This window comes from Crotalus tigris, unplaced genomic scaffold (assembly GCF_016545835.1).
Source record: "Crotalus tigris isolate CLP2741 ecotype Arizona unplaced genomic scaffold, ASM1654583v1 scf7180000024339.11422700, whole genome shotgun sequence".
Taxonomy (NCBI): domain Eukaryota; kingdom Metazoa; phylum Chordata; class Lepidosauria; order Squamata; family Viperidae; genus Crotalus; species Crotalus tigris.
The window spans coordinates 7,803,711-7,947,889 of record NW_024100509.1 but is presented as its reverse complement, the minus strand read 5'-3'; the positions used below and the strand labels follow the sequence as shown (position 1 = coordinate 7,947,889).

Below are 144,179 nucleotides of genomic sequence, written 5' to 3'. Positions count from 1 at the left end.
AGCATTTGTTTGCTTATGAATGGAGCCATTTGGGGAGGCTACTTACTACATTTGATTTTTTTTCCTTAAGTGCCGGCTGCCAGCTCCTTAACTTTCCTTTCTAGCCAGTAGCTAATTCTTAAAGGGGAATGCGCCTTTTTAAGCTAGTTCCCTCAGCAACTTGTCTTTTCTTTTTGTTTGATAAATATATGGAAGAGGAAAATATGGGGGGGGTGTCAAATTCTTCCTTCAGAAGGAAAGAGATGGGAATGAAAAAGAGGGAGGGAAGAAAACAGGAAGGAAGAGAGGAGGCAAGGAGATTGGAATGAAAGGGAGGGAGGGTCTGAAGGAAGTCCTGCCTTAGGATTTGGCCACCAGCAGCCCTGCCATTGACTTTGCTTATCAAAAGTTTGCAAAAGGGGATCACATGACCCTGGGACATTGTGACCATCATAAATATGAATCAGTTGCCAAGCATCCAAATATAAATCACATGATCCTGGGGAAGCTACAATGGTCATACGTGTGAAAAATGGTCATAAGTCACTTTAATGCCATTGTAACTTTGAAAAGTCACTAAGCGAATTGTTGTAAGTCGATGATTACCTGTACTTTATCACTTTTTTCCTTTTTTTTTTTTTGGTCACCAAGTTTTTGACACCTTGCTGGGTGGTACTCGAATACTGCCATATTCTAAAAGTGATACAATCAGTGAAAAGCTGAAAAACCCTGTCTTAGACCTCTCTCGCAGTTACTGCTGTTGAGCCAGATACCACCTATTCTGTACCTATGCATTGGCTTTAAAATCGTATTCTTTTTGCCACTGAATTTCATTTTGTTAAATAGGGCCCAGTCTGACAAGATCTTTCTGGATCTTCACCGTCTTCTGGGATGTTGGCTATTCCCGCCAGTTTGTTCTTGTCTGCAAACAATCCAAGCATCTAAATTATTTGGATCAGCGTGATACACTGGATATAAAAGACCAGCAAGCAAACAAGGTCAACAAGTAATCGATTGGAGCTGTAATTAGGAGAAAAATACTACTGAACTCATTGAGCTTGTCTAACCATATATGCCTTTGATTCAGCAGCAGCATGTCTCCCACTTCACAACTATTAAAACCACAAAATTTGGTTTTCAAGGGAAACTACTGTAAATTTTAGCCTAGGGACTTGCTTAGAAACTAAATTAGTACTTGAACCAGATATCTCATTACCTTTAACTTTGTTCTTTATTTTAACTTATTTATTTTAAATACGTATGCCCTGGCGTCAACCTCGACTTTTCTCACTATTGGGTGCAACCACACGGTGCTTTATCAAAGTAAAGAAGTATTTTTTGACTTCCCAGGAAAATCAACTACAAACTGCAAAAGAATTTCAAGGGTTTCATTAAGAGGCTAAGTGCACGAAGCTTTTCAGTCCCAGTGGTAGGTGGAGAGGATGCAAAATGAGAGGAGAGGGCATGATCCGAAAATGGAGCACTTTATTTTTTTCATTTGCTACCATCGATCATGTTCTGCTAATGAATGAAAAGCAGACGCCGAAGGAGAAAAGTCCAACTTCAGAGTACCGAATGAGAAATCTACAGTTTAGATTTACCGGCTTTCCGAGAAACCACGAGTCCCTCAGTTCCTCATTAAATAAAAGCCATCCCGAGATGCTTTGCCCGCGGAAGTGAACGTGAGGCCGGAGGGCGCCTCTGGGATATCGGGTCGGTGATGGACACGGTAGGATTACCGAAGGGGGGCACAGCTGTTGGATCGCGAGCTCGGCGGAAGCTTCTTACAGGGGAAGAAGAGGAACTATTTGAACTTTCGCAGGCTGCGGGGAGCGGCATTGACCCGGAAGTGTTTAGGTGAGTGATCGGACGTCGAGGTCTTGCAAGCTTGTGGCCATTGCTTTATTAGAAACTGTAAAGATGTTACGGTATTTCACCCGCTTTTCTTCCCCTCCGCAAAGAAATAGATGGAAGATAGTAACGGGACACTTTTTCGCCCAATTAGATTATAGTTGCTAAAGCATTTAATTTGTTTTCTTCTTTGTAGATAATAACACTCAACCCTCTTGAAGAGGTGAGTCAGCCATTCATTCTGTTTAAGTTTTGCCTGCAATTATAATCCTAGCCTGTATAATAAAATGGATTGAAGTTCCTCTTTCTTAGACCATAATTTAATATATAGTCTGGGGGTAATAAAAACTAATAAGAGTTGTACAGGGCCCAGGTAGTAATATGATGGTGTTATTAGTGAACTGAAGGTGAGGGTCAGTTAGATTAATAGAATAACAGTTGGAAGGGACCTTGGAGGTCTTCTAGTCCTTTGGTGGCAAACCTATGACACGGGTGCCAGAGGTGGCACTCAGAACCCTCTCTGTGGGCATGCGTACCGTTGCCCCAGTCCTAGGCCTTTAGCTGGGTTTTATAAAATCTTACACTTAAGGCCTCCACTGCTGTGTGCAAAAAAAAAAAAAAAGGTTCTATCAATCAGTCAATTTCAACTTCTCGTGGGAAAAAAAAGATCTTGCAAAGTTGGAATTGATTGATTGAACTTTTTAGTCCCACCCAGTCTGCCGTTACCACCACAGCCACGCCCAGCCAATGGGCCACACCCAGCGAATGGGCCACATCCACCCGGCACCTGATGATGCATAAGTGGGTTTTGGTTGCAGTTTGGGCACTCGGTCTCTAAAAGGTTCACCGTCACTGTTCTAGTCCAACCTGCTCAAGCAGGAGACCTTATGGATGTCCAGTCTCTTTTTAAAAAGCTCCAGTGATGGAGCATCCACAACTTCTAAGGCAAACCATTCCACCGGTTAGGAATTTTCTCCTTAGCTCTAGGGTGACTCTTTCCTTGATTAGTTTCTATCCATTTCTTCTTCTCATGCCTTCAGGTGCTTTGGAAAATAGGTTGATCCCCTCTTCTTTGTTGCAGCCCCTCAAATATTGGAACACTGATATCATGTCACCCCCTAGTCCTTTTCACTGGACTAGACATACCAAATTCCTGCAACTATTCTTCATATGTTTTAGCCTCCAGCTCCCTGATCATCTTAGTTGCTCTTTTATGCATTCTTTCCAGACTCTGAACATCTTTTTTTATATTGTGGCATTTGTTTTCTCTTGCCTAAGTGTAAAATCTTATTTTTTTTCATTACTGAATTTCATTTTGTTAGATAAGGGCCAGTGTTCTAGTCTGTCAAGATCCTTCTGAATCTTCATCCTATCTTCTGAGGTGTGGGCTATTCCCACCAGCTTGTCTTGTCTGCAAATTTGATGAGTTCCCCTTCTAAATTGTTTATGAAGATACTTTGCAGAGTACTGAGCCTAAGACAGGTATTTTTAAGGTACCCCACTGCATAATTCCCTCTATGTAGATGTAATTCCATTGAGGACTACATGTTGAGTGCAGTCAACTAATTGCAAATCTATCTGCTGGTGATGCTGTTTAACCCACATTTTTCTATCTTACCGAGTAGTAGGTTGTGGTCTACCTTATCAAATGCCTTACTGAAATGCAAGTAAATTATGTCCATAGCATTTCATTAACCCATAGCATTTCACTGTCAAAGAATGTAGTAAGATTTGTCTGGCATGACCTATTTCCAACAAACCCATGTTGGTTCTGGTTGTAACTTTATTTGCCTCTACTATAGGTGTTTGTTGTTTAACAGTCTTTTCCAGGATCTTCCCATCTATTGGTGTCAGGCTGACTGGCTTATATATTGGCTCTTTCCCAGTTCTCTGGTAGTTCCCCAGTTCTCCAGGATCTTTGAAAGATATGATTCAGTGATTCCAAAATCACATGCCAGTTTCTTTAGAACTCTGGGCTGTAATCCATCTGGTCCTGGTGATTTGATCTATGGTGCACAGGTGTTCTATTACTATTTTCTTGCCTATTTTAATTTGTATTCCTAGTCTTTTACAGTTCTGCTTTTGGTAGGTTGGACTATTTTTCCCTTTTGTGTGAAGACAGATGCAAAGAATGAATTAAGCAGCTTTGCATTCTCCTTGCCACTTTTCATTTCCTTGCCATTGTTAGACACAAAAATAGTCACAAATTGAAATCCACTCTGAGTTACAAATAGAAAAGAAGTTTATTAGACTTCACATCCAAGTCTAAAAAAATAACGGTTTGCAAAGCGTGGTGGATTCAGGAAGGCAATGCAATGTAGCCAAGCACTGAACCACACCCCAAATTCCAAAATCATATATTATTATACATCCTATCACAATGCTCCATTCCCTTCCCCATGGCCTCATTGGCTTAGGCTTTGGAGGTTACAATCTATCAGAAGCGCCTAAACAGAATACATTATACTAATAAGATCCCTCCCCTACTATCCTATATCAATTCTAGAGGAGAGATGTCTCCCATCTTCTACACCTGTTAGATCCAATAGGGGTACCAGGCACCAAAAGGTACTTAAAAACAATTCCTAGATGGTGACTCACACTGGGCCCCATGGTAACTCCTGTTCTCCCCCCTTCCTCCACCTGAGGCTTGTATGTTCCCTATATACTCAAAGCATCTACTCAGGCAATTGATTATACAATGATAATTATAAAATATAAAATATGATTACATGATAATACTAAAACCATATATATATTTATTTTTAAATATTCTCCCACACCATCTTCTCCCATTAGTGGCCCAATTGTTTCCTTGCCTTTTTAAAATATATTTTGAAGGATTTTTTTCATCAGTTTTGACATTTATTGCAAGTCTTACTTCATTCTGAGCCTTAGCTTTCCTGACTTCATCTTCGCAGATTTAGGCTATCTGTTGGTATTCTGCCTTAGTTACGTATCCCTCTTTCCATTTTTTTGTACTTATCCTTTTTGTCTGTCAGTTTATCAGAGAATTCTTTATGCAACCATGCTGATTTCTTCTTGAATTTCTTATTTTTCTTTTTCATAGTACTGTAATGGACTGGGCTTTATAATCACAATTTTTAGAGTTTCCCAGGCTTCTTGTTTTCCCCTTTAAGATTTTCATCCGTGGAATCCTTTCCAAACTCTCTCTAAATTTGTTGAAATCAGCTCTTTTAAAGTCTACTCTAAGACATTAGTTTGATTTTATTATATTGCTTGTGTCTGCATTATATTGAATTCCAATATGACATGGTCCCTCTCACCCAAAGTTCCTGCAACTTTAACTCCCTCTATCATTTCACCTCTGTTAATAAGAATTAAGTCCAGTATAATTGACTTTCTAGTTCCCTCCTCTATGTTTTGGATGACAAAGTTATCAACTAGGCTCATAAGGAACCTGTTCAATCTCCCACCTGCTTCAGAGTTTGTCTCCCAGTTGATGTCAGGATAGTTAAAGTCCCCCATTACTATTGTGTGTTTCCTACATTAGTTAATTGATTAGCAGAAGCTTCATCTATTTCTTCTGCTTGGTTGGATGGCCTGTATTAGACACCTATGGCAATGTCATTCTTTTTTCCTTTTATCGGATTCTCGGTGAATATTTTGACTTTTATTTTGAATTTATATATTGCACAAATCACACCTCAGCTTTGGTAACAGATCGTGCTTGTCTTCATTATTGATGCGGTTATGACATACAGAGAGATCAATTTGATTCCACATATTTTAATGCAAATGATATCATGTTGAAATAACATCTTTTTCTAATGATTTAAGTCATAACAACCATGTATACATTTTCAGACAGAACCAATGAGCTTATGCAATTACCAAGTTTAAAAATTTCTCTGAAAGAGTAATTCTCTTGATTTTTCATCCTTTTTACATACAATCTGTATGAAAATGTATACATAAATTATAGAATGAAAAAGATGGATACAGTATATCTTGACACAAACATTAGTGTTGCATTTCAGCTTCAAAAGAAAAAAGGCAGTTTGAGGCACACAAGTGGCGTCTGTTGTAACTCAAATCAAACTTTGTTTTTCCTGAGGTCAGTTGGTACTATGGAAACAAAGGATCAGAGTTTTGACGAAAGAGGTAATTTAAAGAGTTGTTGAGTACTACCTGAATGCTGCAATGTGTTCTGAAGCACCTTTGACCTTTAGTATCCAAAACAGTGTTAGAGAATTTTAATTTTTCTCTTGATGAAAAAATAAATCAGAAGCTCTCACAGTTGACTGCATTTAGCTGATTCAAAATAACTTCTTTATATTCATATAAAAATATTTACAATGCCATACATTCTTCTTTACAGCAACATAGCACAAATGAAGAGATACAGAGACAAACCCAAGGCTGAAAATTCAGCTCCTAACTCAATACCTTTTGCACAGACTCAGTAGCACTTTCTTCACATTGGCTGACTAAGTTACCACATGACTCTTCCTGCTCATGAATATTCCAACACTCCTCCCTTCATGACAGGAAGAGACATCAGACCTATTGACTTAATACATTCTCCATAGTGAACACTACCCAATGGTTTAGTCATCATGTCTGCCAAATTATCCTCAGAAGAACAATGATGTAAACTAATCAATTTTCCTTTTACAGGTTCCCTGACATTACAATACTTAATGTCTACATGTTTACTTCTGTTCTTTACCCTGTCACCAGTTGCCGTTTTTATATAGGCAGCATTGTCTTCAAATACCTTTACAGATTCTTTTACATTAATATTTAAATCTTGCAACAACTGTACATCATTATTTGGCAATACCTTTTTCTTATATACCCACTTACAACCCACAGCTTTGGTTCCCTGTGGCAAAGTCACTGATTTAAATACTTCATGGTCTCCCATGGATTTCATCTCTTTATCCATGGTCTCCTTCCATCTTTCTTGTTCAGCTTTTGGTAATGCCAACACTTCTTTATAACTTCTTGGCTCATACCACACATTGCAAACTTTTACCTTGCTGGCAGAATACCTGTCAGGCGGAATTCCTTTGTTACATTGCTCTGACCTACGTGGTATTAACTCCTCCTGTGTCTCAAGTCTTTCTGGCTTCGTGGCTTGTTCAGCCTCTCCTTCCTGAACATTGACATCTTCAATAATCATTTTTCCATCATTAGATGAGTTACTGTCGTTAAATAGATCACCATCATTAAGTGAGACATACCCAGAATTTGCATTAATTCTGTCCCAATTTTGTTCTGCAAAATTAGCAGACCTTGAAATTACAATTCTTTTACTTCCATCGCTAAAGCGATATCCTTTTGACCCTGGCTCATAGCCCACAAACCTGAGCTTTCTTGCCTTTTGCTGTCCTTTTCTTCTGATTGCTTTCAGAATATGTACCCATGCAGTACTTCCAAAAATTTTCAAATGTGCCAGTGATGGCTTTCTCCCATATAGAATGGCATATGGAGTATTATTAATGGAGGAGCTCCACAGCCTGTTAACTATATAATTGGCCGTCAATATGGCTTCTCCCAATATGACCTGCTCATACCAGAATCCTCTAATAATGAATCTTTCATTGTTTGCAAAACACCATTCCTTCTTTCAGCTACACCGTTCTCTGCTGCTGTGTAAGGATTTATACGTCTGTGTCTTATCCCCAACTGCCCCAACCATTGTTGGAATTTAGTTGACATAAATTCAGTACTTCTGTCAGTTTGCAACTGACACACTTGTTGTCTGTACCTTATCTCTACAAAACTAACCCACTGTTTGAATTGTTGTAGCACCTCTGTCTTTGCTCTAAGCAAGTAGCAAAACGAATACCTGCTATAATCATCAATAATTACCAGTGCATATTTTGCTCCTCCCAAACTGGCTTGCATAGGTCCCACCAGATCTGCATGGACCAGCTCTAGAGCTCTTTTTGTTTGTCTTGTGCTATATTTATTAACTGGGAATGCCTTTGACTTTGATGCTTTGTATACTGCACAGTCCAAATATGTTTTGCATCCCTTCAAATTTAGCCCTTCTGCAAACTCTTGCATTTGCTGCAAAACTTTAAAGCTTGCATGTCCAAGTCTTCTATGTAGAAGGTGAACACACGAATCATGCTCTGCAACATTCTTAAATATATGGGAACATTGAACCTTTTGTCCCTGCAATACATATAGATTATCTTCCTTTATGCCTTCTGCACAAATATTCCCATTCCTTTTGATGAGATACTTCCCATTTACAAAAATGACTTCAAAACCTTGTTTGTCTAAATTAGACACACTTAACAAATTATGTTCCATCTCAGGTACACAAAGCACATTGGTAAACTTTGATTCCAAATATGGAATTTTTACATCGCCTCTTCCGATGACTTTTGCTTTCTGGCCATTTGCCAAAGCCACAGCTTCTTGTGCTACTGGAACAAACCTGCAAAATAATTCAAAGTCATTAACAATTGTTTGACTTGCCCCACTATCTATTAGCCACTTGTCTCTATTGTTGCTATAGCAAACTTTTGCAACACCAAAATGTTCCTTTTGCAAATCAGTCTTTTTTGCTTGCACAAATGTCCTTCGCTGCAAATTGTTCCTCTGCAAATAGTTTCTTTTCAGATGTTTGTTTGCTCTACAAATGTAGCAATTCTTTTCTTGTTGAGCCCTCTGCTTGCAAAATGTTTCTTCTCCGGAGACTTGCAGTCTGGACCCCCTCTTCAGGAATTTCACCTTGTGGCTGCTTCTAAATGGCGCTTTTCTTCTTCATTAAGCAAACATGCCTTTAAAGCCTCAAAATTTAAGTCTTGCTCTTCTTTACACTCAAATATCGCAGAAACTGGGTCCCAGATTTTATCTAAACTGTTGAACACCAATAAAACCTCCTGGGACTCAGGGAATTTAATCCCACGTTGTTCTAAGTCCAAAAATAAACTTTGCATTTTATTTAAATGCTGTTCCACAGATTCACCTGGTTGCAAACAGGCCCTGTAAAGTTTTCTTGATAATTGCATTATATTGCATGCAGAAACATTCAGGTGCACAGCTCTCAATTTCAACCAAATCTCCTTTGCAGTCTTTAAATTTGCAATAGTTAGAAATTGTTCATCATCTAAATTCAAGATGAGATAAGCCATTGCTTGATCATGACTTTTCTGATCAGCAGCTGCAAATACTTGTGGTAGATTTTCTATGATATACCACAGCTCTTTAGCCTTGAGCAAACATTCCATTTTAGCAGCCCATATAATGTAATTCTTCTGGCCTAAACCAGGCACAGAGCTTTCCTTAAATTCCACTGCAGCCATTCTGCTAATTCTGTCTTGTTCTTATACTTTCTAAATACAGGCAATTTCTTCCAGCTTTAAATTACAGTGCAGTCCTTAGTAAGCTCTAGGCCCATAACCTGTTAGAGAATTTTAATTTCTCTATTGGTGAAAAAATAAATCAGAAGCTTCACAGTTGACTGCATTTAGCTGATTCAAAATAACTTCTTTATATTTATATCAAAATATTTACAATACCATACATTCTTCTTTACAGAACATAGCACAAATGAAGACTTCTTACAGAGAGATACAGAGACAAACCCAAGACTGAAAATTCAGCTTCTAACTCAATACCTTTTGCACAGACTCAGTAGCACTTTCTTCACATTGGCTGACTGAGTTACCACATGACTCTTCCTGCTCATGAATACTCCAACAAACAGTACACAATAAATCTGCAAATTGCAGATTTAAACATCAGTTTAAGGATGTATACATGTGAGTTTGCATTACTGCCAATGCATTGTTCAGCCAAGGCATAGTCACTGCTTACATAAACTTACTACAGTCAATATATAAAAAAACAATGGCAACAATTTGTCTTAATCATCGTAAAGTGGGAATCAACATGGAACGAGGTGTCCGACAAGGCAATACAAATATCACCTATCTTTTTCTCAGCCTGCCTTGAAGAAGTATTTCGTAAACTAGACTGGGCAAAAGAATCACTTAATATTTGCAGATGATATTGTTCTCTTCTCACAAGACCTAGAAATGCTATAAAGACACATATAAGAGCAGCACAAAGCAGGAGACACATTTGGCTTAAAAATAAACCTGAAAAAAGCCAGGTTTTGTTTAATAAATTCACTAAGGAAAGAAAATTATATCTGGAGAAGAACTAGATGTAGTACACCATTACATATACCTTGGCCAATAGATCTCAATGGAAGGTGATACAATAAAGAAAATTGAACGACCTGTTAAATGTGGTTGGCAGGCATTCGGCAAGCTAAGCATAATTTTCAAGAACAAGCTCCCCCTGAAGAGAAAAGTTTTTGATCAGTGTGCGCAACCTGCTCTAACATATGCCAGTGAAACATGGACACTAACCTCACAATCGATACAAAAGCTAGGAGTGGCATAAAAAGCCATGGAAAGATACATGCTTGGCATTACAAGACAAGACAGAAAGACCTGCACTTGGATTAGAGAATAAATGAAACTGTACAATATCATTAAGGGAGTAAAAGAATTCAAATGGAAATGAGCTGGTCACATAGCAAGAAGAACTAATGGCAGGTGGATCGATGCGTCATAGAAAGGATCTCATTTGATAAAAAGCGTCCATGAAAGAGACCTAAAACAAGACGGATCAACAGCATCAGCAAGTATTGTGGCCCAATTGGCAAAAGAAATCTCAGGATCGATTGGTTGGAAATATGCAGAAGAGACCTTCATCCTGCAATGACTAGACAATGGCTAAAATATTGGTGATGATGATGACATGCAGGTTTATGCAGCAGCTCCAAATAGGAACTTCCATCTTTATCTTCTCATTCACCCGGATACAATGGCTTGCAATATTAAAGATGCAGTGTTATTGTAAGGACCAACCCCACTTTGCATCTTAAGAAGACAGAACTCTTGGAATAGTTCTTCCAACAGGCATTCTTTATTAAGAGAAAATGGTTGCAGGCGTTCTAGACAGAACTTGGGGTCCAAGCTCTCCCATTCAAGGTTTTAAGGGGTTCCTCAGTAGCCCCACCCAATCACCCCCTTCTTCCAGCGACAGTCTCAGGCATTACACTCCCACCCCCTTTTCCTTACTGCCGGCTGGATGGAGAGAGAACTACATGAAGGTAATAGCCCCATTGTTATGGTTAGTCCTTTTGGTGATATCCATATCCAGTTCCTTTGATGTGTACCGAAGGAAGTGAGGGCCATAAAGCCCTTTTGTTCACCCCCTTCCCTTCATTGTATGACAGAATCCAGAGAAGGCAGAAATGGTGTTTTCTATAGTTGATAACTAGAGATGAAATATAATTGGATTCTGACAGTTATGTTGTAATGAAACAAAACAGTGATTTGGATACAGATTCTCATGTGATCTCTGAATATTTAGAATATGACTCTTATAAAGTCCCCACATCCTTAGGCTCAACCATGAAAATAAATTTGAAACATAAAGCATTAGTACTGTGTTTCTTCTCCATTCCCACATCTCCAGAATTTGCAGCTACTATGAGACAAAACGCAGACCTTAGGGTTATTTTTAAAATATATATCACCAAATCATATAGTAAAAATTATGGATCTCTTTCTTCATGGTTCCAAATTTTATATACCTTTATCTTGAATTTCTACATTTACAACTGAATGGAAAAGTATTTTTGTTGCTCAGGTACTTCTGAATAAATGGAATGAAAGTGGCAATCTTGACTGAGCAGAATTAATATCTGTTTCAATTTGACCTTGGGTCAGAGATTTAAAACAAACATTTAACTACTTGTCTATGTATGGATTATGGAAAACTAATTTCACAACATTTTAAAAATTTGGGTGGACAAAGATAATGATTAGGGAATTGTAAGATATTTTTCATTAATATTATTCTCTTCCAAATCTTATCCTTCAAATAGGCTTGAAACCTTTGTCACATTATACTCACATCTCAAGCTAGGGAGATTCTCTGAAAGAATATAGCAGTTAAGGAGGAAGATCTAAGAAAAGATCCACACAGCTGCCTTTCTGTGCAACTTCTCATCTCAGAGTCAGCAAGAAATAATATTGCCGTAAATCTTTCTGCCACTCCTGGGCATCATTATTGCATACTCTGAGTGCTTGCTGTACTGCACTCCTTTACAGCTTTAACATACAATATACAATATTTTAAGGGCTCCTCATATGAAATACCAATCTTGCCCAGCACCATGCCTTGTATGAAAAACTTCCTCCAATTGGTGTCCACAGTGATCTTGTTACTTTATGTATTCGCTTTTTCTTTTTTCATTCATTTTCTTTTTTCATATTAAATTAAAGGTTTCTTTAATTCTTATTTAGTGGGTTAGTTGTTCAATCTATCAATATCTAGGTGGCAGCAAAAAGTTAGTGTTTTGTACATATGTATTGTGGTCCATTGGCTGCCAGCGGAGATGAGGAGGGGAAGGGAGAGCCTGGGTTAACATCGGAGCCTTTGGAAGGCAGAGAGGCAGCTGTTTTCGGGGCCTGCGCTGAGTGAGGAGGAGGAGGAACAGATGGGGCCCATCCCAGATGCGCATATGCGTAGAGAGGAGAGGAGAACAACAGAAGGCTATGGGCTGGCTCTCAGGGAAAAGGAGACGTTAGCCAGCCCCTCCCTTGCTGGAACATAAATAGGAGGGGTGTAGGAGTGGCCTGTTGTTGCAGACAATCATTCATGTTACGTGATAGTTCAGTCAGTTGGATTTCTTTGACAAGATTTCTTTGCCAAGACCCAGGTTGGTCAGGACTACTTGTTTTGTGTTTGAAGTGCTAATTGAGTCTCCCTGCTGGGAACTAATAGACATTGAAGTTGTCTAGGTGTGAGCAGGGATTGCTACTGCTTGGTCAAGCATTTAACAACTGGTTATCTGGCATTCTCAGTGAACAAAGTTTGTTCCTGCCTTGATTAATAAAAGGGGTTTTTACTCACAAGTAAGCAGTTGATTATTACTCATGAAGGCTGTGTCAGAACAATATGCAGAACAAGCACTAAGCCCATGGACTGCATTGAAGGGAGCAGGCCCACAACAAATAGCCAAAACAATTGAGGCTGAACTTTATTATTTTCATTACTATTAAAAATGTGTATTTATTTTTATATAGTTGCCCACCAAATTATTACTTTATCCTGCCCTGTATATATTTTGGTCAACTAAAGCAGCGAACATACATAATACTCCTGCTTTCTATTTTTCCTATAACAGCAACCCTGTAAGAAAGATTTTAGAATGAAAACAATAACTGGCCCAAAATCATCCAGCTGGCTTTCAGGTCTAAGAGAGGGCTAGAACTCCCAGTTGCCTGGTTTCTTGGCCAGCATCTTAATAAGGACACAAAAGTGGCATCAAACATATCTATGCCTGTCATCAAAGTTCCGGCTAATGATCCCAACAAAGCAAGCACACCAGAGACATTGTGATCTCTAATGCCAGATTTATTTGAGAATAGCATACCAGCACTTAATGAATGTGATGTCAGCTCTGATTAAATTGTTCTGAAAGCAGAATATTAAAAGTAGAGCAACTCCCGTCCCCCCCCCCCAGTGCAGGTCACATTGCCCAATTAAGCTCCAGACAATTATTATGAGAAAGAATCTTCAGTTTCCAAAACAAACTGGTAGATGACCTTGCCACTTCACAGCTGCAACACATATTCCATTCTCCCCACTCTCCCCCCCTTCTATAGATAAGCCAAGGGAAAAAAATATACAAAACATCATGAAGTTTCCAGGCTTGACAGGCTGACCCTCCTGGAAGTTGGAAGGAACCTGGAAAACAATAAGTACACTACTTTATATCATTTTTTTCTCTTGCAAGGGTCCCGGCTTCTGGGGATACTTCATATGGAATCGCTCTACCAAGCAATCCACTCTCACATTATGCGCTTTTACTCATCTAGCCTCTGACATCAGATAGCCCACAGGTTGGCAACCTGCGGCTCCGGAGCTGCATGCGGCTCTTTGAGCCTTTCCCTGTGGCTCCCAGCCTCCTCTGCCATCTGCAGAGAGACAGAGACAGAGAGAGGCAATTGTGCTTCCCTGCTTCTCTCTCTGTCTCTCTCTCTCTATGTGTGTGTGTTTGTGCGTGCGTGTGTGTGTGTGTGTGTGTGTGTAAAAGAGAGTACACTCACAGTGTTCTCCAAGGAGCTGAAAAGCTTATTGGGCAGAGCTCCTCCCTTTGCTGCGTCTCTGCAGGAAGCAGGAAGGGCAGGAGAGAGCTAGCTAGCCCAGCTATGCTGACTCAGGAATTCTGGGAGTTGAAGTCCATGAGTCATAAAAGAGCCAAGGTTGCCTACTCCTGAGCTTGTTGGAGAATAGCTTGAAGCCAGTTTGCCAGGTGAGCAGCAGATAGGAGAGAGGGAGAGAGGGGGGGAGAGAAAGAGAGAGAGAGAGAGAGAGAGAGAGAGAGGAAAGAGAGAGAGAAAAAGAAAGAGTGAGGAAAGAGGACTGGCAGACCAAGGGCAGATAGAGAGGGAGGGAAGAGAGAGAGACAGAGAGAAAGAGACCCTTTTGACATCTAAAATGAAGATAACACTGCATATATCCTTTTTTACGTATGTGTGTTTGTGTGTGTGTGTGTTCTGAGGTTTTCGCAAGTGTTTGTATGTAGGTCTTTGGTTATTCGGGTTTTCTCCTGCGTAAAATTGGAAGTGTCTTGGCAACGTTTCGACGAAGTCCCATTCGTCATCTTCAGGCTGGTGTTTTCAGCTTCATGCTTCGAGGAGCAATGTGTGGTCTTAGCTGTTTCACAGCCAACCCCCCATCCAATCAGAGCACAGCCAAGCCCCTAACCAATCAGAACACACCTCCACCGAATCAGAACACAGCTAAGCTCCCACCCAATCAGTTCATACCCCCACTGGCAGTTAAAAGGAAGAAACAGCTAAGACCATACATTGCTCCTTGAAGCATGAAGCTGAAAACACTAGCCTGAAGATGATGAATGGGACTTCATCGAAACGTCGCCAAGACACTTCCAATTTTATGCAGGAGAAAACCCGAATAACCAAAGACCTACATACATACATACACACATACATGCATACATACATATATACATACACACACACACACACACACACACACACACACAATAAAGGTAAAAAAGAATATATGCAATGTTATCTTCATTTTAGATGTCAAAAGGGTTTTGCGGCTCCCGGTGTTTTGTTTTCAGTGGGAAACGGGTCCAAGTGGCTCTTTGAGTGTTTTGGGTTTCCTACCTCTGGGATAGCCTTTCCATTGGATTAGGTACTGTAACTTCTCTTTGTGAATTCTGGAGTCTAAAATTCATTTGACTTTGTAGTGTGTCCTACCCCCACCCCCCTATTACCGGATCAGGGGCTGTTCTCAAGCATGATGAGTGTAGAATCCACCGGATGGGTTATTTCAGCCTTCCTGCTCAGATAGACTAGGTCAGAACTTTGGCCACGCCTCCCTCAGGGAGTGTCTTCCCAGTTTTGACTTAGTCTCGTGCTTAGCAAGGCTCAGAAAATTTGGCTCCTTAACTAGGCTAAGTTAATTTCTTTTTTTCAAACTATTTAGATCTAATTTAGCTTATAATTCTTTCAGTTAATCAAAGTATAGGTTTTCCTTTGTTTTTTTGACTGCATTGGAACAAATTGGCAAAGATTTAAATTCCAAAATTAAAACGAGCCTTCCGACTTAGAGCCTTCCAGGCTCCTGTGAGGAAGGCAGCAGGCCTTTTTTCTTCGAGCGGGGGTTTTCCACCGCTGATCAGACGGGACAGCAGAGCGCGGACCAGACTACCGGCTGGCCCTTGGAGATCAGAGTTGATCAGGACTCAGGCCATTCGGAGGTTTCCCTCCTGGCGTCGTCGCAACGAGGCTCTTCTTGCTGCAGGACTCGGATTGCAGCGGAGGCTGCGCAACTAACAGCAAGTTCCTTCTGCGTCTGGGGGAGAGTGCTTATTTAAATTGCTGTTTCTAAAGCCGATTGCCCTAACAGGGAGGTTGATTCCCTCCGTTCCCTCCTTCGGCGGTTTTTAGCCTTCTCGGAGGCTTGGAACAGGCGCGGCCGCCATTTTGACCGCGTGCACAGGACACAATCGCCATTTTGAGAGGGTCATCATGGGTGGCTGCCATCTTGGGTGTTACTTTAGACGCGGCAGCCATTTTGAGTGTGTCTATAGCCTCGGAAGCACAATCTGTGGGGACCTCGCATTCCTCTTAAGGAAATTGAGGCCTGCCTTATTGCCTACTGGTCTGTGTTTACAGGCCTCTGACCGGGGGGAAGTTTCACAGCTTGCTGTCATACGAATCTCAAATTGATTCTGCCCTATATTTAAATTATTGCTCAAATTAATTATTGGTGGTTCTACCACTTATCCTTTTCTGGTGTGAGTGAGCGAAAGGGTACTGTTTAACCACCTGTTCCACATAGAGATTTGTCACTGGCCCAGACAGGCAGTTCTAGGGAGCTGTCTGGCTGTCCCTGCCATTGCTGTTATGCAGATCGAGGATTGGTTTTCCATCTCTGTCAACCAGGTCTGCGTGTTGGGTTCCCCCCACTTCTGGATATCTCCTACCTGGATTATCTAGACTGCAATGGCAGACAGTCCATTGCCTCAGGCACCACAGGGCTCTGGCATTCCCCCCGCACAAACAAAGCGCAGATCTACTGATTTGGACACGGGGGGGAAATAAAAAGGCCAAAACAAAACACCTCTCTACCAAAGAGCCCTCAAAAACAGCCAAGCGAGAGGCTTTGAGGAGACATTTGGCACTGGAAAGGGAATTCTCCAAAGCCCAAAGGCTCAGGTCCAGTGAAACTGAAGTGGTTTCCCCCGCTCCATTGGATACTCCTATATCTGAGCTTCCATTTGCAACTTCTCATGATGTTCCAAGGGCTTGGTCTCCTCAAGGGGAAACTGCAGGCTGATCCCCCTCGCTCCTCTTCATCATCTTCCCATCATGGCCCTGAGGCCATGTTTATTCCAGCTGAGGCTGGTGCCAGTTATGTGGAACAAGGGGATAGATGGTCAGCTGAATTTCAGTCCTTCATGCACAATGCATTCATGCTATTCATGTCTTCTAGGGGACAGTGGCCCTTTCAATCACCACCACCTCCTTCCATACCTCCTTCTCAGGTGGCATGTACCATTGTCCCCAGTTCAGGGGTTTCTGAGACTTCTTCCCAGCTAGGGGATGAGGGGTCTGTGGACCTGGAGATAGCTGACACGCCCATGTCAGAAGATGAGGAGACTGCGCCTGAACAGACGTCAACTTCGGGGCTCTTTGACCCCTCTCTTTTCAGGTCTCTACTGTTAAAGGCCATTACCACTGTTAACCTCACTTCGGTACAGGAGGAGAAACCTTCTACCTCCACTAGTCAGGAATCTAATCCTTTGTTTGCGGAACAGGTGGTGGAGGACAAGCAGATTCCCTGTCCACAGGTTTTCCGCACTACGGTGGAGAAGCAGTGATCATCCTTGGCCACTCTGCCTTCCCCTAGTAGTACAGAAAAGAAACTATTTAATGTGTCTTCTTCGTTCGCCTCCCTCTTGGAGGTACCTTCAGTTGATACTCCTCTGACTTCTTTGTTTTCCACATCTGCTATTCCAGGGGATATGGTTGAGGCCTTGAAGGTGGAGGAAAAGAAGTTTGAACTCTCTCTTCGTAGAGCACACGAGGCTTCGGCATGGGCAATAAAGGCCGCGACTTCATCCTCTTTCTTCGTCAGGGCATCGATCATGTGGCTTCGTGAGCTTCAGTCACTTGTTCCACCTGATCAGGTCCGTGCACATCATACACTAGGGAAGCTGGTGGCCGCTTCAGAGTACGTGGCAGATGCTTCTCTTCATTCGACCAGGTATTCTGCCAGATCCATTGCAGCTACTGTAGCCTCTCGTAGGCTATTATGGCTGAGACAGTGGAGATCGGATTTGAAATCAAAGTGGCGCTTATCCACGTCCAAATATAGCGGTTCTCAGTTGTTCGGGCCAATCCTTGAACCGCACATTATTGAGGGCAAGGATAAACGTAAGATTCTAGCACACCCCTCCAAACGGTCTGATAGAAGGCCCCAACAGGAGTTCCGTAGGCAGGCCTTCCGTCCCAGTGGTTCATGGGAATGGAGGCAGCCCTTTCGGGCAGGGCAGTTCTGGGATTGGTCAAGAGGCTCACGATCCTTTCCTCACAGACAGGATCGTCCGCAGGACCACCAAAACACAGGAGCCAAGGGCCAATTCCAATCTAAACGCCCCTTCCAGGGATCGGGAGGTCGCCCATATAGGCGGTCCAAGTGACGCCAAGGAGGACTCTCCCATCGGGGGTCATCTGGCACTGTTCAGCGACATTTGGGAGACAACCATCACAGCCTCCTGGGTAAGGGAAACCGTCAAGTACGGTCTCACCCTGGAGTTCTACTCTCCTCCCCCAGACCGCTTCATTCAGTGTCCGGTGTCAAGAAACACAAGCAAAGCACAATTGGTAGCCACGGTCATTTCTCATCTGTTGGACATCAAGGCAATAGAACCAGTACCTCGGGATCAGGAAGGAAAGGGATTTTACTCCATCCTGTTTGTGCTCCCAAAAGCCTCAGGAGGATGGAGGGCGATACTGGACCTCAAGGGTCTAAATTACTTCTTAACCTACAGGAGGTTCAAGATGCAAACCCTAAGGTCCATTCTCACCAGAATCACGAAAGGGGATTTCCTCTCATTCATAGATCTAACAGAGGCGTACCTTCACATCCCCAGACTCCCAGAACACCGCAGGTTCCTCTAGTTTTACTACGCACACAGGCACTACCAATACAGAGCTCTTTCCTTCGGTCTGTCCTCAGCACCAAGGGTTTTCACAAAAATTCTGGCAGTCTTTGCGGCCCACCTCAGGCTGAGGCCAGTGCGGGTGCAATGTTATCTAGACGACATCCTAGTTCAGTCCAGCTCCTTCCAGTCAGCCCAGTCAGATCTAGAGGTCACGATACATACACTTCAGGCTCATGGGTTCTCCGTGAACTTCAAGAAGAGTTACACGATCCCCACAAAGCGCCTCCTTCATCTGGGGGCAATCATAGATTTGGACTCTGCAAGGTCTATCTTTCACAAGAACGTTGGGTCAGCATACGGAAACTGGTACATCAGGTCGCAGGGACAAAGTAGTGCCCCTGGTACAGCTGTCTCAACTTCTGGGAAAGATGGTCTCTTGCATGGGGATCGTTCCATGGTCCAGACTTCACTCAAGACGCTTCAATGGTTCCTCCTTTCCTTTCAGAAACAGAACCTCAATTCCTCCAACAAAAGGGTCAGTGTTCCCCATCACATCTTGTTATCCCTCCTATGGTGGGCTTCATCTGCAATGAACAAGGGGACCACCTTCAAGGAGCCCCTCAGGCTCACACTGACCACAGATGCCAATCTGTTTGGTTGGGGCGCCTATATTCAAACTCACCTGGCCCAGGGACAGTGGTCCCGGTCGGACCTAGTTCACAATATAAATTGGCTCGAGCTCAGGGCCATACACTTAGCTCTCCAACAGTTTTCCTCCTAGTGAAGGGACAGCACATCCTGGTCCTGACAGACAACGTGGCAGCCAAAGCCCACGTCAACAAGCAAGGAGGGATGCGGTCCTGGTCGCTCATGCAGGAGGCCCTGGACCTAGGTCTGTGGGCAGAGTCCAATCTGGGGTCCATCAGGGCAGAACACATCTTGGGGGAGGTGAATCGACAAGCAGATTCCCTGAGCAGGGTCACAGTGGACCACTCAGAGTGGCAACTGGACCCGGCACTGTTCAGAGAAATCTCAATAAGGTTCAGTCATCCGCATCTGGATCTCTTTGCCTCTCCGTCAAACACTCAATTTCCCAGGTTCTTCTCCAGGTTCCCGACACGGGGAGCGGAGGGAACAGACGCCCTCCGGTGCCAGTGGCCGGGGAACCTGCTGTATGCCTTCCCCCCCCTTCCGTTGTTATAGGCAACCATCCGCAAACTGATTCAGGAAAGGGCAGAGGTAATCTTGATTGCTCCACATTGGCCAAGGCACCCGTGGTTTGCCGACCTTGTGGATCTTTCTCTCGTCACTGTAGAGGATTTCCCCGGATCAGGTGGCTCTCAGGCAAGGGAACCTTCAACATCCAGACCCACAGTGGCTCCAGTTAGCCGCCTGGCACTTGAGCGGGAAAGTTTAACCAGGCAATCATATTCATCCGGGGTGATCTCGATGATTCAAGCCTCTAGGCGCCCCTCGACCAATAGGATTTATGACGCCACGTGGAGGAACTTCTGCACGTGGTGCAATAAACAAAATCTCAGCCCACTCATGGTCACAATCCCCAATATTTTGGATTATCTGCTGGAAGGTATGAACAAGGATTTATTACCCAGTACCATCCGCAGACAGGTAGCGGCCTGTCAATGGTCCTTACCTGTGACAACTTGGTTCCTTTGTCTCAACATTTAGCAGTTAGTGCCTTTCTCAAAGGGGCGGTTAACACTAGACCGACTGCCTGCGGTCCATCGCTACCCGTCGTGGGACCTACCTAAGGTATTGCAGGCTCTGATCTCTCCTCCGTTTGAACCTCTAGGTTCTTGTTCTCTTCATTTCCTGTCTTTGAAGGTGGCATTCCTCGTAGCCATAACATCGGCTAGAAGAATATCGGAATTAGCCGCACTTTCAGTTAGAAGTGATTTGTATACCTTCTTTGAGGACAGAGTGGTCCTCAGATTGGATCCTTCCTTCATTCCAAAGGTCAATACCTTGTTTCACAGGTCCCAAGATCTAGTTCTTCCTGATTTTTGTCCAAATCCTTCTCATAGTCGGGAACGACAGTGGCATAAATTGGATGTACGCAGGGCTCTGCGTCACTATATCAAGCAGACCTCGGCTTTCCGAAAGTCGGAGGCATTGTTCGTGTCCTTTCAACCCTCCACCATGGGTCAGAAGGTTTCTTCTTCAACTATGGTTCCTAAGACCATCGGAAATATGTGTTTTCCGATGGTCTTAGGCGACCCCTGTGAAACGGTCATTCGACCCCAAAAGGGGTCGCGACCCACAGGTTGAGAACCGCTGCCCTATATGGACTGTCCCTTGGGGAGCTCGCTTTTTGTCTACCTGCTTCTGCCTCTCTATTGCTTTAGCTAAAGCTTTCTTTGCGTTGCTCCAACATGCTGGAACAAATCTACCCTCTCAATTAAGGTAACTGATGAGGGAAGCTCCTGAGGGCATTCTGGCATGGGCATGAACTCCACTCTCATGGCCAGTTTAAAGGGGGTGAAACCGTCGCTGCTGTGTACAGCATTGTTATACGCCACCTCTGCAAATGGCAAAAGTACTGCCCAGTTGGTTTGTTGGTAGTTGACATAGCAATGTAGCACTGTTCCATCATTGCGTTAGCTCCTTTGGCCCCACTCAGATAAAAAGCTGAACTAAGCCCCTGGGAGGATCCAATCATCCGCACAAACTCTTTCCAGAATTTAGCAGTCTGAGATGATGCATTTAGGCACTCTGTGAATATGGTAGATATGCTGCAGGAACAATTTTGCTAGCTTCTGGGCTGAGGGGAGCCCAACACATGCGATAAAATGAGCTTGTTTGGAGAACAGTTCTACTAGAGTCGAAATCATGGTGTTCTTCCCATTCTCAAGTAGTTCCACATAAAGTCCATGGCTATTTCCTCCCAGGGTCTGGCCGGTTCAGCGACCTGCTGCAATAGCCCTGGGCTCTTTCCCAGCAGTCTCTTGCTGGCTGCACAAACTGTGCAGCTTTTCACATAACTGTCAATGTATCATCTTTGGCCACCAGAACTGATGATTTGCAAGGTGCAGAGTTTTTAAGAACCCAAAGTGGCCAGCCTGCTTAGCATCATGGCTGCGCTGCAGGACTTGCATTCATAGATTGTCGGGGACATACAGTTTGCCTCCCTTCCATGTCAACCCATCCCTCACGGTCAGTTCTCTTTGATGAATCACAAACCACACATCAGTCGGTAGCTCCTGCTTCAGTTGTTGGGCAAATGCATCCGTGGGGGGTGAGTTCCTCCTCTTCTTCTGCCACCTGTTCGTAACCTGTGCTGCTATTGTTTGATGGGGATGATGGAACTCACCACCTCCTCCCGGGTGCTCTTGTACTGAGGCATCCAGGATAAGGCATTGGCAAGAAAATTCTCCTCCCCTGGAATGTATTTTAACTCAAAATCAAATCATTTGAAGTATTGCGACTAGTTTGGGCGAGAGCTTACAGGGAGTCTTCAGGGCTTCTAAATTTTTATGGTCTGTTCTTACCTCAAATGAGGTTCTACTCCCCCCTAAGAATTGCCTCCATGTTAATAACAGCTACCTTACCGCAAAAGCCTCTTTCTCCCACACAGCCCACTGTCATTCTGTCTCATTCAGTTGTGAGATGTGTACACACACGGTTGCAAGTTTCCCTCCTTATATGCTGAAGGAAGAATGCCCCCATGGCTATGTTGCTAGTATCTGCCTGAATCACAAAGGATTCCTCTGGATCTGGGTGTTTTAGAACTGGTTCAGCTGCAAATAACCCTTTCAGCTTTTCAAATACTGCTTGGCATTCCATCATCCAATTCAAGGGTTGACTCGGTCAGGGCTTCTCTCCCCCTCTCCCCATTTTCAATGGTTCAGTGATTGGCAAGGCAATTTCAGCAAAGGAGGGAATGAATTGCCTGTAGAAGTTTGCAAACCCCAAGAAGCTCTGTAGCTGCTTGTGGGTGTGAGGGCTTGCTACTCCAAGATAGACTTCATTTTCCCTGGGTCCATCTCCACCCCTTCGCACAACACTTGGTAACCCAGGTAGTCTAGGCTTGTGTTGTGAAACTCGCATTTAGACAGCTCAGCATATAGTTTAGTGTCCAACAGTTTTTTTCAGCATCTCTTGCACAAGTTTCATGTGTTCTTCCATAGTCTCAGTGTAAATGAGGATGTCGTCCAGGTACACCAAAACCCCTTTGTATACATGCTCATGTAGCACCTCATTTATCAGCTGCATAAATACGGCAGTGGCCCCCTATAGTCCAAAAGGCATCACTTTAAATTGGTAGCTCCCAAGGGGACAGTTGAATGCAGTTTTTCATTCATCACCTTCCTTGATTCTCACTCAATAGTATGCCTTTCTCAGGTCTAACTTAGTGAATATCTTCACCTTGGCTAAATGTCCCAACATATTCATGAGGGGGAAGGGATACATGTTTTCCACGCACACTCCATTAATCTCACGGAAATCAATGCACAATCTCAGCGATCCATCTTTCTTTTCCTTAAATAGTACTGGTGCTGCCACTTGAGATATCGCAGCTCAGATAAACCTCCTCGCTAAATTCTTATTGATGTAATCCCTTTGCATCTCCTTTGGAATCATGGAGTACATTTTTGGCTTGGGGAGCTTCACTTTGGGTAGAATCTCAATAGCACAGTCTGTGGGGTTGTGAGGGGGCAGGATGTCACACTCTTTCTCGCTAAATCCTCCATGAAGCTTCGGTACTCTCTTGGGATGGCCTGTTGCTGCTACCCCTTCTCTGATGCTGCTTTGCTGTGCTCAAGGGATTTCTTCGGTTCTCCCCCCCACCCCAGCTCAGGCTTCTCCTTTTCAGGGAGATTGGGACTTCGCCTCTTCATAATCACTCACTTTGAGGTTCTCACCCAATAAATCTGGGCCACCCATTTTGCTAGCCAAGTTAGCCCTAAGATGAGCTCTTCAGCCATTTTTGGGGTGACCAGGAATTGAATAGTCTCTTGGTGGTCCCCAAAACTCAGTTGCACCGGCTTCGTTAAATAGGAGGCGGCCTTTCCTCCCACAAAGGTGTAATCAACGTGTTCAAATTTCACAGACTTCCTAAGCTTTCTCACATGTAGTCCTAACCTTTGTACTGTGGGCTGGCTAATCAAACATTGGGTGCTGCCCGTGTCTATAAGTGCTTTCACCACCCCCTTTGCCCCTGAGTGGGGTGCTACAATGTTTAGCTGTGAGATGGTTGACTGGTCCATTCACCATTAGGTCTTTTCCCTCACTGTCACTGTCATAGAGGGTCATCTGCAGCTCCTTTCAGTCAAAGTTCCCTCCCCTTTGCTCTCGGGGGGAGACCTCAACAACCTGGGCTGCCCCTCATGACATCTCTTTTCCCCTCTTTGGTGGCCTCTTAGGCTTCAGAAAGGGAGGAGCAGTGGGGCCCACTCTAGGTGCTGATGATGGGCACACTGCTGCCAGATGCCGCCCCTGGCTGCAGCAAAAGCACAGAATGGGGGCATTACTCAAAGCTTCAGCAGAGGCAGGAGACACCATCACCAGCTTCTTTCTCCCTCATGCACGCTTCTCTTGGCTTTTCTTCGGGCGTGGTTCGAATCTCCCATGGCTCTTTTACTCCATCAGGTCTAGCTTTACAGTGGTCACCAGTTGGTACCAGTCATTGAGCCAGTCTGGGATCCCTCGGGCTAAGCACAAGTGGAACAGGTCATGACTCAACTCCTCTAGGATGTACTGAGTCAGGAGTCGCTCTGGCCATACCTCAGCCTTCCTACGGTCTTCCTGAATTCTCTGATGTATTCTGCTATGGGTCTGTTCCTCTGTCTGGTGGTTCAGACCTCAGCTTCTACTGATTAGGTTTGGGTGGGGTCGCTGAACTGGGCTCTGAGCTCTCCCAGAAACATATCCAGATCACCTAACTCGGGAGCTTCCTCATTCTTCTGCTTCTCCCTCGAGGTTTGCCACAATAACATCAATACAGGCCTTGTCATCAGGATACATCTGGCCAAACCGGTCCAGGTGTGACCATACCTGATTCAGGAAGAAGGCCAGCTTCTCTGGGGTTCCATCAAAGGTTGCTTTTAGCAATGGGGGTTGCTGGGCTCCAGGTGCAGGCCAAGGCCCTGGAGCCCAACCCCCCACATAGGGGAAAGGCCCAGTCTGGGCAGTTGGCATTGGCGGTTACAGCAACGGCCGGCTGGGCAGTTGTTGGCTGAGGACCAGCAGCCCCGAACCCTAGGCTCGCACCAGACTGAGGAGGGGTAACCCTCTGGGGGCTGGCCAGCCCCCCCCCCCAGTTGCAGTAATCACTGCAGTCAGATTGGATGAAGGTGACAGGCTCAGCATGGCTGCCACAAGTTGGCTGGACCTCGTTCAGGGAATCTGCTCCCGGCTCCCAGCCGGCTTCCATCCCCTCACCTCCAGGTCGCACAATCTCTTCCATGGCTGCTTGACTGACTGCTGCCTCCTGTCAAATGCCTCCAGCCCACCGGCCCTTTCCATTAAGAAGTCTTCCTCTTCCTCTTTTCAGATATCTTCCCCTGAGTCTTCACAGCCCTTCCGGAGGTGGCCAGATAGAATGTAGGCGGTTCAGGATCCCTTAATTGATTTTCATTTTAAATGAGAGCTGACTTAGTGTGAAAGTTCCAGCTGGTGATCCTAACAAAACAAGCAAACCTGAGACATTGCAATCTCTAATGCCAGATTTATTTGAGAATAACATACCAGCACTTTATTTATTTATTTAGAAAATTTGTATCACTGTCTACTCACATGTAGCGGCTTCCATCAATAAAAAATCCTATAAAAATAAAATAACAAGAGGAAAAATAAAATAATAGCCACCCACCCACCCCCACCCTAGTGACACCACACATTAAACTAGCCATTTGCTGGGCTCTATCCCATTCTGGGTTCTCCCCAGGCCTGCTGGCAGAACCAGGTCTTCAGCGCCTTTGGGAAGAGGGGTAAAGTGGGGGCCAGTCTAATCTCTAAGGGAATGATGTTCTACCTGAAAAAATTAATAAAGACTCATAAATGTTCCTCTCCACGGAAATCTTTAGTAAAAAGTTAAAAGATTTATATGATCTGAAGAGAGACTAGACTATCATTCACTTAAGTCAGTGGTTTTCAACTTGTGGGTCGGGACCCCATTTGGGGTCGAACGACCATTTCATGGGGTCGCCAAACAACGCAGTCCGCCATTTTTTCCCCCTTTTCCTTAGCTGTGCTCCTCCCTTTTATTCTATTGGCTTTTGAAAGCCAATAGAATAGACTCTCTTGAATAGAGTCTAATTCTATTGGCTTTCAAAAGCCAATAGGAATTGTCCAGGCTGTCTCTGCCCTGCTGAGCCTGCCAAGCCTGCCAAAAGTCCCATTCTGCAAACGGTGCTGCACCAGTTGAGTAGTCCTCAACTTATGACCGGTTGAGTAGTCCTCGACTTATGACTGGTTGTGGGTGGCGGCATTAAAAAGGTTGAGAACCACTGACTTAAGTCATTCGCTTAAGTGAAGTCAGCTCTGATTAAATTGGCGTGAAAGCAGTATATTAAAAGTATAGCAACTCCAATTAATCTTAAACAAACATATTAATAAAATTTTGGGTATCCCTTCTACAACACACATAACATTCCAAGAATAACATTCTAATATTTTCACATATATTCCATCTCTTAATTTAATACATCATTAATTAATACCCTTTCTTCTCTTATCATAGATCTCTCTAATTCTTCTGCTATTACAAAATAGTTTTCTATATAAACAGAGTAAAAAAACAAAAAAAGAATCATTTTAACCTGTTAAGTAAAATTTAACTCTCAACCAAATTAACTATCGTATCTAACACAAACATATTATTACACCAATTATTATCTTACTGCTTTCATTTACTCAATTAGATTGTCAAATCAGTCCAAATCTCTAAAGCCTTTTTGACCCAATAATTAAGATTTTAAGTCACATTTTTAAATCTAACTCTGGCTTTTTTTCTATACCAAGCTGGCTTCCGTAATATCGCTTCTATGTCATCAAATCTCAGTATTTGAGTACTAATGTTTATCAACAAATCGATCTGATTAAAATTCTCTTCCCCTTCTTCCAGTATCATGTAAGCAATATAGTCCATTTTATTCCATATTATAATTTCAGCTTGATTATCCAGGTTGTCATAACTTTCAATCAATCGTGTCTGACTGTCAATTCCTGTTAATTTTAGCAATGGGAGTACTTCACTTATAGTCATTTTTTGATCTTCAAAGTTCTCCTTTTGTACATAGACTTGTGAAATATCCTCCTCTGTAGTAGTTAATTGATTTATAGAGTAGTCATTTAAGGTCTCAATCTGGGATTTGGGGTCCAGAATTTTTCTAAAGTTCAACTGATCAGTGAGTTCTTCCATCTCAAATTGTGTACACTGTTGCATATAAGCTTCTTCTTGGCCTGTAGATTGGTCTTTTAAAGTTCAGGGCTCAGCTTGTGATTCTAGAAGATGGTCTTTAGTTTTTCTCCATGACTTCATCTCCTCTGTCATTTCCAATATTTTTTCCAATATCGGCTCATAATCCAGTCCAGAATTCAATTGATCAGTAAATTCTTCTTCCATCTCGGATTGTGCATATTGTTGCATATAGGCTTCTTCTTGGCCTATAAGTTGATCTTTTAAAGTTTGAGGCTCAGCTTGTGGTTCTGCAAAATAATCTTTAGTTTTTCTCTATAACTTTATCTCCTCTGTCATTTCCAATATTTTTTCCAGTATCAACTCATAGTCAAGCTGTGGGTAAGTCTTCTATTTCCATAGTAAAATAGTCTTTTAATCTTTTTGTGGAAATTATATTTATTATGAGTCAATATACTTCCGCCTCCACAATTTTTAAATCACAAACACAAGCCACAGCTGTTTCCAAGCCTTTATCTTTTCCTCTTGTTAATTCCTGAAGGTCAAAAACATCTGCAAACACCAAAGTAAAGACATTAGAATTGCAGTAAATATTTTCGTCACAAGATGTCCTCAGTAAGCTATAGAAAGTTTTTTCTTTGCACGTTAAAAGCCTTTATCTCGTTAAGAATGACAAAGAGACAGAAAAAAAGCAAATATCTTCAGTATAGTAAGTAAAACAATGCTCTAAATTACAAATCTTTCCAGGGATGCCCAATATCCAAAAAGTTCAAAATATAATAAGTGCTATTCTGTAGTTTTGTTTAAAATATTTTTTCCCCAAACAGACAGACGCCGCTTTCTTAGAACAGGGAAGTCATCCAAAAAGTATGCTCTTTGCAGGAAAAATAGTTCAAGGAAATAGTCAGGACGGAGAGAGGGAGGAAAGATCTCATCCGGATTCACCATGGTGGTTCTTTATGCTTAGATGATTTTCTGACTTCAGCTGGCACAGCGAAGTGATCGGCCATTTTACTGACCAATCTTCTCCATCGGCCCTACGGAGTTATCTCGGACTGTAGGGGGAGCCGCCGCTCCAACGCAGCCGAGCAAAAGCCTCCTCGATGGTGGTTGCCCCTCCAGGGCGATTTAAGTCCCGCATAAGGGTCTACCGGTAGAGAGAAAACAGCCAACAAAGAGCGACAGCTCTTCGTATGGCTGAGCCTGCCGTGATCCAGAAGCGGAATATTTTAATTGAAATTAGTGGAGCTTAAAAGCTGGAGTGATTTATGTGGATGTAATAGTAGGGATGATTCTGTGGATTGATTGAATTTTAAGAAGAAATAGATTAAACTAAATTTGTTATATCATGTGAGGAAATAGAGAGGGGAATTTTTAAGGTATTAATTTTAGTTTAATATATATATATGACTTGTTTTGCTATGATTGATTACCCTTTCACCACGGTGTTTTCCTGAGCACTTTGATGTTAAAATTAAAAAAAAAACAATAAAATGTGTATTAAAAAAAAAGTATAGCAACTCCCATTCCTCCTTGACAATGCAGGTCACACTTCCCAATTAAGGTCCAGATAATTATTATGAGAAAGAATTTTCAGTTTCCAAAACAAACTTGTAGGTGGTCTTGCCATTCCACAGCTGCAACACACATTCCATTCTCCCCACTGTTCCCCCCATCATTGTGTAGACAAACCAAGGGGAAAAAAAATACGAAACAGCATGAAGTTTTCCGAGCTTGACACCTGCAACATATCTCAACTCCTGATCCTATCACTTCAAGCTTCCTCCTCCATGTGTTATGTCTGCAGGGAAGTTCTAGAGAGTTCCACTTCTGAAAAAAAGCATCTAAAACCATATTTGGATAACATATAACAAATACTGGCAAGATGACATATACTCTGAAAATGGTTAGTGGGGTTAAGGAAGCTGTGTGGATGGGGTCTAAGGCAGGTAGCATGCAAAGCCATGCCCCCCCCCAGCTTACAGAAAAATGTCTCCTCATGGAACCTGTCCCTGGTGCCCAAAAGGTTGGGGGCCACTGATCTAAGAGATCCAAACCTTCATATTCTCTCCATCTGTTCCTTGGCAAATACTATTGAGCAAGTGTTACAACAGTAGCAAAAATAATCAGTTTTGTGGTTGTTAGGTTTTGTCAGGGCAGATATGATTTATGTTTTAAAAACTGTTTCAGAATGAACTCAGGTATGCCTAAGTCTACATTTTTAAGCCATAGAACCAACAGGAATAATCAGATTTGTTTGTCATGGCTCATTCCAATCAGATAAAAGGTGTGGTTTTATAGTGTTTCAGATAAGTCACCTCTAAACATTGAAATGATTTTGAAGATCTTTGTCTCAGTTCCATTTTTGCACCATAACAGTGTCATGGTTCCAATAGATGAGACCAATTAAAGCTGAACTCGAAGGTTGAGTTTTCCTCTAAGAGCATGTTTATTGCTTACAAAGCATCGGCACGGTCAAAAGTGAAACCAAGACTAAAAGTTCTCTCCAAAATATTACAGTATTACAAAGTTAAACTTCCCACCACAGAAACTATGCAATCAACTATGTTTCTCAATAGAATGGTTTGGCGGGCTTTCTAACATTAGGCTCAATCCCCAGTCCAAGCAACAGAAATGACCTTGGTTCCCACGGGATAGAGAAATGTTTAGACTAGCATAAAACTCCCTTTTCCTCCCCTCATTCCTGTGGCAACCAAAAACGAGCAAGATGGCTTCAGCCAGGTTCGTTGTAGAGTTGATAAACAGCACCAATGTTTTCTCAATTTGTGATTGTTATAGCTCATTCTGTGCAGAGGAGTGTGATTTAATGGTAATTTCAGTTGGATTTTTATTAAAAATGTGAAATCATAGATCTGTCTTTTACTTTTCATCACAAACTTGTAAATGCAACACATGTTTTCAAATAATTTTAAAAATCAAGATCTATAGTCCCAGTGGGGGGCAAAATGAGCTCCCATTGATTTTATATTGTAATCATGGGTTTATAGCTGTGAAAGAATTCAATATACATATCCCTACTTCATGATGTTATATCAAAGATAAAGAAAAGCTATTTTAAAGGAGTGAATGATATTTCACAAGGACATTGTGATTGAACGAATAGCTTATGCTTTCATTGGAGATAATTTTAATCATAAATTACATAAAGGAACCCAAATTTTATACTTGTCAGCACACATGTATTACATATGAAAGGTAATGGAGATTTGCTACTATGTTGAACATAGAAACCATTGAGCTATTTGATTTCTGCAGGGTACAGTATATGTCAAATAAATAAAATGGGAGTGGTGGAAGCTTGTTCTCTTCTATTTTTGTGAAAAGGGGTTAAAGCATGTGTGTTCAGCAGCCCTGAGTAGAGGACAAAGCCTTCAGTTCCTGGCAAGCAAACACAGTCAGTCTAGAACAGGGGTCGGCAACCTTAAACACTCAAAGAGCCACTTGGACCCATTTCTCAGAGAAAAGAAAACACTGGGAGCCGCAAAACTTGTGTGCACGTGCACGAGTGGGGGGAGCTTGATTAAAGAGTTTAATTAAAAAGAAATAGAGGCTGCTGTGCATGAGTTCTCTCTCTCTCTGTCTCCTTCCCTCTCTCCCCCCCCCTCTCCCTCTCCGATCTTCTGCTCACCTGGCAAGCTGGCTTCACGACAAGCTGACACACATTCTTATTGGGCTGGCTCTCTCCTGCCCTTGGTCTGTCAGTCCTTTCCCCCACTCTTTGTTGTGTGTGTGTGTGTGTGTGTGTGTGTGTGTGAGAGAGAGAGAGAGAGAGAGAGAGACAGACAGACAGAGAGATAGACAGACAGAAAGAGACAGAGAGAGAGAGAGACAGAGAGAGGGAGAAGGGAAGCACAAGTGCCTCTCTCTGTTTCTCTCTCTCTGAAAATGGCGGAGAAGGCTGGGAGCCGCAGGAGAAGGCTCAAAGAGCCACATGCAGCTCTGGAGCCACGGGTTGCCGACCCGTGGTCTAGAAAGAGTAATTGCTGCATAATCAATGTTCCTTTGGAAGAACAAGAATCCAAGACTATAAACTTATAGTATTCTGATGTAGCAGCAGGATGGAAATAATCAAAACAGCATAAGTCAATCTCAGATATAGTTTAAACTAGATTCAGAAAGATTGGTAGTAGAAAGGTTGGTTACCTCTAAAAATCCTCAAATACATTATTGCATGAAATAAAACTTGAACTGGAAAGGATTCTCTTGTTTCTATATTTTTGGGGTGGAGTTCCGAAACATGTATGTATTTGAGTCATGGAGTACTGTAGTCCATCAGTTCTTTTAAACACTTGTTAATTTTATTTAACAACCCAGAAACAATGGATTTCAGGTAATGTAATCAAGAAATCCTGTTTGCAAATAATAAATGAAAATATTACATTCTTAGCATTTATTTTCTCTCCTTAGGATTCTGCTGGATCTTCTACGCATGAATGTGGCACCTTTGGCTGTCTTCCAGATGTTGCGTTCAATGTGTGCTGGGCAGAGATTAGTTAGTACTGAGGCTCCTCCTGATACAATACGAGGTCAGTGGTGCTCCTGTTTGTTGAGAAGCATGTATTAGGATACTTCAGAGTCATGGTTTGGTCTAAGGCAGGAAACGAGCAGCAGTGACATGATTACTTGGATCTTTGGAAGATTACCTATATAATAGTTTGATAATTTTCTATTTGACAAACATTCTGCAGACACAATAGAGTTATGCTAATTTTTTAAATGTCCTGATATTCTTGATCTGAGACAATATTCTAACATTACTAAGTGTTGGGCTTTTAATGTCTGTATTTTTCGAACAGTTCACTTTGTATGTTTGGAATTAAAATTTACAAAATATTGTTGTTGCTTTTGTTTTATTTGATTCTTCAGTCTCTTCTGGTATCTACCAACAATATAAGTTGCATTCATTTCTTGAAAAATAATGCATCAAAATTTATGCTTTTTTAAAAAAGTTAAATGCCAGTCTCAGTTTACTGCATTTATAACAGTGGTTTTCAACCTTTTAATGCTGCGACTCCAACCGGTCGTAAGTCGAGGACTACTCAACCGGTCGTAAGTCGAGGACTACTCAACTGGTGCAGCACCGTTTGCAGAATGGGACTTTTGGCGGGCTCAGCAGGGCAGAGACAGCCTGGACAATTCCTATTGGCTTTTGAAAGCCAATAGAATTAGACTCTATTCAAGAGAGTCTATTCTATTGGCTTTCAAAAGCCAATAGAATAAAAGGGAGTAGCACAGCTAAGGAAAAGGGGAAAAAATGGCGGACTGCATTGTTTGGCGACCCCCGTGAAATGGTCGTTCGACCCCAAATGGGGTCCCGACCCACAGGTTGAGAACCACTGATTTATAAGCTCCACATAGTGTTATTTTTCCAAGTAATTTATCATTAGAAGCATATAGCACAGCCATATGTTGTATCAGATCATTGAACTATCCATCTAAGTATTATCTTTGTGATTGCTTCAACTGTGCCAGAGTTTAGACCTAATATTTTCTGAGCCAAATCTGGGGTTGTTCCTTCTACAGTATGTACAAAGTATATATTACTATATTTTGTATATATTGACCTGGCATGTTTTCAATTAAATATAACAACAGAAATATTGCAATGTTATAGTTTATGTTGCTTTCACTCTAAAAATTGATCAGGCTTTCTGGAATAAGCTTTTCTAATTTAAATAATAGCTATTTCATTAATATGCAGCCATAGACTTCTATTGCATTATAGATGGTTCTTTGTGAGTATGACTTAGGACAACATAATCTTGCTACTCTTTCTCTGCAGTTCACTCTTTGTTCTGTTTAGCAATGAAAAATATTGCCTGTTTCATTTTAGAATGGTAGCTGCTAACTATCATGTATGTTAGTAGAAAACATTTGAATAGTTAATTAATATCAAGGTTACCTTGGTTGTTAACCTAAGCTTCTTCAGAGCATTTGTAACAATAATTGTCCTTGGCACTGTATATATCATCCAATACTTCTATAGTTTCTAGCTTAGTGTCAATCACTAGAAGAGCAGCAAGGCAACTTGATCAAATGAAAGTAGGGTGTTGATGTGAGGTTTTAAACAGCAAAAACCTAACAATGGTAGAAAGTGTACGGTTCTAGGGTGAATTTTTCAAGCTTTAAAACTAAACAGGAGAAAGTATGAAGAACAGTAGAAAACCAATTTATCAACGGGGAATTAGCTTGCAAGAATGGAAGTTGATGAAAAAACAGGCTATACTGTGTGTTGTGTTCTCTTTCATGGCTCTTCTCAGTTACATTATGAGCATTTGTGTTAGCCCTTGTGTAGAATTCTCGGTACTCTAGGAGCTTGGTTGTTTGCTTGCAATTGTTGCATTATCCAACTTATCAGTACAAGCACTAGTTGAGTAATGAAATGTTTGCAAGCAAACAACCAAACTCAGAGAGCACTGAGAATTCCACAGTTCATCCCTGATATTCTCTTCTATTACTCTTTGTGTCTTGATTTTTCTGGCATTTATTGCTATAAACTGCAACATGAGATTATCTCCCTGAATGTCATCATTCCTAGTAAGATCTTACATAACACTGTTGAATTTATTCTGAGAGGATTTTTCCCCTAATACTGTGAAATCTCTGATGTCATATCTACAAGATTAACTATATAATATTAAAATTGAATTTTGACCATATAATAATAATAAGAAGAAGAAGGAGGAGGAGGAGGAGGAAAGGACCTTGGAGGTCATCTAGTCTAACCCACTGCTCAGGCAGGAAACCCTATACCATTTCAGACAAATGGCTGTCCAGTCTCTTCTTAAAAACTTCCAGTGTTGGAGCATTCACCACTTCTGAAGGCAGGTTGTTCCACTGGTTAATTGTTCTAACTGTCAGGAAGTTTCTCCTTAGTTCTAGGTTGCTTCTCTCCTTAATTAGTTTCCATCCGTTGCTTCTTGTCCTGCCTTCAGGCACCTTGGAAAATAGCTTGACTCCCTCTTCTTTGTGGCAGCCCCTGAGATATTGGAACACTGCTATCATGTCCCCCCTCGTCCTTCTCTTCATTAAACTAGACATACACAATTCCAGCAGCCTTTCCTTATATGCTTTAGCCTCCAGTCCCCTAATAATCTTCTACTATTCATCTACTCCCCATTCCTATATAACCCTCCTCACTCCCCACTCCAGTCCTATTTTTTTCCAAGTTGTAAAAGCACAATAGGGCTAAAAAGATGGACTGAGTTGTAATAAAACCTCATGTTGAATTCATACATCAAAAATGACTGTCTTTCAAAAAACCTTGGTTAAGCAAACTGGCTTAGGATAATATACAAAATCAGTATCCTTTCTGATAATGGAGTATACTGCTGCTGCTCTTACTAGGTTGTTCCTTGGTATAAGAAACCTCTGAATTAAATTAAAGGCACATCAGTCCATCTAAGAACGCAAACATTTTTATTCATGAAAAATCTTTTGAGGGAGGGAAGAGTTTGAAAAACAAGTGTAAGAGAAGTCTTAACCCTTTTCTTGCTATTTCTCCATTCTACCACTCACCCCGGACCACCCTATCACATAAGATAAAAAGAAAATCACCTTCCAATTTAGTTTTTATTGGTGACTTGCAGAAATACGCACATTCAGTTTTCTAGGTATGATAGAAAGAGACTTGGCACTACATTTTTAAAAAAATCCCAGTCAAGATACTTCAAAAGTGTGCCTGGAGAGTTGAGTTGAAAATAGTTAAGTGTCTCCTTAACTGTCCCAAAAGTGCTTTTTTCAAGAGGCAACTGGATTTTCCTTCTTATCCTTAACTCATTCTTCTACCTCCTTAACTGATTATCCACTCTAAACTGTGGCCCCATACTTACAGTAATATTTAGTATTCAGTTACATTCTTTTTTAAAATAAATGTTTTATTAATTTTCTATTTTCACAAACAAGTGCTCAATAGACAACGTGATGACTGAGTCCATTAGTGATTATGTGGTACATATAAGTTTCTTCCAACTAAGTCCAATATTACACCCGCCTGTATATCCTCTTCTTCTGGTAATAACGATTTTTCCGCACTAAGCAAATACAATTCTTATTATTGTTAGTAAACATACAATTGCATATCAACATTTGATACATTGTTCTAATAGTGTTAATAATATCAGTTTAGAATATCTTTACTAACCAAAGCATATCTTAATTGCATTTGCACTCAATTTCCACTTATTTAATCCATATCCTATTTTCGCTTTTTTTAATTTTAATTTCCCATCCATGTTCAAAATATTCCAATCATTTATAATTTCAAAACAAATTATATTTGGGCAACCAAAAGCATCCCTTATTCAAAGTTCTTAACATATTCTTATTTCTCTTTCATACCAAGATATAATATTCTGATTACAAATCCTAACTATCTAGTTATAATAATACTTCTATTTCTAACAATCTATTCTTAACCATATTCAAACCTCTAATTAATAATATAGCATTCCCTCTAATAGGTCAAAGCTTCTGTTTCCTTCAATCTTGCTCTAGCTTTCTTTCTTTGCCAACTAACTTTCCAAGTCAGTGCATTTGGATCATCAAATAATTCTTCCTCTATTTTTGTATATATTATTTGAAACAATTTGGTTAAAGTGTTTTTGGAAGAGCTGGCCTGTTGATATTCATTAAACCGCCTCCCTCCTTCTCCCGTTCCCCACAGTTTTGTTAACAACTTTACCTTCCATTCTATCAGCTTTCCTTCCTTTTCATCCAGTATGTTCTGAAACCTTGGTTTATAAAATGTCTTTTCCATTTCCAATATCATCATTGTGTCTTCTTTCATTTATCTGAGTCTGGTCATTAGTTTCTTCCTTTAGATCGTCAATGTTTGTGTCAGCATTCTCTGGTTTTCCTTCTATTTTCTGGGTTGCTGGTTCCTTCTCTGTAGTTGTTTTCTTTTTTTTTGTAATATTTTATTGATTTTCTAATTTTACATTTAAGTATTTAAAAAGCAACATGGCGGCTGGGTTAATCAATAATTCAATAACATATAAAAATCTTTAGTACAAATCTCAAACTACCACATCAAATATTTCCTCTCATTTTCCCTTAATATCTGCTGTCTCATATTTAAACTAATACAATTCTTATTATATCAATTAAGTAAAGATAGCATTGTTACATTTATCAATACATTTTTAGCTTATACATATCCTAGTTATGTTAACATTCAATCTTTATAAACAATCAATGTCCTCTAGTTAGTTTTTTCCCAATTTTTAGTTTCCCATCAATATTTAAATTTAACATTTGATATTTATAATTTCCAAATTTTGGGTAACCAAAGTTTCCTTTGTCACAGTTCATAACAAAGTCTAATATTTAAGATGCACATCTTATCTATTTAAGTATATTCTATTTCCCACCATCTTACATCATCTAATTAATAATACAGTATAACATTTCTTATTTTCAATTAGTTTCCAAATGTCTTAAATTTAATGATCAAACTTTCCCCTATTTCAACATCAAATATTTTCTCTTTTTTTTCTCTTGGTATCTACTATCTCATATTTAAGCTAATACAGTTCTTATTATCTCAAATAAATACATATTAATTACATTTATCAATAATTTTTAGCTTATTATATATCTTAATTACTTTTATGTTCAATCTTTATAAACAATCAATATCCTATTTATTTGTTTTTCCCAATGTTTAATTTCCTATCAATATTCAAATTTAACTTTTAGTATTTATACTTCCAAGTTTTAAATGACCAAAGTTTTCTTTATCTCAGTTCATAACAAAATCTGGTATTTAAAGTACGCATCTCATCTATTTAAGTATATTCTATTTTAATTGGTAATATAAAATCCTCGCTAATAAACCAAAACACCAATTTTCTTCAGCCTTATTCTAGTTTTCTTCCTTTGCCAGCTCACCCTCCATGTCAGTGCTTTTAAGTCATCAAATAGATCTCCCTTTGTTATTATATATATCATTTGAAATAAAAGAGACCATCCAGTCACCATTTTTTTGGAATGGCTAGCAAATCGTCTCTCTATTATTCCAAATCCCCATAGTTGTCCTGATAAGTTTGTCTTCCCTTTGGTCTGTTCTTCTTCTTGCTCCTCAAGTTGCTTCTGGTTCATATTTCATTTTCAGTGTTGTCAATCCCTTTTCTGGATTTTTCATTAACTGTATTTGTTGGTCAGTTAAATCCTCTGTCATAGTATCTAATTGTTCCACTTCTTCTGTTATGTTCTGTGTAGTTGATTCTTTAGTTGTAGTCAAAATTTCAGTTCGTATATCTAGACTGACATCTTGTTCTTTTCTATAGCATCTTATTTCATCACAAGCTGAAAGAATAGTTTCATGTATTGCTTTTAACATAAGAAGAATCTGTTCCTGGTCTTCATCCATATTCTCTTAGTGGTGTGTAAAATTAAGAGCTTTAAAGTCAGAGAATGGAAATAATTTTATAGCTGGGTATAGTACACAGCTGAGCTTCTCACAGCTGATAATTGTCAAGGTTGAAAAAGTCTTATCTGTAGTCTGGGCTTCCAGCCAAGTGTCCTTTAGGCAATAACAAGTTGTAATATCAAATGTGGCCACAAAATGTCACTGATGCCATTTAAGGTTTTTTAAGTCCAAAATTTTTATAATGCTTTTTCCAATTTTATTTCTTTTTTGTAAATAAAAACCAAGGTCTTCAGTAAAGCTAAGGAATCTTTTGGTCCCCAAATTTTAGAAGCATATAAATCCAGTTAGATTAAGGTTATTCTTTCAGTGTTTTAACTCTCCTGGATAGTTAGTGGCCGTTGTTCTTAGAGGGTGGGATAGAAGTTCCCTTCCCTCTCTCCTCACAGGGGAAAAATATTTTGGGCAGCTTTTGCAGGAGAAAAAAAATACTTGGGATTAAAGAGAGGTTCAGATCTCACCCAGTCTCATCCGCGCTGCTTTGGAGTGCCTGGTGATAAGTTTGACTTTGGCTGTCTGCAGCCTAGTGATAAACCATATTTCTATGGCCGGTCTTTCATCTGCCAGTTTGGAGGGCTGCCCTGGATCGAGCAGAAGGGCTACCACCCTCCCATGATCCCCTCCTTGCTGGTCGCCCCTACAGAGTGACATTCAACCCTTTCCAGGGTCAGTGCAAAACCAAACGCGGAAGACAGAGCTAGTCTTCCAGCATCCGCGGTGGCCACGATGGCAAACCGGAAGTCTCTCTGTATTTGTTTTCTAAGTTTGTAGATTTAAATTAGAAAATTGTTCTTTTATCTCCTTTGTGTTATTTTTAACCTGCTCACAAGCTAAAGTAATTGTTTTTTGTATTAATTTCAACATGGAGATAATTTCTTTCTGTGTTTCATCAGTATTTTCTTGGTGATATGGCAAGTTAAGGCTACTGGGAACAGATGTTAAAGATGGTGTTTTACTATTTAAAGCTGAGTATGAAACATCCATTTTATTTTTTTTTTGTAAGTAGCCTTTATAAATTTATCCAACCAACTGTCCGTTCCTGAATCTCCCTTAAGCAGATATAAGTAAAATTCAATTTTTCTGTCCCGTAAGAAATATATCCTTTCTTTCTTTTTTATAACAAATTTATTGTTTTTTTTAACTTTTACAACAGAATTCTCAAGACACACCGTGGTGGTTAGGTAATCAATCATCCAGAAACAAAATCATATAATACCTCGAGCAAATAGATTAAATGTTCCCTCTCTATTTCCCTCAAATAATATAACTTATTTAACATAATCCATTTCTACATTACATATCTATAAATCCTAATCCTGTTTTTGAACTTTATTAATTTACAGTTACCATAGTCCAATTTGATCTTAGATAAGCGTATTATCACTTTGGGTGTCCCTTCTAAAATACTAATCCAGATATATTCTAATTCTTAATCTCATAAATCATTAATTTTATCAGAAATCTCTCTTATTTCTTCAGATAACATTTAAATCTCATTCAAATAGTCATCATGTCAAAAAAAGAACACACCTATTATTACACAAAGCATTGTCTTATTAGCTTAACACACTCAATTAGTTGTTAAATCAGTCTGAATCTCTAAAAACCTCTTTCATATTCTTATTCTCATTCCATTACAAAAAAAATTCATCCAAATAAACATATTATTCAAAAAAATACATTCTTACTCTGTTTAACATATATATATTCTAATAAACAAAAATTTTCAACTCTAAATCTTAGTCCTTAAATCAATCCATATTTCTCAAAACTTTTTTAAACCATTACATATAATTTTAAATTTCTCTTTTTAGTCTTATTCTGGCTTTCTTTTTATGCCAAGCAGGTTTTCATAACAAGGCCTCTGTTTCAGCAAATAGATCTCCCATTATTGCTTGTAATATCATTTGGGTCAGTAATAGACCTCCCATCCTCTGTTTTTGATGCCTGGCTCCTGTCTGCTGCATAAAACAATCATGTCCAATTTTATAATTAGTAGTTGATTATCAAAGTTGTCATAATTCTCCAACGGTTGTAATTTCAAGTCCATTTCTGTTAATTTTGCAATTGTAGATAGTTTAGTTACAATCATTTTTTGGTCATCCAAAGTCTCCATAGGTTGTATGTAAATTAATTCCTCTTCTATTGTTTTTTGATCTGAAGAATGATCAAATAGAGTCTGAAGATCAGTTTGTAAGTTCACAGTAGAATCTCTGTTTATTATTTCTGTAGTACTCTTTCTTATTTGGGAACATATTTCCTCAGTAGCTTCATAAATTTTATCCAGTATGAGTTTACAATTGAGTTGTAAATAAGAGTTCTCCATTTCAGTAGTAACTAAATCCAATCCTGTTATCTTTTAGTGGGGGCTGTATTCCAAAACATTTAGTCAGTATCCACCCCCACCAATAACAGCTGTTGGAGCAAGGGAAGAAGAAGAGACAATTGCAGTTTTAAATTTCTCCACAAAGTGTCCTCAGTGAACTATGAAAATCTCTTCCAGACACCAAAAATGATGCTAGCAAAGTCAATGAGCTGTGAACTCTCTTTTCCGGCTTCTCATAAAGTTTTCCCCCCCCCCAAACAATAAAGATTTATCCCTTTAAAAAAATAAGTTCAGGACATAGAAAAACAATATTCTCCAGCTTAGAAGATATAATAATAAAGTTTTATAATAAGGATTTTTCCAGGGCCCCCAAGTAACCAAAAATAAAAATAGTCAATAAGAAGTTTTTTTCCTTTGTTATGGAAAGCTCTTTTCCCCAAATAAACAGAGGCAGCTCTTTCAAAGCAGGGAAGTAATTCCAAAAGGCTTTTAACAGGAGAGTAGTTAGGCAAAGAGAGGGAAAAGTCTCACCGCGATCATCCACGATGGTTTCTTAATGCTTAGATATTCTTTTGACTTTCGGCTGGAGCAGCTAAATGACTGGCCATGTTACTGGCCAATCTTTTCTCCGTTGGCCCTGAGGAGCTGCCTTGGACTGCGGAAGGAGCTGCCTCTTCCCCCCACGATTGACGAGAGTCCTCCTCATCGGTAGTCACCCTCGAGGATGACTTTTCAACCTGATTAAGGGTCTACCAGCAGAGGAAAAGCAGATAACGAAGAAAGAAGTGTCTTCGTGTATCTGCACCCACTGCAACCCAAAAGTGGAAGTCCAGAATTATATTCTTTCTGTCTAGGGAGAAAAAAAGAACTATTGAAGGTTGTTTAACAATCAAGATTTATCATCCAAAGTGTTCTATATGTTTCTTCTACAAGAAAATAAATCCACAATACAGTTCTGAAAGTCAGTATTTATGTTCAAAATTCAGACAGGCCAAATTAAGCAGCCCCCAAGCCTGTTCCTTTTTTCTCAGCTGCATTTCTCAATAGTAAAAGCTTCCCAAGGCTTTTACTTTCTAGTTCTGGGCTTCGAGCCAGGTTTCTTGTAGGCATAAATAAGTTGTAGTGCCGTAATTCACCACTAGATGTCATCAATGCTGCTTTACAGTTTTTAGATCCAAAACTTACATTGTAAACTTTTCAAGTCATTTTTTTTTAAAAAAGGTCTTAAAAACACTTTTAGTCCCCAAATTTTCAAGTTGTATGTATATATTAATTCCAAATAAGTCTTATAGGTTTTGCCATTTTCTGCAATTAATTAATTCGCCACTTTTCTTTTCTGAGGGAATGGGGCAGAAATTCCCTTTCCCTCTTTCATCGGGGGGAATGCTTTGGGCAGATTTTCAGGAAGAGGTCTTAAAATCATAAAGAAAGGATCAGGTCTCACTCAGTTTCATCTACGTTGCTGTAAAGTTGCTTGGTAGTGCTTGTTGACTTCCGTTGTCAGCAACTTCGGACTGGCTACATGAATGCAGCCAGTCTTTCCCTCGCCAGTTTGGAGGGCTTCCTTGGATCAAACAAGAGGGCTGCCGTGCCCCCCCCCCATGATCAACGAGAGTCCCCTCCTTGCTTGCCACCTCTATGGGATGACTTTCAGCCCTTTCCAGAATCCCCCAGTAGGGCAAAACCAAACGCGAAAGATGGAGCCCTATCTTCTGTGTCTGCATTGCCGCGAAATCAAAACCGGAAGTCAGTATTCAGTTACATTCTTGTAAATCATTCTTTGCAATTCACTACCTACATAGGCTGCTCTACTCTGTTGGGAAATTTCTGTTTAGGTCTGAATTGGATCTCACTTTAGTGATCTTCCACCCATTATTTCTTGTCCTGCCCTTAGGTTCTTTGGAGAATAGGTTGAGCTTCTCCTTCTCCAGCATGATGGATGAAGAATCCACCAATGGGTTATTTCAGTCCTCCTGCCCAATCAGACTAAGTTGTCAAAGTTGTCATGCCCGTCCTGGCCTGGTACCTCCCAGTTTCAACTTAGTCTGTACGCCCAGAAGGACGTGACAATTTTGACTCCCAAATTCTTCCCTCAGGCAGGTTTGACTTAAATGAAAATTTTTATTTCTTAGCCCATTAGTGGATTCTCCTCAGTAGGGATATCAGAGGCTACACAGCCGCTGTTTCATTTCTGCTGATTAGAGGCTTCAAGTTTCTGTCATCTGGAGCCTCTCTCTCTCTCTTTCTCCACCATTATCAGCCCCTTTAGTTTGAATTGCGGCCGCTATTGGGGCCGCCTACCTTTCAAGCTTATCAGAAGGTCCTTCCTCACTGGAACCCAGCTATAGTTGGGAGGATTAGAATCAATGAGAATTTTTCGCTCTCGCTGCTACCTTCTCTGCGCCTAAGCCATACTCACCAGAAAGATCCTTTCTTTCCTTGGCTGCCTTTTGGCTTCTGAATCCCCGCTATTGTCAGGAGGTGCCGCGTCTATCACGCCTCTCAGCTGTTTGGTGCGGAGAATGAAGATCCTTCTGAGGCTTGCATTTCCCTGTTAGTGAGAGGCAGAGAGAGGGGACTAGAGAGAGATTGCCCCTGGCGCGTCTCTCTGTGCTTTAGGGCTGGCGATTTGATCGCTCAGCCTCGTAATAGCTACAACCAGTATTTGGCTTCTTTCTCGTTTCAGCTGCACAGCCGTCATTTTGGACCACTGTGACACAGCCGTTAGTAACAGGAACAGAGAGAGAGAGCGAAAGAGAGACTGCTCTGGGCGCATCTCTCTGCATTTTAGGGCTGATGATTTCATCATTCAGCTTCGTGATAGCTACAGCCTGCTTTCTGATTATTGCTTGTTTAGGCCGCGCGGCTGCCATTTTGGACCGCCGTTACACGGCCGTCACTCGTAGGGCAGGAAGGGCTCTACTCCTTTGAATCTTTATCAGATTGACAGGGACTGAGGCAGGGAGAACTAGTGCCGGTTAGAACGGCCATTTGACAATATCAGTTGCCCAATGCTCCTAGCCTCCTCACCTTATCAGTCACGGGCGCCATTTTGGATCGTCTCACAGACAGCTCAAATTTTTCCCGCTTCGTGGGTGCCATTTTGTCTACCCCACAATATCTAAAAGGCCCCATTGACCAACCAGGCATCCAAGTTTGCCCTAGCAGGCACCCAAATTTTAGAGGGGTTATATCTTTGGTGTCCATAGATATAGGACTATCTCTCATAAAATTCTTGATAGTTGTTTTTTGCCATTTTCAACTCCTTCACCTTAGCTGATCTGCCTGTCTGCATCTAGTGGTTGCTCATTAGGCCCTGACCATTACCACTATGTGAGGCACATGAAATTTCGTCACTGCGCCTTAATTTAGACAACACATAGCTCTGTGCCTTATGGACAATACTAACTTTGTCTCTTTAGCCAGTGGCGCGTGCCCTATGCGCTTACCGTGAATCCAGTTTTGTTAGTGGGCCGGACCACACTAATCCATGTGCACATCAGTCCCATCGCAGTGGGCAACTGACAGTCTCTTGCAGACCGAGACTGTTTTCAGTAGTCAACTGGAACTTCCTCATTTCATCATGGCAGAAAACACTGAGCCACAGACTTCTGTTTCAATCAGGCAAGCCAAATCCCCTTGTCAGGAAGCTGCGGCTAAGGTAAAGGCCAAATCCAGGTCTAAATCTGGTAAACGGCCAAGTAAGTCAGCTGACAAGCAGGCCAGTCGCTCGCATCGGGCCTTGGAGAAGCAATTCTCCCGGGCACAATGACTGGCAGCAGGGGAACTGACCAAATGACTACTCCCCCCACTTACAGCTCCCGTCATTGACTCACAGTTGCTTGCCTCAACACGGGCATGGTCCCCAAAGTTGGAGCCTGAGCAGATCTCTGTACAGACCTTTGGTCAGGAAGGCCCACCCCTCTTTGGGGAGGAACTTGTGCCACAGGGCCCCTCCACAGTGCCTACAGCAACATTTACCCCAACAGCAGCCGGGCTTCGTCCTTCGTAGGACCCTTCATTTGCTGATCAGCTGCAGGCCATGATATCGCAGGCAGTCCTTTAAGCGATGGCTTCCTCTGGACATCAACAATCTTCATCCCTACTGCAATCTTCATCAGTTCCAACTGTCTCAACACGACCTACAGTGCTCAATCATCCAAATTCGACCTCGCCCCCTCATTCCCCAGGATCCAACTCTCCCAGCTCCTCTGATTATGACTGCACTGCAGATCAGTGGTCGGATTGTGAGGATCCTCCGCAAGATCCTCATCCCATGGCAGAGTTCTTTAACACTTCACTTTTTCCATCTTTACTCTGGAGGGCATGTGCAGCAGGTAAGATCACCTCTGACCCTATTCCCACCCTTGAAACATCCTCTACCCAGGACACGGACCTGCTATTCTTGGAACTGGTAGTCCAGCATCAGCAAATCCCCTGCCCCCCTTATTCCTTAAAAAATATTCAGGGACAATGGGAATCCCCGGCTGCACAACCTTCACAGGGGGAAGCTGAACACAAAGTAGTAGACATGGCCCCAAATTTAACTGATCTGTTGGAGGTGCCTAAGGTGGATGAATCCCTAGCCCCACTATTCTCAGCCTCCAGGTTACTGGCAGATGTCTCTGATGCCCTTAGGGCGGAGGATAAGAAATCCGAGCTAGCATTTCGCAAAGCACACCAAGCATCTGTGTGGGCAGCAAAGGCAGCAACTTCCACTTCCGTTTTCGCTAGAATTTCCCTCATCTGGCTTAGACAGCTTCAGGGGAGGATTCCCCTAGAAGAGGTGAGAGTCCACCAAGACCTGACCAAACTGGTAGCGACCTCTGAGTACATGGCAGATGTGTCCTTATACGCCACCAGGCACTCGGCCTGAGCAATGGCCTCCAGCATCGTCACACGGCGGCTGCTTTGGCTTAAGAACTGGAGGGCTGAGAGTAAACACAAATGGTGTGTGGCCACGGCTCCATTTAAGGGAGGTCGGCTATTTGGGGAGGCTTTAACACTCTACCTGGTGGAGAACAAACAAAAACAGAAGGTGATCTCAGCTACTGGGAAATTAATATCTTGCATAGCGATAGTGCCTTGGGCCAGATTACACTCTCGGACCCTCCAATGGTTCCTGCTCCCGTTCCAGAGACTACGCACCAGTTCAACCAACTGGTAAGGGTTCCCCGTCAGATCCTCCACTCCCTCGACTGGTGGACATCCTCAGCTATGCACAAGGGGACTCTCTTCAAAGAGCCTCACTGAATCCTTCTGACCACAGATCTCTTCGGTTGGGGTGCGCACCTCCAATCTCAGATGGCTCAGGGTCAATGGTCGCGGTTGGACCTGAAGCACAACATCAATGGTTAGAGCTCAGGACGATCCATCTGGCTCTCCACCACTTCCACATTGAGATTGGGGGGCTGGTCCTCATGGACAATGTAGCTGCAAAGGCTAGGGGGCACTTGTTCCAGGTCCCTCATGACAGAGGCTCGGTTGTTGGGTTCCTGGGCAGAGACCAACCTGCTTTCCATCGGGGCCGAGCACATTTCGGGAGAGACGAACTGGCAGGTGGACTTCCTCAGCAGGTCAATAGTGGACCATTCAGAGTGGCGGTTGCACTCAGATCTCTTCACAGAAATCACAGACAGTTTTGGCCATCCGATCGTAGACCTGTTTGCCTCGCCAGAGAACACCCAACTTCCCAGGTCCTCTCGGGGGGCGGAGGGGACGGACTTGCTATGGAGCCCATGGCCAGAGGGTCTATTGTACACCTTTCCTCCTCTTCTTCTGATTCCAGCAGTCATCAGGAAGATCCTAGAGGAACAGGCAGAGTTAATATTCATTGCACCTCACTGGCCGAGATGACAGTGGTTCGCAGACCTAATGAGCTTTTCCACAACTTCTCCATGGCGGATTCCTGACAGTCGCATACGTTTAGCACAAGGGGCTCTACAACATCCAGACCCCCAATGGCTCCAGTTGGCCGCCTGGCGCTTGAACACCACACCCTTACTCAAGAGTCATACTCATCAGGAGTGATTGACATGATTCAGGCTGCCAGGAGACCAGCGACTAACTGCATTTACGATCACACTTGGTGGAATTTCTGCCACTGGTGTGACAAGAACCACTTGAGTCTCTCCGAAGTGACTATTCCAAAGACTACTTGTTGGAGGGCATCAATAAGGGGTTGTCACCCAACACCATTCGCAGGCAGGTAGCGGCTCTCTCTATGGTGCTCTCCTGGGACAGATCAGAATCCTTGTCTCAGCATCGCATGGTCCGTTCCTTTCTCAAAGGAGTTATGAATAGCAGACCGCCCGTGGTTCACAGGTATCCCTCCTGGGAGCTAACCCGTGTTCTGCAGGCCCTAACTGCGTCATCCTTTGAACCAATCAGAACCTGTTCTTTGTGATCCTTGTCACTCAAGATTGCCTTCCTGATTGCCATTACCTCCGCCAGACGCATCTCGGAGCTGGCAGCTTTATCAGTCAGGAAGGATCTCTGCACGTTTCACGAGGACAGGGTGGTTCTCAGATTGGATCCTTCCTTTATTCGTAAGATAAACACAGTGTTTCATAGGACACAGGAGGCTATTCTCCCAAACTTTTGCCCCGTCCGTCACATGATCTAGAACGGCAATGGCACACATTGGACGTACGCAGGGCCTTGCGCTGTTACATCAAGCGCACAATGGCCTTTCGTAAATCAAAAGCCCTATTTGTCTCATTTCAACCTTCTTCCATGGGCAGAAGGTATCCGCCTCTACCAAAGGCAGGTGAATCAGAGCGTGCATAGCAGGGGCATATGTGTCACTTTTCTTGACAGTTCCAAATCATGTGAAGGCACATTCCACTCGCAGTGCTGCCACACCTACGGCGTGGGCAACACAGGCATCTGTAGAGGATATTTATAGGGCGGCGACATGGTCTTCGCCTTCCCCTTTTATTAGGCATTACCGACTGGACAAGTTTGCTTCTGCAGAGGCTTCCTTTGGTCGACAGGTAGTGACAGGACCAGGTAGTGACAGGACCAGGGACACAGGTCCCAACTGACTCCCTCCCATAGGGACAGTGGGGCTTTGGTATGTCCCATTGGTGGATTCTTCATCCATCATGCTGGAGAAGGAGTGTTGGCTTATCTGAACACCTCTTCTCAGCATGATGATGAAGAATCCACGCCCATCCCTTTAGAGGTCAGTTAGGCCCGGGTCAGGGGGTTACTCCTTTTTTCCTTCTCTTGGGAGTCATCACTTCGGACTATCGTCATTGGCTCCGCCATCATTGAAACTGGGAGGTACCAGGCCAGGACAGGCGTGACAACTTTGACAACTTAGTCTGATTGGGCAGGAGGACTGAAATAACCCATTGGTGGATTCTTCATCATCATGTTGAGAAAAGATGTTCAGGTAAGCCAATGCTCCTTCTCTGTGGCAGCCCCTCAAGTACTGGAAGACTGCTATCATATAATCCCTAATCCTCTTCATTAGACATATCTAGTTTCCTCATTTCAACCATTCATTATATGATTCATCCTCCAGACCCCTTATCATCTTTGTTGCTCTTCTCTGTACTCTTTCTAGAGTCTCAACATCTTTTTTGTATTGTGCTGACCAGAAGTGGATGTAGCATTTCAAGTATGGTCTCACCAATGCAATATAAAGCATTCCTACACTTCACATCATCTTAATTCTGTCCCTCTGTTGATGCAACTAGGACTGCATTAGTTTTTTTTGGCAGCTGCAGCAAACTGCTGTCTCAGTGTGGTCTACTAGGACACCTAGATCTCTCTTACAATTGCTACTGTTGAGCCAGATACCACCTATTCTATATCTGTGCATTTGGTTTTCCTTACCTATGTGTAGGACCTTACTTTTTTCACCAATGAATTGCATTTTGTTGGATAGGGCCCAATGTTCAAGATCCTGCCAAGATCCTTCTAAATCTTGAGTCCATCATCTAAAATATTAGTTATTCCCCCCAGTTTGGTGTTGTCTGAAAATTTGATGAGTTCCCCTTCTATCTTCTTATCTCGATCATTTATGAAATTGTTGAAAAGTACAGCCCTAAGACAGAACCTTATGATACCCTTCATGTAGGTGTAATTCCATTGAGGACTACTCGCTGATTGCTACTTGGAGGTATCGTAATTCAAAGAGGGCAATGTATTAGATTTCATTCAGTCTTGAAAAATTATGAAAAAACTGTAATGCTATCAGAAATTGGAAACAACTGCTAATGAATCAATGGATTTTTGAAATTAACTTAACTTGAAAGATAGTTAAGATAGTGGACATTGTCACATCTTACAGTAACAAATTTCATAAATCAGTTATGTGTGTTAGAATATAGTATAACAGGGTTGGCTGGGACCTTGGAGGTCTTCTAGTCCAACCCTCTCCTTGAGCAGGAGAGCTTATACCATTCTGGACAAATGATTGTCCAACCTCTTTTGAAACCTCCAGTGATGGAGTACCCACAACTTTTGGAAGCAAGCCATTTCACTAATTGATTTATCTCACTGTCAGGAAATTTCTCTTTACAAAAAAATATTTTGAAAAAAATCAAATATCCAAAGTTTTCTCCAGCAAAATGACTATGATACTGTTGTGGTAATGAAATAGAATATATTTAAATTTCCCATATTTGCTGATAAGATCTGAATTGCAATTGCTATTGTTGCTCATAAATTTAGCTTAAAGAGGTGTTCTGATGCTCCTTGGATTTCATCTGCTATTTAATAATAATTAATTAAATATATTTATATTGATTGATGATATATTTATATCTTGCTTTTCTGGTGTATGCACATCATTCAGAATATTGTCATTTGAAAATTTATCCATCTCTTCATCCCTGACCATAGATAATTTATGATACAATCAAATGTGTTCCATTCAAAATTTTATATTAGATATTTCATGAACCCAAAGTCTATATAAGTACACTAGAAACCAACCACCATGAGGAATCTTTAAACATGCTAGGGTTACCTGCCATTGACTTTAAGCTGGTTGCATTTGAATAAAACATTTCTAAGAGAATTTATTGTATTACAGATGGAAATTTAGTTCTGCCACCTATAACTTCAACTGAAGTTTTAATCATGTAGTATATCAACTAAACACAGTTTGGTCTAATGGTTCAGGCATCAGGCTGTAAACCAGGGAACATGGAGTTTTAATCCCACCTTAGACATAAAGCCAGCTGGGTGACCTTGGGCCACACTGAACAAGTGCAATACCTGTTTGTTTGCTTATTAGAGGTAGATAGGTATTTCAGAAGAACAGAATCAAGAAGAAAAGTATAAAAGATAAATAAGAGGAAAAAATTAAAAGCAATGTAAAAAAATGAAGAACATTTATTTAGTGCTGCAGACTTCAGAAAAATATTGAAATGCTTCATAAAAACCACCAAGAGTTTTTGGATTGTGGCAGGATTGAAATACAGTAAATAAATTCAAGCAAATATTCAATAATTAAAAGCAATAGGCAGTATAATATGAATCATGTCAGAATAAAAAAGTAACAAATGTTTCTTTGTATTCTAAATTCTATCCTTATTTAACAAATCAAACAAATGCTATTATTGTAAAGCTTCCTGCTAAGAGAAACCTCACATATGCATGTAGAACTGTAATCTATGAATGATTTCTAAGCTGAATTAAATTCTGTATCAGACTTGATTCTCAAATGTAAGATTATTTCTGACATTGAAATATACTTCCATATTTTAGGTTGCCATTCTTCATAGAGACACTTATTTGCAAGGACACTTTCTGTTGCTTTCTTTTATTCAACTAGTTATATCAAAATATATAAGAGAGCAGTTTTCAAGTTATGCATGCAAGAGTTAGTATAAGAATTTTTCCCACTAATCAGAACCAGTAAAATAAAATAATTGGCTGCAACTATTGTTGCTACAAAAAACTAACACTTCTGTTCAGGCATTATGTGCTTCAAAGCTTTTTGGAATTTCATTTATTCATTTATATTTCTTTTACTATACAACATTTACTGTGAGTTTATCTATGAAGAGAAAGAGCTTTAAGTAAGCTGTCCTTACCTTCATGTTATAATTATAAAAAAAAATTGCAGGGGGATATTATTTTACACTACTACATTTAATCAAAATAAAGCAGTATGATTAGTTTATGAAGTATAGAGACATTTAAACTGCTGTACTACTTAGGGTTCAGTGTACTTGTAATGTGCACTAAGTGTTCTGAGGCTCTGTTAGATTTGGAATAGATTGACTGTGCTAAGATTGTAGCAAGAGTCAGGGCATTTCCTTTCCCTGAGCTGTAGGCTAAATTCTAGCCTCATTGCATATACTGTAGAATAGAACTTTACTGATAATGCTCTTATTGTATAATATACAATTAAGGATGACTTTGAAATACATACATTGCAGATGTTTTACAAAAATTAATATTATACAGTGTTTTATTTGTGGCATTCCAAAATTATTTCAAAAATGAAACAAATAAACCTAATAGAGCACCTAGCTCCCATTTTCTCCTAAATACTTCAAGTTGTTTAGAACAATTTTAAGTTGTTTAGAATTTTATATGGATCTACAGTTTTTCACTCTAGGAGCTGCATGTATGTAAAACAACAAACCCCAAAAAGCAATAGTACTACTTGGTGTAATAGCATTTAAAATATGTAAATATAGATTCATTTGTTTGTTTTTATGTCTGTAGCTTTGTGGTGTTTCTAATTTGTTTCTGTGTCTCTCTTTGAATTAGAGCCCCCAATTGTGTCTGCCAAGGCCAGTAAAATCCCTGCACCACTCTTACTTTCCTCTGTCCTTCGACCTCCACGAATAAGAGTCCCTAAGGCTGTGGTCTACAGTCCTGCTGCAGCTTACTCGCCTCTCTCTCAAGGTCCCCCTGGCTCTTTCCAGTTTTCTTGCTGCCTGTTCTCTCCTTTTGCAGGTTGTTATCTACTGGGTTTTAGGGCAGTCTTGAGAAAGGAAAGTGATTCTCTTGCCTTCAGATTTGAAAAGTTCTTACTTGGACTAAGAACTCTTGATTTCAGCAGAATTTGCTTCCAAGTAAATGTACTCATTATTTTAAGTTACACATTCTGAACACTATGCAAATAATATTCATTTCATTCTAGTGATTTTTCAATATTATTATGGTTGGGGAACCCATTATATTTTTATCAAGTATGCAGTATATTATTAATATGCAGACTGTTTCAAATTTGAAACAACTTTTTAGAGTTTAAAGCAGATTATTTAGAATAGTACCAAACTTCTGGTAAGGTTGGAACCGCCTTGGAATGCTTTTGGTAAGGTGGGAACAGGTGTTGAGAATTTCAGCTCCAAAATGGGGTTCTTTTAGCTCAAAACATTTTAAATTTTAAACGTTTGTACATCACTAGTACATGCCTCCAAATATATAATCTTTGCAGCACTGCAACCTTGTGAATTATGACTGAAAGGTCCTTGTGTTTTCTGAAAGGAGTTTTACAACCACCCATATCTGTAGCACCAAGTAGGAAATGGCATGCAGATTGAGCATTGCTCATTTGAATCACACTGTTGCTATTGCATCGTTTAGGTTAAGTACAGAATATTTTTATCTATCTGGCACTGTAAATCCCTCCAGTCATTTGAAAATGTTTAAATACATACTACATTAAACTTTTGGTTGAAGAATCTATTACACCTAGTACATTAGGTTGCAAGATATTATATTTTTGTGGCAGAGTTATTTTTCTGAGATATTTGTTCTATGTCTCTTCTTCCATCAACATGTTGAACCTTCATAAAAATTTTTGAATTAAGATATTATGTTTATCCTTGGCATTCAGAATTGTGACTTGTATGCTTTGTGACACCTGAATGGGATGTTCTTAATCAATTGGGGCACATTTTACAACACACATTTAGTGAATACCCTATTTTAAATATAAATATGTGGCGTTCACTTTTTATTTCCAAAATATTAGCTTATACTTTTCCAAGAAACATTCTCTACCCTATCTTATTCTGTCATTGTTCCACCAACTACTACAGTTAGCAAATTGCTGGAGCTTCTAAGTTTCTTCTGCAAGCAGAAGACAATGCAGCAACTTCTACAGATGACAAATATCTGGGACAGAAAATGTTTTTTTGAGGAATCACACCAGTGTGAACTATCCTTTCCAAAACTCCATGGAGAATACTGATTTAAATACTTGTCCTAAGATCACTGTATCTGAGGAAAGTTTTGTTTGCATCTGAAGATAATGAAAGGTTTCCTTCAGCTTTTACTTCATTCATTTTTGGTAAGCTAACTGGCAGTTTTGTATCTGTACAGAGGAGAATGGTGGTAAGACACCTGGATCCAGTAAATGATTAATGTAATTTCTCTGACTTAATGGATCATATAATAAGTGTGAGATATCTGGAAGAAGTCTGAAAAGAAACATTTCTTCAAAATGTTGATTCTTGCTTGGAAAGGATCAGTCGTTGCTGGGAAATATAGATTTGTGGGACTGGATTTTAAAAAAATTAACGAAAAAGTTCAAAGAGCATGTCCAAGATTATTAAAATTCTTGGTGAAATTAAACATTTTCCTGTCATACATGACAGAAGTGACCCCAAAAGCTCTAACTTCCATTAGAGAGAATGTGTAAAAAATGTATTATTTCTGTCCGTATCCTTCCTTTCAAAGCCGGAAGCCAGAATTGGCTTGTAAAACTCTGCTATTTTCTGCTACATTCTTCCATTTCCTAGTGTTAGTGCTGGTAACCATTTATGGTGGCCAGTGGTGACATGATTTTAGTTACATAAGGCATACATCAAGGACAGATACTTTCAAAGATGCATTGAACAATATTAATGTGGCTTAACATTAATGGAATAATTCAAATATATTTGGATGCCAACAAGCTCTGTGATACTATTTAAGAATATCATTTTTGTTAGAGTGCTTTGAGTACAGATTCATAAATATTATAAAAGCCTACAGTTTTGTACATCATTGACAGAAAGAACACCATCTTTTTTCTTTTACTGTTAATTCTTAAATTAGAAATCAGGAATCTAAACCATGAACTATTGCAACATTGTGAAGAATCCAAACCATTACTAGAATAACAATTGAGCTTAACAAAATATTAGTCTTGTGACTTTTATGGAAAAAACATTTATTGAAGTTGGACCCACAGGGGAAAATTGGCACATTTATCAAAAGGGAACCAAAATTTGTACCCATTAATAATTAAAATGTACCTTTTAGTCTTTGACTAAAGATGTTCTGATTATAAACTTATTTAAATGGATTAAAGTTAGAGTCTTCTTTACATCAACTAGAGGATTTTGGAATTTGGGTAGTAGTATTATTTTACAAAGTAATTTTCCCTATATAAAAAAACAACCTCTAGTACTACATGCTGCTCTTAGCAAAATAGTTTGGTTGTGGATCAGTCGTGTTATGTTACACTGCTAAAATACACAATTCATTTTTATTTCAAGAATGAAAAGCAAATTTTGTGAGTGGGGAGAAATTCATTAGAAGTCTTCAAAGAAAGTGGATCATCATCTGTCAGTGATGCTTTAGTGGAACCTGCACTGAGCAGGTGATTGGACTACAGTAATGATTTCTGTGGTCTCTTCCTATTCTGTGATTCTGCAGATTTATAAGAGAAGGATAGAATTTGGAAAAGGCTGAAAAAGGTTGTGTTCATTTTCATGTTGCTCAACAGTTGCAGGGATTATTAATGTGAGGGTACAGAACAAGAAGTTTGATTATGTTATTAGCTAATTCTTGTTTTTAGCAGTGAGTCTCAGAAAACAGATCTGATAAGCAGTGATTTGGATAATTTAGCTACTGTTAAGAGTTTGGTTTAGTATATTTTTAGTCTTTTATATTGTGATCTTATAGCTTGTTAGATTTATATCCCTAGATACATTTCAAAATTGTTTAAAATATTCCAGCAATCCTAATTATTGATAGGTTGGTCATAATAAATATCTAAAGTTAGCCTTTCTTTTCCTCCAGGGAGAGCCAGAACCATTTCTATAACAGCTGGGAACCAACCTGTGTCAGATCATAGCAACCGGGAAGGATCTGGTCAACGAGTACCACGGCAGCCAAGTGCCAGCAAGCTGCAGAAGACTGGGTGTCCTGTGAAAAATACATAGATACTTAGAAAATGGCTAAAAAGTTATTCTGATGTTACAAAATGTCTAACACTGCTCATTCCAGGAAAGCCAATGACTAGAATGCTATGTAAAGTTCTAACTATTAAAGAATATAATGAACCTGTCCAAATTAATTTATTGTTCAGTTTAAACATCAGGCAGAACATAATATACTGTTTCTGTATTTCTCATATTACTATTTATGATTACATGTAGCTTTGTTACTTGTTTTCTGTTTGGGGGGAATTTCCTTTTTTGAAATTAAGATTAAAAAAATCACTTAACTTGTCTCCTAGGGTATTCTGATCCTGAGTTAAAACACTTAAGAAATCAGATCAGATAGATAAACTCAATAGGGATAATTTCATAACAAAAGCATATTTAATCAGAAAGATTATTTGCATTCATGATGGTTGCTTCTGATAATACATCTCTGTTCATTCCTATAGGTGAAAAAATGATGCTCTCTCCATACCATCTTTATAGCGGAACAGGGTCATTGGGTGACATCTGATGGCCCATGCTCCTCTTTAGACAAATACATTCCAAACTGGCTTGTGTCCAGGAAATCTCCCAATGCCCTTTAGAAACTCCTCCCACTGACCCATTAACGTGGTATGACTGACTAGCTAAACTACATTTCCCATAAGCCATCTCTTAAGGAGACAGCACTTAACCCAATAAATGCCAGATATTCTAACATACAGATACATGCTCTCTAGTTAGAATTACATAGAGTTATACGAACCAGAATACTCCCCGCTTGGAAATTTACATTTCCACTACTAACTAACTGAAATAGTGAAAAACCTAGCATTAAGGCATACAATACTCATTGTTAACTGACTTGTGACTAAATAGGTAAAAATATGGTATAAACATGCATAACTATAAAGTAAAAATAAAAACATGCACAATTATAACATGAATAAGCAAGTGTTACATCAAACAATGCACAAACACTATACATAGTTTGAGGTTTGATCTCCTGGTTCAGTCTTTGTCAGCAACGGGACCAAATCGGTGATCAGCCTGGTACAAGTGTCTTTGAGTCATGACCTGACTCAGGTGGCTTCACGATCTGGACCTTAGCTTGGCAAACTAGTTCATCAACTGGGTGGGCCCGGTGCATAAGTTCCATGGGCCAATAGTTCTGCTATGCATTTTTGTCTCTCAGTGAGACAAGGTCTTCTTCCTGTAAAAGAAACTGGAACCAAATCTGGAACAGAAAAAAATGGAACCCAAAATTTCTCAGGAACAAAGGGAACTGGATTCACAGGATACGCAGGAACCGAAGAACCTGGAAAAACAGGAATAGCTGAAGCTGGAAACTCAGGAATAGCTGGAACTGAAGAATCAGGATCAGGAAGGAAATTCAGGAACAGCAAGAATTGAAGAATCAGGAACATAAGCTGGAACTGAAGAATCAGGAACAACAGCTGGAACTGAAGAATCAGGAACAACAGCAGCCGCAGGATACTCAAGACTCAGGATACTCAAGAACCGAAGGGACTGGAACCACCAATGGAGTATTGAAGATGGCTGTTACTGTTGTCATCAGGGTAGTGAGGACTTCATGTGTGGGTGTGGGTGTCTTTAACGACATAGAATCCACCAATCATGTGCTCCCACGCTTCGCCTATGTACACTTCGCCCATGTGAGATGCATGGGGAAGGCAATTTTTGGCCTTCAGACATTTGTCAATCACTGGATCATGACAAATACCTTCAATAGTCAGTAAATCCTTGCAGGGTCCTACAAGGCTAATTCTTGGGATACTAAGACAAGTGATCAAGACGATCAAAAGTATGCCTAATCTCAGGTGCTTCCGCTTAGACGGGTTTGAAGCAGATTGGTTGACGTTTACTGGGTGCCTGAGGTTGAAGGTTGGCACATTGATCTGAAGCTGGAAGTACATAGCATTTTGGTCTCTATGGCATCTGTCTGTTTGGGCAGGCCAAGAACTCAGGACTTTCTAGCCAGATCAATTCTGTTAACTGTGTGGCAAGGTTGGGCCACTTCACTTGGTTCACAAAGTTCTTATCTGTTGGCACATGTTGCCATTGTTCAGAGCTTAAAGATGTTTCAAACCTTTTCACTCTGTTGCCTACATAGACGTAGAAATGTCTGCTTTGCTTGGAGATATAGCTTGACATCGCCTTGCTATCTGCGTAGAAGGTGGTAGACTGTAGTTCAAGGTACAATGTCTTTGTTGTGAAATTGGTGAGCTTTACAGCCAAAATGGTACCACATAGCTCTAACCTTGGTACGGTGTGGCCTTCTTGTATTGTTAGTCTCACTTTTCCAAAGAAGATACCAAGACTGCAGCTCTCCCCACTGTAGACTCTGATGTATCTTATGGTTGCAATCAAAATGATGTAAGTGTGGCTCTCCCCGTTGTAGAGTGAGTCATATCTTAAGGCTGCATCTACCTTCATAGACACATCTGAGGAAGCGTACAATTCTTCCCTTTGTTACGATGATGGGTGAGCTGGAGACATACGTGCGCTGCACTTGCATACTCTGGAGACATCTTGGGAGTACACTCCATGACTCCCAGTCTTGTTTCTGTTCTGGCAGACGCGGGATTGTTTGTCTTCTATGGACAAGGCTAAGTTGTTGTAATTCTTACTAGTCTGGAACACTGTTGCTTCCAAAACAGGTTTAGTTGTCACAAGCGTGCAGTGTTCTAGGTGTGGCTTTAGGTGAGGTGCTGTTCCATTACTGAGAATGAAGGTTTTAGAGATGCTCACCTGGGTTGGGGTTTGCGGTTGATCAACATAAACCGTTCCTGGGATGACCCATTTAGGTTCCATCTTAAAGTTAGTTGAGGAGCTCGTTGGGCCTCTGACCATTCCATGGTAGGCAAAAGTGTCAGGGGCGTCTACTCTCCACGGAGCTAAGACTTCTGCTTCAGAAGTTAGGAACCATAAGGCCATTGGGGGGAGCTGGTTGACACAGAACGTGGCTTTCCTCCCCGCTTTCCTCCCCACACATTTCTTTGCTTGGGGCTTCGTTGGGGAATGGTGGGTTGTTACATACTAAAGTGCAGTTGACCTTGACAGGCACCTCCGGGCGCTCTTCGGAGCCATGCCAGGGCTCCTTGGTTGAAAGAGGAGTAGAAGCTGCTCATTGTAGCTGTCCAGGGTCTGGATGCAGGGCTTCTGAGTGCTTGTCACTCTTGCTTGGTTGATACTTCCCCTCAGCTTCATCAGCTTTGGCCGTGTCTTCCGGAAACTCACAGCATTTGAAATCAGCCTTGTACTCTTCTACGTCCAACTTTCTTCCCCAGGGTGTTGGAGGATCCAATGGTGCTGTGCAGGGTTTGCTTGCAGGCTGGGTTGGTATGGTCTTGAGGCCATCTGGAGCACAATAGGAATAATTTCATAACAAAAACATATTTAATCAGAAAGATTACTTGCATTCATGACGATTGCTTCTGATAATACATCTCTGTCCATTCCTGTAGGTGAAAAAATGATGCTCTCTCCATACCATCTTTATAGCGGGTCATTGGGTGACATCTGATGGCCCATGCTCCTCTTTAGACAAAGACATTCCAAACTGGCTTGTGTCCAGGAAACTCCTCCCACTGACTCATTAACATGGTATGACTGACTAGCTAAACTACATTTCCCATAAGCCATCTCTTAAGGAGACAGCACTTAACCCAATAAATGCCAGATATTCTAACATACAGATACATACATAGAGTTATACAATCCAGAACATAGGGAATCCATGAGCTTATTCACAGAGCATTTTTGGCAGTACAGGTTTATGTGAGTTATGACCACAATTAAGCCCAAAATTTCTGTTGCTAAGTGAGAACAATTGTTATGTGAATTTTGCCCCATTTTATGATCTTTCTTGCCATAGTTGTTAAGTGAATCACTGCAGTTGTGATGTTAGCAACATGGTTGGTAAATGAATCTGGCTTCCCCATTGACTTGTTCATCAGAAGGTCGCAAACAGTGATCACATAACTCCAGAAAACTGCAACCGTCATAAACATGAACCAGTTGCCAAGCATCCGAATTTTGATCATGTGACCATGGGGATGCTGCAAGAGTCATAAGTATGAAAAACGATCATGTCCCTTTTTCCATCACTGTTCTGACTTTGAATGGTCACTAAATGAACTGTTGTAAGTCAAGGACTATCTGTAGTATAGAAGTGGTTTGCATTGCCTTCTTCCATAAATGAATGAATGAATGAATGAAAATCTCTCTCTTTCTCTCCAGTCAAGCCTATGCCTCTGGGATTTTCTGATGGTTTTTCATGCAAATACTAATCAGATCTGACCCTGTATAGTTTTTCCAAGATCAGCCAAAGCTGGGTGGATACTGCTATTCAGCTTGGCTTTAAAACACACATGCCATCTTTCACTCAATAAGCAGCCAACCCTAAACCCTGAAATTCTATACAAATGTTTTTGGGAATAAATTCAGTAAGAATTGGATTATTTCGGTTTGCTACTATATTCCTGGAACAAATTCATTAACAAATACAGAGCAAAAATGCAAATGCAATTCTAAGCACACTTAGCCTCTTAAACATGCTAAAGGACCATGTTAGAAGCACTAATTAGAGAGAAAATAATTTTGTAGTTAAAATATTCTTCAAGAAATATAGTGACTGCAGGTTTAGAACAAAATAAGACTGGCAATGACTTTACTCTATCCTTAATATACAGCTTCATGAATTTGAACGGCATTTGTTGAGGAACAACAGCAGGAGAGTCCTGTACATGCTTATTATAGTTGTATAACTGGTGTAATTTCTCTAGTATTATATCTGTCCCTCACATAGCTCACTGTTTTCCATTTTTGATCTAAGTGTGCAATTCTTAAATAATTTTTATATTCCATATGAAAACTTTCCTTCAGAACTTCCCTCTGATGTTTGATGTGACTGGGGAAGGTTTAAGTCTGGCTACAGTACAATAGGCATTTGGAGAACTAAGATGATTATGAGGGTTAGATAGAACAGAGCAAGGAGTTTAAAAAAAACAGGGTTGCAGAAAAAAATGTCTGTAAGAGATAGTGTAAAGAAACTAATCGGTTTATGGCATATTTTGAACTATTGCCTACATTCCTCACCATCATCTGTAGAAAGAACTGCTTCCCCTTATTTTTCAGTAATGTGCAGCCCTATTTCTAATATCTTGAGCCATCTTGTTTCCCCAGAAGCTTCAGCAATATTTTATCTGCTGCCCTGACCTCTCCCCTAAATTTCCTCTGCAGCCTTTCACCTGAATTTAAAGTAGTATCCATTGGCACATTACATTCTGGGAGGCAGTTCCTCATCGCAATTATCCCCTCTTGCACTGCTATTTTGTAAGTGTATATTATACACTTAAACAAAGTAATAAAATGAACTATTTTTTGACCTTGGATGCCTCTCTACACTAGCTGACAGCTGTACTAAATCAGTGTTTTCTTTGCCTGGAGGTACAAGATATTTAAATGACAATGATTGCTTGCTCATAGAAATAATATAAATAATTTGATATTAGATATTTGTATGCATACAGGGCAAAATTTCACTTCACTTTAAATATTATTTTGGTGCCCAGAATTTTGTTTGTCATTTGATCAACATAAATGATTATTAACAAAAGTGGAAGGCAAGGAATTGAGAAATGTGCAACTTGCTTATTTAATTATGACAGTATAGATAGTCCTCAATTTACAACCATTTATTTAGTGACCTCTCAAAGTTACAATGGCATTGAAAAAGATGACTTATGACCAGTTTTCAGAGTTATGTCCATTGGAATATCCCCAAGGTCACATGATCAAAATTCAGGCACTTGGCAACTGGCGTATATTTATGACAGTTGCAGTGTTCCGAGGTCATGTGATCACCATTTATAATCTTCACAACCGGCTTCCAGCAAACAAAGTCAATGTGGGAAGCCAAATTCCCTTAACAGCATATGATTCATTTAACAACTGCAGTGATTTGCTTAATAACTGTGGCAAAAAGGTCATAAAATGAGGCACAACTCACTTAACAACTGTCTTGCTTAGCAATATAAATTTTGGGCTCAATTGTAGTCATAAGTTGAGGATTACATGTATTTGCTAAATACATAGTAAGCTGATGGCAGTATTATTGTTATGGCTATTTTTGCCTCCTTCGAGGTAGGCATAAATAATAATTTATTATTACTGCAGTACAGTAGGTGGTTATCCACAAATCTCCTTCTAGTAGAACATACAGAAAATACAATATTAAGATTATTAGCATTGGAAGAGGAAATGCTAGGGTTTAATTTAATTTGCATGTATTATAACTGTTTTAGGAAGATTTGACTTTAAAGGATGGCATGTTCTTTCAAAAATAAAATACTAAGCTCATTAAATAAAAAGAGTATTATAATTTGTATACGTATGCATATATGAAAGCAAAATGTAAGGACCCACCCCACTTTACATCTTAAGAAGACAGAACTCTTGGAATATTTCTTCCAACAGGCATCCTTTATTAAGAGAAAATGGTTGCAGACGTTCTAGACAGGACTTGGAAGCCAAGCCCTATGATTCAAGGTTTTAAGGAGTTCCCAGCAACCCCACCGCACCCCACCATCCTTCCAGTGACAATCCCAGGCTTTACATTTCCACCCCCTTTTCCTCACTGCTGGCGGAAGGGAGACTTCAGAGGGGAGTAGATGAAAGCTGATGGCCCCATTGTTATGTGTAGTCCTTTTGGTGGTATCCAGATTCAGTCCCTTTTGAAGTTGTACCGAAGGAAGTGAGGGCCATAAAACCCCTTTGTTCACCCCCCTTCCCCTTCATCGTATGATAGAATCCAGAGAGGGCAGAAATGGGGTTTTCCATAGTCGATAACTAGAGATGAAATATAATTGGATTCTGACATCCTGCCTCCTTAAAAATAAGGTAGATCCACCTGAAGGAAAAACAAAACAGGTATAAAATTTAGTTGGGCTTTTTAGGACACTCTGTGTGAAACTTCTTTAATAGCTTCGGGGCTCTGACATGACGTTTATGGACCCACTCATTTTGTGAGGCAGGGAGGTGTTTCCATGCAACTAGGTACTGAGTCACTCCATGATATCTCCTGGAGTCTAGGATTTCCTTTATTTTGAAGTGTTGTTCGCCCTCCACCATGATTGGAGGTGGTGGTGGGGGGATTTTTGGCCATAACGATGACTGATGCTCTCTGTTCAGCAAGCTGCAATGAAAAATTGGGTGTATTTGCCTGAGATTTTTGGGCAATTCTAATTCTACTGTTACTGGGTTTATGATTCTTTTAATTGGAAAAGGCCCTATATATTTTGGTCCAAGTTTTTTACAGGGTTGTAGGGACTTTAGGTATTTTGTAGATAAGTACACCATTTCTCCTATAATGAATGGTGTAGGCTTAACCCATTTTTTATCAGCTTGTGCTTTGTATGCCTGTCTAGCTTCATCTAGTGCTTTTCTAACTATTGGCCAGGTGTTTTGTAATTGTTCCATCCATTCTTTCAGTGATGGGATCGCTGGTTCGTTTGGAGTTAATTCTGGCATGGGGTTGAAACTTTGACCGGTGGCTATTTGAAAAGGAGTGTAACCTGTGCTGGAGTGGACTGCATTATTGTAAGCAACTTCTGCGAAAGGGAGTAGGTCCGTCTCATTTGTTTGCTGAAAATTAATAAAACATCTTAAATATTGCTCAAGTACTGAGTGAAAACGTTCTGTTTGTTCATCCCCTTGTGGATGATGGCTAGATGTCAGTCCCTGAGTGGTCCCTAAGAGGGATAAAAATTCCTTCTAAAATGCAGACGTAAATTTCACTCCCCTATCAGATATGTTGCATTGGGGTGCCCCATGCAATCTGTAAATGTGCTGGATGAAAAGTTTCTCTAAGGCTTTTTCGGTGGGAATCTTTTGAAAAGGGATAAAGTGCACCTGTTTGGAAAACAAGTCCGTGACCGTCCAGACAACAGTATTCCCATTGCTTTCTGATAATTCCACTATAAAATCCATGGCTATTTCCCTCCAGGGGGCTGAGGGATTTGCCACTGTTGTAACAGTCCGAGCAATTTCCCTTGCAACCTCTTTGCAGTTGCACACTTTGGGCAGCTGGCTACGTAACTTTCTATGTCCTTTTTTATGGATGGCCACCAAAATTGCCATTTAATTAAGTGTAATGTTTTTACAAATCCAAAATGCTCTGATGATTTTGTGTCGTGGCAAAGCTGCATGAATGTGACTCTTTGGGTTGTTGGTATATATAACTTTCCCCCCACCCAAGGCAACCCGTCTCTCATTGTGCACACATTTTTGTTTTTCTGGAACCATTCATCTGTTTCCAAACTTTTCCGGAATTCAATTCCAGTTTGGCTGCCCAGCTGTGGTTTTAATTTAGCTTGGCCTCTGGTAGTTACTGGCTCTACCAGTTGTGATTCTATCATCATCGGTTTAGAGTCGATGGCTCGCGTGCTGTTATATTGAGGCAGGAAGTTCTTTCCCCCCAGCAAATGCTTGAGCGTAAATTGGAACTGGTGAAAATGCTGGGACCAGCGGGCTTGCTTGGGGTTGAACTTCCTGGGTGTTTTCAGGGCTTCTAAATTTTTGTGGTCAGTCCACACCTGGAAGGGGATTTTGTTGCCTTCAAGGAAGTGGCGCCACGTGAGTAATGCCCAATGTATCCCATATGCCTCTTTCTCCCATACGGGCTAGTGCTGTTCTGTTTCCGTGAATTTCTTGGATGTATATGCACAGGGTTGCAATACCTCTTCATTGTTTTCTTGTAATAGTACAGCCCCCACTGCCACATCACTTGCATCCGCCTGTATTACAAAGGTTTATCCATGTCTGGGTGCCTCAGTACTGGTTCGGTAGAGAAAAGTCTCTTTAATCTATCAAATGCTGCTTGGCATTCCATGTTAGTGGCTGGCTAGGTTTTACTGAGGATGTTCCCTTCGTTTTTAGTAAGTTTGTGAGGGGCAGGGCTATCTGGGCAAATGAGGGGATGAATTGGCGGTAAAAGTTTGCGAAGCCCAGGAAACTTTGCAGTTGCTTTCTTGTGGGAGGTGGTGCCCATTCTAATACTGTTCTGACCTTCTCTGGGTCCATTTCAATGCCCTGGGGGGGATATGCGATAACCTAGGTAGTCTATCCTTTCCTGGTGGAATTCGCATTTCGAGAGTTTGGCATATAGGTGGGTGGCTCGCAGTTTCTTTAAAACCGCTCTGACTAGGTTGACATGTTCCTCTTTTGATTCGGTGAAGATAAGAATGTCGTCTAAGTAAACCAGGATCCCCTTAAATAGGTGCTCCCTTAGAACGTCATTGATTAATTGCATAAATACTGCGGGGCCCCCTTGTAATCCAAATAGCAAGACTTTGAATTGTTAGCACCCTATGGGGCAGTTAAATGCGGTCTTCCATTCATCCCCTTCCTTAATTCTCAGGTGATAGATCTAGTTTAGAAAAAAAATTCCCTTTCGAGAGGTGTGACAACATGTCCTTCATGAGGGGCAGAGGGTATAGGTTGCTTTCACTGATTGTATTCAGGGCCCTATAATCCATGCATAAGCATAAAGAGCCGTCCTTCTTCTCTCTAAAGAGGATCAGGGCAGCCACTTTAGGCTTGGCTGGCTCAATGAACCCTCTTTCTAGGTTTTTCTTTATGAATCTTTCCATTTCCTCCTTCTCCTTTGGGCTCATGGAGTATAATCTGGGCTTCAGGAGTTTTCCCCCAGCCTTGAATTCAATGGCACAGTCTGTGGGTCGGGGGGTGGTGGAGCTCATCTGCCCTCTCCTCACTGAAAACCTCAGCAAGGTCTCTGTATTCCTCTGGTATTTCTGGTAGTCCCTTTCCTCTCCCATGGATGCTTTTTCTGTTCTTGATTCTGGTAGCCCCCCCCTTGGGATTTTAAGTCCATAGTGTCCCCCTTTGGGAATTTAATTTCTGCTGTCCTCCAATTCACCCAGGGCAGGGGTAGGCAACCCAAAACACTCAAAGAGCCACTTGGACCCGTTTCCCACCAAAAACAAAATACTGGGAGCCGCAAAACCCTTTTGATATCTAAAATGAAGATAACACTGCATATATCCTTTTTTACCTTTATTATAGTGTGTGTGTGTGTGTGTGTGTGTGTGTGTGTGTGTGTATGTTTTCTGAGGTTTTCGCGGGTATTTGTATATAGGTCTTTGGTTGTTCGGGTTTTCTCCCGCGTAAAATTGGAAGTGTCTTGGCAACGTTTCGACGAAGTCACATTCGTCATCTTCAGGCTGGTGTTTTTAGCTTCTTGCTTTGAGCAGCAATGTGTGGTTTTAGCTGTTTCTTCCTTTTAACTGCCAGTGAGGGTATGAACTGATTGGATGGGAGCTTGGCTGTGTTCTGATTGGGTGGAGGTGTGTTCTGAATGGTTAGGGGCTTGGCTGTGCTCTGATTGGCTGGGGGAGTGTTCTGTTTGGTTGTGCTCAGGTTAGTCTGAGTTGCAGAGGGGTTTAAGATTTTGGGGTTAGGGAGTCGTTTGTCAATAAGGGCAGGTTTCCAAATGGCTGGTAGGCGGGAGGTATCATCTCGCTTGTTCATGCTGTGTGGGCGTTTTTCTATCTCGATGGCTTCTCTGATTATTCTGTTATTAAAATGTTCACTTTTGGCAATGGTTCTGGTATTTTTAAAGTCAATTTCGTGTCCTGTGGCTTTAAGGTGTTGGACCAGGGAAGATGTTGGTTCCTCTTTTTTGACTGAGTTCTTATGTTCTTCAATGCGTGCACTTATTCTTCTGTTGGTTTGTCCGATGTATGTGGTGGGACAAGTGGTGCATGGGATTTCGTATACTCCTTGATTTTCTAATTCAATTTTATCTTTGGGGTTTCTAAGGATGGTGGATATTTTTCTGTTTGTGCAGAATGCTGTTTTGATGTTGTGTTTATGGAGGATCTTACTGATTCTGTCTGTGGTGCCTTTTATGTATGGGAGGAGGGCTTTGCCGTTTTCTTGTTCTTTGTCTTGGATTTTGGTGGGGGTTTCTTTTTGGATTAGGTTTGTAATCTTATTTCTATGGAATCCATTGGATGTTAGTACATTGGTGAGAGTGTGTAGTTCGGGTTTTAGGTGTTGTTCGTCAGCTAAGCGTTTTGTTCTGGAGATGAGTGTCTTGGCTACAGAGTTGATCTGTGCTGGGTGGTGGTGTGAGAGAGCGTGCAGATAGCGGTTTGTGTGTGTTTTCTTCTGGTAGATGGTGTGTCCTAGGGAGCCATTGGATTTCTTGTAGACTAAGACATCCAGGAAGGGAAGTTGGTTGTTAGCTTCTGTTTCCATGGTGAACTGTATTTTGGGGTGTAGGCTGTTGAGGTGTGTGAGGAAGTTGTCCAGTTTTTCTTTCCCATGTGGCCAGATTATGAAGGTGTCGTCTACGTATCTGAGCCAGAGTTTGGGTTTGTGATCCGATTTTTCTAGAGCTTGGGTTTCAAAGTGTTCCATGTAGAGGTTGGCAATGACAGGTGAGAGGGGTGATCCCATGGGTGCTCCTTCTGTTTGTTTGTATTTTTGTCCATTATAGATGAAGTATGTGTTGGATAGGCAGTGGTTGGTCAGATCTAAGATGTGTTTGGGGGGGTTATATTTGTTTTGAATAGCTGTCAAGGCTTCTTTGATAGGCACTTGGGTGAAGAGGGATATGACATCGAAGCTCACTAGTAGGTCGCTGGGCTGTAAGCTTTGTTTCTTTATGATCTCTATAAACTGGAATGAGTTTTTTACGTGTGAGGTGATGGATTCTGCATAGGGCTGTAGTTGTTTGGCGAGAAATTTGGCTAGGTTTTGTAGAGGTGAGCCTATGGAGCTGACTATAGGTATATATATATACAGACACACACACACACACACACACACACATATACACATTAAAAATAAAAGTAAAAATATGACTCTTGGGAATATCCATACTATTAAAACAATGATCACCAAGAGAATGCTTTAAGAGAATAAAATTACATACACACACAGGTAAAAAAAGGATATATGCAGTGTTATCTTCATTTTTGATGTCAAAAGGGTCTCTCTCTCCCTCCCTCTCTATCTGCCCTTGGTCTGCCACTCCTCTTCCCCCACTCTCTCTCTCTCTCTCTTTCTCTCTCTCTCTTTCTCCCCCCCCCTCCTATCTGCTGCTCACCTGGCAAGCTTCAAGCTGTTGTCCAACAATCTCCGGGGTAGGCAACCTCGTCTCTTTTATGCCTCATGGACTTCAACTCCCAGAATTCCTGAGTCAGCCTAGCTGGGCTAGCTAGCTCTCTCCTGCCCTTCCTGCTTCCTGCTTCCTGCAGAGACGCAGCAAAGGGAGGAGCTCCGCCCAGAAAGCTTTTTAGCTCCTCGGAGAACACTGTGAGTGCACTCTCTTTTACACATACACACACACACACACACACAAAACACACACACACACACACCCAGACACACAGAGAGAGAGAGAGAGAGAGAGAGAGAGAAGCAGGGAAGTGCAATTGCCTCTCTCTGTCTCTGTCTCTCTCTGCAAAGGCAGAGGAGGCTGGGAGCCACAGGGGAAGGCTCAAAGAGCCGCATGCGGCTCCGGAGCCGCAGGTTGCCGACCTGTGACCCAGGGTTTCCATATTTTTTTTAACCATTCCATCCCTAGGATCATTGGGCATTCCATGCCTGGGTCACCACAAACGTTATGTCTTCCTCATGTTTGCCCAGGGAGAGGTGTATTGGTAAAGTGGCTAGAGTAGCTGGCACCTCCCCTGCTATGGACCCATCTAACTGGCCAAATGAGATTGGTTGTTCCAGTCTCCTCGATGGAATGCCCAGATTCCCCACTCGCGTCGGGCTAATGAGGCACCAGTTGCAGCCACTCTATTAAGGCTTTCACCTTCACGGCTTCGAGCATGGAGGGAATTAATATAGTCACTGTCTTGAGGATGGGTGTGATGCGTCCACTTACCAGGGGTTTGCCCTCTAAGCTGTCGTCTGAGGCGTCCACTGGCCCTGCGGTGTAGGCTGGAGTTCTTTCCCCCTGATGAGCTGAGGTGGGGGATTCCACAGCCTCCATCATTCTCATGGCAGGTTCTTTTGGCTTAGCTGGAGACTTTCTGGATTTGCTGGCCGATGATCTGTCTGGGTTCTGCTGGGGGGCTTTTGAGCAGCATTCTACAGCCCAATACCCTTCTTTCCCGCACTTGAAACACCCCATTTGCTTCTTGGCCGTAGCCAATGGTTTCACAGGTTCACATGTCAACTCAGGCAGTTAGCAGCTCCATTGTTTTCCTCGGCGGTGCCTCTTCAATATGTCGATCTCTGCTTCCTCTCCCAAGACATATCATTCCTCAAGTTGGTGTGGGTCCCCTTGGGGCAGGCAAGTGTCATATAGGTCATAATTTAGTCCGTCTTTAAATGACTAAGGAGGATGTCTGCCGGCCAGATCAGTTTGCTGGCAGTGGCCTGCGTATATTCGGCTACTGGGCGTTTGCCTTGCCTCATCGTTTTTATCCTTTTGCGGGCTTTGTGATCAGCCAGGGGGTCCTCAAATCGCCTTCTCAGAGAGGACATGAAACGGTTGAAGTCGTTAAGCTCTGGGGCATTGGATCGTGCAAGTTCACCATCCAATCTGCGGCCGGCCCGTCCAGGGCAGATTGCATGATCCGGATGCGGGCTTTGTCGCTGGGGATGTCCCGGCTGTATTCCTCCATGTAGCTGAGGACTTGGGTTAGGAAAAAACCAAGCGTGTTGGCTCCCCCTTGAATTTCACGTCCAGTGATGGGGGTCTTTGAATGGACCGGTGCCTTCATTGTAGGTAGTAGTGTCTTCCATCCAGATCGCCATCTGTGGGTTGACGGTGAGTGGGGACTTCTGGATCAGCAGATGTCCCCAGGGCTGCAGGTTCCACTTCCCCCTCGGTGTCTCCCTTTGCGGCTCCAGGAGCTGGGGCGGCCGTAGGGCTCAGAATTCTCCTCTCTTAGAAAGCTGGGAGTTCTCTTCATCAGGTCGATAGCTTTCTCTAGGATTCAGCCCAAGTACGGTGCCCAGCTCCCTCTTCACTTGTGTGCAGGGATTTCTCCATCTCCTGCTTCCATTCTGGTTGGTTTGGCCCCCCGTCTCAGGGTCACCTTTCTTGATTTCTTTTCCCACTCGCCTTTCTTTCCAACGCCCATTGACCACCGAGGTTTGTGGTCCCGTGTCTCCACCACCTCTTCTCCTGAGGAATCTGATCTCTCAGATCCCGACATCTGGCAAGGTTTCAGTTGGGCAGAGGCTCCCTTTCCGGGGAGTTTTCTCTCTTCCTTGCTCTGCCATCTGACATGGTAATTTTTGCAAAGTCCCCCGGCAAGGTTCTCCCTTCCAGATGGACTAATTCTGCAAGTCCTGTCTAATGTAAGGACCCACCCCACTTTGCATCTTAAGAAGACAGAACTCTTGGAATATTTCTTCCAACAGGCATCCTTTATTAAGAGAAAATGGTTGCAGGCATTCTAGACAGGACTTGGGGGCCAAACCCTATGGTTCAAGGTTTTAAGGGGGTTCCCAGCAACCCCACCGCACCCCACCATCCTTCCAGTGACAATCCCAGGCTTTACATTTCCACCCTCTTTTCCTCACTTCCGGCGGAAGGGAGACTTCAGAGGGGAGTAGATGAAAGCTGATGGCCCCATTGTTATGTGTAGTCCTTTTGGTGGTATCCAGATTCAATCCCTTTTGAAGTTGTACCGAAGGAAGTGAGGGCCATAAAACCCCTTTGTTCACCCCCCTTCCCCTTCATCGTATGACAGAATCGAGAGAGGGCAGAAATGGGGTTTTCCATAGTCGATAACTAGAGATGAAATATAATTGGATTCTGACACAAAAGCTATATTAACTCCTAAATAGTAAATGTGGAATATTCTTTGTTTGTTTATCAGTTCAAGCCACTTTTGGCAATGAGGAAGTAACCATTTTCCAGACTAAATCCTACCTCTGGGTCCTGTTTGCTTTACAGGGCAGCAGGAAAATACAGACGTAACACATTACAACTAGTTAGAACTAATATGGAAGAGGAAGGGGTCCAAAACATGGATGGAAATTTTTAGAGTGATTCTAGTCAGGACAAAATGGGAAAGCACCTTGATTAAAGGTGGCCAGCTCTTTAGGAACCCTCGGGACTGAAAGTTGATACTACAAAAAATTGCAAAAGCCTAATTAGATCAACTTATGTACTGTTACTTGTACTGAGTATACTATTGGCTGTCATGATAAGAGCAGGGAGGGGCTTACCGGAACTCTGTAGTACCTTTGGGGTGCCTTTAAAAAGCTGGGGTGGCAGTTAGTTCAAAGCTTAGTTGGACTGTTTAACCAAACTGGGAAATGTTCCGACTTTTCAGACATACTAAGCAGCTATGCTGCTTTCAGATGAAACGAACATTGCAAAAACCACTTTGGCCTCTCACTTTTTCAGCAGTAGTGAAGCAGAACAGGTAAGTGAAGAAAAAATAGCACTAAAAATGTTGACATCTTCAGGCTCTGTAATTAGGGTTTTACTTTTACACAAACTTTTCCAATGGTGATCTACCTAGAAAATTTGATAAGAAAATTCTGCCTTAATCATAATGAGTATTAGAATAATAGATTAATAAAAGTCAGGGTGTTTTAAAATATTAGGATCACCAGCTACAAATCTGTAAAATGCCTCTTAAAACTCTTTTCTCTATGAAAAGCACACACAAGCATTTTCAACTTTCATCTTCTATCTTGCCTTTAATCTCAATATAACTTTGGTTATGTCTTAGAATTTCTTCTATTTGTGAAAGATCATTTGTGAATGTTTATATATGAACCCTATAAGAACAGTGGGTTATATCATTTAAAGGAACCCAGAGATTCTGATCCATGAGAATGCATATGTGAGAAAAACTTTTTTCCAAATTATGTAGACTTTGAATAGCAAGCCCTTGAATTAACTGGTATAGCAGAAGCAGTTTGTTCCAAAGTCTACATTGATCACATAAAGGGCCGCAGTTAGCTCAGGGGTCTGTAGTTATCTATTTACCAGTTTTCACAGCAAGGATAGTATCTATTCCAGTTCATTAAATGTATGCTTTTACTTTTTTTTCCCTACTTAACATAAATATTTTCATTGCATTGCATTTTCCATTTTTCAGATCTCAATGTTGTATCTTCTTTTTTATTTTCTTTGAAGAAAAACTCCTTTTCTTTTTTTGCTAGTTCTGTAAATTCTTTTATTATAGATTGGTTCAAAGTCCATCTTGATTTTTTGGGTATTCCTCTCATGTCACTTTTAATGGGTTGTGATCTGCCCATGTACCTGGTTCTATCTCAATTTTCTGCATACTTGTCCTCAGTTCAAATGTCATCCAAATCATGTCAATTCTGGACCAGGATTTATGACTGTTTGAATAAAATGTGTATTATAATTTTCCTAGATTGATTTCCCTCCAAACATCTTGTACTCCAATTTCTTCTATCATGTTAAGAAAAGCCTTAGGTAATCTTTTTCTTCCACTTTTTCCTGTTTTGCTACCTTTATAGTCTAATGCCCCATCCACTATTGCACTGAAGTCTCCTACTAAGCAAACATTTTAATACTCCATTTTTCAGATCTCAAGAAGACAGTTCCAATGATCTCACATAATATTTTTCATCAATGAAATAGTAAACCCAAAAGACAAATGTCAATGCAAAATCCAAAACTGGGATTCAAAATTCTGCCTACACTTAATAGTATACTGATGCAGACTTTATTCCTTTAAATAGGAAAACACTATTATTTACTTTGTTGTCCACTTTTTTTTAAAAAAAGCTAATTTTATATTTATAATAAAGTAATCCAAATTAAAATTAGCATTACAGGTAGTCTTTGACTTACAATAGTTCATTTAGTGACCATTCAAAGTTACAACAGCACTGAAAAAGTGACTTATGACTATTTTTCACAGTTACGACCTTTGAAGCATTCCCATGATCCTGTGATCAAAATTCAGGTGCTTGGCAACTGGTTCATACTTGTTGAAACCTTCTGACAAGCAAAGTCAATGGGAAAGCCAGATTCTTTTAACAACCAGATTACTAACTTATCAATGGCAGTGATTCATTTAACAACTGTGGCAAGAAAGGTGGTAAAATGGGGCAAATCTCACTTAATAACTGCCTTCCTTAACAATAGAAATTTTAGGCTCAGTTGTGGTTGTAAGTTGACTAGCTGTATCTCTATGACAATAGGAAGAAAAAATCAGAATAAAAGGAAGGAGACTGGATTTTTAGAATACTCTTTTTGTATTCTAAGGGGCAATAACTTAAGTAATACATGCACATACTTACCCTTTGGACCTGACCCCTAGTGCTGTCCAGCAATGTTGATCTTGTGTAAATGTAATCAAAGGTCTTTGTATTAAACATTAACCTCTTGATAACAATATGTTAGGATTAGGATGAGTAAGTATTCTGTTGGCTATTGGAATGCATCTATTTTTAAGATGCTGTAGATCTACACACAGTAAAAGTCTTAATTCCACAGTTCACCTAAATGTTAAAGGGCAAAGAAAAACTTAGATACTATTCAAATATCTCATTTGTTCATCCGTATTTAAAATAAATGTTTCTATTTTTCTCTTAATACAAGTTTGTAAAAAACTAAAATCTATAAAGTCAAATCTGTAAAGTATTGCTACAACAATATGATCAGTGACAATATAACAAAACAGAAATTATAGAACTAGTTCTCACCAGTTCTCAAAGACTTTTTTAAGAGAAAGAAAATATAACTGTAGAAAATAAAAGGAGGCTATTTCAAGAGCCTGTCTCAAAAGGCAGTACCTGGATATCAGGGTGAATATCAAAATGTTTTTTGGTAGAGACGTATCTAATTTCCTTCAGTGGCAGAAAAATTGGAACAAAATTCGTTGGAACTTAAGTATAGAAGCAAATCATCACTACCATAAATAGGACCTTCTTTTATTTGTTTATACAAATCAGATTTGTTTATATACATCTCACAGAATTGGGGATGCCTGCAATATATCTATCATTGAATGAGCCCTCTCTAGCACTAGGAATTTCCACATTTATTTATTTGAATGCAGCAATAGTCTTATCTGAAGGCTGCCACTACAGCTCCAAGCACCTTTGTGTCATTGTTGATTGAAAGGTACTTCACTTTTCCAAAGCTTCACAGGGACATTGGAGATGGAATGAGAAAATAAGCACTTCAGTAAGTTGCTTCTTAGATTGTACAGTAATGCCTAAATGTGGAGCAACAGCTATTTACACAGTGGGGTTTAATTATAGAAAATTTACCTAGCAAACAAGAGATTGTGAATATTCCTTTTCCCTGAGTATAAATATACCTGTTCTTATTATTTACTTGTGGGATATTCATAAGGCAAGCAAGGTCCTTAACTACATCAGTCTGAAACATGTTTGTTTTGTAAGGTATCCTTCCTAATAATGTAGAAGCCAGAATTATATCTAAATGTGTACTGTGAAAAACCTTTCCTCTCTACTTGTCTTGCAGTTTCTCCACAGATTCTATACAACCACTCCAGACAATCTCTCCATGGCCTAAGGATGTGGGTATCCTTGCTCTGGAGGTATATTTCCCATTCCAATATGTAGAACAAAGTGAGTTAGAGAAATATGATGGGGTAGAATCAGGGAAATATACCATAGGCCTAGGCCAGAAGCAGATGGGTTTCTGTGCTACACACGAAGACATCAATTCCTTGTGCCTGACTGTGGTACAAAATCTGGTAGAAAGAAACAAACTTTCCTGGGATTCTATTGGCCGCCTGGAAGTTGGAACAGAAACTATTATCGACAAATCCAAAGCTGTTAAAACTGTTCTGATGCAGCTCTTTCAGGATTCAGGGAACACAGACATTGAGGGCATTGACACAACCAATGCCTGCTATGGAGGTACAGCTTCTCTATTCAACTCTGCTGATTGGGTGGAATCCAGCTCCTGGGATGGTAAGTGTTGGCAGACTGAGTTCAGTTCTTTTAGTTGGAGGGTCTAAAGTTTCTTAACTTCAGCAACTTTAAAATGGGTGGACTCCCAACTCCTACAAATCTGGGAATTGGAGTCCACCCACCTTAAAGCTACTGAGGTTAAAAACAATGGTATAGCCAATGTGCCTTAAGTGCACATTCTGAAAAAAGAGTAACTATTCAAATTGGTTAATTGGTTAAATTTCAAAGGTAAGGAAGCTGATCCTTTGATTCTACTAAGCTGTTGGCTACTAACACTATAAATTCAGCATAATGTAGTCACAACCTATACTTTTTTAGCAGCAGATAGAAAGTGGAATACTTTCAGAATTTTCTCAACATATAAGTCATTACTGCATAGCAATAACAAAATAATACTGGAGACAAAATGTCTCTTGCTACAGAAGCAACTTTGCTTTAATGTTTCTAATCTCCAGTTTTCTGATTTTCCTTTTCCTTTTCCATTTAATCTATTATCAACTCTTAATCTACCAAGCTTCAAAATCCAGTTTTCTTTTTTTAGTGTTTTTCTTACTCTCAATTCTCTCCTTTTCCCATTCAGCCTAGTTTGCTGAACTTTTCAGTTCTTCCTTACATTGCATTAATGATTTAATTTTACCCAGACACAATGCTATTTTTTTTGTCCAGTTTGTTAATGTCTGTGGATATATGTCTGGTACTGACAGAGACAGAAAATGATCCTGGGGTTGCGAAGAATTAGCTGTAGTACTTTCATTGTAGAGAAAGAAGAGGAAGAGGTAGGGGAGTCATCAGATACACCTTCCATTATTCCCCGCTCCCCTTGAGCTTATGAAAAATAATCAATTCAAAGTCCATGCACAAATTCTAGGATAGCAAAGAAAAAAATTGCAAAGAAGAGGCAAAAGAGCATGATGACAGGCCATTTGTAATTATTAACTGTTTCCCAAGAGCAAGAATGATGTAAAAAAGCAGAAATTACATGAAGATCCCCTCTCAGCTACTTCTGCAAAGAAGCAGAGCTCACTCTGGAGGAAATGAAATAGAACAAATAAGAGATTACAGTATGAGATGCATTCCTTGTGTCACTGTCCTTTGCTATTATGTCAGTAAACAAGGAAGCAGTCCTAATGCTGTCCACTAACTAATGAACTAATGCTGCCCATTAATTGAACCACCAATGTGGGATGACCCCAATGCTATTTGCCACATGGGAGAAAATATAGAGGCTTCAATATATCCTGAGTTTCCTATACTTTAGCTGTTACTCTACAGCCCCCAAAAGGAAATCCCATAAAGTTTGCTGACCTTTGAATAAACATATTATGGATTACATTTTGAGATAGTTGACCACCCCCTTAAAAAAAGGAAATGTGTAGGTAATTAAATCCTGCTTTTCTCAGTTGCAGTACAATTATTTTTGCCGAGAAGGTTCTGCATAGAAGCTCCTTTCTTATTTCAAAACCCATACTGATTGCAATGCAGATTTCCAGATTTCAAAAGTGCACATTAGTAGTTTCCCATTAATCTTTTAATCATGATATAATAAGTTCTGCCCTTTGGTTCTAGAGCTTTGCTTGCTTAGAATCTGCTTGACTGCTTACCAAAAGAGGTGTAGAACATTAAATAAAAGCCTGGACTTTAGTCTCTCTGAAAATTCTTGGAAAATTCAACTCCATTTCAACCAACTTGGGAAGAATAGTTCTACCACTGCTATGATAAAGTTCAGAGAGTAGGCTGGGGAGGTTTGGGAGTCCCCAGTGACTTTAAAATAGTCATTTTGTCCTTGCTTAGACACTTGGCCTCTACCCAGAATTCATTGAGGGGACTATTGGACAGCAGCTAGAGAAAGGGCAGTAAAGGCTGTGGCTGCCTCCTTCCACGAGGCTGTCAGGAATATTACTACCGGTAGGAAATGGCTAGTGTTTGTTAAAGGAGCCACAATTTCAGAAGATGTCATTGTGTGCAACCATAATATTGAGTTGGGGGATGCTCCTTGAGGTCTTTTTTTAAAGCACAAAATTTAGCTATGCAAGCTATATCTAACCCTGTTACAAGTTTTATGACTAATAGTGTTGTTATGATTTTCCCCCATAGCTGTTTTTACCAACAGGGAATGGTTGAAAAGTATTCCTTCCCCACTCAGGTTTCCCAAATCAGGCTGCAACTTCCACTGCCACATCTTTCAGCTGAAAGGACAATTTTTAGGGGAGGGGGAAACCCTAACATATTATAACACCTATTTTTGATCTAGGCCCTTCCTTTCAAACCTCTCTACTGTGTATTCCATTCATTAAATCTTAATTCTCACCATATGTAAACTGAATTCAACCACCGGTTTCATCTGTCTTGTAAATTTTTGCTTACCTTTTCTGTACTTCTATTGGCTCTTTGATGTCAAAACAGAGATCCTTGGTGTAAGGCATGGGTGTCAAACTTGATCGCATCATGTGATATATCATGACTATCATAACATTTTTTGCCTTTGTAGAGATGGGGCGGATGTGGCCTGCATGTGATGCATCTGGCCCACAGGCCTCTAGTTGACACCCCTGGTAGGGGCCTCTCTTTTTTAGCTTAGGCCAGTGTTTCAGCAAATTTAAGATGTATGGACTTCAATTCCAAGAATCCCAGAGCTGAACACATCTTAAAGTCAGTACTATTCAAAAGCATTGGCTTAGGTAAATATGTTCTTGAATAGATAACAGCTACTGGAACAGGAATCGAAGCTACAAAAGAACTTCAGCCCATTTTATGAAGAAAATTAGGTAGACTTTATCTATTTTTCTTTTCATCAGTGTTGACACTTTGGTGATGCTCTTGTCATGCCAGGACGCTACGCCTTGGTGGTTTGTGGTGATATTGCTGTGTATGCAACTGGAAACGCAAGACCAACAGGTGGAGCTGGAGCTGTAGCTATGCTGGTTGGACCAAATGCTCCTCTGACTTTAGAGAGAGGTCAGTAAAAACATTTACAGTTATTTAGATTATGGATTTCAGCTAAAGGCAGTTTGGTGGGAGGGAGGAGCGTTCATTGCAGAAGAACAATATGGGTGGATGGATGAAAATAATTCCTTTAAAGGGGAGGTGATAATGAAGATGATCCTCCAACAACATGAGTCTTGTTGCAACCATGTTAGCATTACAGCAGCCACATTCACAGTTTCACTGCTCTGACAGGCGCACTGCAGGGCAGACACTTGTAGGGTAGAACAAGTCTAGAGCTATGAATTTTTTCCGCTGCAAGTGAAAAAGATGAACAGGACAAAGATGGATTTCTACCAGACTCCATGGTGCTTGCTAATGGTGCTATGGTGCAGCAGTCAAATATCTGATGTATGCTGAACCAGAAATTCAAAAGAACTTGCTGGTGAAAAAGCAGATTGGTGATGGTAAAAATGTGTCTATTTCAGGGACATAGAAGGCTGCAGAGAGGAAGCTGCTCTTCTCTTTATAATAAGCTTTTCATCTGCAAGACAGAGTCCTTTGTGTCTGAACCATTAGTATGCTTCATAAAATGCTGCTTGTATTTTATGACCAAACCACACTTACCTTACCTCTCCCTCACCCCTCCACCTCTACCCCAACAGTGAGGAATTGTGTTTGCATTATCTGGAAAATGAGCAACTTCTGAACAAAGCTAGTCAGAGCTTATATAGGGAAGATTTGGGGAACAGTCTACTTTTACCACATGTCATATCAAGAGTCCTTTTTTGGTATTTTCCCACTATATGATTACCTTCTGTGGGGATAGTTTGGGAGGTAAATTTAGGAAATACAGAATCTTTTCTACTTAAGGAGCTTCCAGTGCATTTCAAAATTTTGGTAGTCTAGGGTGTTTTAAAATGATATATGAAAGACCATATTCATAGTCAGCAAGCAGACTGTTTATCACATTCTTTTTTCTTGATCATTTTTGGGTAGTCATTCTGATTGTAATGTGTTTTCTTGTTCGTACTGTCCTACTCTAATAAAATGCAAAAGTGTTTTGTGTATTCAAGCTGCAGATTTGTAATGACCTTCAAATCTTCACCAATGTTCAATTTATATTTTTCATACTGGATCTTTCCCAAAAGTAGGTTCATGTTCTGATACAATTCTTCCACCCTAGCAGCATTAGCACTGCCTTTACCTATCATTTACCTGTCATACAACATTATCTGTCAGTAATTTATTTCCATTATTCCAGTCGCTCTGCGGGTGAGATGGGCAACCTCTAAATTTGATATTAAAATAAATAAAATTATGAAGAATGTCTTTTTTCATGAACTAGCTTTTGTGGAGTTACTGAACAAGTGCCACTTATTTACACTGTGTTCATGACCAAGAACACATAACTGAACAAACTTCTTTACAAAACACTAGTCCATGTTCTTGTTAAATTCATCATGGCAACTGCAGAAACAACAACAAAAACCCTTTCATATCATAACCGAGAAGATTATATTCCTTTACTCTTGAATCTACCCTGCTTCTCTGACAAGTTCAAATCACACAAGATCATTAAAATCCCCTTAGGTCAACAAATGCAGCTGACTTGAAATGTTGAATTTTTGAATTAATATTTTCTCTTATATGCCCTGTGAATGCATTATCATTATCAGTAGATTAATTGCACTAAACATCTGGAGGATGTAGTACAGGCAACTGCTTACTGTGTAGGATTGATCTCATTGCACATGGTAAATCAGAGTATTTCACAATGTGTTTACTTTTAGAGTGATTCCCGTTGTACTTGTTAGGCAGAAATTACAATGTAATGAATAATCTTTTGGCTGTCTCCAAAACCTAAGAAAGGCAAATGGCTTATATCATGTACCATTTAACTATCTTGTTAGAAATCTAACATGTCACACAGTAATTGTGTGGGCCCAATTCTTATCTTAATCAATCACTTTACAACCAAAATAAAGTTCATAGCATTTTTGACAGGTGGGATGTAGTTTCGCTTCTGAGTTTTAACTGTTAGCTCACCACATGCATAGCTGAAAGTATCAGGATGATTTGAACAGTTTTATGGCAGGATAGCATTATGTAGATAATCTATGTAAACGTAACACTACAGTATAAAAATTAAACTAATATTTAACGGAATACAGGAAATAGAGGCTTAAACTTCATACTCTGATCTAAAACAGGAACTGCTTTTCAAGCAGAGATTGGATTCATGTACAAACATGATTCAACCTGCACAATGAGCTAGCTATCATGTCTACTTCTTTTGTCTTGAGGTTATTTACATTAAGGAACAATGATAACTAGATTTTGCTCAATGTTTGTTACAAGTATGTTGCTATAGTTAAAATATAGTATTATAATAGACCTAGTTAAACTGAGTAAAATGAGAGTTTTGGTTTTGCATTGTAGCAATACAGCTGAGGGATTGCGGGGCTCCGGACCCCACAGCTGGTTTCGTCCTGCCAGGGGACCCTAAATGGGTTTAAAATTGCCCCGGAGAGGCAATGAAGGAGAGCCCCCCCATCAATCATGGAAAGATGGCAGTTGATCTGTTTGATCTGGGGAAAGCCCTCCAAACCGACAGAAGAAAGGCACTCCAATGACTAGCCATATAACCCTATCCTTCCCTAGATGGAAGCAGCGATTTAATTTTTATGGGGGACAGAAATACATTGAAACAGATTAATATAAATCTACAATCTGGATAAACTGAAAATTATGGAAATTGTTAAGATTTTCCATTTGAGACTTCGGCTGTAACATCATCGTGGAGCGGGTGAAGGAACAGACCTCTGTTCCTAAATCCCGAAAAATCTTCGCTAAGAGCCCAGCAAGGGCTTTGCCGATCCCGGAGAGATTGGTAAACTAAAGAGGAAGCTTCAGAGAAGCTGGGTGGAAAGCAAACACCCGAGTAGACAGGAGCAGTACTTTTAAAATTGGCGGAGAAGAAGCCGGTCTTGCTGCCTGGAGTGATGGCAGCAGTCTCAGAGGGAAGTGAAAAGTAGAACTGACAGCTTCGTACAGGAGACGAGGAAAACCCCTGAAGGAGGTGAGGAATGTTTGGCTGAGAGAAGGCGCAGAAAAAGTAAAGCAATAAGGAGAGAGACACAGCAGCAACTGAATTGGAATAGAGTGGAGAAGGGAGCGATAGAGCAGAATGAGAGCAGCATGAAGAAGCAGAGAGCCCATAGTAAAGTTTATAAAGCATGAAAGACTGGAATTTAAGAGCTGCAAGAAATAGAGATTGAAACTAGAGAAAGGACTGGAGAAAGGATGGCCGGAGGCAACAAAGGGTGATTAAGAAGGACTTTGAAAAATTAACATAAGAATTAAAAGGTGAAGTGAGACAACAGAGAAATTTAATACTACTTAGTGGAACTTATTTTTAAAGAACAAATAGCATTGAAATTTGGACTTTAACTGACATATATCTGGGTAAAGTGACGAGTGGACGTTTTGGAAATATTGGATATATAGAAGAAGAAATGAGAGGTGACATTTGGTGGATCAGTGGATACATTAAATTGAGACAGAGAGAAAAAAGGCTGATGCAATATTGTAGCACTCATATACAGGCAGTGACTAAGCTACAAGTAGAAAAGGGGCGTCAGGCAATGTATTAAAAAAATGAAGTAAATGAATTGTATTAACGAATAGAAATAAGCATAATTGAGTAATTGAATTAAATAGAAGTGAGAAAGTAATTATAGTATAGTAAAGAAACATTAGACAGGTGATTATTCAAATAAGAGTTTTAGTGAATGAAATTAAGAGTGGTGATAATACTTAGAGAATAGTATATGTATATGTATTGTGTGTAGTGTTATAGAAATATATATAAGAGGTGTTAAGAGTATTATAAATTATACCAGATAATAGTGGGATAAGGAAAGGTATAACTTTATTTGTAATTTTATTTTTTAATGTTAACCCTAAGAATAACGTTCTATAAAAGTATTATAGTCATATATATTGATACATAATTAGAAATTATATATATATATATATATATATATATATATATATATATATATATATATGTAGGTCTTTGGTTGTTCAGGTTTTCTCCCGCGTAAAATTGGAAGTGTCTTGGCGACGTTTCGACGAAGTCCCATTCGTCATCTTCAGGCTGGTGTTTTCAGCTTCGTGCTTCGAGGAGCAATGTGTGGTCTTAGCTGTTTCTTCCTTTTAACTGCCAGTGGGGGTATGAACTGATTGGGTGGGAGCTTGGCTGTGTTCTGATTGGGTGGAGGTGTGTTCTGATTGGTTAGGGGCTTGGCTGTGCTCTGATTGGCTGGGGGTTGGCTGTGCTCTGATTGGCTGGGGGGTTGACTGTGCTCTGATTGGCTGGGGGAGTGTTCTGTTTGGGTGGGTGCTTTGTTGTGCTCAGGTTAGTCTGAGTTGCAGGGGGGTTTAAGATGGTGGGCTGCCTTGCTATTTTTTGGCTTCATGTTCGTGGTTGTGCCTCATCTTCATGGAGGGTGTCAGTTTGCTTCATGTATGGATTGGAGGGGTTTAAAGTGGCTAATGATGCAGCTGTGGTCTAGCTTCTGGTTTGTGGTCATGCCTCATCATCGGTGTGGCTTTGGGTTTGCTTTTTGTGTGGATGTGTGGTGGTGACATCCTCTGTGGTTTTTGTGAGTGTGTTAGGGAGTTGTTTGTCAATAAGGGCGGGTTTCCAAATGGTTGATAGGCGGGACATATCATCTCATTTGTTCATGCTGTGTGGGCATTTTTCTATCTTGATGGCTTCTCTGATTATTCTGTTATTAAAATGTTCAGTTTTGGCGATAGTTCTGGTATTTTTAAAATCAATTTCATGTCCTGTGGCTTTAAGGTGTTGGACCAGGGAAGATGTTGGTTCCTCTTTTTTGACTGAGTTCTTATGTTTTTCAATGCATTCACTTATTCTTCTGTTGGTTTGTCCGATATATGTGTTGGGACAAGCAGTGCATGGGATTTCATATACTCCTTAATTTTCTAACTCAATTTTATCTTTGGGGTTTCTTAGGATGGTGGATATTTTTCTGTTTGTGCAGAATGCTGTTTTGATGTTGTGTTTATGGAGGATCTTACTGATTCTGTCTGTGGTGCCTTTTATGTATGGGAGGAGGGCTTTGCCGTTTTCTTGTTCTCTGTCTTGGATTTTAGTGGGGGTTTCTTTTTGGATTAGGTTTGTAATCTTATTTCTTTGGAATCCATTGGATATTAGTACATTGGTGAGGGTGTGTAGTTTGGTTTTTAGGTGTTGTTCGTCAGCTAAGCATTTTGTTCTAGAGATGAATGTCTTGGCTACGGAGTTGATCTGTGCTGGGTGGTGGTGTGAGAGAGTGTGCAGATAGCGGTTTGTGTGTGTTTTCTTCTGGTAGATGGTGTGTCCTAGGGAGCCATTGGATTTCTTGTAGACTAAGACATCCAGGAAGGGAAGTTGGTTATTAGCTTCTGTTTCCATGGTGAACTGTATTTTGGGGTGTAGGCTGTTGAGGTGTTTGAGGAAGTTGTCCAGTTTTTCTTTCCCATGTGGCCAGATTATGAAGGTGTCGTTTACGTATCTGAGCCAGAGTTTGGGTTTGTGATCTGATTTTTCTAGAGCTTGGGTTTCAAAGTGTTCCATGTAGAGGTTAACAATGACAGGTGAGAGGGGTGAGAGGGTTGATCTCATGGGTGCTCCCACCCAATCAGTTCATACCCCCACTGGCAGTTAAAAGGAAGAAACAGCTAAGACCACACATTGCTCCTCGAAGCACGAAACTGAAAACACCAGCCTGAAGATGACGAATGGGACTTCGTCGAAACGTCACCAAGACACTTCCAATTTTACGTGGGAGAAAACCCGAACAACCAAAGACCTACATACAAACACCCGCGAAAACCTCAGAATACACACACACAAACACACATATGTATATATATATATTCTTTACTATCTATATTATATATATACTTACATATTTAAGCTTAGACTATATAGATAGAAAACCAACTTGATCAACAAAAACAACTTGCCATAAATTGGTATATGCAAAAGTGGAGAAATATTATTCAAGTAATAAAAATGACAAGTACTGCAACAACAACTAAAGTAGGCAAAAAAACAGTTACAAGTCCCACACCTATAATGGCCTCTCCTACAGGTCAAAGAATGATAGTGACCATGTTGGGGAAAGAAAAAGAAAAAGCAGAATTGGCAATGAACCCACAGAGCATGCAGATAACACTACAAACAATTCAAGAAACAATGGTGATGACCCAAGAGGCAATAGCAAACAATCATGAAGAAACGAAAATACATCACAAAGAAATCAAGAATGATATTGGAGAAATGAGAGATGAAATTAAAAACATGAATGACAAGATAGGCAATATACAACAAACAATGATGGAAAATGAACAAAGAGTTCAAAAAGTCGAAACAAAAATGGAGCAAGTTGATAGCAAAATAGAAAGGATGGTACAGAAATCCAAGCAGGTAAATAGGGAGTTGACTGAATCTATTGCCTTTTTGGAAATGGATAAAGCTTCATTCTTTCTAAGATTCCAAAATATTGTAGAGGAAAAGGAAGAAGATTTGGGAGAGAAGATGGCGGAGATGTTGGCGGAGATGTTAGGAAAGGACAAACAGGAAACAAGAAGAGACATAGACGAAATATATAGAGTATATACAAATTATGCACAAAGGCATAGATTGGCGAGAGAGGTCCATGTAAGGTTTACTAGAAGATCAATAAGGGATGAAATATATAAAAAAACTAGAGATGAACCAATAATATATAAGGGTAAAGAAATAATTGTATTAAAACAAATACCACGTAGAATATGAAATCAGAGGCGAGAATACCAATTTCTAACAACTCAATTAATTAAATATAAAGTTATGTTTTGATGGTTAATACCTGAAGGCATATTTCTAACTTGGCAGAAAAAAAAATATAAGATAGATACACTTGAGAAAGCGCAGGACTTTTATGAATGTTACTTTATGCAGGGAAAAGAACAAGAAAGTAGGGAAGAACCGGAGAGTAAAAGTCAGGATGAAGATTTATTAGAGGAAGTCGAACAAGAAAGAGAAATACGAAAGATACAAGAAAGAGAAAGGTTAGAAAGAGAAGGAGCAAAAGGAAAGGTAATAGAGATAAGAAGAATAAAAAAATAGATCAAGTAAAAAATGGGAGATGCAATTAAGCTCTTCTCTGTAAACATTAATGGTTTAAATATACCAAGAAAAAGAGCACAAACGTTTAACAAATTAAGGAAATTGGATGCAGGTGTGATATGTCTTCAGGAAGTTCATATAAAAAAGGATTATAGAAAACTACTAGAGAATGTAAAATTAGGAACACTATACACAACATTAGTACAAAACAAGAAAGGAGGAATTGCTATATATGTTAAAGAAAAAATAAAATCAAAATTAATATATTCGGATGAAGAGGGGAGAATTTTAATGTTGGAAATAGAATTAGAGCAAAAACAAATATTATTAACCTCAGTATATGCACCAAATAATAATCAACATGAATTTTTTTAAAAGGTACATAAGAAACTAGTGGATCTGGATCACGAAAATATTTGTATGATTGGGGATTTAAATGCAATAGTTGACGTTAAAAAAGATTATAAGAGTAGTAAAAAGAACAAAAAGAAGAAAAATATACTACCAAAATCGTTCTTTGACATGGTAACAGAACTCAACCTTCAGGATATATGGAGAGAGACACACTGGTCAGACAAACAATATACATTCTATTCGTATCCGCATCAATCTTGGTCTAGGATCGATATGGCCTGGACAACAACAGAAGTACAAAATGGGATAGAGGAAATTGAAATAGGGCTTAATGATTGGGCAGATCACAACCCAATAATAATAAAATAGAAAGGCCAGAAACAGAGAAAAAGATGGTCAATGAATCAAAAGCTGTATAAAGATAAACAATATATACAGATGCTAGAAAAGGAGTTGACATTATTTTTTTCAGGTAAATAAAAAGGAAGAGACATCAACACAAAATTTGTGGGATACTACAAAAGCTTACATTCGGGGATTGACAATTGCATACAACTCTAAGAAAAACAAAGCTAGGAGACTTCAACAAGGAAAATTACAAGAAGAATTTAAAAAAATAGAAGGTGATCTACAGAAGGACCCACAAAATAAAAAGATAAAAGAAAAATGGAATATTATAAAACACAAGATTAATCTGACAACACAAAAAGAAATGGCACAGAAAATTAGGATGGCGAAACAAAATTACTTTGAAAATGTGAATAAAACTGGTTGATGGTTGGCCTATAAATTAAAAAAAAGAAAAAGGCAAAAGAACAATACATCAACTACAAGATGAAAGTGGAACAGTACAATATAGATGGGAAGAAAAAAAGAAAATAATACAAAATTTCTTTTTAAAGCTATACCATCAGGAAGATAAAGCAGATGATAAAGTCAAACAATATATAGAGGCAGCAAAAATGAGCAAAATCACCAAAGAACAAAAGGAAATGTTGAATAGACCAATAACCGCAATAGAATTAGAAACAGCATTGAAAAAAAAACAATAAATCACCAGGCCCAGATGGAATTCTGGTTAAGTTTTATAAAAATATACAAGAGTCACTACAATGGATAATGTTGGAGATTTACAATGAGGTGCTGGAGGAGGCGAAGATACCGACAACTTGGATGGAAGCAATCATCACCCTCATTCCTAAGGAAGACTCAAACCTACAACAAATTCAAAATTATAGACTGATTTCTTTACTGAATACAGATTATAAGACATTTACAACAATAATAGCAGAAAGGATAAAATTTTTTTTGAATAACTACATCCACCCTGATCAAAATGGATTTCTACCAGGATGACAAATAAAAAAGAATATGAGGATAATAATGAACACTTTAGAATTTTATGAAGTCCATCCTGAAAGACAAGCTACACTGGTTTTTCTTGATGCCCAGAAGGCATTTGACAATCTGAATTGGAAATTTATTATAACACAATTGTACTATATGGATTTGGGACAAAATTTGGAAATATGGTTGAGAAAATATATACTAAACAAACAGCTAGGGTAATTATAAATGATGAAATGACAGAAAAAAGTGATATAACCAAAGGAGTAAGACAAGGATGTCCACTTTCCCCTCTTCTGTTTATTTTATCATTAGAAATACTCCTGACAAAAATCAGAGAGGACCAAGAAATAAAGAGTTTAAAAATTAAGAAGGAAGAATATAAGGTCCAGGCCTTCGCTGATGATTTGGTATTCATTTTGGAAGATCCATTAGAAACCGGCTTTAAATTGATTCAAAAAAATAGAAGAATTTGGTGAGGTAGCCGAACTTAAGATTAATAAGAATAAATCTAAATTAATAACCAAAAATCTTACAAAGGCAAAGGAAAGTGAACTGGAAGATAAAACAAAGATAAGTATAACCAAGAAAATAAAATATTTAGGGATCTGGCTTATAGCAAAATGTTCCTCGATTAAGGAGGAGAATTATGATAAAATATTACACCAGATAAAAAAAAGATGTAGAAAATTGGGAAAATCTGCAAATTTCATTTTTAGGGAGGACCGCTACGGTCAAAATGAATATGTTGCCAAAAATATTATTTCTGTTCCAAGTTATTCCAATAAAATTAGGGAAAACATTCTTTCAAGAATTAAATAAATTGGTCACTAAATTTATATGGCAAAGGAAAAAACCCAGGATTAAATTAAAACTCTTGCAAGATATGAAAGATAAAGGGGGATTGGTGTTACCAGAGTGGGAAATATACTACCAAGCATCGAGCTTAACTTGGCTAAAGGATTGGATGGATTTGAAAAATACTAGAGTTTTAACAATAGAAGGGCATAACTTGCAAGCAGGATGGCATGCATTCCTATGGGACGAAAAATATAAAATACACAGATACTTTCTAAGACACGTAGTTAGGAATGCATTGCTACAGACTTGGGAAAAAATAAAACAAAAACATTATGTAAGAATTCCAATGTGGTTATCCCCAACAGAAGCTCTGAAACACCCAAATCTACTGGATATAAATAAGATAATTAGATACAAGGAATTAGTAAATGAACAGGGAAATCTGAAAACAAAACAAGAATTGGAACAAGATATAGGCAGAGAGATTGACTGGTGGACATTTACAAAAATTAAATCTAAATATATAGAGGACAAAAAATTATATGAAATACAAAAAGAGCCACAAGAATTGGATAAAATTATACATGGAATAGAAATAAAATTAATTAGCTATTTATACAAATATCTATTGAGATACAAAATGGAAGACGAGGTTGTCAAAGACACAATGATTAGATGGGCAAATTTTTTGGGATATAATATAGAATTGGAGAAATGGGGGAAATATGGGAAATAAACATAAAATTGACTATGTCAGCGGCATTCAAGGAAAACCAGTTGAAGATGTTTTACAGATGGCATCTTCCACCAGCAAAGCTTGCCAAGATGTTCCAGAACAATTCGCCAACATGTTGGAAATGTAAAAAAAGTACATGGAACATATTATCATTTATGGTGGACATGTCCAGATGCGAAAAAATACTGGACTAAAATAAGAAGATGGATCGAAGAAATAATAGACCAACCTGTAGACTGGAAACCAGAGATCTTTTTGCAGGGTATTTTAAACAGAAAATATAGTAAAGAAATACGGTACTTAATTCTACATATAACAACGGCAGCAAGAATAGCATACGCACAGTTCTGGAAAAATGAGAATATACCATCAGAGGAAAAAGTGATAAGAAAAATCCTGGACTGTGCTGAGATGGACAAATTAACAAAAGAGATAAAAGAAAAGGAAGACACAGAGTATTATCTAATATGGAACAAGTGGTATGACTGGTTGGAGACTAGAAATAATAGAGGATAAATGTGGAAAGGTCAAAAGTGGAAAATGTATGTATAATAATGTATAGTAATAATAATATGTATTATTCTTAGTATGAAGTATATTATGAAGGAAGAAAAATGCAAATAAGAAACAACGGGGCAACAAAGACAAATATTCTAAAGAAGAATAAGGGGGGAAATGCAAATAATAGAAGATTACTGTTACCAAATCGCTGCTAAAAAAAGGGAGGAATATACACTGTGTGTGTATGTGTGTTATGTTTCGTTTTGTTTTGTTGGTTTAAAAAATAAAAAAAAATAATAAAAAAAGATTTTCCATTTGAAAGAATATTGATAAAATTACAAGAAAATAATTTTCCATTTTAAAAGTTGGAAAATAAATAGTTTCAGGCATCTGAAATTAAGTACCGTATTTCTTTACTATATTTTCTGTTTAAAATACCCAGCAAAAAGATCCCTGGTTTCCAGTCTACAGGTTGGTCTATTATTTCTTCGATCCATCTTCTTATTTTAGTCCAGTATTGAAACTCTCAATGTGGGCTATTTATTGCATTAATTGTTATAAATATCATTCACATTGAATACATCATTCACACTTGAGGGGCTCTCCAATTTTATAAGTAGGAGAAATCAGAATCTTCTTGGAAGAATCATATGCTTAGTGGAAATTGCTTGGTGAGATGACCAGCCATATAAATCACTCAGTCAATTACTGAATGTCTGTCACAACTTCAATTGTCATAGCATAAAGAAGATCATGTTTCTATGACAGATTATCAAGTCTATGGTATCATCTTCCTATTCAGGTGTCCGAGGAACCCACATGGAGCATGTCTATGACTTCTATAAACCAGACCTGGCTTCAGAGTATCCTATGGTAGATGGACCACTTTCCATTCAGTGCTATTTCCAGGCTCTTGATCAGTGCTATGCCACATATCGAAAGAAAATTGAAAGCCAGTGGCAGAAAGGTCTGTATGTCTGGAAAGTTAAAGTTAAGCTTTCCCCTATTTTTCCTCAGTCTCTTATATGCTGATCTCTTTATAGAAGTATGGATTGCATGGAAGTTATACTTAAGATGTGAAAAGGAAATATGCTTTCCAGCTCCAGCACTCCATCTGCCGCTTTGGTGGCTGTGTGGGCAAGAGCTTTGAAGAGGGCTCGGAAGGGGAGTAAAAGGGAAGAGGGTGGGTGGGCAAGTGAGGGGGGATCTGCTGAAGCCATCCAGAGGAGAAAACAAAAAGCAAGCCCCGCCTCGTCCACTGCCAGCAGTTTGGAGAAGCCGCCTCTGAGCTGGACAGCCAGCTGACAGCTGAGGAGGTGCTGCAGTGGGTACATGCCCTGGAAAAGGACAGTATGCGAGGCCAGGAGGGCTGGGACTGGGGGAGGGGAGGGAAACCAGCCGTGCTGAGATGCATCTGACCACATGGGGCCTCAGTGAGTTAGCGGGCGACTGGTTGAAGAGAGGGACAGTTGCAGTTCTGCCTGCTTTATTATGCAGCAGTCTATTAACAGGCAGCCCACTCCATTTAATTAAAAATAAAAAAAGTTTTTTTTAAATGAAATGGAGCAGGCTGCCTGTTAATAGCCTGCCCCGTAATAAAGCAGACAGAACTTGGACTATCCCTCTCTTCAGCCACCCGCCCGCTAACTTTGGTTCCATAGGAAGAAGGTAGGTATCAAATGGTGACCTATAATTTTTTCTCCAACCACCTGTTTCCGGTGTTAGAACTGATAGCTTTCAGGGAGACCGTGTGGTCGAGGACGGTACTACCTGTAAACAAAAACAAGAGGCACTGTCCTGCATCATGGCGAACCAGCCATGGAGCCCCATTAGTGCGGGTGGAGACAGCCTGGGGACATCCAGAAGGGGGCCCTTGCCAGGCCTGGGCTACGTCCACTCAGTAGCTGTGACGGGGGCAGCTGCTGCTGCTGATCCTGCTGCTCCAAGCCCTTCAATTGGCCGGCCATGCAGGGAAGCAGGAGGGGTGGCCGGGGGTCTCGAGCCACCTCAGCTGCCCACTGTCCACAGCCAGCCCCACCTTAGCAGCCAGGTGAGGCAGCGGATCCCACGCACTGGCTGCCCAGCCTCATGGAGCAGCAGTGCCTGGGCAATGCATGGGGCTGGGCAGGAGGTTGCAGCCGCAATCCCTACATCGCCAGGTCAAGTCAGCAACAGCTGTGTCACCCATCCTTGTGCTGCTGGGGGAGGCAGTGAGGGAAGGTGGGCTCTGGTCTGTGCCCACCCTTTGTTGTTACCACTCTGCATCATCCTCTGTGCACCCCTGGCCCACCGCTGCCCCAGCAGATGCTGTGCTGTGGAAGGAAGATGGTGAGTGGCCGGGGGGGGGGCATGCAGGATGATGCGGAGTGGCAGCAGTGAGGGGTGGGCACGTGCCAGAGCCCGCCTTCCCCCTACCACCTCTCCTCAGTTAGTGGCTCAAGAGGAAGGGCAAAAGGTTTATTTATAGTAAATAATTCAATTTTTTAATATTATGCATAATTGCAGGAAATGTTAATGGATATGCAGCAGGTGATAGGTTGCAGAGGTAAGGGCTTCTTACAGAGAGGAGCATGGTCTACAGAAGAAGTTTGAAGGGCTGATGTGGAGGAGATTTTCTGTATCTGTTTTATAAAACACCCTTCTCTTTGGGTGTATTTGCCAAGTTATTTCTATTTCTTATTCTTTAAATTATTTTACTTGAGCAGCTGGGATAAGCAAGCTCTGTACTCTGGAAGATTTCCAGTTCATGATCTTCCACACGCCATTCTGTAAGCTGGTGCAGAAGTCTTTTGCACGGATCTTTTTGAATGACTTCCTTGCATCTCCCAAATCAGACACAGACAGTGGAATCTACAAAGGGCTCAAGGATTTCAGGTCAGTGAAGGCTATAAGAATTCCTTCTCCAATTCTATATACTGTATATATAAAAGGAAATTCACAAACCTTTTTGTTGAGTCCGTGGCGGGAAAACAGACACGAGAAGCAGCTGGAGTTCTCAGTTTCATTTATTCAGCGTTCAGCTTACAGGAAGATGGCTTCAGCCTCGCCCAAACGCCTCGCAGCCTCTTATATAGGCAACTCCCGGGTAAATGGGTTACTTTTCCCGCGCCAGCACCCGCGCATGCGCACGGCGCTGGCGACAGCCTGTCTGGTCCCGGGCAGCTTTGCACCTGCCCGGGACTGCCTGCAAACGCCCGAGCCGTTTGCAAAGGCTCGGGACATAACACCCCTTTCCCCCGGGCTAAAACTACTACCAACATACAACATTTATTTTATATGACATTTTGCTCCCCAGTGCTCCCACTGATTACTGGCTTTTGCCTTGCCAGCAATGTTATGTAATCTTCTAGATACTTAGGAGATTTCTTTGCTCTCTGTGACCTTCTTAGCTCTGGGTTACTGGCATAAGTCCCCTGACTGGAGGGAGGCGTGAGCCTGTTCTCTCTATTGTGCCCTGGTGTCTTCCAAGGACTGTGCCCCGATGCCTGGCCTGCTTGCTTGCCCACCGGGCTCGTCAGGCCAGGGCTTCTGTTACTTTGTGACCTGGTTGACCTACCTAGCTGTAGACCCTCAGGCCCCTTGAAGTGATAGCCGCTGCTGGGCGTCTCTGTAGAACCTCCTAGGTCAGTCCAAGACCTGTCAGGAGGCTGTCCATTCCCTGAACCCCATTCTGTGCTCGGGCTCGTGTGGGTTTCTGTACTTTCCCAAAACTCAGGTGTTCCCTGATTTGTGCTAGGGTTGTTGTAGTCGGGACTTGGTTCCTCGACTAGCTCTGTGTATGTTTGACCCCCTGTAGGATTTGGGGTAAGGTCAGGCCAACCTTGGGAATTGTGTGCCAGTTCTCTTGCGGGGAATGATTTGTTGGGATGCCCCCGGGTATCCTCCATTGCTGGAGTGCTGTGTGATGTGTGTGGAAAGTGAGTATGCCCCCGGGGTGACTCCCTGGCTGGAGTAGGCGTGAGTGCCTGTTGTGTGGGTAAGCTCCATGACTTTCTTTTCGGAGCAATTGCAGAACCTTGGGACGAGCCGTTTGTGGCTCCCTCAGTGGAGATGGGCAGTAGCTCTTGCCCTTCCCTTTGCTCCAAAGGGTCCCCCTCCCCCCCTGGAAAAGACCCAGGAGTCTCAGCAGAAAAGTCTCGCCTAGAGCGAAGTTGGTCGATGTGCCGACGCAGGACACGACCGTTGTCCAGGGCAACCTCGTAGGAGAGAGGACCTGTGATCCTGGACACAGAAGCGGGGACCCATGTATGACCAGGCCCGTAATTGCGAGCCCAAACCGGGGCACCCACAAGTAGTTGTCTAGGTGCCCTAGGATGTGAGGTAGATGAAGGCAGTCTGTCCGGATGCAACCGGTCAAGTCTAGTAGTAAGTTGGCGCCCCCAACGAAGTTCAGCTGGACTTCTCCCTGTAGAAGTGGACGGTGTGGTGCGATAAGAAAGGAGAAAGTCAGCCAACCTGTGATGCCAGTCCCCGTAGGTGAGTCTCTTCAAGGCGTCCTTTGCGATGCGCACCATGCGTTCAGCCATACCGTTGGTGGACGGGTGAAAAGGCGCAGACGTGGCATGACGAATCAGGTTTGCCTGTAAGAAAGCTTGGAATTCGGAGGAGGTGAATTGAGGGCCGTTGTCGGACACAATGACATCTGGCAGCCCGTGTGCAGCAAAAATCCCCCTCAGTACCTGAATAGTCTTTGCAGTGGTGGTGGATGAGACAGGCACAACCTCAAGCCATTTTGAATGGCTGTCAACAAGGACCAAGAAGAACTGGCCCTGAAAGGGCCCAGCGTAGTCAATGTGCACCCTAGACCATGGGGACTGTGTTTCCTCCCATCTATGCACAGGAGCTTGGGGCATCTCTGGGCGAGATCGTTGGCACAGGTGGCATGCGTGTACCTTAGCCTCAATATCTTTATCTAAAGCAGGCCACCACAAGTGGCTGCGTGCAAGAGCCTTCATACGAACAATGCCAGGATGACCCTCGTGGAGGGATTCTAAGACCCTAGTCCTCATTGAGGTGGGAATGACAACTCTGTTTCCCCAAAGCAGACAACCCTGAGAAAGGGACAGTTCGTTTCTTTTGGACCAGAAACTCTGAAACTCAGGACTAGGGCAGTGCTCAGGCCACCCGGACAGGACCCAGGAGCGGACACGTGAAAGTGTGTGATCTGTACCTGTTTCAGCGGTAACATCCCTGGCACTAAGAGGGAGCTTGGGCAAGGCTTGGATTGATAGAATGTTGACAGCTGGCGCGGGGTCAGCTTCTACTACTGGCAGAGGCAACCTACTGAGGCCATCAGCATGCCCATTTCTTTCCCAGGCTTGTGGGTAATGAAAAATCATATGCAGACAAGAAAATAGACCACCTAAGCATTCTAGGGGAAATGATTTGGGGAGTCTGCTTACGTGTGGTAAACAGTCCCAGCAGAGGCTTATGGTCAGTGAAGACCGTGAAATGCCTGCCATATAGAAAATCGTGGAATTTTTTAATTCCAGCAACAACAGCCAGAGCCTCCCTGTCTATCTGAGCGTAGTTGCGCTCGGCAGAAGACAGTGTTCTGGAGTAGTATGCAATAGGAACCTGAGTTCCATCAGACCTGAGGTGACTCAGGACAGCTCCAACCCCGTAGGGGGACGCATCACAAGCGATGCACACAGGGAGAGACTCGTTGAAATGTGCAAGAACACTGTTAGAAGTGAGCAAGGCCTTGACTTCTTTAAAGCAAGCCTCATGCGCTTGTGACCACAGCCACACAGCCTGTTTGTCTAGTAGCCTGTGAAGAGGCTCAGCTACACTAGCTTTATGTGGAAGAAAAGAATTGTAGAAATTCAGGAGGCCTAGGAAGGCCTGAAGTTCGGCCTTAGACTTTGGCCTGGGTGCTTCTAAAATAGCAGTTAGTTTGGATTCAGCAGGATGAATCCCAGCAGCATCAATTTTGAATCCCAGAAATTCAGTAGAAGGCACCCCAATCTGGCATTTGTCTTTTCTGAGCTTGAGGCCTGATTTCCTGAATCTTAACAGGACAGCCCTAAGCCTTTCAGCTAGAATGTGTTTGGAGTCTCCTGCAATCAAGACATCGTCAAAGTAGGGGCAGACCCCTGGTATACCTCGTAGTGTGTTTTCCATTACGCTTTGGAAAATCCCAGGAGCGACATTCACTCCAAACTGTAGCCTTTTTACCTTAAAGGCTCCCCTGTGGGTCACAATAGTCTGAGCTATGGCAGCATCATCATCAACAGGCAGCTGTTGATATGCTTGAGCTAGGTCAAGCTTTGCAAAAACACGCCCCCCCTTGAGAGAGGCCAGGATGTGACTGACCACAGGAACAGGATAGGCATGTTGCTGCAATGCCTTATTGAGTGTGCATTTGTAATCAGCACAAATGCGAATGTCCCCATTTGCCTTTAGAGGCGTGACAATGGGGGTCTCCCACGGGCTGGAATCAACAGGTTCTAGGATTCCCTGTTGGATTAGTTTGTCTAACTCAGTGTCAATCTTACTTTTTAAAGCAAAAGGGACCCTTCTTGCTTTAATCCTAATGGGAGTGACAGTGGGGTCTAGCTTTAAGGACACAGGTGGTCCTTTGAATGTGCCCAGCTGGGGGCTGAAAACATCTGCCAATTCTGTGCAGACTTCCTGTAGGTCGAGTGTTTGTAAGCTATTGAGTCCTGTGACGTGTATCCCCATGGCCTCAAACCAATCGAGTCCTATGAGACTCGTTCGTTCACCCCCTACTACTAATAAGTCTAGTGGACCTTCAAAACTCTTGTATTGCACGTTAAGGGTGGCCTCCCCCTTAACACACACTCTTGAGTTCTGGAAATCTGTTAATACAATATCAGAAGGCCTTAACTTGGCCTTAGACCCACTTCTGGAACAAATCTTCCTAAATGTATGCAATGAAATGATGGACAGGGCAGACCCTGTGTCTAGTTCCATAGATAAGGGAACCCCTTGTAGCTTCACGTTGAGTGACAGCTTTTTCTTCATGGGCTTGTGTGTGCCTGTTCTACAGATGCTTCTTCGCGAAGCGCAAAACCCTACCCTATTCTGGCTGGGGAATCTGGTACCCTTCAGGCGTTCTTCTTGGGGTTGTGCCTTTCGTCGGCCCAGGCACACAGCTGCACTGTGCCCTTGTTTACCGCATGCCCGGCAGGTAGCGGAGCGGAACTTGCAGTCGGTTCTCCTGTGGCGACCTCCACAGCCGATGCACTTGAGCAGAGCCGAAGAGCGTCCCTTCTGGTTCTCGTCCTTCGCGGGGTGTAGACGGTCGACTTCCTCGTCCGGATCCTCCTCGGAGTTTCGTCGGACGTCTTCCTGGTGCACGGACGCACCCTCTGCACTGTTTCTGATCGGCCGCATGTTTTTGACGGCGCCGCCTTCTGCTTCTTCTGCGGTGACTTCCCTTAAGGCGTCTTGGAAGGATAATTCTTCCTTTGCGAAAAGTCTCTTTTGTAGCTCTCGATGCCTTAACCCGCACATGAATCGGTCCCTCAGTCGTTCCTCGAGGTCCTTGAACTCGCAGGGCTTGGCGGCCTTCCGTAACGCGGCGATGTATTCCTTGGCTGACTCACCGGACCATTGATCCCTCTGTTCGAAGATGTGGCGCCATGAGATAACGGACACCTTGGGGTTGAAGTGCTCCTTCAGCAGCTTCTTCAGGTCTGCGTAGCTTACAGACTCTACTGGGACAGGTGCTGCAAGATTTTCTGCGATTTCGAAGGTGTCTTGGCCGCAAACGCAAAGCAGGGTGGCCGCCTTCAAGCTATCTTCCCTCACTTGGTTTGCCTTGAAGTAGTTCTCCATTCTGGATACGTAGGACTCCCACCGCTCTGGATGTGAGACGTCGAATTTCGAAAGCCTTCCGATTTTCGCCATCTTCGGATCTTCAGGAGACGGGTCTATCAGCCAGCCTACCCCCGAATGCGCACCGGATTGGCGGGCAGCTGCCGAGTCGACGCCATTCCTCTTTCGCCGCTCAGGACTCCTTGGGTAAGCTTACACTTCTTCCTTTCCAGGTAGTGCAAGGCATCCCACCTTCGTCGCCAGTGTTGAGTCCGTAGCGGGACAACAGACACGAGAAGCAGCTGGAGTTCTCAGTTTCATTTATATTCAGCGTTCAGCTTACAGGAAGATGGCTTCACCTCGCCCAAACGCCTCGCATAGCCAATCTTATATATAGGCAAACTAACTCCTCCGGGTAAATGGGTTACTTTTCCCACGCGCCAGCACACCCGCGCATGCGCACAAAGGCCGCTGGCGACAGCCTGTCTGGTCCCAGGCAGCTTTGCACCTGCCCGGGACTGCCTGCAAACGCCCGAGCCGTTTGCAAAGGCTCGGGACATAACACTTTTAATGAGAGGTGCCCTTTAATGGGATGTCTTTTTGTGTGCGTGGGGGGGCCGAACAGTGAACTACAACTAAATTTAATAGCTACTTTAGGATTTAGACAGCAAATTTTAGGAAATGATCACTACCTGGGTGATTTCCTACAGAGAAATAAGCGATGAGCGTAAATTTATGGAATCTTAAAATAATCAACTGCATTTATTCCTTTGTAATTCCCCATTAATTCATAGAATTAGTTCCCCATTTAAGTCTCCTGTAGCAGAGCCATTTAGTATGAACAAATCTTAGAATTAGAACAGCCAGAGCAAATCTGAAAAGTGCCATAAAAGGTGCAAAGCAAGCCTATTGCCAAAAAATTCAAAACTTTTTTCAGGACCCAATAAACACCAGGTGAATGTGGCAAGGGATCCAGGCCATTACAGATTGCAAGGTGGTTCCATCGAGATGCAAGGATGACACAGACTTCCTAAACCAGGGATAGGCAACCCAAAAGAGCCACTTGGACCCATTTCCCACTGAAAACAAAACACTGGGAGTCGCAAAACCCTTTTGATATCTAAAATGAAGATAACACTGCATATATCCTTTTTTACCTTTGTGTGTGTGGCTGTGCTGGAGTTATTGTTTGCGGACTAATGGGCACACAGCCAGCACCTCAGCTACTCAGGATGTTACGAAACAGCTGAACAATCTGCAAACAATAACTCCAACACAGCCAACCAACCCACCTACAACAACTAAGCCAGCACTCCACACACACACACACCAATATTTATAGAGAGACGGCATCTCCGATCACACTTTGCTCGCACAAGCATGAAGCGAACTACTAAAAACAAAACTGTTTAATATAAAAGGTGAGCCTTTTGTCAGTCAACACTATGGACATCATCAGAGCATGATGCAAGATTGCTGGGAGTCCTTCTTATGCTGCCGGGCAGCTTTGCGCTCAGCTCCTTGACCTAGTTACCAGTCCGTCCGTTCCCTCCATCTGGTATTGTATTAGTGCCCTCCGAGGTTGCTGTTTCCTTCCTCTTGGATCCAACCACTCTCCATTTCTGCTCGCCCACTCCCACGTCCGTCATCCTCTCTAGCCCCATTCCATAGTCTGTCTGACCCTCCCTGGACTGACTGTGCTTGTGTACGTTCGAGGGAGAGGGTGTATCAAGCAAATCTGGACATCTATTGGTGCGATCTCTGGCGGCTGCATTCCTGCATGTGTTCTTCCAACCAGCGATGCTGCCTTCCTTCTCGGGTGCCCGTGAGTATGCTGTGCTGCTTCTAGTTGTGCCCCTCCTCTTGAGGTTCCTCATTATTTGATCACACGTTGGGCTTTTCAATCCTCCTTCACTGTTCATTAGTTCTTTTGCCCTTTTTGCGGGCAAAAGAACTAATGATATAGCTTTCATTAGCTTTCCATCGTAGATCTATGTTTTCCTTTCTTATTTACGTTGGTGGAATAACCTGTCTCCCCCCTCATGTTAGCGGGCATCATGGAGCAGGTGTCCCGTAGGCCATCCTCGTTGTTCACCCCCATCGTTGTTTCCCCTTTTTGTGGGGTAAGTTAAAATATGCCTATCTGGGATACCTAGGGGGGAGGGTATTTCTTGTTCCTTCTCTATTCCTCTGTAGGTTCCTTGTCCTGTAGATGGGTTATCTCCTCTATTCTTCCTTCCCTCTGATTTCGTGAGGGGTGTGCCAATTGCCTTTGTTGTGGATTCCGATGTTGTTGTTCCCATACCTTAAATGTTTGGTATGCCGGGCAAAGCTCTATATGGCGATTGATAGAGTCGCCATCTGAAAGCCAGGTTTCTTTGAGTAAGTGGCCTCCCTTAGTAGTATCCCTAGATATCGGCTGTGCACTATTAAGGTCAAATTCATGCCCATGATCGCTCATATGGGTTCAAATCTGTGAGTGTTGTTCCTGTCTTTTAACTACTAATGCATGCTCATGCACCCTAGTTTTTAACCTTTTTGTGGTCTCCCCAACATAGTTACAGGAACAGTCTTTACACTTGATCTTATAAACTATTGCAGATTTTTCTTCATTGGGGAGTGGATCTTTCGGGTGCATGATCTTAGATCGTAGAGTTTGATCTGGTTTATGGACCACTTTTACATTGAAGGGGGCCAGTAGTCTGGCTGTTGCCTCTGATTCACTATTAATGTATGGGAGGGAGATACGCACATTTTGTGTTGTCGTCCTGTCAGTTTCTTGCAAGTTTTTGTAGGATCGGTATGGTTTACTGTATTTCCTAATGAATCCAGTAGGGTAACCATTATATTTGCAGGTTCGAAAGAGGTGATTCCTTTCTTCAATTTTGGTCCTGGTTGTACTACAGTGTGAATCAATATGTTTGAACAATGTTCTTACACAGCTGATTTTATGGGCCACTGGATGGTTGCTCCCATAATGGAGGGTCCTATTAGTATGGATCGGTTTATGATACACTTTTCTGCATAGGGTCCCATCTGGTTGGCGATGGACCAACACATCCAGAAAGGCTAACGTACCCTGGTTCTTTTCCTCTGCTGTAAAGCAGATGTCTGGGTACACAGAGTTTAGCGCCTCCATAAAATCAGCCTTATATTGTTTCTTAATAATTACAAACGTATCATCCACATATCGGATCCAAAATTTAGGGTGGAATTGGGTCATCACTATGGTTTCCAAACGTTGCAGAACGGCTTCTGCCACTATGCTTGAAATAGGGGATCCCATAGGTGTTCCTTTGAGCTGTTCATATAAGGTCCCTTGGAAGGTGAAGTACGTTTTTAAACATAACGTTGTTAACTTCACTAGGTCATCAGTATATAAGGAATCTTGATGTCATCCTTGTCCCATTTCATTAAGGCCATCTCTTAAGGTCATAACTGCCAAGTCCTTTGGGATGGAGGTAAAGAGTGAGGTGACGTGAAAAGACACCATCACCTCATCCCCCTCCACTTTAGGAGCTTGACTTTTTCTAGAAATTCACCAGCCAATCTCACTGTGGTTTGATTACCATCTACTACATGACTGATGCGACCACTCAGCCACTTGGCTAACTCTGAGGTTGGTGTGCCTTTGAATGAGACAATTGGATGCAGGGGAGCCCCCTCTTTATGAACCTTTGGTAAGCCATAGAACCTGGCTATGGCTGAATCCCTTGGGCGTATTTTCCTCAAAGTGTTTTCATCCATTACTTTATGGCATTTGAAATTGTCCAAAAGTTTGTTTATACTGTTTTTAAGTGTGGTCATAGGGTCTCCAGCAATGGTTTTGTATGCCGTTGTGTCACTGAGTAATGTCAGGGCTTTATCGTGTATTGTGCTTTGTCTATAACTATCGTCACCCTGCCTTTATCTGCTGGGAGAATGACGATGGTATGCTATTTTCTAAGTTGCTCTAAAGCAGGGCTTTTCAACCAGTGGTAAGGGTACCACCTGTGGTACATTGGCACCTCGCAGGTGGTACGTGACCATCCTAGAAAAGTGATAGCGGGGGAGGGGAATGAGCTGAACGGTGGCAGCACCGCACAAGCCTGAGCAAGAGATGGCTGGAGCTGCAGACTTGTCAGGGCTCAGCGGAAGTGCCAGGATCAGCGCCAAGCTCCAGCTGGAGCTCAGTGCTGATCCTGATGCTTCTGCTGAGCCCTGAAGAAGCACCAATCAGCTGAAATGTTGCAGTATCTCCAGAGTCTTGTGATTTACATTCAGATGCTTGGCAACTGATTCATATTTATGGCGGTCACAGTGTCCCAGGGTCATGTGAAGTGACCAAAACCTGCTGTAACCACCCAGCAGATGGGGGGAATAAAAACCAAACACACCCCACCCCATCCCCACTGTCAATCCTCAACAGAAATGCTTACAACAATGAAAACCTCAGACAAGAAGAAGAGCGCCACCGGGCGGGCAGGCAGGTGTCTTGCTCGGCTGTGGCTTGGGGGGGCACTTTTTCAGTGCCATTGTAACCCTGGAACAATGTGACCATCATAAATAAGAATCGGTTGCCAAGCATCCGAATGTAAATCACATGACCCTGGGGATGCTGCAATGGTCATAAGTGTGAAAAATGATCATAAGTCATTACAAAGTGCCGTTGTAACTTTGAACAGTCACTAGGTGAACTGTTGTAAGTCGAGGACTACCTGCACTTTATCACTTTTTTCCTTTTTTTTTTTTTTGATCATCAGGTTTTTGACACCTTGCTAGGTGACTGCTGATACTCGGATATTGCCATATCCTAAAAATGGTACAATGGGTGAAAAGGTTGAAAAACCCTGCTCTAAAGCCTCTTTTTCACCCCCGGATAATATTTGCCACCGTTTGTGACCCATTAACAAACCTGTGACCCTTTGTTTAACGGAATTTTTAAATTTGTCACCTACCCCAATCTGTTGTATGGCAGGTTCCAATGCTGCCAAAAAATCAAGTGGTCGTGCATCCGCCAAGTTATGTCCTATATCCCGTGCAAACAGGGTTATCTGTTCTCAGGTCAACATTTTGGAGGATAAGTTATGGACTAACCCCTTAGTATAATCACGGTCTTCCAACATCCATAGCGTTTCCATCTTACGTTGGAGTGTCGTGGTTGTCTGACAGCTTGCCCTCATAGTGGCTTGATGAATCTGGCGGTCAAGTGCAATGAAATGTTGATATGTTAGTTCCATGTTGCAGCGCTCACGATGGTCTTGGATGCATGTCTTGCAAACATCTATCCGCCTATATTGGTCGTTGATTAGAGTGCGCAATGAGCGGTGTTGAAATTGGCAGATGGCCATTTGGAACTCCATAGAATCAATTATAGGTCTCCTTCTCAAGGATTTAATGGGGAGGTCTCCTCGGATGCAATCATGGAGAAACGTTAGCCTTCGGTAACTGCTAGATATCCGTTGTGCTAGTTTTTCCCATTTTCTTGCATCAGATGGCGACTCTATCAATCGCCATATAGAGCTTTGCCCGGCATATCAAACATTTAAGGCATGGGAACAACAACATCGGAATCCACAACAAAGGCAATTGGCACATCCCTCACAAAATCAGAGGGAAGGAAAAATAGAGGAGATAACCCATCTACGGGACAAGGAACCTACAGGAGGAATAGAGAAGGAACAAGAAATACCCTCCCCCCTAGGTATCCCAGATAGGCATATTTTAACTTACCCCACAAAAAGGGGAAACAACAATGGGGGTGAACAACAAGGATGGCCGGACAATAACCCACGGGACACCTGCTCCACGATGCCCGCTAACATGAGGGGGGAGACAGGTTATTCCACTGACGTGAATAAGAAGGGAAAACATAGATCTATGATGGAAAGCTATATTGTGGGACCCCATATGCGCGCAAAAAGGGCAAAAGAACTGATGAACAGTGAAGGAGGATTGAAAAGCCCAACATGTGATCAAATAATGAGGAACCTCAAAGGGGGGGGGGAAACTAGAAGCGGCACAGCATACTCACGGGCACCTGAGGAGGAAGGCAGCATCCCTGGTTGGAAGAACACATTCAGGAATGCAGCCGCCAGAGATCATGACAAAAGACATCCAGATCCGCTTGATACACCCCCTGCCTCGAATGTACAAAAGCACAGTCAGTCCAGGGAGGGTTAGACAGACCATGGAACGGGGCTAGAGAGGATGACGGACGTGGGAGTGGGCGAGCAGAAATGGAGAGTGGTTGGATCCAGGAGGAAGGAAACAGCAACCTCGGAGGGCACTGACACAATAAAGGACATGGGCCGTTTAAGAAACCAGATGGAGGAAATGGATGGACCAGTAACTAGGTCAAGGAGCTGAGCGCAAAGCCACCTGGCAGCATAAGAAGGACTCCCAGCAATCTTGCATCACGCTTTGATGATGTCGGTAGTGTTGACTGACAAAAGGCTCAGCTTTTATATTAAACAGTTTTGTTTTTAGCAGTATCCTGGTGTTTGGATTATTTTATGGTATGGATTTACCTAGGATTCGCATTTATATAAAATAAAGGTAAAAAAGGATATATGCAGTGTTATCTTCATTTTAGATGTCAAAATGGTCTGTCTCTCTCTCCTCTCCCTCTGTCCCCTCTCTCTCTCTCTTTCTCTCCCTCTCCAAGGCAAGCTGCCCTCTCCATCCTGCACCCCCTCCCCCAAAGAGATTGGCTGGCACAGTTTGTCAATCGCCACTCTTCCTCTTCCTCCTCCTCATTCCCCCCCCATTCTGGCTTTAGCACAGAGTTTGCACCAGAAGAAGAAATGGGGCACTTCCCCCCCCCAATGTTTCTCTTCCTTTCTTCCTTCTCCTCTCACTTCTTCGGCGTGCGTTTGCTGGGAGCCCACCCAGATTTGAGCAACTTGGATTCTGACTCTTCCTCCCACACTCCCCACCCCCACGGATCCCTTCTTCCTCTCCCACTCCCTTCCCCTACCCCAACACTGGCACTGCCCACCCCTTTTCCCATCCTTCCTGTGAGCGTCCGGGGGCGTGCCTAGCTTGTGATGGGACCAGCATGGAAGGCGCCGCTGCCATGAAGAGGGTAGCAGCCCCGGCGTCCAGGCATGGCAGCCAGAATGGTGGCTGAGTGCCCCCCACGCTCTTATTAAGTTCTCCCCTCCCTGGGCAGGCAGTGAGCTTGCGATCACGCTCAGAGAGACAGAGAGTGAGCCCGGCCCGGGACCTCCCCTCTTCCAGCCAGGACCCTGGTGAACAAACCTATCAGGTCCATGCCCAGCAAGACATACTGGGACTCTGGCAAGTGACTGGGGTCCCCTCCTCCGCCCTAGCACTTGGGGGCACTCCTCTGTGCCCCCCATACCCTGTCTGAGCCCCTCCACATGGCATGATCCGGACCCTGCGGGCACTCAGCTGGGCAGCACTGGGGATGGCTGGCATAGCGCAGTCGGTACCAGGGCCATGTGGGACCCAGCAAGAGCATCCAGCCAGCCTCTCCACCTCCCGACCTCCATGCCCACCTTGATTGCAGGCGTTTGCGCCGGGCCTGGAAGGTGCGTCTCTCTCACCAGCCCCGTCCCGCCCCATGTTGTCATGTGAATGCTGGGCTGGAAAGCATAAAAGATGGTCAGGGCTTCCTCTCTCGAGCTGGGAGGGGGGCGAGCGGGCAGCTGGCGCCGAAGGGGTGGGGAGGGGGACAGGAGGTAGCAGAAGGCATTGAAAGGCACCCAGGGCACCGCAGACTGGCCTGAGAGGTGGGGGAGGCAGGTGAGGGAGCCATCAGCCAACTTGTGCTTGAGCTGAGGGTGAGTTCAGTGCCTGGTTCGGCACCAAGAGAGCCAGAGAAGTGCCGCCACGTTTGGACGAGCATGGCCCTGGCGGGAGTGAGGCAGATCTAGCGGCTGTGGTGAGAGGACACCATGAATGGCTACGGCTTCCTGTACCTGTACATGGGTGGCCCGGTGGCTCAGCCAGCCCGGGCGCCCCTGCAGTGGATGCCCAAGTGCACGTGCTGCTGCAACCATGGCATGCTCTCATGGCTGAAGGGCCACAAGAGTGGCAGTGCGTCATGGCTGCCCAGGTGGCACTGCACCACCAGCAGGCCAACAAGAGCCTGAAGAGCCTTTTGCCCGACATGCTGCATGTCCTGCCTGCCACCACCACCCCCGCACCCGCCTCTGCTACGCCGCCCGGGCACCCTAGAGCAGCGCTCGCCAGCACCAGAGTTGTCCAGGGATGGCCTGTCATGGTACTAGCCCCCCCCCCAGCAGCACCATGGCTACATCCAATGGGCAGAGGGTGAGCCTGGGTAGCATAGAGTCCCGGCTGGGGCGGTGGCCAGCAATGGCATTGTTCCCTGGGCCATGCCCAGGCCACTCACTGGACAGCTGAACCGGCCACCTTCTGCGCCGACGGCATCTTCGGGCCAGAACCACTGCAATGGCCCACCGACCGGTTAGCTCTGTCCACCAGTGATGCTGGAACCTCCCATACTAATGGAGGCTTCAGTGGGCTGCTCCCTGGGGGGATCCTGGGGCTTCCCCACGTGGCTCCCTGGCCATGTGCGCCTTGGACTGAGCTAGCCTGGGAAAGGGATTTCCTGGCCACCCTTCTCCCAGGGGGCGGAGCACCCGGGTGCAGGGCCAATCAGGAGCCCTGCGAGGGGACAAGTCCTGTGTGTGTGTGTGTGTGTGTGTGTGTGTGTGTGTGAGAGAGAGAGAGAGAGAGAGAGAGAGAGAAGGGAAGTGCAAGTGCCTCTCTGTCTCTGTCTCTCTTTGCAAATGGTGGAGCAGGAGGTGGCTCAAAGAGCCGCATGCGGCTCTGGAGCTGCGGGTTGCCGACCCGTGTCCTAAACAAACTGAATGCATTTTTGGGTAGATTTGAGGCATCACATAGCACTCCCGCTAGGAAAGCAGTGCCCCATCCTGATGAGCAAGTGCCAAGCTTTGATGTCACCTCTGCCTGGAAAACACTGCAGACAGTTAACATTCGGAAAGCAGCAGGCCCAGATAACATCCCTGGACGTGTCCTCAGGGAATGCGCAGGGGAGCTGGCTTGTGTTCTCACAGATATTTTCAACCTCTCATTGCAGCAAGCAGTGGTCCCATCGTGTTTTATGATGGCCATCATCTTGCCAGTGCCAAAAAAGCCCACAATTACAGGCCTCAATGATTATCGTGCGGTTGCACTGACATCCACCATCATGAAATGCTTTGAGAAGCTGATAAAGGACACTATTGTATCTAGCCTCCCACTAGCTTTTGACCCACTTCGGCTTGCCTACCATCAAATCGCTCTACGGAGGATGCTATTTCTTCTGTTCTCCATCTGAGCCTGAAGCACTTAGAGGAAAGAAATACTCATGTGCGTTTGCTGTTTGTCGACTTCAGTTCAGTGTTTAACACAATCATTCCCCAGCATCTAGTAGACAAACTGGGCCTTTTAGGCTTAAACATTCCTTTGTGCAACTGGATTCTTGATTTTCTTACCAACAGGCCCCAATATGTGCGAGTTGGAACAAATACCTCTAATAACATTTTCTTGAGCACAGATTCTCCTCAGGGCTGTATCTTAAGTCCGCTGCAGTTCACCCTGTTGACCTTTGACTGTTGTGCTATGTTTGCCACCAACCATATTGTGAAGTTTGCAGATGATACAACAGCAGTGGGCCTTATTCAGGATGACAAGGTGGAAGCTTACTGCAAGGAGGTTGAAGGGTTGGTGAACTGGTGTAAGGAAAACAGCCTAGTTTTAAATACCGGAAAAACCATTGTTGATTTCAGAAAAAGCAGGCAGAGCCACACTTCTCTATGCATAAATGATTCACCGGTGGAGATGGTTATCAGCATCAAATTCCTGGGTGTGCAGCTAACGAGTAGGCTGACTTGGTCACTTAACAGTGAGAAACTGGTGAAGTGGGCACAGCAGCGCCTGCATTTTCTGCGCCGCATGAGAAAAGCACATCTTCCTTCCCCTGTCCTGACCACTTTCTACAGGGGGACAATCGAGAGCATCCTGTCATACAGCATCACAGTCTGGTTTGGAGGCATCACTGCTTCAGACAGGAAGGCGGTGCAGAGAGTGGTAAGAATGGCCAAAAAGATCATTGGCAGTTCCCACCCTCCCATCCAGGACATAGCACAGAAGAGCTGCTTGAGCAGGGTCCGTAAGATTATTTGGGACACTACACATCCTCCTCACGACATGTTTTCCTTGTTACCTTCTGGGAGGAGGCTTCGTGGTATCCAAAGCAGAACATCCAGATTCAGCCAGAGTTTCATTCCATACAGCATTAACCTTGTGAACTCTCAAGCTTCCTCCTTCCATTATATACTGCTCAAAAAAATAAAGGGAACACATCCAATAGGATGTGTTCCCTTTATTTTTTTGAGCAGTATATATTCAAGATGGACAATATTTAATATTTATTTGCTACGTATATGTAGGGATGTGGATCTATACATATGTTGTTCATAGTATGTTTAGGTGTGTGTCGTGTATGTGTTTCACTTTGAGAGTGGGCAACCAAATTTCATTTTTGATGTATGCCATTGTGCCCACAGTATAAAAATGACAATAAAGGTTTTCTTATCTTATCTTGTCTTGTCTTGCCTTGCCTTGCCTTGCCTTACCTTACCTTATCTTATCTTATCTTATCATTTTATCAATCGTTATAAGCTGGGCCACTCAGAAGCTTGCCCTATTACAGTGTTTAGACTGTCAAGCCTCTAAAGCAGGGGTCCCCAACTACTGGTTTGCGGACCACTATCAGTCTGTAGCCTGTTTGGAAATTAGGCCATACAAGTGGCGGACGAGTGCTCAAAACTCTGTTTTATATTAAATCTGACTTTTTTGTCAGAAATCAAAACTAATGGATAAAAGCAGACCTTGAAACTATGGTAAATAATCAATGACTTTGTCTCAATTTCTTAGTAAAACCTGTTTTTGAAATTAAATGGTATGATCAGGGAATTAGGTATTAATGCATTCTTTAATGCAGTGATTCTCAACCTGTGGGTCGGGACCCCATTTGGGGTCGAACGACCATTTCATGGAGGTCACCAAATAATGCAGTCTGCCATTTTTTCCCCCTTTTCCTCAGCTGTGCTACTCCCTTTTATTCTATTGGCTTTTGAAAGCCAATAAAATAGACTCTCTTGAATAGAGTCTAATTCTATTGGCTTTCAAAAGCCAATAGGAATTGTCCAGGCTGTCTCTGCCCTGCTGACCCTGCCAAAAGTCCCATTCTGCAAACGGTGCTGCACCAGTTGAGTAGTCCTCGACTTACGACCGGTTGAGTAGTCCTCGACGTACGACCGGTTGGGGGTTGCGGCATTAAAAAGGTTGAGAACCACTGCTTTAATGGGACAAAGTTATAATTAAAAATCATGGCGCATAATTCTTTATTGGGATAAAATATTTTCCTTTTTTAACAAAAAAATCAGTATCTGATATAATGGGAAATGTTCATTATTGTAACTTGTTAAAAATAATTTTTAAAAACATCATATATATTATCTATCTATATAGTCTGATTCACTCATAAGGAACTAGATGTCCTTGCTCTCTTTCAGCAATGTGAAATTGGAAGAAACCTATTCCAGTAAGGAGGTGGACAAAACTTTTCAGAAGGCCAGCCAGGAGTTGTTCAAGCAAAAAACACAGCCCTCGCTCTTCCTTTCTGCCCGGAATGGCAACATGTATACCCCATCAGTCTACGGCTGCCTGGCATCCCTCTTGGCCCAGTAAGTTGTAGGTCTGATCTCACATCCCAGGAGTCAGTGAGAACATACGATTTCCTTCAATTCTTCAATATGCTGCATTTATAAATGTTATGTAACAAATAATTAAATGGCTTTCTTGCTTATTAAAATCTGCAGAAAATGAATTCTTCTAAATAAGTGTTAGAGCTAAGGCATCCAGATATATTGGTGGCCCCTAATATTGTTACAATATGAAGTAGTTTTTTTATTTAAAAAGTTGTATTGATAATTAACAAAGAATAAACCCACTAACCCACCCATCCCCACCCCCCTTCCCCCCCACTTCCCAGAGTCAAGTACAGGGTTATTACAAACATATTAAACATAATCTAATTAAATTTAACCAAATATATTAAACATAATCTAATTAAATTTAGCAAATTATATAATAATTAAATTCATACTTAACCCTTAACTCCCTTTAAACCTTAATATCATAGTATCATAAACAAATCCATTTTTAAACAATCATTATAAAGAACCATAACAGTAAATAAACTAAATAATTTCCATTATAAAATACTATTAATAATTATTTTAAAAATTTAATCATAAAGTAAATGAAACTTTTTAGTTCCATATTTAATCTGAATATAATCTATCCATCTTCTCCATACCATAATATACCTTTCTTGTGTATGATCCTTTAAATAAGCAGAAATTTTAGCCATTTCTGCTAAATTAGAAACCTTAAGTGTTCATTCTTTTATAGTAGGCAACAAATCTTTCTTCCAATATTGACCTATCAATAACCTTGCTGCTGTTATTAGATTCAACATTAAAATAGTTTCTTTAACATCAAAATCCTCAAAAATCCCTAACAAAAATAGTTGAGGAGTAAACTTTATCTTCCTTTTGAAAATCTTTTGAATGTTCCACCAAATCATAATCCAAAAAGCCTTAATATTTTTACAAATCCACCAAACATGAAAATAAATTGCATCAGAACTACCACATCTCCAACATTTAGGCTGTAAATTAGGATACATACAAGACAACTTTTTAGGATCCAAATGCCACCTATAAAACATTTTATAAAAATTTTCTCTTAAATTTTGAGCCTGTGTAAATTTAACATTTCTAATCCAAATCATCTCCCATAAATCCAATGGGATTGGTTCCTGGATATTCTGAGCCCATTTAACCATACAGTCTTTAACCAATTCCGTTTCCGAATCCAATTCTATTAACGCATTATAAATTCTTTTTATATGGGTCTGACTCTGATCTTTAATCTGAATTACGAAATTTTCATCTCCTAACATTATTCCTAATTTTTTATCTAGAGTCCACCTATCCACTATTTGTAAATACTGAAACCATGACTGTAAAATATTTTCTTGCCTTAACACATCTAAAGATTTTAATTGCCAGTCAGTACCTGACCAAATAAGTAATTCTTTATACGGAATTTTTTCAGAATTTCATTTTCATTTTTTCATCCCCTTAGAAATCCCCTTAATTGCATGTCCAGGAATCCCCCAAATAGGTATCTTATAATTTAACCCAGAGGTTCTCAACCTGTGGGTCGGGACCCCATTTGGGGTCGAACGACCATTTCACGGGGGTTGCCAAACAACGCAGTCCGCCATTTTTTCCCCTTTTCCTTAGCTGTGCTACTCCCTTTTATTCTATTGGCTTTTGAAAGCCAATAGAATAGATTCTCTTGAATAGAGTCAAATTCTATTGGCTTTCAAAAGCCAATAGGAATTGTCCAGGCTGTCTCTGTCCTGCTGAGCCCTCCAAAAGTCCCAGTCTGCAAACAGTGCTGCAAGTTGTCTGCAGTGAAGGTGAACTGTCTGGAAGTTTCCACCCCTCCCTGCTGAGCCACTACTAAAAATGTAAGTAAAAGAGGGCCAGGGGTGGGAGGTGGGAGGCCGGTGGGCGCAGGGAGTGTTGCTGGCGCACCTGGGGCCCGGTGGGTGCCTTACCTCCCTTGGGCTGGGCCAGCTGGTGGCCCAGCCGATGGTTGGCCTGCGCCATCTCTGCCACTTGCCAGCTACGCCTCGGCTGGTGCAGGGGGCAGCACCACGCATGCGTGGTGCTCCCGGGCAGGGAAAGTCCTCGACTTACAACCGGTTGGGTAGTCCTTGACTTACAACCGGTTGGGTAGTCCTTGACTTACAACCGGTTGGGGTCGTGGCATTAAAAAGGTTGAGAACCACTGATTTAACCTATAATAATACTTCCTCCAAACTCGAAGTAAGGCATTTCTTAAAATATGCGATTTAAAAACTCGATCTACTTTCTTGTTAAAAATTAAATATGTGTGCCAACCATATAATAAATCCCACCCTTCAAGAGAAAGAATATTTTTATTTGTCAGATTAAGCCAATCACTTATCAAAGTTAATGTGGCTGCATCATAATATAATTTCAAATTAGGTGCCTTAAGCCCTCCTCTTTCTTGAGCATCTTGCAAAATCTTAAACTTCACCCTTGGTTTCTTCCCAGCCCATATAAATTTATTGATACCCTTCTGCCACTCATCCAAATTAGCATCTTTTTTTAAAATGGGTATCATTTGAAACAAAAAAAAAGAAACTTTGGTAGAACATTCATTTTAATGGCTGAAATTCTCCCCAACAACGACAATTGCAATTTTTTCCAGTCATTTAAATCCTTTTGTACTTTTGTCCATAATACTTCATAATTATTCTTATATAATTTTCCATTAGAAGCAATTAAATATACTCCCAAATATTTAACCTTCTTCACCGTCTGAAAACCTGTAAGTTTAACTAAAATTTCATTTTCCTTCTCAGTCATATTCTTAGATAATATCTTAGTCTTATTATTATTTATTTTATAACCAGAAACTTTCCTATATTGAGTTATAAGTTCCAACAAATGACTAACCGATTGAGTCGGTTGTTGTAGAGTTAAAACCAAATCATCTGCAAAAGCTCTCAATCTATACTCATTCTTATTTATTTTTATTCCCTTAAGTACAGTTGACTCTCGAATTTGAATTAGCAAAATCTCCATTGTTAAAACAAACAACAAAGGAGATAATGGACAACCTTGCCTTGTACCCTTTTCAATATTAAAAGTCTCTGTCAATTCCCCATTAATAATAATTTGAGCAGACTGCTTTTGACATATAGCCTTGAGAGCATATAAAAACTTATCTCCAAAATTCATTTTCTCTATTAATAAAAATAAAAATTGCCAATCTAATTGATCAAAAGCTTTCTCAGCATCGAAAAATATAAAAGCTGCAGGAATCTGATTATTCTTGTCCAAATACTCAATTAAATTAATAATTTGTCTTATATTATATTTCATATATCTTCCTATTATAAATCCAGACTGATCACTATGAATTAAATCCTTCATAACCTGCATTAATCTGTTTGCCAAAACTTTAGAAAAAATCTTATAATCTACATTTAAAAGAGATATAGGTCTATAATTTTTAGGTTCAGTAAGATCTTGATCCTCCTTCAGGATCAATGAAATAAAAGCCCTTCTCCAGGAAGCAGGGATTGAAGCTCCCAGCAAAATACTATTAAAAAGTTCTTTTAATGGCTCTATCATTTCTTCAAATAATATTTTATAATACTTTGCCATTAATCCATCTGTGCCTGGGGCCTTACCAACTTTTAACTGCTTAATAGCAAAGTCAATCTCCTCTGAAGTAATTAAACAATTCATCACATTTTGTTGTTCATTAGAAAGTTTAGGAAAATGTACTGATTGTAGATACTTCTCTACATCTAAAGCATGTATATTATCGCTAGCATATAATTTTGTATAAAAATCTAAAAAACTCTTTTTAATCAAATTCTGTTGATAGACTTCACTACCTTTATATTTTACTTTCTCTATAATTCTCGTCTTCTATTTATTACATAATTGATAAGCCAACCACCTCCCAGGCTTATTTGCATTACAAAAAGTATTATATCTCATATAGCGCAAGTTAGTTGCAACCTGGTCTGTCATTAACATATTGAATTGCGCCCTAAGCATATTTATAGAAGTCTTTAACTTATTATCCGTTGGATTCAAAACAAAATCCTTTTCTTTTAATTTAATCTCTTCTTCAATTTCTTTATGTTTTTGTCTCAATTTAGACCTAAGAGCTTTATTCATATAAATCAAAACTCCCCTCATGTAAGCTTTGCTAGCATCCCAGACCATAGACATTGAAGTACCCTTATTCATATTTAAGACAAAAAAAATCCTTCAAATGTTCTCTACATTTCTGTACAAGCTCCTCCCATGTAAATAAGTTTTCGTTCAGTCTCCAAGATCTTCTATTCCCATCTTCCACAAATAACTCTAACCACACAGGACTATGATCAGACAATGTCCTAGGAAAAATCTTGACTTTTTTAACCCTGGAAAAGAGATCAGTAGTAATTAAAAAGAAATCAATCCTAGAAAATGATTGGTGTCTGTCCGAATAGAAAGTAAAGTCTCTTTCATTTAAATTCTATTCTTGCCAAATATCAATAAGTTCCAAATCATCTTTCATATCAAAAAAAGCTTTAGATAATTTAGTTTGATCAAAAGTTTTAAAAGAGCCCTTTTTGTCCTTCCTTGTATCCAAAACTCCATTCCAATCTCCCATCAAAATAACTGATTTGTAATCCAACTGGTTTATTTTTTTCATGCAAAAACTTATAAAATTGTTTCTGTTGCTGATTAGGAGCATATAATCCAACAATAAGGAATTTCTTGCCTTGTAATACTAACTCAATAATAACATATCTTCCTTGAGAATCAGAGTCAATTAGTTTAGCCGATAAGTTTTTTTTTCACATAAATTACAACTCCCCCTTTTTTCCCTGGAGCTGAAGCTATAAAATGCGATCCTAAACGAGAATTTATCAAATATTTAGAATCCTTCAAAGTTATATGAGTCTCTTGCAAACATACTACATCATTGTTATATTGTTTCAGATAATGAAGTACTTTTTTTCTTTTCTGTGGTGAATTCAAACCATTAACATTCCATGTCAGAAGCTTTGCCATTTCTGGCAGGTTGAAGCCTTTGAAGCATAACTTGAAGATCAGCTGTAGAAGATCTCTTTGGTCTTGCTCCTCCACAGGCTCGGTAACAATGGTTCCTTCTGTTTTTTCACTAGCCTTCTGCTTCTGATCTTTCTCTCAGCGTTTATGCGCAGCACGAGTCATCCTTTGTTCTTTTATCTCCAGAATCTGTGCAGCAGGTTCCACTTGTAAATCTCTAGCAATCAATGAAATCGCACCTCCAGTTGTTTGCTCTTCTTCAGTTTTACTAGCTTGCAGAGATAAGAGTGAACCTGCCTTCAGAACGGAAGAATAAAAATCTTTTGCCTTTGAAACTGTATTTAATCTGTAATGCGTTCCTAAGTAATTCACCACTATCCCAGCTGGAATTTCCCATCTGAATTGAATTTGACGACGTTTAAACTCCTCAGATAAAAAAGTAAATTCTTTTCTTTTTCTTAAAATTTTTGGAGGTATTTCTTTTAAGATTATGACATCTTAACCTGAAATTCAAAACCTCTGTTTATAAAAAGCTTGTACAATTTCATTACGGATTAATTTTCTAGAAAAATAAATGACCACATCTCTAGGTATATTTCTTTGTCTGGCAATCCATGAATTTACCCTAAAAATTTTTTGATCCCATCCCAAATTTCCTCCGGTTTCCATCCCAAATTGAAAGCAATATCTTTAACCACTAACTCTTTTAAGTCTTCTTGAGGATTTTCTTTCAAGCCTCTAATACTCAGCGCAAATTCCATATCCCTATACTGTGAAATAATTTATTCATCCTGTGCCGTATCTATCTTATTCTCAACCTCATCAACTCTGCTTTCCAATTTCGCTGCGTTTTCTGTCACTTCATCCAATCTATCGTCAAGCCTCTCAATATGCATCGCAAGTCCTTGAAAAGCAAACACAATATCCTCCCTCATTTCTTTGTTCTTTTCCTCCAATAATTCTGCCATTGCAGCCCTCTCCGAAGCCGTTTTAATATCCAAAAGATCAGCAACCTCCTTTTTAATGTCTAAAGCAGTTTTTTTAAAGCTTCTTGTAAATCTTTAAGTGAAAATGCAGGTGGAGGAGGAGAAGGAGGGGGTGTCTTTGGCTTAGGTTGAGAAACAGTCTGCGTTATTGGAGAGGAAATAGAAGCTTTAGGAACTGAAGGAACAAATTGTTTTGAAGCCATTTTTATAAATTCACAGTCTTATATTATAAAATCAAAGAAAAAGAAAAAACAATCTCAAAGATGAAGAAAGTTCTTGCCTTGTATATTGAACAGTCTATTAACTTTGTTACAAAACTTCAAACAGGAAAGGTGAATGCCATCTTTAACTTCTGTCACTTTCCCTTTCTTTTCTTCAAACAACAAAAGAAAAAAAAAGGTTTTTGAAGAAGATACTTTTCAGGAGTTAAAGTCTCAGATAATCACAATTCTAATTTCTCCTGGTCAGCTCCATCTGCTTTTAAATACTCACAAACTCACTTTAAAAGGCAGATGTAGAAGTGGCGTCTAGCTTTGTTCCTAAATTTCGGAACAAAGACGACCTGGAATGCGGAGTTAAACTCGGACTCCAAGGGAGCTCATACCCTCCAACCTCCCTGAAGTTATGGGGGTCCAGGGGAGCTCTACCTTTACCCAAGAAGCTCCCTCTTCTCCCAAGGAAAGAGGTTTTAAGCCACGGAACAGCTGATTTTCACTGTCTCCGCAGGCTTTTACGCAATCCCAGGATGGGCGGCTAGAAGAAAGCCGCCATCGGCATGGCAAAACGCCACCGGAATTCCATGAAGTAGTTTTTTTATCCAAACATTTTTATATTTATATTTTATATATTTATATCCAATGTTTATTTTTTCCTTTTTTTAAAAAAAATCAGAGCAATGTCAAATATTTAGATTTAGCAGTTTATTGCTCTCTGTTTAGAACTGGGTAGTTTAAATTTTTGCTTGAAATGGAGTTATAGTAATCGTTTATCCTTTTGATATTGAAATTCTATGTGTATTTTATGCATTATTTTGTTCTTTCTAGAGAAACAAATAGATTTAAGTATAATTAGAAGGTGAATATCCCCATCAAGGCCTCAAGATTTCCAGACGTTTTTGCATCCCATCCATGCCAGCACGAATTAGCAGAATTTATAATTGCCATATTCGGAAAGAAATGGTTTTATAGGAACACAATATGCAGATAAACAAGCCACTGGAGGAAAAAATATGGTCTTTCCCCCGGGAATTTATTTACTCTACATTTTTGCAGGTATTCTGCCAAGCAACTGGCTGGATCCAGAATTGGGGTTTTCTCCTATGGCTCAGGATTGGCTGCCAGCATGTTTTCCCTGAAAGCATCCCAGAACTTTGCTCCAGGTAAGTCTGTTAGGGTGGATTAGGAAATCTTTTTCATTTCTTCCCACACATTTGGCCTACTGGAATGGGCTTATGAATTAAGCCATTTAAAGACTGTGTTTCAGAAATAATATTTTATGTACATATTGTCTTATTTTTTTGTTTTCATGACAAAGGAATAAAAACTATATTGGGTTCATCTCTGGATTTAGGGTTATTGAATAAAATGAGAGAATTAACCCAAGGAGGGACATTCATAATGTTGTTTTCCAACAGCGAAATTGCATTGGTGGATTACATAATTCATCATGAACAACCTCTTTTCCCTGATGCTTTTCTTTTCAAAATCTCATTTTTCCTGATAAGTTCTGGCAGTATAGTATGTTATCAAATTGCAGGAAACTTCTAAAGGTATCACAGAAGTCATCTAGTCACTGAAGACAATATGTATTTTTTTAAATACATATTATTTAAAAAAGCAGTGGGAAAAGCTGCAGAGTTTTTAATCTGTTTTGTAAAGGAGCTAAAAGATTATAAAATTGAGTAGACTGGTTCTTTAATAAAACGTGATTATGAAATTGATTCTGTGCAAAAAAAATGCACAATAAGAGGGAAAGGGTGTCCTCAATTTCTGTTTCTCCAAAAGATTGGTTGATAAAAAAGACTTGTTTTCTTTTTTAAAAGACTGCATCTAATGAGCAGGAAAAGAAAATTGAATTTATAACACTCACAGACAGAAAATGAAGTAAACTAACCAAGCAGCAATTGGAATCTACAGTTACAATGCAATAGGTATGCACAACACATAGCCTTTTTAGCCCTCTTCTCCCTCGGTCATGGGAATGTGCCTCATGTTTGTATTCCAAACAGAACATATGTTGCATTGATGCAGTTTGTCATGCAAATAGATAAACCTGAACTCCACAATACTTTAGAAGTCCTCAAACATTGATCTACCCTTAAGTCTCTCATGCATGAGCAGAAATATGGTATGGCAGGAGTGAGTGAGCAGCCTTTGCATGACCAAGGACTGTACTGAAAGAGGGCTGAAGGCACAAAATGGGTGGGAACACCCATACCAGCAAGACTGAGTATAGAGGAAAATTTGCATTTGACTAAGGAAAACAGGATATAGCCTAGGAAATCCAACCCAGTGGTATTTTGCATGCTTTCTTTATTTGTAGGGCAATCTAGACCTGAACTGAATGTTTGTACCGGTATTGGATGAGAGTTTGGAAGCAGGTGGTGACTCATGGCACAGAGGAGAAACAGCCAGACATATGGATATTAAACAAATGGCCATACATATTGCACATAGCAAAATAAGAATTAAAACTCGATTCAAGCAATGACAAGTGAGTGGGGAGGGCAGGAGAGAACAATGATTTTCCAAGTGTTGTTGAGCTGCAATCAGCCCTACCAGATCAGACCAAAAAAATCAACTCCATAGGATAACTAAAACTACTTTTATTGTGATTGGCTATACTAATGAAATCATGTAAGTCTGATATTGTTGTACCTTCTTTCCTTTCTTATACTTCAGTGAATTAGGAAGTTGTCTATCTGAGCTGCTTACAAATACTATCAGTTTGTTGTAGACAAAATATTTTTCACCTCTCTGCATCTTAATACTAAAAGGCATCCTGTATATCACCATCAAAATCATATTTCTTACTTACTACAGTTACAATTCCCAACAATCCCTATATGCATCCCTGAACTAGAAACTGAGTTCAAAAGTAGGAGCATGCAATTGATTTCATGAAGATGGGAATGATGAGCATGCATCAGCAATTCCTATAGCCTACCCCTTCACAATTTAGTGAAAGTAAGGAAGATTTGTCTGCCACAACTTAAACACCTCTCTTCCATGCTTGGCCTCAAGGAAAGCATCTTAGAGCTAGCCTACTATTAGATGAAAACAAAAATGTGGGGGCCTCAAGCAAGCAAGATGGCACTGCCTTCCTCTAAGTAATGGATCCAGAGTTCTATCCTATTTGCAAGTATTAAGGCAGCCACCAATTACACTGTATTTGTATTTGTATCTGTTTTTCAGTTCCAAGAGTAACTTTTTAGCTATGTTCACAATTTTTAAACATATTACCTCACATTAACACAAGCTTTTCAATTCATACTGTGTGCAAAATCAGCATTTATCAACCTTAGCAATTTTAAGATGAGTGAACTTCAATTCTAGCTGAGGAATTCTGGGAGCCAAAATTCAACCATCTTAAACCTGACAGTTGAAAAACACTGAATAAGAGGGTAAAACACTGTCCTACCAGAGCATGAATTTGTTGTGTCTCAAGATAGCACCAGCTTTCTCACTGAAAGGTATCTGATGTTTTGTTTCAGGCTCCCCTCTGGAGAAACTGGTATACAGCCTTTCAGATTTAGAGATTCGCTTAGACTCCCGGAAATGTGTTTCTCCTGAAAAGTTTAATGAGATCCTGAAAGTCAGGGAAGATACTCATAATTCAGGTGAGCTTAAGAAAACATAGTCTTAGTTTTAGTCTTGTGTACACCAATGCCATCCATCTGTCCACTCTCAAAATATTCATGAAAAAAGTGGTAATCTGTGGAGATTGCTGCCTTCCCCAATGGTTGGCTTTCAAAATTTGGAACCATTTTTGGAATTGAGAAGAGTGACGGGGCAAAACAGTACCTTAATACTTGAAGATGCTTCGGGAATTCATTCAATCCTTAAAATTATTGCAATACCGTCACAAAAGTAGTTATTAACCTCCCTACTTTCAGAAGGTATGGCTGAAATGTTAAATAAATTATTGATCCTTTGAGGTAGAAAAGTCCTGAAACAGTCAACAAGAATTCTGGAACTCAGCAGAATCTTGAAAACCTGAAGGAGATTCTTTCTGCCCTTCATATACTAAATAAAATCAGGGTGGGGGAATCTTGGATTTTTTTTCTTACATCCTCATGTCTATTCAAGTTAATAATATTCACTGAATTTCTTTTTTGAAGACATCTCTGCTCTACAGGAACCCTATATTGCATGATAATTTGGGGATTGCCCTGACCATGTTGATTTCCTATGCCATGACACCCCATGCCCATGCCATGCCATGTGATACAAACATTTCTACTCTTCCTTGTTTCTTAGTCACTGACCCCTACTACCATGTTTCCACGAAAATAAGACCCACCCCAAAAGTAACCCCTATCCTGATTTTTTAGGGTGGGCCTAATATAAGCTCTATCCCAAAAATAAGCCTTGGGGGATGGGTGTGACCAGCACAAGAGGTGGCAAGTGCACATGAGCAGATGGTGTCCAGCAGCAGCCCCAGCCCACTGGCCCCTTGGTGCAGCGCAAATAAGTACAAGCATGAAGGCAGAGGCTGGGAGGAGGCAGGTGATCCGGACATGCTGCACGGCCACCTGGATCACAGGAGGCTTGCAGGCAAAGGAATGGGGGGGGGGGAGGCAGGCAATTCTGGTGCAGTGATGGGCAAGCTGAGAGATGGGAGGACAGAATGGATGGCATGTCAGGATCATCTGCTTCCCCCCTGTACTTCTGCCTTCATCTGCTGCCAGCGCCATCACGCAAGCCAGGAAGCTACACAGCATGTCTGGATCACTTGCCTCCCCCTATGCCTCTGCGTCTGCCACACACTATTTGCCCAGAAGGAGACTGGAAGCATCATCTATTTGCAAATGGAGCATTTTGAAACAGAACAAATTACTCTGTTTCAAAGTGCCATATTTGCAAGCAGACGAAGCTTCCAGTCTCTGTCATTTCTCTGTCTGGGTAAAAAGTGTGTCTGCCCTGGGAAGTGCATCTGGCCTGGGAAGCCCTGTAAACCATTGTGGCCACGGGCAAGCAGATGGTGGGAGGGAGCGGGCGGGCAGCTGCAAAATAAAACATCCCCCGAAAATAAGACCTAATGGGTCTTTTGGTCCAAAAAAGAATATAAGACCCAGTCACATGGTGTTGCTAAGTATTCCTAGAATAAAAAGACTACACATCCCTGAACACTAGAATGGAATGCACAAGAATCTCTGCTGGACTTTTGAAGGAAAATTGTAAATGTAAATGTACGTAGTAGAAGAAAGACAAGTGAGCATTGCTTTGAGAAAAAGTGTAGATACCAACACTAACTCTTCATATTCATTTTTATTGATTCATATTGACTTATGCTGATGTTCCTGTATCTTCCCATAGTTGATCACGTTCCCCATGGATCCAAGGATGACCTGTTCCCAGGAACTTGGTACTTGGAACAAGTGGATGAAAAAAACCGCAGGAAATATGCACGAAAACCAGTTTAGGAATATAGAGTTATCATTAATGAGTTTTTTTTCTGGTAACTCTGAAACCTAGATCTAAGAACTCTTCATAGAAGGGAGATGTGCAGATGGAAGGATCAGTTGCCATATCAGGCAAAAAGAAAAATGAAAATACTTATGGAAATGAGAATTTTGTTATAGTTTGGTAACTGCCTGTCTACCTATCCTTCTGTATAGAAATATTTAAAATAAAGCACATAACTATTAGACTTTTGTAACTGGAAGAGGAATATGTCAATACTGTTCTTTCAAGCTATTGTGTGTGAATTGTTCAGTTGGGCAGCAAAAAATAATATCATATCAGAAAATAAAATTCCCACATGGCCTGTAATGTAAGGACCCACCCCACTTTGCATCTTAAGAAGACAGAACTCTTGGAATAGTTTTTCCAACAGGCATCCTTTATTAAGAGAAAATGGTTGCAGGCGTTCTAGACAGGACTTGGGGTCCAAGCTCTCCCATTCAAGGTTTTAAGGGGTTCCCCAGTAGCCCCACCCAATCACCCCCTTCTTCCAGCGCCAGTCTCAGGCATTACACTCCCACCCCCTTTTCCTTACTGCCGGCTGGATGGAGACTTCAGAGAGAACTACATGAAAGGTAATAGCCCCATTGTTATGGTTAGTCCTTTTGATGATACCCACATCCAGTCCCTTTGAAGTGTACCGAAGGAAGTGAGGGCCATAAAGCCTCTTTGTTCACCCCCTTCCCTTCATCGTATGACAGAATCCATAGAAGGCAGAAATGGGGTTTTCTATTGTTGATAACTAGAGATGAAATATAATTGGATTCTGACATCCTGCCCCCTCAAAAATAAGACAGATCCACCTGAAAGAAAACAAAACAGGTATAAAAGTTAGTCAGGCTTGTTAGGATATTCTCTGTGAAACTTCTTTAATAGCTTTGGAGCCCTGACATGACGTTTATTGACCCACTCATTTTGTGAGGCAGGGAGGTGTTTCCAGGCAACTAGGTACTGAGTCGCTCCATGATATCTCCTAGAGTCAAGGATTTCCTTTATTTCGAAATGTTGTTTGCCCTCCACCATAATTGGAGGTGGTGGTGGGGATTTTTGGCCATAAAGGTGACTGGCGCTCTCTTTTCAGCAAGCTGCAATGAAAAATTGGGTGTATTTGCCTGAGAGTTTTGGGTAATTCTAATTCTACTGTTACTGGGTTTATGATCCTTTTAATTGGAAAAGGCCCTATATATTTTGGTCCAAGTTTTTTACAGGGCTGTAGGGACTTTAGGTATTTTGTAGATAAGTACACCATTTCTCCTATAATGTTAAATTACTATTCTCAGACATTTCTAGTTGTTGTTGTTAATTGCGAAGTCGTGTCCGACCCGTCGCGACCCCATGGACAATGTTCCTCCAGGTCTTCCTGTCCTCTACCATCTTCTGGAGTCCATTTAAGCTCACGCCTACTGCTTCAGTGACTCCACCCAGCCACCTCATTCTCTATCATCCCCTTCTTCTATTGCCCTCAAAAGAACATTAGGCTCTTCTCCAGTGAATCCTTCCTTCACATTAGGTGGTCAAAGTATTTGAGTTTCAATTACAGGATCTGGCCTTCTAAAGAGCAGTCAGGGTTGATCTCCTCTAGGACCGACCAGTTAGAGCGCCTTGCAATCCAAAGGACTCGCAGGAGTCTTCTCTAGCACCATAGTTCAAATGCCTCAGTTCTTTGGCGCTCAGCCTTTCTTATGGTCCAACTTTCACAGCAATACTTTGCAACTGGGAAAACCATGGCCTTGACCTTGTTGGCAGGGTGATGTCTCTGCTTTTTAGTATGCTGTCTAGATTTGCCATAGCTTTCCTCCCCAAGAGCAAGCGTCTTTTATTTCTTGGCTGCAGTCCCCAAGGAGCCAGGAAACTAAAATCTGTCACTACCTCCATTTCTTCCCCATCTATTTGCCAGGAATTGAGAGGGCCGGATGCCATGATCTTGGTTTTCTTAATGTTGAGTTTCAAGCCCACTTTTGCACTCTCCTTCTTCACCCGCATCAAGAGGCTCTTTAGTTCCTCTTCGTTTTCTTCCATTAGAGTGGTATCATCTGCATATCTTAGGTTGTTGATATTTCTCCCTGCAATCTTAATTCCAACTTTTGATTAATCTAGCCCTGTCTTTCTCATGATGTGCTCTGCATATAAGTTAAATAGGCAGGACGACAGTATACAACCTTGCCAGACTCCTTTCCCAATTTTGAACTAATCAGTGGTTCCATGTCCAGTTCTCACTGTTGCTTCTTGACCCACATATAGGTTTCTCAAGAGACAAATACGATGGTCTGGTACTCCCATCTATTTAAGAACTTGCCACAATTTGTTGTGATTCACACAAAAGCTTTAGCATAATCAATGAAGCAGATGTAGATGTTTTTCTGGAACTCCCTTTCTCTGTGATCCAGCATATGTTGGCAATTTGATTTCTAGTTCCTCTGCCTCTTCAAAATCCTCCCTGTACTTCTGAAAGTTCTCGATCCACGTACTGCTGGAGTCTAGCTTGCAGGATTTTAACTTTACTAGCATGTGAAATGAATGCAATGGTGTAATAGTTTGAACATTCTTTGGCATTGCCTTTCTTTGGAATTGGAATGTAAACTGACCTTTTCCAATCCTGTGGCCACTGTTGAGTTTTCCCAATTTGCTGGCAAATTGAGTGTAGCACTTTTACTGCATCGTCTTTTAAGATTTTGAATGGCTCAGCTGGAATACTGTCACCTCCACTAGCCTTATTGTTGCTCAGATTTCCTAAGGCCCATTTCACTTCACATTCTAGGATGTCTGGCTCAGTCAGTGACCACCCCATCGTGGTTATCTGGGACATTAAGCTCATTCTTGTATAGTTCTTCTGTGTAGTTTTGCCACTTCTTTTTAATCTCTTCTGCCTCTGTTATGTCCCTGCCATTTTGGTCCTTTATCATGCCCATCTTTGCATGAAACGTTCCCTTCATATCTGTGCCAAATTCAGCATTCCCACTTACAATACTAATATGTATTTAGGATAGATGAAAGCATGGTAATAACAGAAAAAACCTTGCATTTATTTCTATTTAGAATCTTTCATCCTCATGGACAGAATCAAATAATAGCTTAACAACAGGAAATAAGGGTAATCCAAGCTTTTGAAGATGGCTGCTGGATTTCTATTGTACTGTAGAATCTCACTGCTTATTCATACTTGCTATCAGGACTCCAATTTACCCCTGTATTTGTATCCTTAGGCTATATGTGAGGCAACTTTCAGCTTTTATATTTTGTGATTGTTGAGTTGCCACGGTCACCTGCCACTTATCTTAATATCTGCCTCAATTATATACTTTTCTGAGTTTTGGGATGGGTAAGAACAATGGTACATGTATAATGATATCAAGAAGCATCTGTCATGTTGTATTATTTCCATCAGATTGTGGGTCACAAGTAGGTAATAATGCATTGGCTTGGTCATACTATAGCAGATATGTTATTTTTGGCATCCCCACAATTTGTTGTGGATACTTGAGAGTATGAGTGATTTAAAGAAGTATTTTTATTTTGTTAGGAATGAAAATAGTAGTAGCACAATATACTTCTGTATGCTGAAATGATTACTGTGATTAACTGCAACCTGGGTTTAATTCAGCACCCACATTTTCCAATATATCAATTTGATACCAAGCTCCATGCCTCAGCTTTACAGTTTTATTCTTTAAACTTTTTGAAATGCTGAGAAATTAGCATGCTGCAAAGGAAAACATCAGTCTCAAACTATTATATTTATTTCTGGGTAGCTCTCATAAAATTTTATTTTTACACTGTGTTGATCAGCCCAGAGTTGATCTTGCTTGAGGCACAAATGACCAGGTTCAAATTATCCTATTCTGGACATCTTATGTGAAGATCCAACTCTTTGGAGAAGGCTCTAATGCTGGGAAAGATAGAAGGAAAGAGAAGAACAGGAAGACCCAAACTGAGGTGGATGGATTCAGTTACAGTGGCAATGAATGCATCATTGGGAGACCTGAAAGAATAGGTTAGGGATAGATCATCATGGAGTACATGTATCTATGTGGCTAGGAGTCAAAAATGTCTTGATGGCACATATATGCTGAATGCCATTATTACCTTAAAGATTGGCTATATTAAACAAAACTTTCAGAACTACATGTTTATTAGTTTTTCAAAAGGATCACACAGCTCTAAATGCATGTTTTATAAGAAGTTCAAGCAGTTAATTTAAAAAAAATGCTATTTTAAAAAAATAACTAATGAAGAATAGTGTGTTTTAAGCAACTAGTTAGTGCCTGTTTTAAAGAGGTTGGGGAGTTATTGATATTTCAACCAGATACTTGAAGCATGAATATGGGAAACTTAAGGGGTTAAGGAAGTTATGTAGTAGGATTGGGATGGAAAATTCTATCTCCAATTAAAATAGCTGTTTTAAGGGAGCGGATGTGAGGTGCAAGAATTCGGAAACCAGGATAGAATTCAATGGTACTACAAGTTTATTGCATGCTACCTATACACAAGAATCTGATCTACTAACAGTCAAAGCAAATTGGCCCCAGATAAGAATTCAATGGACTTCAAGGGGGACTGGACTTAGGTTATAGGGGATAGAGACTCCAAACTAATGATGCATTTCATCCTACCCTCAGGCTCAGCCTGGTCCTCTTCTACATCAGAATTACATTCTATAATGTTTAAATTATAGAAAATATTGTTTGATAGCACTCAATATATCAATGCTTATTACCTTCCTAAAATATTTAGGTCCATGGCTATTAAAAGATAATCAGAGGACTAAACATTTCGGTGCACTAATAAATAAATTAGTGAAAAATGGAGAGAATTTTCTCAAGAAAAAAAAAAAGTTCCACATAAGTCTGCAGAGGATGCTGGTTTCCTGAAAATTTTGTTTCAGATATTGAAGGTGGTAACTGGATCATTCACCCAAGATACAAATCCTCTGAAGAACTGAGGTACAATTTTTCCCTGAGTGTGAAATGTGCTGTGTACTTTGTAAAATACTGTCCTTCAGACTAACTTCTAAAAAATGCAATGTAGAAATAATATTAAAATGAATCTGTTATTTGCAAACAAAAGTAAGAAATGTATGAATACTGAATAGTAAAGCTACACATTCTGTTTTTTTCAGAACTAAGAGCTAGCTTGAAAGTTTTATATCAGTAAGTAGTCAGGAAGAGCATTTCATTTCTAACACTGAAATACATCGTCAGGTCTCTCAAGGACAACAACTGTATCATACATAAAAACGATGATGCACAAAATAATTTTTGCATTATTTTTAATTAGATTTATAAGATTCACATTGCAGAAAGTGATGGGCCCTGTCAGGTTCTTCACCAGAACTTAAATTATCACCTGGAACACTTCTGCCAGAAGTGATTTGAGTTCCTGTAGGTTGTGTAAAGCAGAAGATAGACTCAGGACATTCCACTCATGTCCACTCTTAGTGCTGGAACGGTGATAGCACAGCAGCTCTGTTTTGGTCTTCCCTAGTAGATCTGAAATCAGAATAACACCCATTCCAGAGAGCTGACTATGCATTTGCAGACCTGTAATCCTCTAAGCCTACACTGCTAAATACTGGTGCTAAAATGGAGTGGTATTTTTTTTAAAAATAAAAGATTTCTATTTTAATTTTAAAATATTTCAATAAAGGAAAAAGAAGGCCAAAAGGTATGCCACTGTTGTCACACTCCCTCATGCACTGGGAAACTTTTTTTTTTTTTTAAAGAAAACTTACTTCATAATGGCTGCCTATCATATTATAGCTCTTATGAGTTCATTACAAATTTCTTTCCATACAGCTAATCCTTGCTTAACAATTCTAACTGGGGCAGGAATTTCTGTTATAAAGCAGTTATTACATGAAACATGTGATCATACCACTTAACAGGGCCAATAACTTCCTCAGCTTAATACACTTCATCAACAGAGGGAGGGGGAAGATGCTGGAAGATGGCAAAAAACAGCTGTAAATGGTGAGGGATGACAAAAATAGGTAATGGCAGTGGAGTCCAGGATGACCAAAAAGGCAGATATGGTGTGTGTGTGTGTGTTAAAGCACACATTGTGACAGTAAATGTGGATGGGCTGCTTGGTGCCTGAAATTTGATCACATGATTGCAGTAAACATAACTTTGAGGACCAGTCATAACTACCATTTGTTCAGTCCTGCTATAACTTCAAAGTTAGTGAATGAACAGTCATTAAGTGAGGACTATCCATATTTTCCTCCACCCCAAATCTCATAAGCAGATGCTTATAGGTATTATCTACCATACTGATCACATTATTCATTAGATCATGTTTAAAGTATCTTCATACAACTATCAATTTTTCACCTGCTCTTTATCATGCCTTAGAGCACTTATTATAAATGTTCTTCTAAAATCCAATGTTATTCATAGATACACCAAAGGAGGTTACATTCATGACTCATCCTAGTCTATGGTTTTAGTCTTTGGGAGACAGATTGGAGGGAACCTGGTTCTAAAGAAAACTCTTACTAAAAAGTCAGTGAAGGGGATGAGAAATGTTTTGCCTTACCAATAATTGTTGGTAACACACTGACACTGGAGGTCTTGGATTTGTAGAACAGTAGAGGGCCACTGAGGGGAACCAGTTGCTTGAAGATTGCTCCATTGAGTTCTAGCAGGCATGGAATGGTGCCTTGTACAGTGCCAACAAGCACATGAGGGGTATTGGTCACAGTTAGTTGCAGTTGTCCATTATTGCCCAGTGCTTTGTCAATGTGAGTAGTGGTGATCTGGGAATCAGAAAGAGGGAAGTTAGTTTTGTTCCAAATTTCTTCTTCCAGACATGGCATAGCTATACTCTGCAGAAAGCTAAGTTGTTGTCTATCATAAAAATAGGGTTATTATTATATGCAGCTATACTGTGATGGGGAAGATGGATAAACCTGTTTTATAATTACGAAAATATACAGAAAGAAATAGTATCATTTCTTAAGAGAAATAACTTTACAAAACATCTCCTTAATGATCCTGCAGCTGTCTCAAAGGCCTGCAATAAACTAGCTCTCAGATCTGGGAATAAAGGGGGTTATGTACCTTCAACCCAGCCTCTTGAGCCAGAAGCAGCCCATTCACAAGGTTCACATCCTTCTGTGTTGTTTCCTGAAGGAGCCCCATTGCCACTGCAGGAATCAAGTAGTCGCTAGACTTCTGCAAAGTTGAACCTAGCGAAAATTACAGGCATGATCAAATCATCAGAAGGCACTTAATATTATCTCTCCTCAGAAGATGTATAAATTGAGGAGCCAAATCCAGGGTTTCAAACAGAATTATAGATTTCCATTTGTCTCTTGTTAGAGACCACAACTGGTAAATCTTTTCCTGAAAGGTGATCATCTCACCAGCTTCACTCTTTCAGAGAAGGAAAAGGCCCTTTGCCTCTCATCCCAGCCTTTTTTTTTTTTTTTAAATAAGGCTTCTCTCCTGTGTCTTTAAGAGCAATCCAACATCCATACATTTAATAGACATACTGGTTCTGATACGGAAAAGAAACAAGTTATTTATAAGGAAGCTAACTAAAGACTCCCACCCCCAAACCTATCGTATCTACTGAGAATGCTAGTGAACAAATGTGTAAATAAAGTGACTGAACTAGTGGCCAGGAAAGAAGTGGCACTGTTACTATTGTTTCAAGAGAGACACTACCCTTGCTTTCTATGTGCGGCCTGGACATAGAGAGATAGAGAGAGAAATCAGATAGAGATAGAGATAGAGATAGAGAGAGAGAGAGAGAGGGAGAGAGAGAGAGAGGGAGAGGGAGGGATAAGACAGTTTGGAAAATCAGGATCCTTGACTGGAGAATCTTGACAGTATACAGAGATGTGTATATCTACATACACATACAAATATATATAAAAATGGATCCCATCCATCTTTTGTTGCAGAAGAATTTCCCAGAATTAGTTTAAGTGAGAATAAGCAATCTGAGGGAAGGACTGGATTGATCTAATCTAATCTAATCTCATCTCATCTCTAATCTAATTTAAACTAATCTAATCTAATCTAATTTAAACTAATCTAATCTAATCTAATCTAATCTATTATCATCTTGTTTATCTCTTTTCAGGACTATCTTCTGTTCTTTTCAGGCAATTATAGTACTACTTACTAGAGACCTATGCTTTAGCACCAAGAGCAAATGAGATTTTATATGCAAACAGGGAATGGACAATGACAACCTCCCATATGATACCAACTGCAAAAATACAAAATGAGAAAACTGTTTCTACAACATGTTTTCTTAAAACACAGCTCTGAGAAGAAAGCAGAAGCCAAAACAAAGAAGGAAACAAAAGGCATCTCAGAGAGGGTGAAAATTACTAATTCTCTTTAAAAAGATGAAATCTTACACAAGAGAAATTATGTAGGCTGAAAAATTAAACTTTTCTGTTTAGTTAAGTAGGAAGGAGAGTACAAAGACAGAGGAGTGAAAAGATTTTGGTAAAAAGCCAATATCTGAAGGCCAAGCACTATGCCTGGATATCTCACCTTCGGTAATAAGCTGCACTCCTCCATTCACTTGATGGCTCAGTCCACGTAGCACACTTCCTAAAGCTCTGGCCAGTGCAATCCATGGCTTGGTATGGGATGCATAGGCACTGCTGAGAGCCTGCCCATTTACCTGGGAGAGAGAAGAACAGGAGTGTGAAACTGCCTATTGGACTAGACTTCCAACCCACAACCCTTTCCCCCAGTTACTTTGTTTACAGTGCTTGGTCACTTAATAAGTTTCCTTTATTATATACATAATAATGACAGATGGAATGAGTACCAAAAACAATGAGTACCGAAAAATTTTTTTTCCATAAAGAATAATATAGTGAGTCATAAAGCAGCCAATACTGCCAGGTTCTAGCTTGTGCATTGAATACCACACAATGATTACTGGGACAATATTTTCACGTCAAAATGCATTCAGTACCAAATTTGATGAGTTTCACAGCAGTTGAATACCGAGGTATCACTATATTGTCTTCTTTGAAAATCTATCCCCTTGGAGGATTTATCCTGAGGCCTGCTTTCAATTTTAGAGCTGAATATCTTTACACTGAGTAAAGTTCTATTTTGATTGTCATTTGTTAAAAAAATACTGGCAGTCACACAATGAAAGTTAGCACTTATAAGCTGGACTGGTCAGTACAAGCACAATACCTTGAAGCTTGGCTGAACTTTAGGTTTAACTTAGTACTGCGTTTTTTAGCCTGTATTCAAGTTAGCTATGTTTATCACATCTCAAATGTGTTGTACAATGCTTTGATTTTGCTTACAAATTCAACTCTATTAATTTTTGAAAAAAATGTGCTAGAATATGCAGAAACTGAGTTTAAAATTTGTGCTGATCTTTGACCATAAATGTTTTATGATGATGATGATAAGTTTAAAATTAAAATTAGTTATGTGAATTTTAAAAATGATATACAAATCACAACTCGCTGAGGATTAAATGTAAGACTCACAGCGCCAACCAGTGCCTTGCCCTGGGCCAAGTCTACAAGCTGCATGGCAATCTCTCTTCCACAGCGGCTCTGAGCTTCTCTGGTACTGGCACCCAGGTGGGGACAGCTGATTACATTGGGATGGTTAACCAAGGCTTTATCCTTGGGCGGCTCCTAAAAAGGAAAAAGAATTTGTCTAGTTATGAAATGCTAAGTCCAGACTTAGTTCAGTTAGAAAGAAAATCTTACCCTTAATAATGCAGACACTATAAGACTCCAACTAGTTTTGCAGTGAAATAATAAGGAGCAGCATTTTCTATAGAGGAATCAGATAGTTAGGTCTAGAACACTAACAGGCAACTATGAATTTTTCATCCTGAGGTGCACACTTTTCCCAATCAGAGTACATGATCAAAAATATGGCCTTTTACTTCCAGGGTTCCTCAGCCAGCTTGGCTGTCAGAGAAAACTGCTGTAGAACTACTAGCCCCAACAGGACCATCAGTTTGACCAGCTGAACTGAACTGTTGAAGGCAAAACAAGATGTCATAAAGCCTCACCTCTGTGAAAACATCTAAGGCTGCTCCTCCACAGCGGCCAGACTGGAGAGCCCGCAAAAGGGCACCTTCATCCACAATACCTCCTCGGGCACAGTTGATCACCTGGACCCCATGGCGGCATTGACTAAAGGTAGTGTCATTGAGAAGCCCTAGAAAGAAAGCAGCAGCAAAAGCAGAGAACTTGAGTAAAAGTCCAACCATATTCTCCTTCTTATATTTACCCTTGTTAGAAGTTTGCAACACAATTATATCACATGCCAAGAGAACTGACTGCCTTTCTGTTTATATAAAAGCTTGTATACCATCTTTTCTTGTAGGAAAATTCAAAGCTACGAACAAAGCAATAAACCAGTTTAGAAAGTATTTTTCTAGTAAGTTATCATAGTAAAACATCTGCTTCTCTCATGGTTACAGCTGCAAAATTTTAATACAAAGACACCGAACTGCTCCTCCCCCATTAGCCAGAATTCTTAGCTGACACCTTCTACAATGTAGTAATCCTTGTCTGTACCATTGGGGTTTTCTAACATACATCCATAGTCTTGACTTCTCTATTCCTTAACCCCAAAGGATTCCTTTTGCTCATTCAAGATGCCTGTTTAACACATATAAGTTCTCATGGTCAATCATTCCAACTTTCCTTCCTTACTGTCAGCCCACTAGTTAGAACAGACCAGAAAATTAATTCCAGATAGGCTAAAACTACTTTTATTATATTGGTTATATATTGGTTATATTAATAGAACCATCAAGTCTCATTGTGCTATACTTCCTCCTTCCTTCAGTGAATGATAGAGGTGTCTGTTTCAGCCACTTCATTATTTTATTGTAGATTTAAAAATGCTTCAGCCCCTTGTGCTTAGGCAATGAATCCTGCATATCTCTGTCAAAATTCTTTCTTACTTCCTACACTGACTCCTTCCTCACTCAGCTTTATTTGCGTAAGTTGTGGGATTATATATCTATTCCATTTGCTAATAATAAGCAGCAAACATGAGCATGCATAACTCAGGACTACACAAGGATCTCTCCAACATAAAAAGAGACCTCAAAACTGGCACTTTACCTGCGGTGGAAGACAGGAGTGGGGTGTGCACTGTGATGAAGTCACACAGTGGCCAGATCTGTTCCAATGACAACTGTTCAACACCAAAGACAGCCGACTCCTCAGGAGTAATTATGGGATCATAGCCTATGGTCTACATAGAGAGAAGAAAGAAAAGTTGTCTGAATGGCTGAGATGTCCATCTGCCACCACTAGGAAACAGGAGCACTGGCTATCCATAGCCTTTTTGAGAAGAGGAGGTTCAAGGCAGCTGAGGGGGAAACTACTCTTACCTTCATGCCAAAGGACTGCATCCGAATGGCTACCTCTCGTCCAATTCTGCCAAGGCCTAGAATGCCTAGGGTCTTCCCTTGAAGTTCCATCCCCATAAACTGCAGCAGAAAGATGCACTGGTTTGAACCAATTCCTCCTCTCTCTATAGACATCCTCTCTGACATGCCCTCTCTGACAGAATCAACTTCTTACCTTTTTACGGTCCCATTTTCCATCTTTCATTGAAGCTGCAGCTTGTGGAATTTGCCTGAAATAACAATTTCTGTTACAAACAGTCTCTAATAAAAAAAGTTCCCAGGCTCAAGTGGATACTGTTATTTCTTATTATTCTGTTTTAGTTTGATGAGTTCTAAATTACTGAATTTTGATTTCAAAACTATGGTTTGATTACTACCAATTATAAGCTTACCATGCATAATGTAGCCAGAACCACTATATTAAGACTTACTTTACTTAAATTTATATCCCATGTTTGGAAATACAAAATACAAGCATAATAGTCGTTCAATGAAGTAACTACAATTAGTACAGTACCTCTTAACATCTTACGATATTTTAACTCTTTTCTCTCGGTTTGTTTAATATTTAAACTTCTTGAAAAACACAGAAGTTCAAGGTAGCCTGGGCTCTTGGCAGGGATGTTCCATTCTTTCCCAGAAATACTACTTACCTGGCCAAACTCATGATCATACCACATGTTAGCTCTGCTGCACTGAGACTATTGCCAGTGGGAGTACTATGGGGCAAAGCAATAAGAAAAAAAAGATAATGTTAACAATTCCTAGTCACTTGCTTCTATGTATTTATTTCATCATATTGTTTTCCCAGAGTTAAAGTAACATTCCAAATAGACACTACACACAGACTATTGAGTGAAAAACACACAAATGCTGTTCAGGAAGTTCTAAAAGATAGTGCCCCTTAATTGAAAATTGTACTTTCAATCCTTTGTAGCTATTTATGATTTATGGTGGACATGAGATAAGGCAAAGAAATATTGGAGTATGATTCATATATTAATGCAGAAAATTCTTAAAGTGAACATAAAGATTAAACCAGAAACTTTCCTTCTGGGTCTAATGGAAAGAGAACTGGAAAAAAATTTGGAACTCTGATTTTATATATGGTGACGGCAGCAAGACTGCTCTATGCACAAAAGTTAAAGGATGCCTCGATTCCTACCATGGACGAATAGTTACAAAAGCTGATGGTCTTAGCAGAGATGGGCAACTTGACTGTGTTGATAAAAGAAAAGAACATGTACTTTTGTTTCTATTTGGAAACCGCTTCTGGACTTTGTGCTTGAGGTGGAAAAAAATGCTATTATGATTTTGGGTTTTACCATTTAGACTGATTTGCCGATACAGAAATGGCTAGTGCATACTACTATAGAAATGTAAAAAGTTGAGATTTGATTTTAATGTCGGATTTTACTGCAACAGAGAGAATCAGAAGTCAATGCCTTTTGTTTCGTCCCCTCCCTTTCTTCACACTTTTTTTGTTTTCCTTTTTTCTACTATTGTCCCCTACTATTTGCTTTTTTATTTTCACATTTTATGTTATAAATGAATAAAACTAATAAAAAAATTATTTGTAGCTAGAAGAATCCTGTGAAGAAAAGGAGGACCTTTCATGCCAGGTCTCAAAATTTCAAGAAGTACCCACCAGCAATTAATCTGATTTCCCAAATTAAACACCACACATAAATCCCTTAATTTCTATGCAGGCAAAATAACATTTACCATATACTTTTGAGGTACCACAGATGTAAACAGATGATTTTTTTCATTACTTACATTGCCCAAATAATCACAGGGATTACACATTAAAACGTAATGATAAACTAAAGCTTAGAGCTATAGGAATGAACTTAAGAAAATATAGAGTTTGCAGCTTACCTGTAACAATAAGATTGGAATCATGATTAATGTTTAACATTCTGTCATATTAAAAACTGTAATTTGGTAATAAATTTTGGAAGACTGCATGCAGTCCTAATATCACAGCTAGTTCATCTCTGTATTAATTACAATCCATTTGTACATTTTCAGAGATATTTCCAGTGGTCAGAGTGTATTTGTCAGAATCCAATTATATTTCATCTCTAGTTATCAGATATAGAAAACCCCAATTCTGCCTTCTCTGGATTCTGCCATAAGAGGGAGAGAAGGGGGTGAACAAAGGGGCTTTATGGCCCTCACTTCCTTCAGTATGCTTCAAAGGAACTGAATGTGTGTATTGCAAAAGAACTAACCACAAGAATGGAACCATTTCCTTTCATGTAGTTTCTTTGAAGTCTCCATCCAGCCGGGCAGTAATGAAAAGGGGGTGGAAGTGTAATGCCCGAGACTGTCGCTGAAAGAGGGCGTTGATTGGGTGGGGCTACTGGGGAACCCCTTAAAACCTTGAATTGGAGAGCTTGGACCCCAAGTCCTGTCTAGAACGCCTGCAACCACTTTCTCTTAATAAAGGATTCCTGTTGGAAGAATTATTCCAAGAGTTCTGTCTTCTTAAGATGCAAAGTGGGGTAGGTCCTTACAGTATTTAAACTATGAAAAAAGTAAGCAAAGAATGATGAATTTGGACACAGCACAGCAGTGACTTATAGGTGAAGGCAAAAACACACCATATAACCTTAAAAGCAACCTGAAATATTTTCAAAGGCAAAAACAAGGATATTTTCTCCTCCAGAGTTAATAGGAATTGTTATTCTTAAGCAGTTGTAGCTTTGGCAATGATAAGGGGGAATTTTTTTTTAATTCCACCTGCTAGTTCCTTCCTTCAAGCTGAGTTGCCTGAATTGAGTTGAATACAGGTAATCCTCGACTTATGACCACAATTCAGCCCAAATTTTCTATGGTTAAGTGAAATATTTGTAAAGTTAGTTTCGCCCCATTTTTGACCGTTCATGCCACAGAATCATTGTAGTTGATAAATTAGTAACCTGGTTGTTAAGTGAATCTGGATTCCCCATTAACCTTGCTTGTCAGAAGGTTACAAAAGGTGATCACATGACCTTGGGACACAGCAATAATTATAAGTATGAATCAGTTGCCAAGTATCTGAATTTTGGTGACATGATCATGGGGATGCTTCAACGGTTGTAACTGTGAAAAATGGTCATAAATCACTTTTTTCGGTGCTGTTGTAACTTTAAATGTTCACTAAATGAACTATTGTAAGTCGAGGACTACTGTCCCTAGGACAGTGATGGCAAACCTTTTAGAGATTGAGTGCCCAAACTGCAACCCAAAACCCACTTATGCATCGTCAAGTGCCGGGTGGGTGTGGCCCATTGGCTGGGTATGGCCCATTAGCTGGGTGTGGCAGCAGTGGTAATGGCAGACTGGGTAGGACTAAAAAGTTCAATCAATCAATTCCAACTCTGCAAGACCTTTTTTTTCCCACGAGAAGTTAAAATTGACTGATTGAACTTTTTTTTTTTTTGCACATGACCGCGGAGGCCTAAAGTGAAAAGGTTTTTAAAACCCAGCTGAAGGCCTAGGACTGGGGTGACGGCATGCGTGTCCACAGAGAAGACTCTGAGTGCCGCCTCTGGTACCTGTGCCACCACTGCCCTAGGAGGAGAAGGAAGACAAGTGTTTATCCAATTTCTCTTTTCTTGAGCCTATGCAGTGATAAATGTAGGAGGAGGGAAATGATTCTTTTCCTATGAGGGAATAAGAGAAAAAAACGAGAATCTAAAGATCTTTAAGAGGTTTATCATGGGCAAAGAAATAACATCTCAGTTTGGCAGGTAAGGAAAGACCTCAGAAGATATAAAGTTATCACTTCTCCAACAAGAGCCACCCACAACTCTAAAACTCAGCTCTGAGAAAGGGAGATAGGGATTGTCGCTACAGAACCCTAGTACCATATATGGTCATCCTTAGAAGGAAAGGCATAATCTCTTAAAACCCAGACAACTAAAATTGCTTTCACTGAGAGCAAACGTCCTTCAGAAAGAAGCCTGCCAATTCATTGCTTCTGAATTCTCTGCTTTATGAGCAAATCCAATAGTTGAAGATGAGACCAGACAGACCTGCTCTGAATTAGGTGCTTAGTGACCTCTGCATTCTCTTCCATGTAAAAGCAGGGAATGACTTTGCTCTCTGGCAACTTCTTGCTGACTTACTTCATGACTAGGATTCCTTTCCTTGTAGCAGCCTCCACATCTACATTGTCAACCCCAGTTCCGGCTCTCCCAATGATCTGCAACTTCTCCGCTGCATTGATGATCTCTGCAGTCACTTTGGTTGCCGAGCGTACAATGAGCCCATCAACATCCTGAAGAAATCAAAATCCAATTAGTAATTGGATGATAAAGGAATACAAAAGTGCCCAGAGAACTATAATCAAGGCTTAGAAATGTGTCCTCTATTCCTCTCCCTAATCCAGACAGATATCAGGAAACTATAAAGAGGGCTGAAAGCTGCATCAGTTATAGAGATAGGGTTTCCAAATAATGTTGTGGACACACCGATTCATAGGTCACCTCTATATTTCTTAATTTTCCACAGAAACACTGCAGAAAAAAGTAATTTTAAACAAAGAGCCTCAGAAGGGCTAATTACTTAGCTCTACTCCTCTTAGTAAGAGAACTTAGTAGGTAATAGTACTGCATTTTCAATGCTGTAAGTCAGTGGTTCTCAACTTGTGGTCTGAGGATCCCCGGGGGGCTGCAATGTCATCATAAAGGATCTGCAAAGGTTTGAATAAACATTTTGATTTAAATATTAGTTAAGTCTTGGGGGGGGGGGTCCGTGGCCATGGTCCATGACCACAAAAGGTATTTAAAGAGGATCCATGGTGAAGAAAAGGTTGCAAACCACTGCTGTAATCAATAGTGTAACTTTGATTTCAGGAGAGGAATAGATAGTAGGTTCTCCATTCCTGTCAGTAAAGATAGCTGATCTACCGCTTAACAAATGGATTGTCAGAAAGTTATAAAAGTTGTGGAAAATGGCACAATTTGTGGATTGCTCTAGACCACGGGTCGGCAACCCACAGCTCCAGAGAGCCGCATGTGGCTTTTTGAGCCTTCTCTTGTGGCTCCCAACCTCCTCCGCCATTTGCAGAGAGAGAGAGAGAGAGAGAGGCACTTGTGCTTCCTCTCTCTCTCTCTCTCTCTCTCTCTCTCTCTCTCTCTCTCACACACACACACACACACACACACACAGAGTGGGGGAAGAGGACTGGCAGACCAAGGCCAGGAGAGAACCAGCCCAATAAGAATGTGTGTCAGCTTGTCGTGAAGCCAGCTTGCCAGGTGAGCAGAAGATGGGAGAGAGGGAGAGAGAACGGGGGGGGGGGGAGGGAAAGAGGGAAGGAGACAAAGAGAGGGAGAGGGAGGGATAGAAAGAGAGAGAGAATTCATGCACAGCAGCCTCCAGTTCTTTTTAATTAAACTCTTTAATCAAGCTCCCCCCATTCGCGCACCTGCACACGTTTTGCGGCTCACAGTGTTTTCTTTTCTCTGGGAAACGGGTCCAAGTGGCTCTTTGAGTATTTAAGGTTGCCGACCCCTGCTTCTCATAATCACTTTGCTTGTTCCTAGGTGCTCACAAACCCTCTGCTTGATTATCTTTTCCAGGACTTTCCCAGTACTGATGGCCAGTCTGTAGTCTTCTGGATTCATTTCCCCGCTTTTCTGAAAATTGGAACCATATTAGCTCTTTTCCAGTCCCCTGGAAAAATAATGTCTCTGGTGCTCCAAGATTTTTGAAAGATATGGCTTTCTTTTCCCAGCATTGTTCAGTCTCCATTAGCTTTTTTGAAGTGTATGCACAGAGTTGCAGTTGGCCCTTTTCTTTTTCCTGGAGCAGTACCGTACCTACAGCCACATGGCTAGCATCGACCTGAATGACAAATGGTCTCTCCGGGTATGGGTGCCTCAGTACCGGCTCTGCAGGAAAAAGTCTTTTCAGCTTTTCAAATGCGGCTTGGCATTCCATAGTCCATTTTCAGCTTATCTACCCCCTTGGTTTTTAACAAGTTCATAATGGGAAGTGCTATCTGCGCAAAGGAGGGAATGAACTGCCTATAGAAATTGGCGAAGCCCAAGAAGATTTGTAGTTGCTTCCTGCTGCATGGGGTTTCCCATTCAAAAATGGCTCATACTTTTACTGGGTCCATTTCCACCCCCTCATGTGAGATCCGGTAGCTTAGGTAGTCAATCTTTTCTTTGTGAAATTCACACTTCGAAAGTTTAGCCTATAGCTTGGCAGCACCAAATTTGTTTAGGACAGTGGTTCTCAACCTGTGGGTCGGGACCCCATTTGGGGTCGAACGACCATTTCACGGGGGTTGCCAAACAACGCAGTCCGCCATTTTTTCCCCCTTTTCCTTAGCTGTGCTACTCCCTTTTATTCTATTGGCTTTTGAAAGCCAATAGAATAGACTCTTTTGAATAGAGTCCAATTCTTTCAAAAGCCAATAGGAATTGTCCAGGCTGTCTCTGCCCTGCTGAGCCCACCAAAAGTCCCATTCTGCAAACGGTGCTGCACCAGTTGAGTAGTCCTCAGGGGCCCCTGCCTACCTCCATGACTGGTGCATTTTGGCCGAAGAAGTGGAAATAGACCATAGAACTGTCAATCCCAGGCATGGGGACAAAAGTAGCCATGAAGGCCCTACTAGATTTAGGCTGCACCAGATGTTTAATAAGTCCCCCCCTAGTAGGAAAGCGGGGATCCACCTAAAGAGATTAAAGAACCCAATTACATTTTGCCAGCTAGATGGGTCCATCGCTGGGGCCGTCCCAGCCACTTTTGCTACTGAACCCCTGGGCTTAACCATGGGGAGCCACTCTGAGACTTTAACCTTTATAGTGGCATCTGGCATGGAATGGCCCCTTCTCCTAGAACTGTCATGGCTGAAAAAATGGAACATGCAGGTGAACTGGTGGGATGGGCAGCTAAGGTTTCCAAAGAAACAGAAAGCCCCGTCTAGTAGCCGTAATGAGCAAAAAGGAGAGTCAAACCGAGAAATGGTAGCGGCCTCAAAGAGCGAGTCATTGAGAGGCATACTAAAGAATACCATGATTTGGCTTAGGTGTTCAGCAAAAAGGACTCAGACAAACTCCCTCCTCACCGACCCACAGACTGTGCCATTGAGATTGTCCCTGAAGCCAAACTTCCAAAGCCCAAACTGCATTATAGACAAAAACTTGGCTCGGGGTTTTATCTACCCATCTAGACCTCAGGTGGCAGTTCCAGTACTGTTCCAGGAGAAAGATGGCTCTCTTCATCTCTGCATTGATTAGAGGGGTTTGAACACGGTGTGCATGGAAAATGTGTACCCCTTGCCCCTCATGAAGGACATGCTGACCCTCCTAAGGGGAAAGTGTTCTCTAAACTGGACTTATGGAAGCTTATTACTGAGTCAGAATTAGAGAAGGGGACGAATGGAAAACTGCTTTTAACTAACTCTTTAATGATTTTCTACCTGTTACTTCTTTTCCTGCCCTCAGGTGCTTTGGAGAATAGGTCGATCCTTTCTCTGTGATAGCCCTTCAAGTACTGGAAGACTGCTATCACATCTCCCCAGTCCTTCTCTTCTTTAAAAAAGTAATAAATTGTATTTCTATTTCTCATTCCTTGACTTCTTCCATTTTATAGTACGCTGCCTAGTAGTACACTACTGCCATTCTCAGTTGTCATGCTGCACATCCCATTCTTTCCAACATCATTTATTTTCCCTCTCTATACCATTTCTTCTCTTCTCTCTTCTCCATCTCACCTAATTTCCTTCAGTTTTCAAAGTTTACTTTAACTATGTTTTCCTCCTTTTTCTTCTACATTTTTAAATAAATAAATAAATGAGGGAGGGAGGGAGGGAGGGAAGGAAGAAGCCAAAACTTTTAGAGAAAAATTAGAGTTTCAGTGGCAGCCCCTACCCCAGTGATGGCAAACCTTTTAGAGACCGAGTGCCCAAACTGCAACCCCAAACCCACTTATGCATCATCAGGTGCTGGGTGGGTGTGGCCCATTGGCTAGGTGTGGCCCATTGGGTGGGCGTGGCTGCAGTGGTAACAGCAGACTGGGTGGGACTAAAAAGTTCAATCAATCAATTCCAACTTTGCAAGATCTTTTTTTTCCCACGAGAAGTTGAAATTGACTGATTGATTGAACATTTTTTTTTTTGCACACGGTGACAGAGGCCAAAAGCGAAAAGGTTTTATAAAACCCAGCTGAAGGCCTAGGACTGGGGCAATGGCGCGTGTGCCACAGAGAGGGTTCTAAGTGCTGCCTCTAGCACCCGTGCCATAGGTTCGCCACCACTGCCCTACCCTATAGAGCAGGGCTTTTCAACCTTTCCACCAATTGTACCATTTTAGGATATGGCAATATTCGAGTACCACCAGTTGCCTAGCAAGGTGTCAAAAACTTGATGATAAAAAAAAGGAAAAAAGTGATAAAGTACAGGTAGTCCTCAACTTACAACAGTGCAGTTAGTGACTTAAAGTTACAACAGCACTGAAAAATGTGATTTATGACCATTTTTCACACATGACCATTGCAGCATCGCCAGGGTCACGTGATTTACATTTGGATGCTTGGCAACTGATTCATATTTCTGATAGTCAGTGTCCCAGGGCCATGTGATCCCTTTTGCTACCTTTTGACAAGCAAAATCAATGGCTGGGTGTGTGTGGCCAGCTCAACACTGCTCAGGTTGGGGGGATGCCTGTGAGGAGGCAAGGGGGACTGTGGGGAGGATCTGGGGGTCTCTGATGGAGGGATTGGGACTGGGATGGGCACCAGGGCATGGTCCACCAGAGGAGCCTCGCCATCCCTCTTAGACCGCACAGGGGACTCTGGATGTTGTTGCGGCCTGCCCAAAGCCCTGGGAAGTGGACTGCAAGCACCCAGCCCAGCCCTCAAGCTCTCAGGGCACTAGGACCCTGCAGCTCAACCCAGCCCCACTGTCCTGAGGGGGCGCCCGTTTGCGCTTACCTCCTCTTCCGAGACTGCTGCTACTGCTGTGCTCACTCTCCTTGGCCAGGTTGCTCATGATGGGTGCAGGAGGACAAAGTGAGTGGGTCAAAGGGAGTCCCACTCCCTCTCCATGTAACCAAACCATCCTTCATGATAGGATGGGAGACCACCAGGATAAATCAAGAGGAGGGGCAAGGGTATGGCGAAAGGGCAGCAGGGCTACTGCTGGCCAAGTGCTAAGGCAGGACTTTACTCAGAGCCTGCCTCCCTCTCATTATAATCTCTCTCCTTCCTTCCTTCCTTCTTTTTCTTTCCCTCTTCATTCTTTCTTTCTTCTTCCTTCCCCTCTTTCCTTCTTTTTCTTTGTCTTTCCTCTTTCCCCTTTCTCTTTTCCTGTCCCTTCTTGGATGCTCAAATGCAAAAGGGGAAACATTTCTCAATGCCTCCTTGCCTTGTGATCAATTGCCACTTTTACCAGTAGTTTGTGGCCAGTTAAAAGACTAAGAATAAATTAGGCCCAGTTTATCCTGTGCTTGCATTTAGTGTTCGCAGTCCACAGACAACAAAACTATCAAAATGGTGGCTGTGATAGTTAATCAGAGCTCCTCTGTTTTGTATGTGCAACAGCTTTAGCATTTAGGAACTGAGGTAAGTTAATTGCTTTTCTATTAATACATAATCCTTAAAAGGGTTCTTCTGTATTGACCCTGCCCTGGTCTAATTCAGACTGGAAATATAGCAAAAGAAATTATTTTTCCCCTCTCTGCTTTTTCCTGTTTTCCCCACTGGAAATGGCTATTTGGAGCACACAAAGAGGGGATACTTTCCTAAGAGCTCACAATTCAAGAATACCAATGTTAACTTGGATTGCCAACAAAATCCTGTCTGTGACAAAATAGAACACAAAATTGCTTTCTCCTTTGAGCCCAAGTCTTAATGCTCCAGGATTGAAGCAAAACTGTGCCTCCCCTTCCTTCCTTCCTTCCTTCCTTCCTTCCTTCCTTCCTTCCTTCCTTCCTTCCTTCCTTCCTTCCTTCCTTCCTTCCTCATTCCCTCCTTTCTTGCCTCTCTCCTTCTTATTTTAACCTTCCTTTTCCTTTTCCTTCCTTCCATCCCTGCTTCTCATTCCCATCTCTTTCTTTCCTCCGTGCTTAGGAAGGGATGAATGGGAGGGGGAGAGATTGCCAGCGCTACTGGTGTCCATGCTGCTGCCGGCTGTAGCTATCCCATGCAGGCAGGGATAATCCCGGTGAAAGGGAAGCCTCGTGGCTGCGAGCCTAGGTCAGCGAGCAGGCCATGGAGGTGTTGGTGGCGGGTGTGGCACTAATCTACAACCTGGTGGGGGCCATCAAAGCCAGAACATGGCCAGCCTTAGATCCACGAGGCAGCCCTGGAGCCAGCGAGGGGCCACCCCACTGCCTCTGCCCCACCCCCTTGAGGGGCACACAGGAGGCAGCAAGCAGGGTGTGCTGGCATCCTGGGGGAAAGGGAAGCACTTCTCCTGCCTCTTTTCTTTCTGAGAGGTCAGCAGGGACAGTCAGCCCTTTCCTGCCAAAACTTTATTTTAGATCCTTTCCTCTTTCCCCTCCTCCTCCTCCTCTTCTCTTCAGTGCATCTCCAGCTTCCAGATGCACCAATCAACTGGAGACTGGCCCTGATCCTGGGGATTCTGCCCAGCCTACATAGCCCTACCGAACCATCGATCAGCTTATAATCACGCGTGCTGATCCTGGGGCTACTGCTGAGCCCTGAAGCTCCAGCTGTCTCTCCCTCAGGCTTCTGCAATGCTGCCACCACTTCAGCTCATTCCCTTCCCCACTACCACTTGTCTAGGACGGTCAGGTGCTAAAGTACCACCAATGGTACACATACCACCAATTGAAAAGCCCTGCTGTAGAGTAGGGTCCCCAATCTGTGTACCAGAAACTGGGCCTCACAAGCAGCAGCTGAGCATGCAAAGCTTCATTTGTACATGCGTGGGAGCTAGGCTACGTGCATGAAACCATCCCCTTCCCCCCAGCCGCCACTACCATTGTCAATCTGTGATGCCAGAAAGATTGGGGACCACTGCTATAGAAAACCCTGCTCCCTGAAATTTGGCAGGTCTCAACCCTATTAAGCCTTCTGTAAGGCACTGAAGACCTGACTTTGCCTGCAAGCACTGGGTTAAGATGAAGTGGCTGCACATCAGAAACTTGACTTGAAACCAAGTTTTTGTTTTTATGTGTTTGGTTTTAATAGTTGTAATGTGTTTTTATATTATTTTAATTTTTGATTGGAAACTCGCCAGAGTTTGTTATAAGATGGGCATAAGATAGTACACTGCATAAGATGAGCAGAATAATGATGAGCAAACATTTAAGTTTCCCTGAACACTACTTGGGAGTCAGTATGACTAACGTGTTGCAGAGAAAATGGATAAATCTAAAAACTTGGTCTAATCAGAAAAAGTTATATATAGCTTATGTTACTCTCAACCTTTTTAATGCTGTGATCCCCAACCGGTCGTAAGTTGAGGACTACCCAACCGGTCGTAAGTCAAGGACTACCCAACCGGTCATAAGTTAAGGACTTTCCCTGCCTGGAAGCGCCGTGCATGCGTGGTGCCGCCCCCTGTGCTGGCCGAGGTGTAGCTGGCAAGCGGCAGAGACGGAGCAGGCTGACCACCAGCTGGGCCACCAGCTGGCCCAGCCCAAGGGAGGTAAGGCGCCCGCCGGGCCCCACGCGTGCCAACAACCCTCCCTGCGCCCACCGGCCTCCCACCTTTGGCTCTCTTTTACTTACATTTTTAGTAGTTGCTCAGCAGGGAGGGGTGGAAACTTCCAGACAGCTCGCCTTCGCTGCAGACAACTTGCAGCCCCGTTTGCAGAATGGTACTTTTGGCGGGCTCAGCAGGACAGAGACAGCCTGGACAATTCCTACTGGCTTTTGAAAGCCAATAGAATTAGACTCTATTCAAGAGAGTCTATTCTATTGGCTTTCAAAAGCCAATAGAATAAAAGGGAGTAGCACAGCTAAGGAAAAGGGGAAAAAATGGCGGACTGTGTTGTTTGGCAACCCCCGTGAAATGGTTGTTCGACCCCAAATGGGGTCGTGACCCACAGGTTGAGAACTGCTGCTCTAAAATAAATATATAAACAAACCCTCCAAGGTTTCTTATTAGTGGGGATATTTGGTATTTGAGATGTTATATAATGGAGAAAATTTGCCCATTCATAAATGCAAATAGCATAAAATAGTTATATTTGCAGGAACAAATATCTAAGGCTAAAAGAAAATTATAGTAATTCTTCAAATAAATTAAGTACAAAGCAGTAAGCTCCAGGAATAAAACCATTCTTTCAAAATCAATTCTCTACTCCCGTGTCCATTTTATTGAAGTCAAAGGGCAGAAATTTCATATATGTGCATCGTAAATCTTTTGCATGAAAAGGACAAATAATCTAACATGCAGTATATGGTGTTGTATCACAAAGAAGAAAACAATAAGCATAGGTCCTACGCTCATCACTTTCTCTAAACCCAGGATCCTCCCTAGACCCACACATTGCCTCCAGCTGATTATTCTGAGCAAGGTTCAATCTGAGTCACAAACTGCAGCAACCAAGAGTTCCTTTTTAAAAGAATCTATTTGTAGAATGGCATACTGTATACAATTCACCTGCCTTTTCTTAAGCTCTGAGACTAGAAAGATATTGTGTACCATACAAGGTTTTACATAACTTCCCCATGGGGGGGGGGGAAGAGGTTTTTCTGGCTGTTATATTGATCACTGGGAAGCAGCACATGATCAGTTTCACCCTGCATAGGACTCATCAGGCTGTGGATCTTTCTACTCCCTTGTGTCCAATAGGCAGAGCATGAGGAATATTAATTATCTACTCTTTGGGTGTCAGGGCAGGCAAGTTCCTTTCCCCTTCCACAATCTTAATATGAAGCCAAGCAAATTTTATCTCCTCCTCCTTCCTCCAAACAGGAAGGGGAAACAAGGACAGACCGAATTTCCCACCAACTTCCTAGTTCTAACTGGCAAAATGTTCTCGGCATTAGGAACAGCCATTGGGAACAACCCAATTTCAACAGTTGTTCTCAGGGCTATAGCCAAGGATGAATTGGACCAGTTCCCAACCAGCTCTTAGTTTTACAATCTTCCAATATAATTGGACCAAAGGAATGAGGCAGAGTTATGCAAATCACAACAGGCTCCGGTTACCACTGGAGCTCTGCCTCCTACTGAGTTTAAAGGACAAATGGTTCATCGAGTGAGATTCATTCCCAAATCTAATCACCCCAACTCTTCAGATTCATTCTTCAATTTTCCAATAATTCCCAAAGCAATAGCAATAGACTTATATACCGCTTCACAGTGCTTTGCAGCCCTCTCTAAGTGGTTTAAAGAGTCAGCATATTGCCCCCAACAATCTGGCTCATTTTACCGACCTCGGAAGAGTGGAAAGCTGAATCAACCTTGCGGTGAGAAGGGAACTACCAAACTGGCGGTCAGCAGAAGAAGCCTGCAGTACTGCATTCTAACCACCGCACCACCAAAGCAACATATCTTTTAAAGAAAAACTGAAAGGTTTAGATTTGGGCCGCTAGCACGTTTGATTTACAAATTCAGCAATCTCTATTCCAGAAAACTATTCTGAAATCTCTTATTTTCTCCACTACCAGCCAGAGAAACAGTTGCACTTTGTGCATCCAATTTCTATCCTGCGATACACGTATTGTATATTGGATTTATTGTAATCACCCGCTCTAGTGGACTCTTGGTGGCTCACAAAATATAACAGATCTAACCAAGTAAAAACTAAAAAAAGCCATTAAAGAAAAGCACGACGGGGGAGGGGATTGAATTAGGAATTCTGAGCTTGAATACACCTATTTCGCATTACTACACCCTTAAACCTCCACTATCGGCTCACAAGAGTCTAGACGGATGGGAAGACTAAAACAGCGAAGTGCTCCCTATCTCCAATCCCCTGTTATTCTTAAACGAAATGAGGAAAATATTCTAATTTTAGTCCCCGCATTCTTTACAATACAGATATGAATTCATGAACACAGCTGGAAACGGGGGAAGGCGTGAGTGGGACACAGCTCAGCCTCCCACTCTTATCTTGCCTAGCTTAACGTTTTGTTTCCCCTCTCCCGACATTGAAACTTATCCAGGAGATTGTTTGATGGCTGGAGGGGAGAAGCGAAGTAATCGCAGGTTCTTTTGTCTCACCTTGATCTCGGCCTGCAATTGTTCTTTGCTGAGGTTAATTTTCTCTAGGACTTGGATTCCGGCCGCTTCCAGGATCTGCTTGCAGCAGGGGTCCAGGCTATCGCTGATCAACACTTTAGTCAGGGTTAGCGCTCGTGCAGCTGCAGCCGGGGCCATCCTAGCTTCACCTTTTGGCTTCTTCGAAGTAGGGCTGTAGCTACTCCTTTCCTAAGCTCTTGCAAGCGAAAAGAGGGAGAGAGCTGGTTCGCAGCGCGTGATAAAGACTCACTCGCCCTTCGTTCGATTGGACTGGAGTGTCAAGGTCCCACCTCCTCCCCCTTTTCCTCACCAACCATAACCTTCGCCCCTCCCGTGGAATTTTCCTGCACCAGCACAAATCCTTTCATTCTTCCACTGTTGAGTGCCTTGTTGACAAAAGTAAAGTGGGCCTACAGCCAGCTGGCCTCGCTTCTCCCTAGTTACTTTTTAGTTTGCCTCTTCTTGTCTTGAGCTGACCTGAGTGCGTTGCGGGGACACTCTGTTGCCCCGATGCGTGCTTGGAACGAAAAAGAATGCAGTTCGGAAAAGGGCAGAAAGCGGACTCTGCTACAAAGGCCCCGTGCTTGGCGCTCATTTTCGGGTGTAAGGCACGCTGCATCACACGAACGAGACTTGGCATTCGTCCGAAGGGAACAACACATATTTGCGTTACGTCAGCAAAAGTCAGTAATTACCACGTCAGCAAGAACCCGTCGATGCTTTTTGCTGCCTGGAAGTCTATCCGTTCAAACCATTCAAGCCTCTGCACCCTGCAGAAGTGATTTTAGCTCGTGCCTCTGAACTTGTACAGAGGCTGTGGTTGTACGACTTTCTCTCCG

At 41.4% G+C, this 144,179-nt stretch overlaps 3 protein-coding genes and 1 non-coding gene across 4 annotated transcripts; 2 read left to right on the top strand and 2 right to left on the bottom strand.

Annotated features, from left to right (window-relative positions):
• Positions 1 to 1,595: 1,595 nt before the first annotated feature.
• On the top strand, positions 1,596 to 53,966 carry LOC120300252 (mitotic-spindle organizing protein 2A-like). The gene is made up of 4 exons (XM_039326030.1): positions 1,596 to 1,836; positions 31,362 to 31,480; positions 50,450 to 50,638; positions 53,699 to 53,966. Exons 1-4 carry the CDS (start codon positions 1,700 to 1,702, stop codon positions 53,839 to 53,841), a joined length of 588 nt encoding a protein of 195 aa, XP_039181964.1. The 5' UTR covers positions 1,596 to 1,699; the 3' UTR covers positions 53,842 to 53,966.
• LOC120300326 lies at positions 25,531 to 25,644 on the bottom strand. Its single transcript, XR_005554634.1, has one exon. It is a non-coding gene; the product is annotated as a U5 spliceosomal RNA (small nuclear RNA).
• Positions 53,967 to 68,587: 14,621 nt separating the features above from the next.
• HMGCS2 (3-hydroxy-3-methylglutaryl-CoA synthase 2) lies at positions 68,588 to 117,991 on the top strand. Its single transcript, XM_039325928.1, has 9 exons — positions 68,588 to 69,269; positions 72,323 to 72,777; positions 75,607 to 75,732; positions 87,427 to 87,591; positions 89,330 to 89,498; positions 105,962 to 106,132; positions 113,388 to 113,494; positions 115,829 to 115,954; positions 117,654 to 117,991. The coding sequence occupies exons 1-9, from the start codon at positions 69,160 to 69,162 to the stop codon at positions 117,758 to 117,760; spliced, it is 1,536 nt and encodes a 511-aa protein (XP_039181862.1). The 5' UTR covers positions 68,588 to 69,159; the 3' UTR covers positions 117,761 to 117,991.
• A 5,058-nt stretch (positions 117,992 to 123,049) lies between these two features.
• PHGDH (phosphoglycerate dehydrogenase) lies at positions 123,050 to 143,562 on the bottom strand. Its single transcript, XM_039325927.1, has 12 exons — positions 143,323 to 143,562; positions 133,292 to 133,443; positions 129,827 to 129,892; positions 129,349 to 129,403; positions 129,156 to 129,254; positions 128,884 to 129,016; positions 127,818 to 127,966; positions 127,279 to 127,431; positions 126,311 to 126,443; positions 124,859 to 124,986; positions 124,335 to 124,554; positions 123,050 to 123,286 (listed from the first exon to the last, which is right to left on the bottom strand). The coding sequence occupies exons 1-12, from the start codon at positions 143,476 to 143,478 to the stop codon at positions 123,132 to 123,134; spliced, it is 1,599 nt and encodes a 532-aa protein (XP_039181861.1). The 5' UTR covers positions 143,479 to 143,562; the 3' UTR covers positions 123,050 to 123,131.
• Positions 143,563 to 144,179: the final 617 nt, after the last annotated feature.

What these genes read in the sequence shown, in the direction of transcription:
- LOC120300252 (XM_039326030.1), top strand. Translation starts at nt 1,700, where the DNA reads ATGGACACGGTAGGATTACCGAAGGGGGGCACAGCTGTTGGATCGCGA. An exon ending in ATTGACCCGGAAGTGTTTAG is followed by an intron (nt 1,837 to 31,361) that starts GTGAGTGATCGG and finishes TTCTCTCCTTAG; the next exon opens with GATTCTGCTGGATCTTCTAC. An exon ending in CCTGTTCTCTCCTTTTGCAG is followed by an intron (nt 50,639 to 53,698) that starts GTTGTTATCTAC and finishes CTTTTCCTCCAG; the next exon opens with GGAGAGCCAGAACCATTTCT.
- HMGCS2 (XM_039325928.1), top strand. Translation starts at nt 69,160, where the DNA reads ATGTTCCGACTTTTCAGACATACTAAGCAGCTATGCTGCTTTCAGATG. An exon ending in GGAATCCAGCTCCTGGGATG is followed by an intron (nt 72,778 to 75,606) that starts GTAAGTGTTGGC and finishes TTGTCATGCCAG; the next exon opens with GACGCTACGCCTTGGTGGTT. An exon ending in GGAAGATACTCATAATTCAG is followed by an intron (nt 115,955 to 117,653) that starts GTGAGCTTAAGA and finishes ATCTTCCCATAG; the next exon opens with TTGATCACGTTCCCCATGGA.
- PHGDH (XM_039325927.1), bottom strand. Translation starts at nt 143,478, where the DNA reads ATGGCCCCGGCTGCAGCTGCACGAGCGCTAACCCTGACTAAAGTGTTG. An exon ending in TGCAGTCCTTTGGCATGAAG is followed by an intron (nt 129,017 to 129,155) that starts GTAAGAGTAGTT and finishes CTCTCTATGTAG; the next exon opens with ACCATAGGCTATGATCCCAT. An exon ending in TGTGTTACCAACAATTATTG is followed by an intron (nt 123,287 to 124,334) that starts GTAAGGCAAAAC and finishes TTCTGATTTCAG; the next exon opens with ATCTACTAGGGAAGACCAAA.